This window comes from Lepidochelys kempii, chromosome 26, assembly GCF_965140265.1.
Source record: "Lepidochelys kempii isolate rLepKem1 chromosome 26, rLepKem1.hap2, whole genome shotgun sequence".
Taxonomy (NCBI): Eukaryota; Metazoa; Chordata; order Testudines; family Cheloniidae; genus Lepidochelys; species Lepidochelys kempii.
Window position 1 is genome coordinate 12115011 of NC_133281.1, and position 132787 is coordinate 12247797.

The following is a 132787-nucleotide window of genomic DNA, read 5'->3' on the forward strand; positions in this document are numbered from 1 at the left end:
TACAAGATATTACCGCCCCCAAGTTGCCTCTCTAACATGTAGTGCAGAGAGGCACCCATGCTCCGACAGACGCAGGCATAGCCACATGCAGTGCGTGCAGACTCACTGACCTGTGCTCAGACAGACAGACCCATGCACAGGGCCAACAAGAAGACACACATCCCTGGGCTCAGAGAGACTCATGCATATCCACATTCCATGCAGACAGACCCATGCATAGAGGGGCCGTGCAGACAGACCCATGTGCATATCCACATTCAGTGCAGACAGACAGACCCGTGCCCAGACCCACGCTGGGCGGACAGACCCATGCATAGAGGGGCCGTGCAGACAGACCCATGTGCATATCCACATTCAGTGCAGACAGACAGACCCGTGCTCAGACCCATGTTGGGCGGACAGACCCATGCATAGAGGGGCCGTGCAGACAGACCCATGTGCATATCCACATTCAGTGCAGACAGACAGACCCATGCCCAGACCCATGCTGGGCGGACAGACCCATGCATAGAGGGGCCGTGCAGACAGACCCATGTGCATATCCACATTCAGTGCAGACAGACAGACCCGTGCTCAGACCCATGTTGGGCGGACAGACCCATGCATAGAGGGGCCGTGCAGACAGACCCGTGTGCATATCCACATTCAGTGCAGACAGACAGACCCGTGCTCAGACCCATGCATAGAGGGGCCGTGCAGACAGACCCGTGTGCATATCCACATTCAGTGCAGACAGACACACCCGTGCTCAGACCCATATATAGAGGGGTGGTGCAGACAGACCCGTGTGTATATCCACATTCAGTGCAGACAGACACACCCGCGCCCAGACCCATGCATAGAGGGGCCGTGCAGACAGACCCGTGTGCATATCCACATTCAGTGCAGACAGACAGACCCGTGCTCAGACCCATGCTGGGCGGACAGACCCATGCATAGAGGGGCCGTGCAGACAGACCCGTGTGCATATCCACATTCAGTGCAGACAGACAGACCCGTGCCCAGACCCATGCTGGGCGGACAGACCCATGCATAGAGGGGCCGTGCAGACAGACCCGTGTGCATATCCACATTCAGTGCAGACAGACAGACAGACCCGCGCCCAGACCCATGCATAGAGGGGCCGTGCAGACAGACCCATGTGTATATCCACGTTCAGTGCAGACAGACAGACCCGTGCCCAGACCCATGTTGGGCGGACAGACCCATGCATAGAGGGGCCGTGCAGACAGACCCGTGTGTATATCCACGTTCAGTGCAGACAGACAGACCCGTGCCCAGACCCATGCATAGAGGGGCCGTGCAGACAGACCCGTGTGCATATCCACATTCAGTGCAGACAGACAGACAGACCCGCGCCCAGACCCATGCATAGAGGGGCCGTGCAGACAGACCCATGTGTATATCCACGTTCAGTGCAGACAGACAGACCCGTGCTCAGACCCATGCTGGGCGGACAGACCCATGCATAGAGGGGCCGTGCAGACAGACCCGTGTGTATATCCACGTTCAGTGCAGACAGACAGACCCGTGCCCAGACCCATGCATAGAGGGGCCGTGCAGACAGACCCATGTGCATATCCACATTCAGTGCAGACAGACAGACAGACCCGCGCCCAGACCCATGCATAGAGGGGCCGTGCAGACAGACCCATGTGTATATCCACGTTCAGTGCAGACAGACAGACCCGTGCTCAGACCCATGCTGGGCGGACAGACCCATGCATAGAGGGGCCGTGCAGACAGACCCGTGTGTATATCCACGTTCAGTGCAGACAGACAGACCCGTGCCCAGACCCATGCATAGAGGGGCCGTGCAGACAGACCCATGTGCATATCCACATTCAGTGCAGACAGACAGACAGACCCGCGCCCAGACCCATGCATAGAGGGGCCGTGCAGACAGACCCGTGTGTATATCCACGTTCAGTGCAGACAGACAGACCCGTGCCCAGACCCATGCATAGAGGGGCCGTGCAGACAGACCCGTGTGCATATCCACATTCAGTGCAGACAGACAGACAGACCCGCGCCCAGACCCATGCATAGAGGGGCCGTGCAGACAGACCCGTGTGTATATCCACGTTCAGTGCAGACAGACAGACCCGTGCCCAGACCCATGCATAGAGGGGCCGTGCAGACAGACCCGTGTGCATATCCACATTCAGTGCAGACAGACAGACAGACCCGCGCCCAGACCCATGCATAGAGGGGCCGTGCAGACAGACCCATGTGTATATCCACGTTCAGTGCAGACAGACAGACCCGTGCTCAGACCCATGCTGGGCGGACAGCCCCATGCATAGAGGGGCCGTGCAGACAGACCCGTGTGTATATTCACGTTCAGTGCAGACAGACAGACCCGTGCCCAGACCCATGCATAGAGGGGCCGTGCAGACAGACCCGTGTGCATATCCACATTCAGTGCAGACAGACAGACAGACCCGCGCCCAGACCCATGCATAGAGGGGCCGTGCAGACAGACCCGTGTGTATATCCACGTTCAGTGCAGACAGACAGACCCGTGCCCAGACCCATGCATAGAGGGGCCGTGCAGACAGACCCGTGTGCATATCCACATTCAGTGCAGACAGACAGACAGACCCGCGCCCAGACCCATGCATAGAGGGGCCGTGCAGACAGACCCGTGTGTATATCCACGTTCAGTGCAGACAGACAGACCCGCGCCCAGACCCATGCATAGAGGGGCCGTGCAGACAGACCCATGTGTATATCCACATTCAGTGCAGACAGACAGACCCGTGCTCAGACCCATGCTGGGCGGACAGACCCATGCATAGAGGGGCCGTGCAGACAGACCCGTGTGTATATCCACGTTCAGTGCAGACAGACAGACAGACCCGTGCCCAGACCCATGCATAGAGGGGCCGTGCAGACAGACCCGTGTGTATATCCACATTCAGTGCAGACAGACAGACCCGCGCCCAGACCCATGCTGGGCGGACAGGCCCCCCGCTCGCCCAGACAGACAGACAAGACAGACAGAGGCGCGCGCCCCGCCCCCCGCGGAGCACACACCCTCCCGCCCTGGCCAATGGGAGCCGGGCGGCGGGGGCGCGTCACTCCCGGGCCGGGGGAATCTCTTGAATGAGCCACATTGTTGCAGCGGAAAGTGACCAACGTGCCGGCTGCTGCCCGCCCGCTCCTGCGCCGCCGGGGCCGGGCTGATCGAGACCGGCGCCGGCTCCCGCCCGCCGCGGAAGATGATCGCGTCTCACCTGGTCGCCTACTTCTTCACCGAGCTCAGCCATGACCAAGGCCAGAAGGTGGGCGCAGCCCCCCCCCATCGATACCTCGCGTGTGTGTAAATAAGTGTGTGTGTGTGTAAGGGGGTGAGTGAGGCTCGGAGCGGGACCCGGGGCTGGAGGAGGGATCGAGGCGGGCTTTGCAGGCTATAATCGATACCCCCCCACCCCCCCATCCCCGGACGGACGGACAGACGGACTGGGCGGGGAGGCCGTTCCCGAGCTCTGCGGCGGGTATCGATACCGAGCCGGGGGGCCATGTGCCTGTCCCGTCGGAGAGAACTCACCGGTCCGGGGACTGGAGCGGGCGATACCTGGCTCCGGGTGGGGGGGTGTTTCTGCCCCCCCCCCGATCCCCTTGTGGGGGAGCTGCAGCGACTCCCCGCTACCCCCCCCCCCCGATCCCCTTGTGGGGGAGCTGCAGCGACTCCCCGCTACCCCCCCCCCCCGATCCCCTTGTGGGGGAGCTGCAGCGACTCCCCGCTACCCCCCCCCCCGATCCCCTTGTGGGGGAGCTGCAGCGACTCCCCGCTACCCCCCCCCCCCGATCCCCTTGTGGGGGAGCTGCAGCGACTCCCCGCTACCCCCCCCCCCGATCCCCTTGTGGGGGAGCTGCAGCGACTCCCCGCTACCCCCCCCCCCCGATCCCCTTGTGGGGGAGCTGCAGCGACTCCCCGCTACCCCCCCCCGATCCCCTTGTGGGGGAGCTGCAGCGACTCCCCGCTACCCCCCCCCCGATCCCCTTGTGGGGGAGCTGCAGCGACTCCCCGCTACCCCCCCCCCGACCCCCTTGTGGGGGAGCTGCAGCGCTACCCCCCCCCCCCCGGGTCAGGTTGAATTGCTGACCCGTGTTCGGCTGTGCGTCCCTCTCGATTTATTTTTCTGGGGGGGGGGCGCGAATAGTGGGAGTGTGAAGTGGGCTTCTCCCCCCCCCCCCTTCCCAGTACCGGGGAGCTGGGAGCCCCGGGCGGAGGGTGGACGGGGCAGCTCAGGGTCCCTCCTAGGAGGTCCCATTCTGGGAAACTCCAAGCATACCCCACGTCCTGTGTCTCGCTCTGCAAATCCGGCAAGCGGGGGGTGCCCTAACCCCCTGGGCCGCAGCTGCAGGGGGGGCCGGTCTTCCCACTGCCTTGCTTTTATCGTGAGAATAGGGGGGGGTCCCCGGCCCCAGGGGGTCTTGCCTTGACTTCATGTCTCCGCCCCACCCCCCATGGGCTGTGGGGAGAAGTGCCTCTGGTTTGGGGGGTTCTGCCCACCGGGCTAAGGATGGGTGGAAGGATGTGACCTGATCCTGGAAGGGGCCGATTCTGAAGGTGTTTTCCCCTCCCCAGGGGTTTAGTTCCAACACAGGGATGCGCTTGGAAAGGAGGCGGCTGCAAAGTGTCTGTGGGGAGGGAAGTCTGTTCGGGCTCCCCTTGTCTTGCTGCCAAAGCCTGGCCCAGCAGGATGGATGGGGGCGCCCCTGGGATTAATTTCCTGGCAGTTTGGGAATGCAGATCCCACTCCTGCTGTTGGGTTTTACAGGACCCATGTATGTCCCTGTCCGCCAGACCCTTTCAGTGCCTGCTAAATCTCCTCCCTCCCAGCCCTGGAGTAGGTGGGGCGGCTGGGAAATCAGGGGGCACTTTCCCGCCAGCCAACAGAACTGTTTCTTTTAAAGCATCCCGAAGTTCCTCGCTCCGTGGATTTGAGATTTTGCTTTGGCCCATTATAGACAATAACCTTCCTGTAGCTTGTTCCAGCCAGGGCTCTTACCCCCAGTCACAGAAGGTTGTAAGTATTGTCCCCCAGTTTATAGCTGGGGGCTAGGGGAGGTGAGGGACAGGTTGTAACTTACCCAAGGTCCCACAGGAAGGCCAAGGCAGAGCTCAGGTGAACCCAGATTTCCTGATCCCCAGGCCTAGCTTGAGCCACATGGTTAGAGCGCCCCCCCCTCACCCCCCTAGGGCGCCAGTGGTGAAATATAAATCCTTCTTTGGGTTCCAGTATTGTTCTCTCCCCTTGGCCTGCTCCATGGTGGGCGGGAGGATGGGGACCTTGCGATTTAAAGTTTTGCTTTAGGGTTAGGCTCTCTGTCTATAAGAGTGAGGGTTATTTTAGGACGTGTCGGAGTGGGATGCTTAGATTTATGTGAAAACCTTCCCTGGAGGGTTCCTCCCTGCAAGCCTGAAGAGGGTTCTTCAGTGATGCCATGTGTCAAAACCCTGCAGTTCAATGCTTTCCCTTTCCCCCTCATCTTGTGGGGTAGGGGAGTTTAACTGGGGACACACTGAGCATCAGCATTAGCAGGATGGTGACACAGTGTGGATATATGCCGAATGTCCGGTTTGGTAACAGAGCAGGGTTGAGGAGATAGTCTAGGTCACTCAGGATTTGCAAACCAAATAAATGGCTTTTTGATGAAGTTGAGAGGGGGAGGCAGTGAATTATGTTGTGACTGGGAACTTTGAACCCAGTTTTAGTCCCCACCAAACCTGTGTTACATCATGAATGTGTTTTTCGATACCAGTTAGAAAACAAAAAAATTAACTCTGCCTCCCGCTTTGTCTGGAAAGTGAACGGCAAATATATCAACAGTGCTTTTTTTTAAAAAAAAAGAAAAGAAAAATTAATACAAAAAACATATGCATAACTTGAGCAAACCACGGTCTCAGTCCTTGGATTGAAAATGCAAATCAACAAATTGTGTGATCTCACTCTATTATTTTATAGTTACAATTTTCACAAGTAATTATGTATTCAGAATGTGGACATACTGAAATGTACTAGTGTTCGTTTAGCTTATTTGAGTAAGCTAAATGTATTTGTCCTGCTTTGAACAGAACCAGCTGTTGGTCTCTGAAAATGAACAGTTAGGTGAATCCCCCCCCCCTTTTTATTTTGGCGGGGAGGGGGGGGTCACTCTGATGGTGAAACTTTGTCTGAAAATGGATTCTGAATTCTCCAGCTAGTCTGGTGAATGTCCTTAAATTAGATCTTAGAGAGGGACCAGCTTTTTGTTACATATATGGACACCCAGTAAAGCTCAATTCTCAGTGCTGTGGTCATATGCTGCTGTACACACATGCTCACAGATGCTCTAGCTCGTCTGAAGCTGCTGATCAGGATTTCGAAATTCCAATTAATGCTCCCTTTTTAGCGGGGGAAAAAAATCACTTCCTCGTTTTAGTACTATATGTTCCCTTTGTAGCAACAGTGACACAGATAAGAACCCGCTGGCCAGGGAGACCAGATGTAAAACTAAGAAATGCTACCATGTCCGTGATGTCCCTGCTGGTGGTTGCATTAAATTGGAAGTAAAAATACCTAGCAAAAATCAAGTTGATATGTGAAGAAATATAGTTTAGGCTTCCGTCTTGTTCCATTGCGTTTAGATATAACGGGGCTTGTGTAACAGTGGAATCAGCTCCTATGATATATGTAATGTAACAAGACACAGGAGGTAGGCAAATAGTGTTGGTGCGTTTGCTCTGGGTTTTCTTGCTGTTCTCAGTTTGCTATGCCCTTATCAGTAACTTAGCATAAAGTTCTTTCTTAAGGAATTTCACTTGGTTCCAAACCAGGAACGTGGTGTGCAAAGCATGGTCTGTCCCTCTGTTTCAGTAACTACTTTTGCTAGGGAGAGCAAACAAAGGTTATTGTTCGGATGTGGGAAAAAGTTGCAAGCAATAATTGGCCCTGTTAGTCTCTAAGGTGCCACGAGTTCTTTTCACTCAACAGAAGAAGGTTCAGCTACACTGGCTGCGTTTATGTATGATGAAATAGGTTTACAGATACTTTCCCCAAATAACTCCTTCCAGACTTCGGATTTCTTTCAGAATTGTGTATTAAATAAGCTTCTGTAAGCCCTCTTATTTTAAAAAACCAAAATCTTTAGCTAATGGCCATGCTACTTTGAACGCCGAGTGTGCTGTTTCTTTGTCAAGACAGTAGATTGTGTTTGGCTGTCTCTTGCGATGTGGCTGCCATGGGTCTGCCATTGTTACTTGGGGGCTTCTGGACACCATAAAATCAAACAATAATAACGCATAGGTGCTCCAGCTTTTTCAGTGTGGACTGCATCACGTCTCCCATTTGCAGTTGCATGCACGGGAAAGTAATATTCGGAAAGTAGTGAATGTATCTCTTTGTTGTTTCTAATGCACCTTAGCAGTTGGAAACAAGGAGATCCAGGTAGGCAGCCCACCCTCTGCAAACCACAGTTGGAGAACCACCAATAACCTTGGCCGACTGATTTAGTGAAATGACACTTCATTAACTTGCATCTTCATGGAACTGACCGGGGAAGAACAGAGTATTTACATATTTAAAAAAAAAATCAAAAAAAATCTGAGCAGGTTATTGATCCTGTTGCTCCAACCATGGCTGATGGAAACCGTTCCTGATCACAATCCTGTTCAAGAGGTCATGTTGTCTCTTGATTAGAGCTTGAGTCTCTGAGCTTGCACTCCTGGGTTCTGTTCCCCACTTACTGAGTTGCCAGGATGTAGCATAAGTAGGGCCCTACCAAATTCACTGGCATAAAAAACGCATCACGGACCGTGAAATCTGGTCTCGTGCTTTTACCCTATACTATACAGATTTCATGGGGAAGGCCAGTGTTTCTCAAATTGGGGGTCCTGATCCAAAAAGGAGCTGCAGGGGGGTTGCAAGGTTATTTTTTTGCGGGGGGTTGCGGTGTTGCCACCCTTACTTCTGTGCCGCCTTCAGAGCTGGGTGGTCAGAAAGCAGTAGGTGTTGGCCAGGCGCCCAGCTCTAAACACAGCGCCCCTCCCGCAGCAGAGCAGAAGTAAGGGTGGCAATACCATGCCATCCTGACTTCTGTCCTGCTGCCTGCAGAGCTGGGCCCTCAGCCAGCAGCCGCCACTCTCCGGCCACCCAGCTCCGCAGGCAGCAGGGCAGAAGTAAGGGTGGCGGGGTACGGGATTGCCATGCTTACTTCTGCGCTGCTGCTGGTGAGGTGTTGCCTTCAGAGCTGGGCTCCTGGCCAGCAGCCGCCGCTCTCCAGCTGCCCAGCTCTGAAAGCAGGACTGCTGGCAGCAGTAATGCAGAAGGAAGGGCAGAAGTACTGCAACCCCCCCACAACTCCTTTTTGGGTCAGGATTCCGACAGTTACAACGCTGTGAAATCTAAATAGCTGAAATCATGAAATTTACAATTTTTTTTAAATCCCATGAAATTGTCAGAATGGACTGTGAATTTGGTAGGGTCCTAATCATACGTCACTTCACCTTCAGTTTGCCCAGTTGTAGACTGGGTCGAAGTAACACTTGTCAAACCTCAAAGGGATTGTGTAAACTTAATGAATGTTTGCAGAGCACTTTGAAATCCACAGATGAAAGGTGCTTTAAAAACACTAAGACTATTAATATTTGAATGTGGCACGTTCACTGGGTCGGTGCTGCATGTCTCATACATTAATGTTGATTGAACCATTATGTTTTAACTGCTGTCATTTGTGGCAGAAATAATGCTAGGAAAAGTACTAACTGCATGTGGACACTTGTGAATCAGAGCTGAAAAATTGGGCTGGTATGTTTTTCTTTTCCTTCTAGCTAAAGGTACGAATTAGGGATAATAGCTAAGTTTAAGTTATTTAATTTTACTTTCATAATGAGACCGCCCTTTCAGTACAGTGTCTCTGTCTGTCTCTTCAAGTCAAGTCGGCTATGTGGAAGTCATCAACCTTCCATCTTCTGCAGAATTGTAAAACTTCCACTCTCCTTTGGATACCAGTCCATCTGACCATTTTCTGATGTGACTGGCTCTTTCTTTCGCTTGCTTAGAGGAAGGATTTAAGTGTCTTCTTCCCCTTGTCACTTGGAGTCATTCTTAAATCTCAGTGTCATTGTCTTTCTTTTAAACTGTGACTGTTGTTATGCTGGGGAAGGATGGTGGGTGGATGGTTCCCTGGACACTGGCAACTTCCAGCCACTGAACGAGTCCAGCAATGTCTGTGGCAGACAAGCTTTCTCAAAATACCCAGCCAATAACCTTCACTTTTGCCCTGCAGGCAGCTCTTCTAAGGGCCTCTCTGCTCAGTGTCCCATTGTGGTGGTTTCTGCATTGTGGATACCTGCCATTGGGGGACTGGATAAAGTCCCACCACCACACTCCGGTGAGTGTGAGCCAGCTGGACAATAGTATCGTGTCAAGGTAGAGGGACTTTGGTGGGGTCCTCCTGCTGTCCATTTTGTTTTCTGGCTGGATAAGATGTAAACCTCCGGGGCTGTCGATTTAGCACTTGGTTCATTTTCTGTCTTGTTATGTAGCATGGCCTACTGGATAGAGCACTGGGCTAGGGCTCAGAATACCTGGGTTCTATTCCCAGCTCTGCTACCTGCTAGGTGACCTTGGGCAAGTCACTTCCCCTCCCCGAACCTCAGTTTCCTCATCTGTAAAATGGGCATAATGATATTGCCCTCCTTTGTAAAGCGCGTTGAGATCTACTGATGAAGAGCGTTAGGTATAGTTATTACTTTATTAATACACACTTATATTATCTTAGCACCTAATAGCTCCAATCAGATCAGGGCTAGGTGCTGTACAAACACGTAATAAAAGACATTCCCTGGCTTTAAGAGTTGGCAATATAAAGTGTATGTGGGGTGGGGGGGGAGACAAATGAGGTAACAAAACCCAGAGGCTGTTTTATCACAGTTCATCTCTGTCTGGCCTCTCTTGTCCTGTGGCAACAGCAGTAGCTGATAGCAGCTGAATGGAAGCTTGGCTGGAATACACAGTAGCTTCTGGTTTCTGTGCTTTGAGCCACAAGCGTCAAATGCTCCCTGCGCTGGGGTGGGGGTTTTCCTGGGGGCTGCACTTAGGCTGCTGCGAACAGCAGCTGGTTTCTCGTAAAATACTCGGTGAGGGCAAGACTGACTATGTCGGTCCTTGATGATGCACTGTAGCATGACTTCTCTTAGTAATCGGTTCCTTACTCCCCACCCCTCGAGGCGTCCCGTTCGCATGCTTTGTCCTGTAAAATGAGACTCCTGAGGGAGGGGGGTGGGGAGGAAACTGGCTGTACAGGAAATTGTCTGACTCAGGCTGTAGTGTGCTGCAATAGGATCCGGGAGGAGTGTCAGGCTTTGCTGCTCTCGTAAAGTCACAATGGGGTTTATTTCTGCAAAGTGCCGAGTTCTTCCAGGGCAGTCAGTTGCGGGTGAGGGCCGGCAGCATCTTCCTGCAAAATGCTGAGCAATTCCTGGATCAGTGTCAATACTAGCAATCCGTACCCAAAACACAATCACGCAGCATATCGTGACTTGTAATTTAGTAGGTGGCAGAATTTCTTCCTTCTGTCCCTAAGATTTTAAGCTCTGTGTGTGTGTGTGGGTTGTGTTAGGCCACTCCTTGATGCTCACCCGTGTGATCACATTTGCCGACCTAAATTTACCAGTATGTTTGCAGATGGTCTTAGCTGTGGCAGTAGGCCCAAGCTGGGAAATGGTTTCTGTTCCCTGCACTCCTGCGGCTTCAGAGATGTGACCTAGGGCAAGTCGCTTTCGCCTCATTGTGCCTCAGTTTCCCCCTCTGTAAAATGGGGATAAAAACACCAATTTTGCAAAGCACTTTGAAATCCGCTGATGATACAAAGTGCTAGATGGGTGATTATTTGCTTCCTGTCCTAAACTGGGGGCAGTGTCACTCTGTGCTGTTAAACACTTGCTGCATTCCCCACCAAATTGACTGCATTTTAGTGGCAGGTCAGGTGATCCATCTGCCAGCCTCTTAGGGATGTTTTGAGAATTGCTTAATGTTTGTACAGTGTCTTTCATCAGAGGACCTCAAAGTATTATTTTGTGCTTCAGAATTTGAGAAACTTTCATTTTTTAATTACATTTCTACTAATCCGTAGCTGGGATAGGGAGTAAAAATGAAAACCTACTGGGGCCACCATCCTGTGGGACTTGGGAAGAGGTTCCTGATACCAAGCAGAACTTCTATGCAGAGATCAGGCCTAAACTAACCCTCTGAACTTCAAGGGTATTTCACATCCTGATTTGTGGCTGGCTATTGTAAATGGCTTGTCAGTGGAGCAGGTCAAACCAAAATCCCAGATTTGATCTGATCACCATGGGGCTGTTAAATCCGGATCCAAACTTTGCAACTTAAACACAAGCTCTTTCTAACACACACCGAACTTTCAGTCCACCACCACCACCACAAAAAAAAAAAGGCCTTTAATGTTTTTTAACATTAAATTCTCTCAGTGCTTCTAAAATGCACAAGCAGATCTAAGAACTAGAGAGAGAAAACACTGTAGAGCCGGACACATTTATTCTGAATTTAATTCTTGCCATGTCTGTGGAGCTGAACAAATCAGCCAAAAAATGAAGTGATGATTCATAGAAAAAGGCAAATGGCATTGCTCTCCTTCAGAGGGCCAGCATGCAAAAATAATTTAAGACAAGCATGTGCCCAGGTTCTTTTGCATTAAAATAAACAGCTCTGTAGTACTTCCCATGCTGCATTATCTTTGTTATGCAGGAAGTGTTTGTACTTAACAGGAAGCTACTATCATGCTATGATTTACAAAACATTCAGATGTAGTCAGATAAGTGTTGCCACTCGATTGGGGAAACAGAATCAAGACAAAAGATCCACATAACTGGAGTACTGCTTTAATCCATACAATGTTACCCTTAATCTTTAACCATTAGGTTGATTCTTCATTCCTTTTGCTCCTAGTACTGTTACTAACTCCATGGGAGTTGCTGATTCTTCAAGCATTTGTGTGCTTTTACTCCTGAGTGATTTTACTTCTGCAAGTGGCTGCATTGATGGTACCAATCTTGCAAGCACTCGAGCATGGGGTTTAACTCTTTCCGCATGAAAACATTGCACTGAATTTGAACAAAACTCCTCACACGCTTAAATATTTGTAGCATCAGGTGCTTAAGGTGTACACTTTATATTGTGAGCTCTTAAAGCCAGGGAATGTCTTTTATTACATGTTTGTACAGCACCTAGCCCTGATCTGATTGGAGCTATTAGGTGCTAAGATAATATAAGTGTGTATTAATAAAGTAATAACTATACCTAACGCTCTTCATCAGTAGATCTCAACGCGCTTTACAAAGGAGGGCAATATCATTATGCCCATTTTACAGATGAGGAAACTGAGGTTCGGGGAGGGGAAGTGACTTGCCCAAGGTCACCTAGCAGATAGCAGAGCGGGGAATAGAACCCAGGTATTCTGAGCCCTAGCCCAGTGCTCTATCCAGTAGGCCATGCTACATAACAAGACAGAAAATGAACCAAGTGCTAAATCGACAGCCCCGGAGGTTTACATCTTATCCAGCCAGAAAACAAAATGGACATAAATACAGAATCAAGCCCCTTGCTAGCCTCATGTGCTCAAGAGGAGGGAGACGAGTTTGCAGGAAAAGGAGAAACCTCACAACTTGTCCATTGAGTAAGGTACATCTGTCCTGTCCTTTGCTACTGCACAAATTCTTCTCAAGTGGCCACCCAAAATTAGCTGAGACTTGTTCTTCAGCCATGAGCTCCCTTGTTTTGTATTAATCATTCCTCACTTCCTACCCTCAAAAAGTCCAACCATTATCTAAAGGTGAAATAAGTATATATTTAAAATATTCATTTCCCTTTTCTCTATAATTTGATGGAGGCTTCAGTCATAACATATTGGCAATAACACTGGACTTTGCACAGGGTTTCTGTAACCAGTCCCCACATTACAGGAATGCAGCCATGTGCACACAGAGATGGGCCTGAGCTGCAGAATTTGGATGTGGATCTGAATTTAAAGTTTGGGGCTGCTTTCGCTCTGGGGTTGTGGTTTCAGGGCCATCTCCACTTTATTCCTCCCAAAGCTACGCTGCCAACAGAGATCATGCGGGATGGTAAAAGATGTGTAATTGCAGTTTCTTCCCTTCTTTGGTTGAATTCCACAAATAGGGATTGCAGTTATTCATAATCATTGCTTAGGTCTCCTACAATTTCTGTCAGCTGAGCATCTCAAAAACACTTCTCTAATATGAACTACATAAGCCTCTTAACACACCTGTGAAGTAAGGGCTATGTAGGGACCCTGTCACCCACGGGTGAAATGCAGCCACCTCTGGGGTGAAACACGGCAGCTGTTCAGCAGTTTAGGACAAGAAGCAGACTACCCCATAGTCAGTTTTTCAAGGACTTAGTTTTTAGACTTTGATTTTCTGCTTTATACAGAATACGCTTGGAGGTATTTTTGAATAGCTGGTAGCTATTTTAAATTGCCCCCTACTCATTACACCTGCTTTAGTTTATATCTCTAATTGTGATTCAGGGTTTGCTTTTACAGTGTCTGGACAATAGCTAATAGGAGAATAAGGAACAGGAAATGAATCTTTTAGGTGTCTTTCCGTAGCTCATTCCAGATTGTTCGTGTCTCATTCTGCTGGAATCTTAACAATTCCTGAGGTTTGAACTAAACTTCTGCCCAAGTGTAATGTTTTTCTCTGCTGTGTGTGCTATGAATGTGTATAACACATGCCATCTTAAACTCAGTACTACAACTTTCTGCCACCTACCTGGTTTCGATTTCCTCAGGGAAACACCATTAACTTGTGAAACTTTTTTCCATCCCAAAGAAATATCCTTTTCCAGATTGCACTCGAGTAACTTATTGATTTGAGATTGACAATGATCTTAAAAAGGTAGAACAACCAACGAGGATGTTCCTCCCCAAAGGCATTCATCTGTCACAGTCACAAACTAATTCTCCCATCTTGCCAGATCGTACCTGTATAATTAGATGTAAATTTACTTACATTAAATACAGATGGCTAATTGGAACAACATAGCATTGTGGGGTTATATATTTAATTGCCAAATAGTTTCATTCCTGTTCATTCCTAAATAACACAGTCAATTTCCAAATAGTTTTGCATTTCAGCATCCCATATGCCGTCCGAATAGCCACAAATGCTGCTTCGTTATAACTTACTTGGAGTCCAGAGTCATCACTTTGGCCCTGATTCAATAAAACACTTGTTTATAACTCTGAGCTCCATGAGAATGGTCAGTCTTGGTTTCAGACTGGTGATGTCCCACCCGGCGTAGTCCCTGAAATCACTAGGGTAAAGCACATGCTTAAGTATTTTGCTGAATCAGGGCCTTAATACCTCAGCTGCGGGGACTATTTGCTCAATGGGACCTCAGTTTGAAACCAAACTTGGCCATTTCTCTAACCTAGCTCATGTAGTTGCTGACATTATATGTATTTTTAAATTCATTTAATGCTATTCCCCAGACTGGCTTTGGGATAGCATGACTTACAGCCTTGCCTGTGTTAGCTAGAAGGTAGACTAATGGCTAGTAGCCTCAGTCTAAGTGTGTAGGAGATGATGGATCCAGGTTTTAAAGAGCTTTGTGGAATTAGCGGAAGGTCACCACGCTTCTTGACATTTTTAATACCGTGGAATCGTAAGTACATCAGGATCTTGGCAAGCACCAGACTTATAGTGAGAGAGGTTTGTGGGGATCAGCCAAGGTGCATCACCATGTTATCACAAACCGGGCACCGTGGCATCTGCTGTTGAGCAAGAGTATTGCATGCTCTCTGCTCGCTGTACCTTGCCATAGGTGGAGGTGGAAGAGCAAATATTGTAGATCTCAGCTGGCAAGTGATTGGAAAGCACTTGGCTACCATGTGGGGAAGGAAAGATTTTCCACCAGCAGCACCATGGGGCAGCGGGAGAGAAGGATCAGAAGTGAAGTGGGGAAAGGGAGGAAAAATAAATACTTTGGCTTGGGAAGGAGGGTGTGTGTCTCTGGTGAGGACGGCCCGACTGGGCTCCTCAAAACTGCCTGTACTTCTCACTAAAGAGAGGCCCAGGGTGTGATGATAATGGATCTTCAAGAGTTGAGGGTGTTGGGGTGCAGGCCTAGTTAGCCTGATGAAAACCCCATGTGAAATCTTCCTGCTAGATGGCTGAGTTCGTTCTTGGTTAACTGCACGGCTGGCTTCTCCCAAGGAGACTATAAAAGGGCACAACTGAAGAACAGCAAGGACCCGCGGTGCAGGATACTTACAATGACTTCATTCCTCCAGCATTAAGCTCACAGCTGAGAAATAATATTGTGCCCCTTGCCCTGTGTCCAATGCATCAACTACTAACCGCTCCTGAAGGCTTTGAAGGCTCCAATGTTACAAACAGCCTGGCTAATCTGATTTTAAAAAGCAAGCACATTCCCACTTGCCCTGGCTATGCTCTTGTTTCGACTTTCCAGCATGTCCAAACATCTGAGCAGTCTGGAGATGGGACAGGCCCAGAGTCCTAGATCCTGAACTCTTGCAAAAATGAGGATTTGGGCATGTGCTTTTCCTCTCATGTTTTTTTCCACTCCGAGTGGGAGGAGGGGCACATAACTGAAGGCTGTTACCTCAGCATTGGTATGTGGGCTGTGTGGGAACTGATTTCCTGTGAGTGAAAGCACATAGCTGGGAAAGCGGAGATAAGTATTTGGCTTCCCCACTGTATGGTATTTAAAGGTCCCATAAAGGAATCCTGTCTAGCTTGCTCTGAGAAGCCCTTTCAGATGTCACTCTTTGCATGTTCACATCTGCCTGTCAGCTTGTCCTCTGCTGGCCTCTTTTTGTGACTTTATTCAGCACACCAGAAGTTTTCCTTAGGGAGTAAGAATATCCTGGCTGGATAGCAGAGATATGTTTGCGATTCAAGGGACAGATCCCAAGGGGGTGTAAATTGGTGTAGAGCCATTGACTTGAATGGAACTAAGCTGACTTAGCCCAGCTGAGGATCTGGCCCCAAATGCATGAGCAACTAGGAGGCGGTGTGGCCGAAAACACACAAGGAATGAAAAAGGGGAAGGGGGGAAAGCAGCCCTTAAAATGATACTTATTTTGCTCACCCTAGTGGTCATATGGCCACGTCCATGAAGGAGGTCACTTCTCAGCCAGCTGGATGTTGCTGGCCTAGGAAATGCCAACCGTCTCTTTCAATACAGCACTTTTAAAAGCCTCCCACGTAATTTCTGGTGAAGCGCGCTCTTTGCCTTATGTGAACAGGGCGAGTAGAGCTTTCCTCTGACTTCACTGACACTTGAACGTGCCTTTTTAATTTGTTTAAACCAAGTAATTAAACTGCAGGGATGTTTTCAATCGGGGGCTGGCTGTCTCCGTCTAGGGTCAGGGAAAAGACTCAGTTTAGGTGTGGAACTCTGACGGTTTTATTGTGTTTGAATAATAAAGGAAGCCCAGAGTGGAAAGTCTGATCCTAACTTTGCCATGGTGTTTGTCCTTCCCGGCTGGGGGGAGAGGCCAGCAGCTTACCCTGCCCTGTTGATATAAAACTGGTATTCCCAGAGACCGACAGGCTGGCTAGTTTCAAAGGCCTTAAGGAGGAGAGTCTTGGTAACTAAGGCATTCAGTGGCCTTTGAGGATCTTGAATTCAGTTCCTACTTCTGCCTCAATTTTTCTACGAGGCCACAGACGAGTAACATATAGCCTGATTTGTCAGAGATGCTGAGCACCAGAAGCTCCAATTAATGTTTGATGAGAGTGATGGGTGCTTGGCAACTCTGAAGAGCAGACCAGGCAGTTGCATGCCTCAGTTTCCCCCTCTGTACAATGGGGATAATTCTGACCTGCCTGGGGGTTGTGAGGCTTACTTCCTTAATGTGAGAAGCGCTTTGACACTGAGAAGGAACGCATGTGGGAAGCACAAAGTATTATCTGTAGTGACTCAATTCAGCTGATGAGTGTTAGTTGTGATTTGAGCTGAGGCGTTAGCTTGATTTGGTCCTTTTCAAACGCCGTGCTATGTCTGTATGGAAATGTACCATGCTAGCAGCTGGTCCATAGAGAAGACGATAGTCTACTGTTGCCAAAAGAATTACTCCTTTTGCTCCATTGAGAAAGGCCGGTGCGCATTGGTGCTGAGGGTCTCTGGTTCAGTCCCCAGCGAGGACCCGTGGTTGGGTAATATTCTCATGGGTCCATCCAAAATGCCTGACCCCCATGCTGACCCACTGGCTTTCCTACACCTTTCAGATTGACAAATACCTCTATCACATGCGGCTCTCCGATGAAACGCTCCAGGAGGTGTCTGAGCGCTTCCGAAAGGAGATGGAGAAGGGTCTCAGAGAAGACACCAACCCCACAGCGTCGGTGAAAATGTTGCCCTCGTTTGTGAGATCCACCCCGGATGGAACAGGTAAAGTGCTGCAAGGAATTGCTTGTTCTGCGTACAACGTGGGTGGGGGTGCTGGTGGAGGAATGAGCTCTTCTGTTCCTTATTTGTTCCTCTCTACACCCTCTTCCTGATTGTTTTGTCCTCCTGTTGTGTTTGAATTGGGGAATGAAGGGTCCAGTTCTCCGACTTGCCCTGGTGGTGTAATTCTCTTGACTTGAAGAGACTTGCGCCTAATTCACACTGGGGTCGCAAGCCGAGAATGCCCCTTCTTGCAGGACAGAAACAGTCTCAGGTAGAACACAAGGGGCTGGGAGTGCCAGCAGGCCAACTGACCTCTGAGTGACAATGGGAAACCTTAGCTCCCCATAATACACACTCACAGTCGAGCCTTTTAACTGAACACTTCCTGCCAGCCACTATCCTAGCATAGGAGTGCCCAGAAAGTGCTCAGATATTACAATGATGCTGGTATAATAACCTAGATAGATGCAACAAACTCCTCCCATGGCTGACAGCTTTGTTCTCCCAGGTCCCCTAGCCAAGGCAGCTTATTACTGTCCCTCCAATCGTTGTGATCTCTGTGCAATCACCAGATTACCTTTAAAACTGATTTGCTGATGTAACATCTGCTAAAGCGTTCAGGACCAGCAATAAATAAATCAACTGGGGTATTTGTTAGGAAAGTTTCTAGATAAATGACTGTCAGGAAACTGGGTGTAGGATTTGTTTGTTTCTTTAAAGAGCGCTGAGAGGCTTAGGTTAGGGAGAAAAGAAGGATTTCTGGTTTAAAGTCAGGGAGTCAATTACATGCAGAGGGTGACATGGAATAACCCCTGGCCCCTGATGGAGACATGAGAAGGAAATTTGGCAGTGGTTTCCCACAGTTGCTGACCTCCCTCCAGCAGAGCTGAACATTGGGGAGCCCTAAGGTAGCCAAGAGGCTGAGGTGTTAAGTAACCCGGTTGATTAGACTGACCTTGCGCAGGACAGGAGACATGACGGCTGAAATGCTGGCAGCAGCTGGTGTCTTTGTGACGCTGGTTCTCCCAACGTTGCTGCCCTGGGGGAGCTGAACCAGCATCAGTAGTGCAGGGAAAGGGGTGGGGAATGGGTCAACGACTGCTGAGATAGGAGATCAGCTGGGTGAGCTAGGGGTATGTAGAGGATCTGGAAGACTCTGGGGCAAATTCCACTTCACTGGACCTGTATTTGCGTGTGTCCTGGAGTGGTTCTTTGGCCCAAAGAGCGTGGTGACCTCGGTGGCACCGCTATAAAGACTTTGTATCGAAACGACCAACCTGGGACCCGGTGGCCAGCATCCAGGAGAGGGAAAGGGAGGAGGAACTGAGCCGTAGAAGAAGGCACCCGTCTGCATTTCTCCTCCCGTCTCCAGCTGCTCTGCTGTTGCTTTGGGTTTTTTTTCCCCTGGCTGCTTCTGTCTGTGGTCCTGTCTACACTACAGCAGGGTAGCTATAGTGCTGTAATGTCCTAGTGTATATGGAAGGGCTTGTTCCATCGCTGTAACTCATCCACCTTTCTGAGCCACGTCGCAGGCGTCTGGCAAGACCAGCTGAGCCCCGGAGCGTCCCCTTCTTTGGGTTGCAGTCTCGTGAGAACAGCTCCTCTGACATTGGTGTCACTGACCCCGAGCCATCATAGGGTGTGTCTGCAGCAGTGAGTCTCAGAGCCCGGGTCTACAGACTCAGGCTCACAGTGCTCAGAACAGCAGGGCAGACATCGTGGCTTGGGCTGTGAAGTTCACCCTTGTCCCCGGGCTTCAGAGCCTGAGCTCCAGCCTGAGCCCGAATGTCTACGTAGCTGTTTTTAGTGCCGTAGCCCGAGCCCCGCGAGCCTGTAGCCCCGAGCTCTGAGATTCGCTGCCATGGGTTTCTGCTAGGCATGTCAATGTCCCCATACAAACCCTACGCCAAATCCCATCCGGAGGTGGTTTCTGGTTTCGCTAGCCTTAGGCAGCGTTGAAGGGATCTTGGTGTTTTCCTGGAGCTGCTGCATCTTCTGCTTTTTAAACAATAAAGCTCTAAACTTTACCCTGGGTAACGTTTCATCCAATGATGCACAGTGACTTGCCAGTCTACTGCTGCTCCTATGCCTTTGGGCAAAGATTCAGCAGAGGGATTTCTCTCAGGAGAACTATATCTTTTGCGGGGAGAGGAGTTCTCTGATCATACAGGTTCTTCCATCAGGGGTGAATATTTTATTTTTTGTTAGATTCAGTTTGTTCCTGTGGTTGAGATCCCATAGTCTAAAAAGGAGCTGAGATTTAAGCAGCCTGAACATCTTAGAGCCTGATTCTCCTGTCAGTCCGTCAGTTCTAGAGAGTTACTCCCTTGATGTCAGCCTAAGTGAGAGCAGAATCTGGCCCTTGCTGTCAGCTTTGAGCCGCTGCTGTGTGGGTGCAAACCGAGAGCCCGGTTCAAATCTATCCCTAATATTGAATCGCCAAATGATTGTGTCACTGATGGACACATCCCACCATAAACTTTTTAACAAACTGTCCCCACTCCATTTGCTCTTTTTCCTTAGTGATTGATGCTCACATGTTCTGTCCTGTTTAAATATTAATCTGGGCGGGGTGGGGATACATTTCCATCATAGGTTCTGCTCTGGGTCTTGTGGCTAAGGCACTGGGTTCAATTCCTTGTTCTGTATAAGCATCTAGATGGAATTGTTTGGTTGTCTAATACTTAACATGAATGCCCCTTCCACATTTTAGAAGTAATTGTAATCCACTCAGTCTTGCTCAGAAGCAGACAGATGTTACAAATTTAAGGCCCTATGGGAGTTGATGGTGCTCATTGCACAGCACCTCCTCAGGGTGAGTTGAGGGCTGTTAGTATCTTGCAGGATCAGGTTCCCAAATACATTGGCACCTACTCAAATGAGATGGGTTGGACAGTTAAAAAGAGCTCAATTCTCAGTTTGGTACAATATATTGTAATGGGCAGCAGGGTCTCTGGAGTCTTCGCTAAGAGGGAATTGGTGTTAGGGATAAAGGAGATTTCCCCTGTAGACAAAGACCAATAGTAATTCTCTTATACAGGATTCATAGATATTAAGGTCAGAGGGACCATTATGATCATCTAGTCCGACCTCCTGCACAATGCAGGCCACAGAATCTCACCCACCCACTCCTGCGAAAAACCTCTCACCTATGTCTGAGCTATTGAAGTCCTCAAATTCTCCATCCGTAGATCTCAAAGCACGTTACGAAGGCAAGGAGGCGTCATTAACCCCACTTCACAGATGAGGAAACTGAGACCTAAGAGGTGGGCAGTGTCAGATCCTGAACTTGAGCCCACGTATCCTGACTCTCAGTCCAACACCCTATTCTCTAGGCTGCGATCTCCCCATAGGTAATATAGCAAAAGTGAGGCAACTGACCTTGTACTGTCAGAGCTCTGTGTTCCTCTCATTGTTCAAGCTGGATCTTTCTTAAAGGAAATCCTTACTGCTCCTTTTGGGTCACCAGGCACTCTTGCTACCAATGTTTTGCTCTGAATACCATATGAAATATGGGGCTTTTGAGATGGGTCAGCTGCATCTGGACAAGCAGCTGGGCTCTGTCCCCAGGAGAACATTGTAAGCTGGCTCCTGCCACTCACACTGCCTGTTTGCCACATGAAGGGTTAATCGAGACACAGCTTGTGACTGCTCCAGCACCATGTCTAGCTTTAACAACATGCTGCAAGAGAGAAAACGAATCTAAGGCAAATCAAGTGACACATTTTATTGGAAAGTGAAGTCTGATCTAAATGTGCCTCTCAGCTTTGTGGGTTTTCCCCTCAGCACTTGAAAGTGTGGGTGGCATTTGTCCATTTCCTTCTTCCCCATCTCTTCACTGGCCTCAAATAGAGGAAGCATTAGTCAGGAGGGTGCAGTGTTATAGTTTGCATACCCATTTTATGCCACACCTTCTTTATTAAGCGAAATGGCTCTTGGAAGCTATGAACACGCAGCTTGCTCTCAGCAATGCTGATTCTCTTCTGTTTTCACTACTGACTTCAACAGAGTTTCTCCTGACTTGCACTGTAGAGTAAGCGAGAGGAGACCCAATCCCTGTGCCCTCTTGCTTAGACCCTGAGCAAACACAAGTCCTGCTGGAAAGAATGGTGTGTTCAATTACCAGGTTTTAATCTCCGGAGGCTCGGTTTGTTTTCTCAACAGCGTAGGCAGTTCATATACCTTGCCAGTTGATTGTTTTACTTTTCTTTGAAATCTGTGGTAGCCAGGTTACTGGAATATTTTGCTCCTTTGCTTTGCCCTATGGGATGGAATCCTGAAATGTCACTTTCATTCCGAAGATGTAATTTCTTCTTCATGTTACGTCCTTCCCCATGTTACCATAGACAGGTACTCCATTGCACATACACATGAGTATAATACCCACATTGGAGTTAGACTAACACAGTATTCAGTGGAATGCCTGAATCCCCAAGTAGATCAGTGTACTTAGAATGGGATTTTGAAAGAAACCTAAGGGCATTAGAAGTCCAAAACTCATTGAAATTCAGGGGATCTTAGGTACTTCAAGGCCAGATTTCCCACCCCCATCCCCCCCCAAATGCTGAGCACCCATACCTGAAGTAAATGGGAGAACTGTGTGATTGCCCCATCTGGAAAAGCCAGGTCACAACACATGTGGGTTTGAAGGATTTTAAATATATCACAGTTTATAGATCAGAGGGGAAGCCGTGTTAGTCTGTATCCACGAAAACAACGAGGAGTCCGGTGGCGCCTTAAAGACTAACAGATTTATTTGGGCGTAAGCTTTCGTGGGCAAAAATGCATCTGAAGAAGTGGGGTTTTTTTACACACGAAAGCTTGTGCCCAAATAAATTTGTTAGTCCTTAAAGTGCCAGCATACTCCTCATAGTTTATAGAGAATGTCTGATCTGCATGAAACTGCAGCTCTGGTATTGTATTGTACTCGGTACTGACAGAACCAAACAAAGTCGTTCCCATCTGATGATAGGTTTTTATTTTAATTATCAGGTTAAACTGCTTAACTTACTGGGCCTGATTCTGAACTGACGGTTTACACTGGGGGTTCCTCCATATGTTTACACTGACCTGAAAGCAATATTCGGCTACTCCTATAACTGTGCCAGCCGAATTTGGCACAGCTGTGTTGAAGTTTAGAACGCTTGCCCTTTTTTCCAGCCTGGTTCTTTTGCTAGAATGATCCAAACTTTATGGAATAATCCCAGCAATAGGATTAGCTGGTGGATCCACAACAATGAGATTGTAACAGGCACAGAAAAGCCATTGACAAAGCTGTGTTGTGGTGTGTCCCCACCTACCCCCTTTGTTTCCATGGTGGACAAAGTCTGGAGCGGCTCCAATTTTTCTCTCTCTCTCTTTTTTTTTTTTTTTAAGCTGACTGGATTGAATATTCCAGATCACTTCAGCAGACCTGCGTGTGAGTCAGTGGAGTCTCAGTCTGCACAGTCATGGAATTCTAAAGTTCTGTACAAGGGGCGCGGTGGGGAGAACGGGGGGAAAACAAATTTAAAAGTACATTTTAAAGCTAAGCGAAAAATAACCCTTTCCAGAGCTGCTGTCCCAGCACCTGTTTACTCAGATCAGGCCGAGGATGGTGTAAGCCACAGGATTTCAGTCCCCTTTTGGATTCGGGGCTTCAGTTTTATTTCTTCAAGCTCACACAAGCATGGGTCATGTCGCTCCCCCACTCCTCCCGGTGTAGATGCAGCGAGGTCGACAGAAGGAAGGTAGGAAGCATCAATACTACAGTATTAGCAGCACGACTGCCGCCCCGTAGCTGTGCCGCTGTAGTGTAGACAAGCTTCAGCTACCAATAGCAGGGACGCTGTTACAGCGCAGACTGGATGCCTGCGGAATGACCCAGCGTCCCAGGCAGGCTTGTACAGCTGATGCTGCCGCAGGGTCACGGCCGTCGGTACTTGCAGTTGCTAGACGCCAGCCAGCTCAGGTATATTTCCATGTGGTGCCGTCGCACCTCTGATTGCAGGGTAGACATACCCTGAGTGTCTGCAGCATTTAGCACAAGGGGGGCCACGATCTCCACTGGGGCCTCCACGCACTACCATAATGCAAATAATATTGTTTAATTGGCATCTCCAATCGTAGTTGGATTTTGCACTTCGTAAAAACATCCTGCCCAAAAAGCCTCCCTTTCCTACCCCAGAACATTTTCCTCTCCCCCAAAAACTCTGGGAGTCAGTCTGGATGACCAGTCCCGTCCATCGGACACTTTATAACACCTTGACATTAAAACGGATCCTAAAAGCCCCCGGGGTGGCTGTTTTACTTCTGCTGCTCGTGTGTCCTGCGATCCTCGTGCTGGTATCAACTATAATTACCGTGTTTCTTATGGCAACAGGTATTGAGTTGCTCCCTGGATGGACGCTATTTTGGTAAGATTGTGTGACCCTGGGTATGTTGCACATCCCATATTACTGAATACTTGGCTGCTGTTGGTGTGCAAGGTGCGGTACAAGACTTAGAGGAAATCCTAGTCTGTGCCCTAAGGACTTCACATTCAAAAGGCTTGATGCTGCCAGATTCTGAGCACCTCCCACAAGGGGCTTGTGGTAAGATGAGGCCCTGAAACATAAACCCTTGTATCAGAGGCCTAGTATGAGGCCTAAGGCCTGAACTAAAGTAATGGTCAAGACTTTGTTAACATAAAGCAAAGTTACACTGTGACCCAGAGGCAGGCCCTGTCACAGAAGCTGGCAAAGAAAGGGCTGATGTTGCAAAAATACACATACCTAAAAGGTCCCGGGCACTAGAGATACAAACATATGCCAGGATGATACCAGAACACTCTGATACTTGCACATTCCACAGAGATAACAGAGAACAGGCGGACCCATCCTGAAGACAGGGGCAAAAGGGTACTATGATGGATAGAGTTGTTTTGTTCGAACCAATATGTGCAAGGTGCGAGGCGGCACCTTACTACGTCGAGGGGTTGTACCTCAATACGTCAGGAGTGATGTGAAACTTGTTTGTACTTGTGTATAAGAATGCACCCTTGAAGAGTTTTCATTGTCTGGCCTAGGGGGGCAATGGCAAATCCTGCCACTGACTGAGCCGATCCATTGTCAGGGAGCACATATGTGCTAGCAGAACTGTGGACATCTGATCCAGGGATAATAAACCTGGCTGGGTGCCTTCGTACCTTATCGGAGTCTGTGGTCATTGGGGGTTCTCTCAGGGTTTTCTGTGTCGGCGATCTGCGGAGCCGGGGCAGCACAGAGAGGGAACACACGCACGCAGCCGGCTGTTATCAACATTGAACAGAGCAGAGCACCACACTGGTGACATCTGACAACATCGTTGACACCCTCGGTCCTAGTCAGTGATTTTAACGGGCGTTGAAAATCCTTAGAGCCTGGCAGCTTCTAAATGTCCCTTCAGGTGTTTTGTACCGATCACTTGAGAAATGCTTTTGGAAATGAAACACAGGCCTTCTCTGTAACTGGGATTAGCCTGTCTTGAACACAGTGCAGATCTTGGCTTTCCCTACAGGTTGTACTGGTGAAGCTAAACCCATTGCTGCTCATTGGTGGTTGAGTCCCAGATATAGACAAGGGCTGTCTTGGTGACCGTTACAAGAATTAGAGAAACTAAGAAGCTTGTTAGTTTTCAGACCCTCTTACCTTGATGCAAGGGTGATCTAAGCTACCTGACCTGCAAATTGGGTATCTCAAGGAGAGAAGCAGTGGTGCCTTGCTGGGGTTTTATGGCTATAGAATGGAAGTTTGTGATTCTTGAGTTCAAATCCCAGCTATGCCCCTGAATTGTTGTGGCCTTGTGCAAGTCCCAAAAGACACCACTCTCTGCCACAGTTTTCTTATCTGTGAAATGGGGATGAGGCTAAATCTACCTTGCAGAGTGGCTGAAAGAGTCTTTGTTTATATTTAAAAATTGCTCTATCATCTGGGTACTATGCCAAGCTTCGTTGTCACTGATTCTCAGCCTACCTAAAATTAAAGTGTCTACTTTTTATTTTTAAAAATAAATCTCACGGCACCTATCCCAAGCTCTAGATTTTCATGTAAGCAGATGTCTGTTGTATGCAGCTGCTGGAGAGACAGTTCCCTGATCTAGGATGCTCAAAGGCATTGAGTTATTGTTAGAGAAGGCACAAGTTGTGATCTGGGTCCCAGTTTCAAACACTCCATAGTTCTCGGGTGCTTGGCTTGGGCGTGGGGATGTTGTTTGAATCCTTATAAAGATGGGTTGGTGGGGGGCTGTCCAGTGCTTGCTAGATAATGACCTGACCAGCTTGGCAGCTCCTCCTTATAACATGAGTGTAAGTAATTAGGGCGTAACCAGAGTGTTACAGTCCGGGCAAAGCTTTCTCTTCCTAGCTTGCTGAGGAGGATAAAATGGGATTGATAGGAGGTTGTCCTTGAGAATCTGGCACCTGTTTCTCCCTCCTTTCCTTGCTGACCAGCCACCTTCCTCACAAGGCCTGCCCGCCCCAGGAGTGAGAGATCCAACTCTGATCTCTCGCAAGGGAGTGCACGGCCACTGCCTCTAACTCTGGTGTCCCATGGGGCATCACACCGCCCTTACTGCTAAGAGATTGAGCTGGTTCAAGTTTAAACTCTCTTCATCGTGGCAGCTTGGGATCTCTTGTGGAAGGATGATTTTGGATGAGATTTTTAAAGAAATTATCCCCTGGGATCTGGTCTTGGCAAGTTATTAGTTTCCAGGAGTACAAGGTATTTTAAACAGGAGATTTAGGGTAGGGGGTTAGAAGAGGCAGCTTTACAGAAATGAGCAATTGTTTCAGCTCTGATTTTTTTTTCCAACACCCCCCCCCCCCGCTTTGCATTTCTTGCAAAGTCAATGCTTTTTTAAAAAATAGAATTAGCTTCCCATCTCCTTTGGGAGGTGGGTTCAGCTCAGTAATACTTGTGAATCGTTACAGGCTTCCTAACGCAAATTAATTAAAGGGAGGCCGTACTCCAGAGAAGCTGTGTGTTAAGCTATGCCCGAGGGACCTAGCCAAATCACGTTGCGTTATCTGAGTCTCTCGCCTGCATTTGTGTTGTGTCTCCGCTAACAGCAACCAAAACAGGCAGATAAACTCGATTCACTTTCCCTCGCTGCTTGTCATGCTGGTAGATTACACTGCTTTCAAGTAGTAGATGATTTACGCTGCTTTGCATCCCTCTAATGATGAGGGATTTGGAGACAGCCTTGAGATTTAGGGTTGTATATCTGTCTTATGTTGTTTTCTGCCTCCCTCTGTCACATCGCCATAGGATCTGACTAGCTCACAATCTTAGGTTACATCTACACTTGAAGCTGGGGGGTGTGATTCCCAGCTCGAGCAGACCAGCTCACGCTAGTTGTCATCAAATAGTAGCCTAGCCATGCTAGCATGGGCTGTGGCAAGCGGTGGTACCTAACCGTGTCGAGTACAAACCCACCTGGACCCTATGGGGAAGAACCTGACTCCTGCTCTCCGCCTGGCTCTTGCTAACTTTGCTTTATATTAGCAAGGCTTGACCACTACTTTAGTTCAGGCCTCACAACAGGCCTCTGATACAGAGCCTTATGTGTTAAGCTCTCTTTCTAGTACAGTGCTCTTACTCCCATTTCCCTGTTGGCCACAGGGCTTTGTGCCGGTTTTATCCCAGTGTAGATGAGAGGAGAATGGAGCCCCGTCTTTACAAAGTTTGCCCAAGCGCATGGCAATGGTCCTGGGATGGTTCAGAGGCATCTTTCCATTCTGTCCCTCTGTGATCACTCAGTCTGTCCTATTTACACTTCAGAATCCTTCCTTCAGAAAAGCCCTGCTTTGAAACCGGTCCCCTGGGGTTGAATTACTCGGCATGGAGATGGAGCGACTCTCCTGAGGTCACACAGCAAGGCAGTGGAAAAGTCAGGAACTGCATCTGGTCTCCTGGCTCAATTCCTCTGCTCTAACTAAGACCAGGCTGCTCCAGCCTCAAAAACAGCGTTGCTGTCTGCTCTGTGTGGACACGGAAGATCTCATAACTCCTCTGTGTGAGCTATTTGTGTCACAGGCCACAGTTCCCCAACTACCTTGTGCAACTTGCTGTGGCCCATTGTTGCCTCATCCGCCACCACAGAGCTGCTTGCATTTTAACTGGTTGAAGGGGTCCCTGGATGTAGGGTCAGATTCATCCCTGAGGGGGTACTTTTCACCCCCTCCACCCTAGGGGATAGCTGTGCTGAGGGTAGGGATTCCCTCATGGCGGGCAGGCATTGGGAGTATGGTCATCGCTCTTCCTTGAGAGAAACTTCAAGTTCTGTTCAGGGCTGTGTCAGGGGGGTCTGGCCAGGAGAGAGGCTCACTCAGCCCTTTTCCTGACTGTGCCTTATTTCTGCAGTGGAGCTGGCTGGCTGTGTCTGCCCGAGCAGGGATTGCAGGACGATTGCACTGTACGGAGAGATTTCAGCAAATCAGTAAAGTGCATGAAACCACTATTGCTTATTGTTAAAAGCAGCCAAGTACCACTGCCAGCGGTAGCATATCTGGCCCATGTAAATAGGCAGTCATTTCATAGCTCCATTTTAAGTGTGTGTGTGAGAATAAGACAGAGGCCTCTAACACGATATTCTTCTCTCTTTGCGCCTGCAGAGAATGGAGACTTCTTGGCCTTGGATCTTGGCGGCACGAACTTCCGTGTGCTGAGAGTGAAGGTGTCTGATAATGGCCTGCGGAAGGTAGAAATGGAGAATCAGATCTATGCCATTCCAGAGGATCTCATGCGTGGGAGTGGGGTACAGGTAGGTTTAATATTCCTCCCCCTTCCCCCCCCACCCTTTATTCCTGAACACACTTTCTCGCTGGATCACTCAGCCTGCTATGTCTTCCTGACGTGATTCTCCTGGGTATTCGAGAAGGAAACAACCCATGCTCAGATGCGACAGCCATTGGGGCTGGGTAAGTGCAAAAGGCCGAGGCTTTTAAAAGCAACTAATAATTTTCAGGTACCTTGGGCCTTGCCTTCACTAGTGAAGGTGGGTTTTTAACACCCATTACCCTAGTGTAGACAGGCCAGTTTGTGTTTTAACATGTGGTAGCTGGCAGGTATGTACACTAGGGTTCACAACTAACGTGTTCAGACTACAACTTGCCATCTCTCCACTAGGGATTTCTAATGAGTGTTAAACGCACCTTTTTTCCTAGTGTCAACGTGTCCGCCATTGGATGCCCAATTTGAGACCCCATAACAGGGCCTTGTTTTCAGAAGGCAGGTCCGCAGCACTCTCTGAAAATTAGGCCCCTTAGAGGGTGTTTCATGTTGAGTATACAAAACTGCCAGTCACTAAAAATCTTGGCCCCAGAGAGGGTGGTACTCTGGTCTGCCCTGAGATGATGCCAGCAGTGAAAGGACAGGAGTAAAGCACAGCGCATGTAGCTCTAATTCCCCTCTGATTCCATCCTCCCGCAACTGTGCCTAATCCCAGTTTAAATCTTACATAAAAGGCCCCCCCCCCCCCCCCCGCACGGCCACCGCCCATCAGTTCACATGTCATCTTGCAGCATCATATTTGCCCTCGGGAGTTGCAGGCACCATGCAGTGGAAAGATGCTCCTCTGGTTGGTCAGAAGTAATCATCAATAGTCACTTTCTTGTCCAGGGAAATCTCTCTCGCTGTCCACGTGAGGGGGTGACACCCAGCGGGTACTGTGATGACACGTGCTCAGAGAGCATCCTCTGCAGCTTTGTATGAGGCTTGTGCTCTCTGGATAGAGGAGGGCGGGAGTGGAGCAAGGAAATTTTAGTGTCATTGCAAGATGCTGACGTGGTGGGAATTAAAGTTGTTAGGAGTCAGCACACCTGGGTTCCATTGTCACCTCTCCCACCAACCTGCTAGTCCCTTCCCTGCTCTGTGCTTCTGTTTCTCCCTTTGACTTGTGAGTCTAATGATGCCCACCATTCTCTCTCCATCTCAAAGTACTTCATTAAAGAGCTGTGTAAGTGTAAAGTACAGAGGCAGGCAGATGATGAAACACGTTGTCCGACTGTCTCCTAACCCTTTTGTTGGGCTGTTGATTTTGGCTCAGAATAAATACAAATGGAATAAAATAACAGTGTGCATTGTATGGGAGAAAATAGAGTTTGACACAAAATAAATGCAAACAGAATAAGATAATAGTAAATGACTGTTAAGGGGGATGTTGTGTGTGAGTCCTAGGGAATATAGTTTTAAAACTGTAATCCAGTCATCCCCCCCGCCCCACCCTCTTTGCTTTATACCACTTGAAGACAAACTGGTGTAATCTGTCTGTCCAGCTGTCTTCGCTTTTCTCATTAAAGCCTTGTGCGTAGAAGGCGCTTTAAAGTGCCTTGCAGAGAGATGTTAATGCTTTAAATGAGATTCGTCACTACCCGGGGTTTACAGTCTGGCAAAGGGGGGGGAAATGCCTGGAATAAACAGCTGAGGGAACTCGAGTTCAGTGCTCTGTTCTCTGCTGAAAACTTAGAAGAAGGAAACTAACGGATATTGAGGATCGATCCACAGTCAGCTTGGGTGATGCAGCAGGCAGAGCCTTGTCTGTGTTGGGAATTTATCTCCATTCCAGCCACCCACTGGACCCCATGTGCAGATAGACAAATTTGCGCCCTGGCATTGACCCCTGCTTGACACCTGAGTTCGATGCACCAGTACAAAGCTGCTGCTTATTGCCGTTTACCTTGTCTACGCTAGGGGTTTGCACTGGTGGGCGGCTACTGCTTAAAAGAGCTACCCTGCAAATCTTTGGTGAAGACATAACTAAATCTCAGTTGCATTTATTATGGTAACATATCTCTGTGAAAATTCATTGCAAATCTTCAGTGCAGTCAAGGTCTAAAGAACCAAGGAAGAGAGGTTTTTTTCTTTATCAAAGTACTGGACCATCCTGAACTGTCATGGGGAATCCTAGTATTTTGCTCTCTCTAATACCCTAGATTCCAAGACCTCAAAGCACATGACAAAAAATTAGGTAGTTCCGTCTACCTGCGCTATAACAGGGGGCAAACTGAAGTGCAGAGAGGTGAAGTGACTTGTCAAAACTTGCAAAGAGTCACCAGCAGAACTAAGGAGAGAACCCAGGAGTCCTGAATCCCAAATCTCCTGCTTTAACCACGAGATCAAATTCCTTTCCCAAAAGTTGTCTGTCTCTGAAAATCTTCCAGGCTGATACAGAGAAGACATGCTTAAGGATTTATTTTAAACTAAGCAAACTACACCTAGACACCATGGTAATGGGCAACTTATAAGTGAGTCTTAATAATAACTGTTTGGATTTTTATTACAATGTGGTCTGCAAAGTCCCAGAATACCAAACCAGTTACAATCAGGAATACAGGTGCAGTACAGGGAATGCTTAACATGCCTGTGAAAGTTTCCTCCAGTGTTATGGGTAGGCTTACATGAGGTGGTCAAAAGTTTCCTTTTGTGGGGAGGGTTACTCTCTAATAGCTGAATTGCTTGAATAAAGGAGAGAGACATTGGCAAGCGAAACACAGTCAATGGCACCCAGTGTAATGTAGGATCCAGCGCATTCAGTTGTGAAATGATCCTGACTTGACTTTGTGTTGATCCATTCCAATGGGTGCTGGATTGGGTCTTTACGCTGAATAGACAGATTAGAGCGACTCAGGGTCTGAGCAGCCTAACGGGTGGTGATCTCTGTTCTACAGCTCTTTGATCATATTGCCGAATGCCTGGCTAACTTCATGGAAAAGCTGAACATGAAGGACAAGAAGCTGCCCCTGGGATTCACCTTCTCTTTTCCTTGCCACCAAACCAAACTGGATGAGGTAAGTGAAGCTTTTACCTTCTCTGGCTTGTAAGCCATAATAGATTGACCTGCAGGCTGAGGCTTGGGCTTCTACCAGCCACCAGGCGAGGCAAAAGAGAAGAGTAGCTAGGTTTTATCACACCATATGATTTTAGCCTGGTCTGCACATGGAAGTTGCGTCAATTTGACTTAAATTGATTTTTTTAAACCAATTTAGTTAAACTGGTGCCAAGCAGTGTGGACTTTGGCTTGCTTCGGTTTAGTTTACATCTGTTCCCTTAAACCGGCAAAGACCTTAAGCGTGTCTTCATACACTATGGACGCATCTTCACGAGGAAGAAAGGTGCGTTAGGTACCATACGGTACTTAACATGAAGTAAAATCTGAACAAACTGCCCTGTCTTCATGTGGGTTGTATCTCTTGCTAGTTACCACATGTTAGCTAACTTGAGGTAAGGAAGTGCCTCTTTTGCATGCTGACGCATGGAACTTCAACTCTTTGGTGGTTATTACTGATTTGTTTCTACGGCACCATTAACGTGCAAGGCATTTTACTGACAAGTAACCAAGAAGATTTGCTGCCTTGAGGCATTTACGCTCCAAATTGGGGAAATAAGATAATGAGATATGACAAGAAACCATTAGGAGAAGGTGGGGAAAGGACAAGAAACAAAGGGGGAGGGTAAAATTGCTCTTGAGGGCAGCCTAGCTTGCAAAGGGAGTGTTATTTATAAGGCTCCGAGCTGATTATATTTTGGGATTGTTTTTGTGAATAACACCAGCTGTGTGCTGGGACGCTGGCTGAGAAGAGGATTTTAGAGGAAGGATTGGATGGCCGATGGGGGCAGCTGTTTATCACATAAGTCGAGAGAGGCTGTTAGTGGCAGAGGGGGCAGGGTGGAGGCAGATCTGGAGCCCCAGGTACAGAAAGGAGAGACAAAGGTAACACTGAGGACTGAGATGGGAGCAGGGCAGGTGGAAAAGGAACTGAATGCAGGCACTGGGTAGGGGGAAGGTGTGCAGCGTAAGGTAAAGCAGCTCCAAATGCCCCAGGACATGTGTCCCCTCGCTACATGCAAACAGACATGTCAAGCTCCACATCATTCATGGTGTACCATGCTCCTCTTCCCACTGAAGTCATTGGCAATGCTTCTACCAGCGACCGAGCGGGGGCTGGCACTCCTGCAGGGATTGATGTGCTGTCAGCTGTACTTAGCCATTGACTTGTTACATGGAGGGACTCTGGTGACCTGATGGACTGTCTGTGGCATTGGGTTCCCAAGGTGAAATTTGTTCGTTTAGCGCCCTCTGGATGCATGCGGGTCATTTCACTTGTCATGTACCCTCTCCTCTGGTACCTAGCATCCTTGTGTGGGTCTCGTTTTCTACCCGTTCCCTGCCATTATAACTGGAATGCTAAAAATTCTACTCACCTCTCAGAAATGTAGCCATCTGGGTATTTTTCTGTCCCTTTGGCACATCCTCCATGTGCAGCGAATACTCCATCGTAAAGGCACCCACATGCTGCATAAGTTTCTATTCACTTTTCTTCCCTTTATACTGCTCTCTTGGGGAAAGTAGGGTGATCTAGTGGAAAGCTGTGGGGTGAGGCATCAAGAAATCTTGGTTCTATTCCTGGTTCGGAAACTGACTCATTGGGTGGCCTGGGGCAAGGTACTTCTCTGTCTTTTTTTCCTCAGTTTCCCTGCCAAGATACTCACAAAGTCTCCATTTCACAGATGGTGAGTTAGACTAGATGACCCTTGTGGTCCCTTCTAACCCTATGATTCTAAAGCTCCTTGGGACCTAGGGAAGAAAAGCTCTGTATAAGAGAGAACGGAAGATGTCTCTGAAACCCTTTCAGAGTGGGAGCTAATCAAATTCCACGGCTGTACGGCCAAAATATTCCTGCTATTATCAGTATCTCTTAAACCTACTAATCATAGTAAAAGTCCCAGGTGCAAAGTGCCTTCTGCTGCTCAGGGCAGATTATTAGATTTGTTTGGAAAACCTCAAGCACCAAAGACTGTTTTTAATCAGAAGTCGTATGACACCCTGAGCTCTTTGGGAAGCATCCTGGTAAACTTGACTCTGTAGAATCTGGTCAGCCTCACCCTGTGTTTCGCATTTCTAATGCGGGTGGAAGTAAATGACTAATTCCCCATCCCATCCATATTTTGATGGCATTTCCAGAAATCTGGGCCTTGCTGAGACTCAAGGCAGGTTAACACGTAAAACGCTGCAGCGAAGATGCTGCTATGCCTACAGGATTGCTTGTCACGTCAGTGTCATTAATCCATCTCCCGTTGACATAACGCTGTCTACACCAGGTCTGTATACCTTGCATCGCTCTGGGATGTAGATTTTTCATATCCCTGAGCAATGTAGTTATACCGATGTAAGTTTATAGTGTAGACTCCTTGCCAGTGTAACCATATTGATGTAGGTTTCAGAGTAGCAGTCGTGTTAGTCTGTATCCGCAAAAAGAAAAGGGGGACTTGTGGCACCTTAGAGACTAACAAATTTATTTGAGCATAAGCTTTTGTGAGTCTCTAAGGTGCCACAAGTCCTCCTTTTCATATTGATGTAGTTACACAGTCATAACCTACACACACGACAGTGCTGCAACCCATCCCAGGAACCTACTGCAATAAGTTGCATCAGTGGAAACCCTTGTCTTTTATACCAGTGCAGCTGATCTACAGTGGAGAAGGGTTTTTATGTTTGGTTGGGTTTTTTTGTTTGTTTGTTTGGTTTTTTGCAAAAATCCCCAGGGTAGCGATAGGGCCTTAGTGAAAGACAGCTGAAGACTCCATGTTTGATAATATGGTGTTCTGATTTCTTTTCGTAGAGTATCCTTGTTACATGGACTAAAGGGTTCAAATCCAGCGGCGTGGAGGGGAAAGACGTGGTTGCCATGATACGTAAAGCCATCAAGAAACGAGGGGTAAGCATTACCCGTGTGCTGAACTCCCAGGTTGTTGGGAATCAGCTGCTCCGCCCCGGGCACTCTATTCGGCTTTGGAACAGAAGAAAGAGAATATGTATAGATCCTGGTCTCGATCTAGCTTACAGCCCTCCACGCAGGAGGGAAGGTATTGTATTTCAAGGTGTTCGCATAGACTGGGTTCCTCCAGGTTGGGAAAAGCACTATCTAAATGCCAGCAGTGGCTATACTTGGCTTCAGACCCGACACATTCAAGGGTTGTCGGTCGGATTGATGCACGCTTCATCTGGAAACCAGTGCAAGACAGCTGTGCTCTTTTTAAAAAAAAAACCTGAACAAACTTCCTCTTTTTTTTTAAAATCAGATTAGATTCTGTTGGTTGAGGATTACAGCAAACCTCGTGCTTCCTCATGCTCGTGTTCTGCTCTTTTCTTATGTTGTTCTCCTGCAGACTGCATTATCAGCTGTGAAAGTGGGTGTACTCAAAGAACTACTTCAGCGCTGAATTCACCCCTGCTCTGAATTGCATATTGTTGGTGTACCTTCTGATATCACAGTTATTCTGGCATTTGGAAGGACTGGAGATAGGGAGAAAAACAAATGTAGTAACCTCTGCTTCCAGTTCCCCATCTTTCCCTGTAAAGCCTTAAACGGCTTGAGATCTGGCTATGCCTCTCTTCCTTGTACATTACCGACTCCTCAGCTGACTGCTTGAGCTGATAGCCCTGTGACTAAAACAGGAAGTAGGGATGTTGGCCAGGAGTCTTTCAGGAGGAGTCGATTCCTCCAGAATTGCTCCCATTGCAAGAGCCTCGATTTCTTAGTTTGGATCTGCCAGAGCTTAGATTTATGAACGCAGCACCAATCAACACGGATTCCTCCTAAATTTTGGGGCAGGAGAGGGCTGTGGACTGGCTGGATGTGAAGTTACTTCCATGAGCATGATGACATTGTCTATACGGTTTATTGCATTTGTTGCAAGTTTTCATTCCTGTATCATAACTTTTAGTCTTCTAAAAACACGAAGAGTCAGGGACAGGTGGTTGATAGAAGTCTAGATAAATCCATCTGTAACATGGCTACTTAGCTACCCTTCTCAAGGAGGTGTTGAGATCCTAAATGAATGTTTGTGCAGTGCTTTGACATTGAATAGCACTATAAAAGGAACAATTTTTACTAAAGATAGGCAGCCTATTAATGTTCTTCCGTCACTGAATCTGTGCTGATGAACGTTTAGCCCCACTTGAGCCATGGTTTTCAAAAGGAGCTAGTGATTTTGAGTGCTGACCTTGAGATGCCTTAAGAAGGGAGCTGATAAGAAGTGCTGAGCCACCTGCTCTGTGAACATCTTCCCCTTCATGGTGTCTCCAGCTGAGCACTGAGAAATCGAGCGAGCCAAAATAATTAGTCCCAGCTGATAATCCTGGCCCAAATGAGGCTGAATATTTGTAGGCACGGATCCCAAATCTTGGCCTTGGAGCCTCACTCTTTCTATCCTCTAAAGTAACGATTTCCCCAACCCCCACAATCAATCTTAGTAATGAGGGAACGGGAAGTTTTGGTCAAACTTGACTTGATGTCTCTCCCCTTTGCCTGTTTCAGGACTTCGACATTGACGTGGTCGCCGTGGTGAATGACACCGTAGGGACAATGATGACCTGCGGCTATGATGATCACAACTGCGAAGTTGGGCTCATTGTTGGTAAGACGCAGTGTAACGTTGATGGGAAATAGATCCCGTCCAACCATTCGAGGTCTCTTTGAGATTACAAGTTTGACTGAGGAAAGTAATAGCGATGATGGAATATTCAAAGACTTCCGTAAGTTGTTCGTCTTAGTACCATGCAACGTTTTGATTAAGAAGCTAGAACGATACAAAATGAACGTAGCATGCATGAAATATTGGCTTAACTGACAGATCTCCAAATAGAACTGTCAATGGGGAATCATCACTGAGTGTTTCTACTCGGGGTCTCACAGGGATCAGTTCTTGGTCCTACGCTATGGAACATTTTTATGAATGACCTGGAAGAAAACATAATATCACTGACAAAGTTTACAGACAACCCAAAGAAGGGGAGTGGTAAATAAGGACGAGGAGAGGGCTCTGATACAGAGCCAGCTGGATCGCATGATAAGCTGGTCTCAGGCAAAGAAGATGCATTTCAGTATGGCCAAGTGTAAATGTGTGCATCTAAGAACAAACAATTTAGGCCATGCTTATAGGATGGGTAGGAGCTCTGTGTGGGAAGCAGTGACGAAGACCCCATCCCTCCCTCTCCCAGGTGACTGACTTGTGATCTGTTTGGCACAGGAACCGGTACAAATGCCTGCTACATGGAGGAGATGCGTCACATTGACTTGGTGGAAGGTGACGAAGGGCGGATGTGCATAAACATGGAGTGGGGAGCCTTCGGAGATGACGGCGTGCTGAATGACATCAGGACAGAGTTCGACCGTGAGATCGACATGGGTTCGCTCAATCCAGGGAAACAACTGTAAGCAGATTCCTGGCTTTGGCTCAGATGTGGGGGGTGGTTTATTTTGTATTGTTTGTCCTTCTATTGTGATTGTTTTGGTGTGAGGAGGAGGTCATATACGTTAACTGGGTTACAGGACCCTACCGGATGCAAGGTAGACCAATGCAAACTAGGACTGTAGCACAAATTTGGGTTGGTATTTCTGTACGAACCACCAAGAGCAACCCCGTCATCAGCTTTGCTTCATCTTCTAATGAATGGAATAACAGCTACTTCTGGATTTCCCATTCAATGTAATGATCTTCACCTGAAGGCAAACAGTGTCACCCAGTGTTCATACATCAGTGCAACCAACAGATATCAAACTCAGATATCAAACTCAGTGACTGAGAGATTGATTTTTAAATTAGAGGTGGACCCAGTCCATAAAACTTGGATCTGAGCTTCCTCCAAGATGCAGAAATAGTTTGGTTCTGGTTCAGGTTTACCTTTAATTGCAATGGATGGGAGAGGAAGTCACCTGAAGGCTTGATTTTTTTTTTATTTTTTTTTTAATCTATGTACTGTATATGTTAAGCATTTACAGTTGCATTTCTTTCTGTGCGCACAGTTCAGTCCAGCTATTATCAAGGCAGCTCAAACGGTGCCCACAGGAGAAGTTCTAGCATGTACCTTAGCAATTTCCCCAGGATTCTGCAGACCATACAGACTCACCCACTGCAGGATAAGATGGGAGAAGTGGGGTATATTTCCAAAGGGCAGATAGGCACTCAACTCCCATGTGCATCTTGGAAAATCTCTCGCAGTGTTTCTAGCTGTTTTAATTTGAAGGCCAGAATCCTCCGTCAAGTATGTGCTCATTGTTACATTGGAGCCTTGATGTTACTGTGGTTTAACCAAAACTCTGGAATACGTGACGAATGGCCGTGTCCACAGGGTTGCAGGGTGATGGTTTGAAAAATAGACCAAGCCTTAGACACATTTAAAACTTAGACTGACCTGGCAATATCACTCAGAGAGATGAAAAATTCACACCCCTGAGCGCCAGCCTAACTCCCAGTGAATTTGTGACTAAGTCAATGGAAGAGTGCTGCATTGACTAGCTACTGCCCCATGGCGATTACCTACGCTGACGGGAAAACCTCTCCATTGCTGTAGGAAGTGTCTACGCTATGGTGCTATACTGCCGTAGCAGTGTCATGGTAGCAGCCGTACCGTAGACCTGGCCTGTAAGCGATTTCAGAGCCTAAGTCCCACTGACTTTCAATGCTGCGTAGCGCTTCTAAAGACTGTATCCTCAGGCCCTGTTTACTCTACAAGCGTCTGCCAGCAGAGCTGTGTTGGTCAGGGGTGCTGAAGAGGTGTGATCCCAGGCTGACGGAGCTGGGCTGGGAAAAGCTGTACTTATTTTGTCCTTGGGTGGGGAGGCTGGAATATGCTATACCAGTGATTATACTAATATAAGCTGCGTCCACACTAGGAGCGCTGGGCTGGTATAGTATGCAGCTACAGCTACGCCAGCAAAGCCCTTTCTGTGTGTAGATCCTGCCTCAGGCACTGTGGCTCCACTCCTGCAGAACTCTCACGCTCCCTGGGGCTAAAGCAAAGCTCCTACAAAGCACAGATGTTTCTCCAGACTAGAGCTCCCCAATCTTTTTATTGAAGGTTTTGAAATGTCCCCCGGTGATTTTAAGCAAAATCTGGGTGTATCTGTATTGGGCTGCTATCTGAGATCATAGAACCATGGAACTGGAAGGGACCTCGAGAGGTCGTCTCATCCAGTCCCCTGCACTCGTGGCAGGACTAAGTATTATCTAGACCATCCCTGAAAGGTGTTTGTCCAACCTGCTCTTAAAAATCCTCAATGATTCCACAACCTCCCTGGGCAATTTATTCCAGTGCTGAACCACCCTGACAGCTAGGAGGTTTTTCCTAATGTCCAACCTAAACCTCCCTTACTGCAATTTAAGTCATTGCTTCTTGTCCTATCCTCAGAGGTTAAGAAAAACAATTTTTCTTCCTCCTCTTTGTAACAACCTTTTACATACTTGAAAACTGTTATCATGTCCCCTCTCAGTCTTCTCTTTTCTAGACTAAACAACCCAATTTTTTCAATCTTCCCTCAGAGGTCCTGTTTTCTAGACCTTAAATAATTTTTGTTGCCCCTCTCTGTACTTTGTCCAATGTCTCCACATCCTTCCTCTTAAAGTGACAGTGTACAATGGCTTGCACAGTGGACTGAACCTTGTGCTTAACTTCTCTGCAGGTTTGAAAAGATGATCAGCGGCATGTACATGGGAGAGCTGGTCAGGCTCATCTTGGTGAAGATGGCCAAGGAGGAGCTGCTATTCGGTGGAAGGCTCACCCCAAGCTTGCTCACCACAGGACACTTCGAGACTGGATTTGTGTCTGCTATTGAAAAGTAAGTAAGAAAGAGCATAAGCAAATGGTTCCATCCTCAGTGAACCCCCAACAGTGGAGGGGAGACCACCCCCTCTTCAAGACCTGTGCTCTTGGGAAGGAAAAGGTCTGTCAAGGCAACGGTGAGTGATCTGTTGTGTAGACACCAAGTAGAAACTGAGCAGGTTAGCCCCCCGCTCCTGCTCTGTGTGATGTGATCACTTAAGAGATAGAACTGTAGAAATGTGGGGCTGGAAGGGATCTTGAGAGCTCATCGAGTCCAGTCCTCTGCGCTGAGGCACGGCCAAGTAAACCTAGACCATCCTGGACAGGGTTTTGTCCAAGTTGTTCTTAAAAACTTCCAGTGAGGGGGATTCCACAGCCTCCCTTGGAAACCTATTCCAGAGCTTAACTTCCCTAAGAGTTATCAAGTTTTTCATACTGTCTAACCTAAATCTCCCATTGCTGTAGATTAAACCATTTATTTCTTTTCCTATTTTCAGTGGAGATCACTGTCATCTTTATAACAACCCTTAATATATTTCAAGTCTGTTATCGTGCCCCCACCCACCCCCTCTCAAGTCTTCCTTTCTCAAGACTAAACGTCCTCAGGTTTTTAACCTTTCCTCCTGGGTCTGGTTTGAAAACCTTTGATCATTGTTAGGGCCCTACTAAATTCATGGTCCAAATCCATGCAGATTTGCGCATGCAGTTGGGTTTCTAATGCACACTTCAAAGCAAATTTAACCGTCATGGGATTTAAAAAATCATAAATTTTCATGATTTCAGCTATTTAAATCTGAAATTTCAGGGTGTTGTAATTGTAGAGATCCTGACCCAAAAAGGAATTGTGGGGGTGTCACAAGGTTATTTTGTACGGTGGGGGAGGTGGGGTTTGCAGTACTGCTCCCCTGAAGAGCAGGGTAGCAGCTGGAGAGCAGCAGCTGCTCTCTGGGAGACCAGCTCTGAAGGCAGGGCCGCTGCCAGCAGCAACACAGAAGTGAGGGTGGCACGGTATGGTTTTGCCACCCTTACTTCTGCACTGCTGCTGCTGGCGGGGCGCTGACTTCAGAACTGAGCACCTGGCCAACAGTCGCTGCTCTCCGGTCACCCAGCTCTGAAGGCAGGGCAGAAGTAAGGGTGAAAATACCGCAACCCCCCTAAAATGTCCTTGCAGCCCCTTGGCAATCCCTTTTTGGTCAGGACCCCCAATTTGAGAAATGCTGGTCTCCCTTGTGAAATCCGTAGAGTATAGCATAAAAGCACACAAAAGACCAGATTTCACTGGGGGAGACTAGATTTCACGGTCCATGACGCATCTTTCATGGCCATTAATTTGGTAGCGCCCTAATAATTTTTGTTGATGTCCTCTGGACTCTCTCCATTTATCCACAAGCATCCAGCCGAGTAGAGCGGGACAATTACCTCCAGTCTCTTATAGTTGATTTTCCTGTTAATACACCCCAGAGTGATATTAGCCTTTTTCACAACTGCATCATGTTGTTGACTCGTATTCCGTTTGTGATCCACTATAATTGCCAGATCCTTTTCTTCAGTACTACACTTCTTCGGGGTTGGTTTTTTTTTATTACTTCATTTGATTTTTTCCTTTCTCAGTGTAGTACTTTGCGCATGTCTTTATTGAATTTCATCTCATGGATTTCAGATCAATTCTCCAATTTGTTAAAGTCCATGTGGAATTCTAATCCTGTCCCCCAGAGTGATGACACCAAGTATCTAAAAACGTTATAAGCATACTCGCCACTCCATTATTCAAGTCATTAATGAAAATATTGAAAAGCCCCAAGCCCCTGTGGGAGCCCACTAGTTACATCTTCCCAGTCTGCAAAAAGAACAGGAGTACTTGTGGCACCTTAGAGACTAACAAATTTGTTAGTCTAAGGTGCCACAAGTACTCCTGTTCTTTTTGTGGATACGGACGAACACGGCTGCTACTCTGAAACTTCCCAGTCTGACAGCCCACCATTGATAACTGCTCTTTGAGTATGTTTTTTCATCCGGTTGTGAACTCACCTTCAAGTAATTTCATCTAGATCTCATTTCCCCAGTTTATGAGAATGTCAAGTGGGACTGTTTCAAAAGCCTTGCTCAAATCAAGATGCATCACGCCTTCTGCTTCCATCTATCCATTAGGCCAGTAATACTGTCAAGGAAGGAAATGAGGTTGGTTCGGCATGGTTTGTTCTGACAAATCCATGTTGGCTGTTACTTATCACCCTCTTAAGAGTAAAAGCACTGGAACAAATTTACCAAGGGAGGTTGTGGAACCCCCAACACTGGAGGTTTTTAAGAAGAGGTTGGACTATCCCTGTCAGGGATAGTCTAGATAATACTTAGTCCTGCCTCGTTGCTGGGGATTGGACTAGACGACCTATCGAGGTCCCTTCCAGTCCTATATTTCTATGTCATTAACCTCCAGGATAAGAGGTGGGACTGGCAGAAATCTTGGGCCTGTAACACGTTGAGTTAACTCAACAGTATCTCAGGCTACTCCACTGAACTCCTTTTTTTGCTCTTCAGAGAGAAGGAAGGGCTACAAAAAGCCCACGAGATCTTGACCAGGCTCGGCCTGGACCCATCTGCAGAAGATTGCATAGCCACCAAGCATATCTGCCAGATCGTCTCCACACGCTCGGCGAACCTCTGTGCTGCTACCCTGGCCGCAGTGCTGCGCCGCATCAAGGAGAACAAGGGAGTCGACAGGCTCCGCTCCACCGTCGGCGTGGATGGCTCGGTGTACAAGAAGCACCCCCAGTAAGCCTGAGGACCTAAGTGAGGCTAGCAATGCGTTTGCGAGGAAATGGCCCTGGGGGTCATTCTGCAGCTCGATGGGGTTGAAAGCAACCCAGTCCCAGAGCACTTAAAGGGCTGTGACTCCCAGTAATGTCCGTGAGAGTCCTGTATGCTGTTCATGGCTGTAAGCGGCTGGGACTCACCCCTGCGGCACCTCCTGCTGGTGTCCTGGGAATTAGCTCCACTTCCAGCCTTGGAACACCCTCTGCAGGCCGGTGTCCCGCTTACGCCGGGCCCCCGTGTCCCTCCCAGTGCCCCTTGTACGCCGGGGCGCTGCCCCCTGGCAGTAACCCCTCACTTGCAGGGTCTCCCCGCCCTGGGGAACCCCTACGCCCTATCCCTACCTCGCCTCAGTCGTAGGCTACTGCCAGTCACTAGCTAGCCCCCGCGCCCTGGGGCAGACTGCAGTATGAGCCACTCATCACAGAGGCAGCAGGTCCAAACCCAACTTTGCCTGTCTAACCTTGGGCTGTCCCCTGCAACCCCAGTACCTGTTGGGCCTAATACTAGGCCGCAGTCTGGGGCTTTCCTGGCTGGAGCTCCCCCAGCTCCTCAGGCCCTTCCCCAGCCCTGCTCTAATCTAGGTACTCTGCTTAGGTCCCTGCAGCCAGGTCCCTCCCTCTCAGAAGCTAGAGAGTCTTTTTAGCTTCAGCTCAGCAGCCCCTTTATAGGGTCAGCTGAGTCTGTTTGTTTGGCTCCCTATCAGCCCAACCTAAGGCTCTCAGCCCCGGGCCCTCTCCCAGGGCTGGCTTTTAACCCCTTTGGGCTGGGAGCGGGTGACCACCCCGCTACAATTGCCCAAATCAGTAGTGTATCAGTTAAGGCACAAGCAAGGTCACTTTTAATAGATTGCATGGTTTGTAACAAGCCTCTAAATTTGTGTTGGAACTTAGAGCATGAAGCCTGGGAATTGGACCCCCGTAGGTTGCAATCTGAGAGGCAGGGTAGTCCAGTGAATAGGGCGCAGGCCTACGAGCGTGGAGACCCATGTTCTAATCCCAGCTGTGCTGGGACTCTGTTTTCCCAGCTTTCCTGCCAGTCTGAGGTGCCACCAGTGTTAATGTTTGTAAAAATGCATTGAGTGAAAGGGCTTTACAGGAGGGCATGGAAGAAGTTAAAGAGCTGCAGGAAAAGGCCTTCAGAAGCTTGTCCATCAGTGGATAAGATCTTGCGCTACAGACCTAAATGAGGTCTAGCTTTGCGTAAGGCTCAGTGGGGTATAGGCAACAGGGATTGAACCTGGGACCTCTGGATCTAAAAGCACGAGTCTCCCTTAGCTGTCTATATGTGGGCCAGCCACCAGTAGAGGGGCCTGGAGCACCACGCTCAGTGGGTGACACTCACTTCCCCCTCTGTCTGTGCAGTTTTGCTCGGCGCCTTCAGAAGACCGTGCGGAAGCTGCTGCCAGACTGCGACATCCGATTCGTTCGGTCGGAAGACGGGAGCGGCAAAGGGGCCGCTATGGTCACGGCAGTGGCCTACAGGCTAGCAGCCCAGCAGAAGGCAAGGCAGAAGACCCTGGAAGCCCTGAAGCTGAGCCATGAACAGCTGCTGGAGGTGAAGAATAGGATGAGGATCGAGATGGAGAGGGGACTGAACAAAGAGTCGCACCCGGACGCCACTGTGAAAATGCTGCCCACTTACGTGTGTGCCACTCCAGATGGAACAGGTAACACCCTGTGTGTGTGAACGCTCCTGTCCCCTCCCGGATAGAACATCAGACTGTCAAGGGGCCAGAACCTGCAATCTGAGCTCCTTTGTATTTCAGGGTTTGGATCTGCCTGGTTGGGGCTCTGCCTGGTGAGTGCTCGGCTGCTCTGCCTGGTGGGTGCTTGGCATCCCCCGGCCCTGACCCCATTCCACCCCTTCTCCCAAGTTCCCGCCCCTGCCCCGCTTCTTCTCCACCTCCTCCCCCTCCCTCTCAGAAATTCCTAAGCACCGCCAAACAGCTGTTAGGCGGCAGCGGGAGGGAGCAGGAAGCGCTGGGAGGAAGTGGGAGGAGTGGGGGACGTGGCGCGCTCGGGGTGGGGAGAAGGAGTCGAGGAGTGGGGAGCTTGGCTGCCAGTGGGTGCAGAGCACCAGCTAATTTTCCCCCGTGGGTGCTCCCGCCCCGGAGCATCCACGGAGTTGGCGCTTGTGTGCTGCCTAATCCACTCAGGCCCTGTCTCAGAGTGGACTCTCAAGCTGGCACTGGGCATTAACAAACACGAGTCACTGAGGAACAGGGTGGCTCTGGGGACTGTAGCCCTATATTTTTGGACTTCAGATTTGCGCATGCCGTTGGGGTTTCTCATGCACACTTCGAAGCAAAGAAAGTTCCGGAACAGTTTCCGAGGAAACGTGGCCCAGTGGGTAGAGCACTGGACTAGGACTTTGTTCACCTGGGTTCTACTCCTGACTCTCCCACTGACCTTGCAGCGTGACTGTAAGCAGGTCACTTCCATGCTCTGTGTCCCTACTTCCCCTCCTGCACCTTCTCCGCTTTAAGAAAAGGAGTACTTGTGGCACCTTAGAGACTAACCAATTTATTTGAGCATAAGCTTTCGTGAGCTACAGCTCACTTCACATGGCTGTTACTCTGAAACTTGTCCGCTTTGTCCATTTAGATTGAAGCACGTAGCACAGTGAGGCCCTCGTCTCAGTTGAGGTTTCTATGCGTTGTCTTGGTACAAAGCATAATGGGGACGGAGAATTGGTCCTCCATGGTTCCTTCCGATTCTCCAGAACAGAAGAGTTCAGAGGGTGGATTCTGATCTCTCACTGGTTTAACTCCCATGACATCAGTTTTCACTGGTCTCTATGAGGTTGGGATTAACCTCTCCATTTCCAGGCTCTTCGTGTCGCCTGCTCGCTTTACTTTGCATTCCTCGGGTGCTCCGCTGCCTGCAGATGAGAGGTTGGGGCTGGCTGGGTCTTTGGGGTGATCTGGGTACATCATTCGCTGGCAGCCCCTGTGGACAGTGTTGTAACTGCCTTCGTTTGGGTTTCAGAAAAAGGCGACTTCCTGGCCTTGGATCTCGGGGGAACGAATTTCCGTGTGCTGTTGGTGCGTGTGCGGAGCGGGATTAGGCGCGGCGTTGAGATGCACAACAAGATCTACTCCATCCCGCAGGAGGTCATGCAGGGGACAGGAGAGGAGGTGAGCCAGGGCCAGCTTGAAAGGAGAAGAGGGGGCATCTCGCCTGAAGTGTCCTAGTGGTTACGGTACGGGGTGGGAGCTGGGCCACCTGGCTTCTAGCCGTGGCTCTTGCCCCAGCCTGTTCTTTACCCTGGACAAGCCCCTTCCCCCTTCTGTACCTCCGTCTTTAAAATGGGGTGATGATACCATTTGCAAAGTGCTTTGACATCTAAGGGTGAGAAGTTACACAGAAATGTTGTTATTATAGTGTGGTTTAGGATCTGAAATTACACAGTCCAGCAGACCGACATGGACACCAAAGATGGATGCACTAGTAACGTCTATCTGTAGAACCGTCAAAACCATTTCAGGTAACTCATACTGCTGCAATAGTGTTCTCCATCCATAGAATGCAGACGCTTCGTAAAGGTGTGCAAAGATCATATTTTATGGGTAGTGAAACGGAGGCACAGAAGTTGAGTGACTTCCCAGAGTCACACGGTGACTTAAGTATAATTCTGCAAAGTATTTCAGGCTGTTTAGTAGCATTTCTCAGTAGTTGCACTGGAGCAAATTCTGGGCACTGTTGCCTTTTGCCCCATTATAAAATGTATACAGATGCAGCTGTTCTGTGCTCACTTGTCAGTGTTATAAATGATAATAAGGGACCACGGCAAGAGGGCTTGGTGAGGAGAGGGGGAGCAGGGTGTCGGTGTGATGTATTCATGCCATGTAAATATTCAGACACCTGCAAGAAGATGAGATTTGGGGTGTCAGTTCAGCTTGCAGCCTAGCTGGGTGTGTTCCTGTTAAAAGACCAAAGAAATAAGCCTCGCTAATATTTCACAGCCAGAGTAAGATCAAAACCATGGGCCCAGGTCCACGGTTGTAGAACAGTGCCCCACATTTAGCATTCCCATCTTGCACTGTACTGACTATATCATGCCCATGGGGCTCTGTTAATCCATCCTTGCTCATATCTCCTGTCACACGGCCGCCTTCCAAGGAATCCAGCTGTTCTAGCAGCCAGCCTGACCCCTCAAGCTCTTGCTTTGTCCCTGAAACCCATCTCCTGAGTCTGGAAAACAAGAAACAAGGCTCTAAGAAAAGGAGATTCTCCCCTAACTCCCGCCTCTCCAATGCATTGAAATGACTCACTGACGCATTACCCTCCATACCACTCGCAAGAGAGTAAATCACAGATGTTCTAAAATAGAGCTGCAAATGTTGGGAAATCAGCATGACCCAAATTCCTTGCTGTTATAAACCCACTGCCCTGGTAGAATTCAGGCAGCAGAGAATTTATCCCAGCACTAAGCAAATGAAGAGGGTACTGAAGAAGAATTTTCTTCCTGCTTATAATTTTCCCCTGCAATTTCAGTTAGGCCTGGTGTGCACTTAAATTTAGGATGAAAAATCCACACCCCTGAGGGACATAGTTATGTCAACCTAACCCAGGGGGTAGAAGTAGCTAGGCTGATGGAAGGATGCTTCAGTTGACCTACCTATGGTCAGTCGGGGAGGTGAAGTTCCTACAGCAACGGAAAACCCCCTTCTGCTGCTGTAATCTGCAGCTACACTATGTGGGGCCATAGTGGCATAGCCCCCATAATGCAGAGAAGCTCTTTAGATCAGGATAACTGATGCGAACACAACCTTAATTCTAGTGTTGCTCTGTGCTGGTGGACAGCTTCCACCCCAGAGGTGGCTGTGGGCTTCCACCCCAGAGGTGGCTGCATTGATGATGCCCCCTCTTGTGAGGTGCCAAACAGCTCTTTGGAGAGATTGAGCCTCCTCAACACCCACTGCATCAGTGACAGTGGAGCGTGATCTCGGCAATGCAGATCAGCCCCCAGATTCATCGGCTGATCAATTTCAAGGCCAGATGGGAATGTTGTGATCATCTGGTCTGACCTCCTGCAGAATAAGGGCCAAAGAAGCTTGCCTAATAACTTCTGCATCAAGCCCATAACTTCTGTTTGAGCTATAGCGTAACTGTTTAAAAAGAGAAAAAGTCTTGATTTAAAGACTTCAGATGTACCACATCCCTGGGTCAGTTGCTCCAATGGTGAGCTAATCTCACTGTTTAGAAATAAAGAGCTTTTTTTTTTTAAAGTCTGAATTTGTTTTAGCTTCAGCTTCCAACCCCTGGATCATGTTCTGCCCTTTTCTGCTCAATTAGAACTGGCTGCTATCTGAAATCTCTTCCCTGTGTAGGTATTTACAGACCATAATCAAGTCACTTTTTGACCATCTCTTGGATCAACCAAATAGATTGAGTTCCTGTAGCCTCTCACTACAAGGCATGTGTCTCAAGTTTGTAAAGAGCTTTTGCATTCCTCTGGGTGAAGAACACTGTATTAACGTTGAACCAACACAGTTTGTTTAGTTTTTTAACCTGTGTGAGAAATGCAGAGAAAAATCTTTTAAATAAAGAAAAGGGGGCTGAAGGAGAAAAGCCTGAAACTTCAGGTGATAACTTTGGGGCTGAGATGGGGTGGGGTTTGTATCCCATTGCAGATGGGTAACCCAGCCCCAAATGCTGGATTCAGGCATCACCTGAGTTTGGAGTTAGATTTTTATGGCTCTAGACTTTGTGTTGCTGGTAACTTATCCCCATCAAGCCCTCCAGTGCTCCCATTGAATTCAGTGCTCAGGATAAGGCCCAATGTGACTGTGTTTTAAATTTTGACTATATATAGCTAGGTGCCGCTGTATAATTAGCTACAGGAGGAAGACCTCAATGGAGATGGATTTTTCACTACTTGGTTATGCAGCTGAGTTGACGTGGTAGCCCATTGATCTTTGCTAGTACCAGCAGACACACTCTTACTTAGCTGGTAGCCTGGTACTTAATCAAGTTTTCCGCAGTTACTAAAGCAACTGCCTCTGGTTGTCTGTCTACAGCTGTTCGATCACATCGTCCACTGCATTTCTGACTTCCTGGAATACATGGGGATGAAGGGCGTGTCACTTCCTATGGGATTCACCTTCTCTTTCCCTTGCCAACAGAATAACCTTGATGAGGTAACCTATATCCAGCTACCTGGTATCTGTACCTACTAACTAGCCTGTATTGCTACACTGTTCAGAAACAGAGGGAAGGATTAGAAGATGACATCCTCGTTTTCAAACTTCCTTTTCCTGTTTCACTTGTGAGTCTGTTGCCACCTCTAGACATTTCTCCTTATCTTGACCCTACCTGACCTGAAATCTTGCTTATGCCCTACCCCCTTTCCATCCTATTGTAGTTCCCTCTTCCATAGTCTTCCAGAACACCGTTGGCAGAGCAGTTCTGCTCCAAGATGGACCATCGTCGACCTCCTCCTTAGTTACCTGCCCGGGCTTCCTAGCCACATCAAAATTCTCTTTGTGCCTCTCTGACCACTCTAATCTCATCTTCATTGTGTCCCAGCAATCCTGGGGCTAAATCCTACTAGAGGAAAGCTGCCCATAGTTGTCTTTCGCAAACTGTACTCTCTTGGTCCTCATCTCTGTCCCTTCCAGGTTGCCCTCCATGGAGGGATGTCCTGTGACTTGTCATACCCTCGTCTGTGATAGTTCTTAAATGTCATTATTACTATGTATGTTTTTATTAATTCCACCCACAAGCAATGCTGGGCATATCAAAGGAGAGGTCCCTGCCCCAAAGAGCTTATGATCTAAATAGAGCAAATGTAGATAGAGGGTGCAATACAACATTATTCCCTGGCTCTCCTTAGTTCCTGTCGTGGACCAGGATGCGAGTGGTCAGACCTAGTTGTCAGAGCAGTGATGGTCAGGCCTAGTGGTTGGAGCAGGCATTAGGAATTGGAGTTGCGGGGGTCGGAGCCGGGGGTCAGTCAGGAATCAAGCCAAGGGTTGGAGCCAGAGTCACTATCGTGGGCTGGGGTGCAGAAGCAAGGAACTGGAACAAAGCAGGAAGACAGGGCCTCTGATGTAGCAGCCAGCCAAGGATTCACCTAGTTGCTCGGACAATTTCCTGTGCCTCCTCTGGCTTAAATAATGAGTCTGAGCCAATCAGAGGGGCTAGATGTCTCCTCCAATCAGGAGTTGCATGGGTGGTGCCTCTGGTGAGCTAGGGTCCACCGGCTCGTGCTCCCCACTGGTGCCAGCAGGCTGCTGAGTGGTGGCTGTAATCTCCAGGGGCCCAGATTCAAGACCTGCAATCCCTCATTTTTTTTCTTATTACTTCCCCTTCTGACCATCCACTTTGTCGCTTTAGTTCATTTTTAACCCTTTCCCTACCAAGAACTTTCCAACCCCTGCCCCCTCCACCCTCTAACATCCAGAGTCCTTTCCTTTTTAAACCTCACCTTAAACCTTCCTTTTCTTTCTAGCATCTTAACTCTCCCTGTAAAGCCTATTGCAATGCCATGTGTGAAAGAGCTTGGTGTGTTTTAAAAAACAAACAAACAACGAATTGGAATTGGTTTGTTAAGATGTCACGTCGCAGAGCTATTTACTGCAAATATTTCGGTGAACATCTGCCAGGACTAATGGGAACATCAATGGGAAGCTTTTCCCCAGGCAGGAATGGGAGCTAGGCATCCATTGATGCCTTAAAAAAACTCCTCCTGTGTTAATAACCTGTATCATTGCAACAAAGAGGAGGACACAGCTCTAGTTAATATTGACGAAAACAATATCTAGGCTCCGCCCTCTGTGTGTAGCAGTATCTGCTGAAAAACATGTACCATTCAGGTCAGCTGGTGTCCTCCTATATCAAAAGGTGATTTAAAGCTCTCCCTTAAATAGGTTCTGAGTAGGCTGGCCAAGAGTTTGAACACTGTGCCCAACTTGTTGCCTTAAAGGGGCCTGATTTTAAGGAATTCTTGAGCCTTCTCTCATAAAAATGGCCATACTGGATCAGAACAATGGTCCATCTAGCCCAATATCCTGTCTCCGACAGTGGCCAGTGCCAGACCTTTAGGAGGGAGAGGGGTTGTACAGAACAGGACAATTGGGGTGATCCACCCCCGTCTTCCCTTCCTGGCCTCTGGCAGTCAGAGATTTAGGGTCACCCTGAGCATGAGCTTGCATCCCTGACCATCTTGGCTAATAGGTTTACTCTCAAAATCAGACCCTTTAAGTTACCACCAGTTGGGCACCTAAAATTACTAGTTGATCTTAAATCTTGACCACAGTCCCCTTTAGCCGTGTATGTGAACAGATGTAGCTACAAAAAGCACTCTTACCGGAACAGATCTTAAGTGACTGTATTGTATCTTTTGTTCTCTTTTTAAGGGGATACTTCTGAAATGGACTAAAGGGTTCAAAGCTACTGGCTGTGAAGGAGAAGATGTGGTGAACCTGTTGAAAGAAGCTATTCATAGGAGAGAGGTGAATGTCCATGGGACAACTGATCTGAGCGATCAGTGTGCAAATGAAAGGGAGAATTTGCGACTAGTCACTCAGATAATCCAGATCTGTTTGGAATTCTCACTGCAGCTAGAAAGGAAATTTACTTGGCTGAGCGTAAGGTCAGAAAATGGCTAAATGACTGTCGTATCTTACTCCTCACCAAGGGTTGGACTTGGGACCTCCAAAGCTAAAAGCGAGGGTCTCTACAGCTTGAGCGATTGGACTAAGGCCCTAGCTGGCAACTGTAGCAGATTTAGGTGTGCTGTGCTGCTGTGAATTCGGGAACACATAACGTGCTCTGAAAAAGGGCATTAGGTGAACTTCTTACAGCTGCAGGTTCTAACACTAGCAAGGTCATCCCGGCTCTTCAGCATGCCAGTGTAAATGAGCCAAGTTACAGGCAGTTTTACCTTGTTTGGGGTATTTTGGATCAGGCCCAGCTTCCTAAAGTGCTTGGCTCTGCAGATGAACAATCCTAAATACAAAATATGGCCATCTGAGGCAAGTCTACACTGGTGGGGAGGAGACACGTCTGCGAGTCTGAGTCCATGTCTTGTGCCATGAGGCTAAAAAATAGCAGCGAGACATTCCGAGTCTGGCTGGAGCCCAAGCTCTGGGACTCTCCCAACCTGCAAAGTCGGAGGCTCCCATAATCCAGGCTCCAGCCCGAGCCTGAACGTCTGCACCACAGTTAAAAGCCCCTTAGCCTGAGCCCAAGTCATCTGGCATGAGTCAGCCGCATGTGTCTAAATGCCGTGTAGACGTGCCCTTAGTTGCTTTGATCCCAGTAATGGGAGATGTATAAAACCAACATAGGGAGACTTCAAAAAGTCAGGTCCTTTCTGCTCTGCATCATTCACGTTGAGGGTGTTGCTCTGAATGCAACAGTGAAAGGGCGCATAGAAGGTGCTGGTTCTTCCAGAATAACGCATGGTAGCCCTTTCTTCCCCAGGAGTTTGATCTGGATGTGGTAGCAGTGGTGAATGACACAGTAGGCACCATGATGACCTGTGGTTATGAAGATCCTTATTGTGAAGTCGGGCTCATCGCTGGTAAGAACTGAAGCTTTACATAACAAACCAATCTCTCCCCCGTACCCAGTTCCTATTCTGTACACCACTCACGTCCTTTTTCTTTTAGCTATTCCCCCGGAGAGCTAGTACACATCAGAAATTTCCACCAGTGGTGGGGAAAAATGTTAAAATCTTTAAAATTTCAATGAAAAATGGCAGCCAGTGAAAATCTTTTGCTTTCCCCCATCCCCAAACAATTTCATTTCCTTGAGTATTTGGGACCAAATTCAGACGTGGTATAAGCAGGTGTAATTCTATTACCTTCCATGGTGAAAGACTATGAAGGACGCTGGTAATGATAAAGAATTCCTCCTGGTCAATACTTTAGGTTTCGTGGGTGGCGTGTTTTGGCAGGCCTAAGCCATCAGGGTGATCTTATCGCTTCATTCTTGAGAGGCTCACGTAAGGCTCATTGCTTTTTCCCAAGCTGTTTAAGCTCAAGAGAACGGCCGTTGTGTAGCCCAGGCTGCAGAGATAGTGTCACATAAGACTGTGAAATTTGCATCGACAGGGTTGCACAGAGTAATAGTAAAACCCCCAAACTCTGTTGCCCGCTTTCTAACAAAGAAACTTCTTAATTTAGCACGTCTGAACTCATACCGGACAATGATCTACCGGGTTAGCTCCATTGACTTCAGTGGAATTGTCAGCAGAATATTTGGCCTTCAGCAGACTGTGAACTGGAATTTTCTGCGATTTCAAAATTTGTTTTTGTTCTGAATTGGAACAAAACACTGAATTTCAAAATTTCCACAGAACAAAAATTTTGAAGAAAAATTGCTTTGGGGTCAATTTAACTGGCTTTTTCTTTCAATGTCAACCTTTTTTCAGTTTATGGACGATATAAAATCAGTGTAGAAAAGAAAAACCAAAATGTTCTGTTCCAAAAATGTCAAAAGGGAAATTGCATCAGAGGGGTAGCCGTGTTAGTCTGGATCTGTAAAAGCGGCAAAGAGTCCTGTGGCACCTTATAGACTAACAGACGCATTGGAGATTAAGCTTTCGTGGGTGAATACGCACTTCGTCAGATGCATGCAAGGGAAACTCTTTCCATTTTCTCCTTGGCAAAATTTTGTTGTCGAAAACTACATGATCCCATGGAAAATTTAGATTCTGCCCAAGTGACTTTCAGCAAGCTTTAGCACTGGGGTGCAGAACCTACGGCCCGCGGGCTGGATCCGGCCCACTGCTTAATTCCATCCAGCCTGTGGCAAGTCTCGGCGTCTCCCTGTGGGATTGGTGCCATGAACACCGGCTCGCCCCATTGCGGGGGGGAAGCCCGAGCCTCTGTGCCCGCCCCGGGTGGGTGAGCTGAACGTTTTATATTTCTGTCTAAAAAACCCCCACTAAATTTAAGTTGCTTTTTACTTGCGTGTGGCCAGCGACTGACAGCATCTGGGATAGTTCTCTCCCCAGTCTCCCTTAACTACCAGTAGTAGAAGAGCTCTTATCTTCCCCCTTTTTTTTTTTGCTTTCCCTTCCATCCCCTTCAAAGCAAGTGATGTTTCGGGAGCCTCTAGACCTTTCTGTGCTCTTCTGCCACAGGCACGGGCAGCAACGCCTGCTACATGGAGGAGATGAGGAATGTGGAGCTGGTGGAGGGGGACGAGGGCCGGATGTGCGTGAACATGGAGTGGGGGGCGTTCGGGGACAACGGCTGCTTGGACGACTTCCGGACAGAGTTTGATGTGGCTGTGGACGAACTTTCTCTCAATGCTGGGAAACAAAGGTGCGTGTGTGCGTGCGCGGAGCTTTGAAGACTGCCGTGCTTTCCACGCTCTCTTGGAGAACACATGGCATTCAGGGATCTCTCTAGCACATCCTGGGCTGCAGGCCAGGGACTAGGATTTGTCCCATTAGCTTCATGACATGGTACCTGAGCATCACGAAGATTCCTCCCCGTTTTTCTGACCATCGCCTCGGCAGAATTTAAAATGAACTGAGGCTGGAACTTGGGAAGGAAATTTGGACGCTTACGAAAAAGTCAGCTAGTTTAGTGCGAAGGGCCTGACCCTGTTCTCACTGACACCAGGGGGCTGGAGCAAGCCCTGTGTTATCATCTTTCTTTTTCATCTCTCTGTGCCTCTGTTTTTCCCCCACAGTGTGCGGGGGGATCGTGCTACAACTTGACTGGGATGGTGTCAGGTTTAACTCACTGGGCCCGATACTCCTCTCACTCTCCCCCTGGTGCGAATCAGGAGTAACTCTGCTGAAGTGTGTGGTGTTTACACTGATGTGCACCCTTGTTAAGTGGCAGGGAAATCCAGCCCATTGTTTTCCGATCGTTGCAAAGAAGGTGCTGTGAGAGACGCAAAGTATTTAAAGGGCAGTCTAGAATTCCTCTACAAACCCATCCTAGAGCCAGGTGGTTCTCACCCCACTGCAGCTGAGCTAAGGCAGGGGGGAGTATTATCTTCATTGTACAGGTGGGGAACTGAGGCACTGGGGGGAAGATTCAGTGACTTGCCTGAGATCACACAGGGAATCGGTGGCAGAGCTGGGCGTGGAACCAAAATCTCCAGAGTCCCAGTCCTTTGCCTTACCCCCAGCCTGTCCTTCCTACCCCATGCTCAGCTGGACCTTTTCATCTCTGTTAGGGGGCTTATTCCTTCACCCACTTACTTCCCTGGTCCTTCTCGCATGAACAGAGAGCAACAATACCCGAAGTCCAAAGGTGCAAACAATTCGATGTTTATTGGGGTGAACTTCCAGCAAGCATGATTCCAGTTTCCTTCCTTAGTGTCCCCCTTCCCAGCTCTGACACCACAGAGCCTTACACCTGGGTCCCTGTTCCCATTCCTGCCATTAGCCAAACATGGTTCCAATTTCCCTACCCCTATTCCTTGTTCCCATTTCCCCCTTTAGCAAAATGTGATTCCAATTTCCTTACCCCCATTCCCTGTTCCCATTTCCCCCACCCACACACCCACCCACTCACTTCCTGATCACTGCAGGCTATACACTAAAACTTGAGTTCTGCTTTGCTATACCTTAACCAATCATTTTACTGAAATTTAACTAACCAATCCTAACATATTGTAACACGATTATGTAACCAATTATATCCCACCACCTTAATTAGTTTACTCCCAGCAAAATTAATTATACAGCAGACAGGAACAATCACAGAACCAGACAGAGATTATACAGACAAACAATAGCAAAGTGGGAACTATAATCACAAAACAATACAGAAGTGAGGATTTCACATCCCAGCTATTGATAAGTGAGTTCTTGCCAGACAGGATGCTATCAGACTAAGTTTCCTTTTACATTTTCTAGGCACTTCCCTTTCTCTGGAGGTGACAGGCATTATCAGGACAGGATTGTATTCCTAACAGCCCTATAGCACCTTATTTCAATGTGACTAGTTTGGAATGTGAGGATGTGACCGGTCGCTTCCCAGCTTATGGCTGCCTCTGTTGCTTAGCCAAAGGCCTTAGCCTAAGCACAGGGCCTCAGACTGTCACAGTAAGAGAAGGACCTTACACCGGCAGACGGTGATTTTGATTCTTTCTTTTATACCTCTATAACTAGCCAAGTGATAAGAATACACCTACATTCTTAGAGTACAGGCCTTTACCGACTGGCCTGAATATCTATATCCTAACAAACTCCAGGTTTGAAAAAATGATCAGCGGGATGTACCTGGGCGAGATTGTCCGAAACATCCTCATCGACTTCACCAAGCGGGGGCTGCTGTTCCGGGGGCGGATCTCCGAAAGGCTGAAGACCAGGGGGATATTTGAGACGAAGTTCCTGTCTCAAATTGAGAGGTGAGATTCCAGACACAGAACGGAGGGGTTGGAAAGAAAGGGAAGGTGGGTGAACGAAGACACTTGCTCCTTTCCTACAGATGGGATGTAATCGAGTTGGGGAAAGTATATACAATGAAATTTAGCAAGGTCTTAAGTACAGCTGGAGGGGAGGGGGGAGAGGAATAGATTTTTTTCGGTTCAATATTTTATTCCAAAATATTGGATAAAAAATAGTTTTCATGTTTCACCATAATTGATATATGTAATTTTTTTTACATTTTTGGCAAATGGAAATATTGCTATGGGGTTCATAGACCGAAGTGTCATATGACCTGAAACTGAGCAATTTGTTTTGATTTCAAGCCTTTTCGTACCATTTTGGAGTTTTTAATAAAATTAAAGGACATTTTGAAATAAAACACTGATATTTTTTCAGATTTTTTTTTTTTAAATTGAAATGATTGGCGAAATGTTTTGGTGTTGCCAAATCCGTATATATATTTTTTTGTCTCTCCCCCCCGTGTCAGACAAAACATTTTGCCCAGTTGTGGTTTTCAGCGTTCAGCAGCTTGCCGGATTCTAGCCCCCACTTATCCCACTCGGTCCCTTGCAGGGTCTGCTTCTTGCAGAACAATGTCATGCCCAGGGTTTTCATGCTGCATTACAACCAGTCCCCCGCGCAGCAGTGACTGTTAATCCCTATTTGTTTGTAATATCACTGACCCAATGTTTTCTTCCTGAAATACTTTCCTTCTTGCGCACGCATGCTACAGTTTGTTGTGTGGTTACTCGCGGATGCTGCCTTGCACGCCCTGCTCGGCTGCAGTGTTGATCTTTAACTGTTGCCGTTTTTAAAAAATGTCATCCATTAAAGCATTGGGGGAACGTGGGGAGGGGTAGGAAGAGGCTCTGATTCCTGATTGACTCACACGATAAAACTCCACAAGAAATTCCAAAATTCCCAAAAATCTGCCATGCAAGCAGCAATCAGGAGCCTCTAATGTCGTTCTAAGGAAGTCAGTGGAATTTCATCCGAGTCATATTAGATCCAGAATCCTTCCAAATTCTCAGATGTACATATGAGTTCCATGTAAATAACTAGGTAGAATCCCAGGGCTCTGGCTGTGACACTGTCAAAGTTGTGGGTGTTTTGGGTGGTGGAGGAAGAACCAAAGCAGTGACTGCAGAGCTCTCTATTCCCGCTGCACTAGATATTAACAAGCTATTGTTAACTGGAGGAGCAACTTCTGCACTCATAATCAGGGGCTTTATGAAGCAATCACCACTCTGATTATGATGTAAACTTAGTTCACACTCGTGAGAGCTGCTGAGTGGAAAAACAGGGATTTTCAAAGGTACCAAAGGGATTTAGGTACCCAGATCTCATTAAAATCCAGTGAGAGTGGGGCGTCTAATTTCCTTAGACCCCTTTGGAACTCCCACTGTACGTGAAATGCTGCCCCGTTACTACCCAACAGATCTGCCTCCTGGGTATTCAGTCAGCTCTGCTGAGCTGAGTGACAAATAGAAGCATTAAGTTTGAAAGGCACTTTAAGTGACTTAGGTGCTCTTGAAAATGAGGCTGGCTCCTAAGTCACTTAGGCGTTGCAACACTGACTGGAGCATCACCTAAATACCTTTTCAAAAACAAAATGAGACAAGGCAGGTGAGGTCCTATCTTTTATTGGACCAACTTGAATGGGCGGAAGGGACAAGCTTTTGAGCTTCACAGAGCTCTTCCTCAGGTCTGGAATCATAAAATATCAGGGTTGGAAGGGACTTCAGGAGGTCATCTAGTCCAACCCCTGCTCAAAACAGGACCAATCCCCAACTAAATCATCCCAGCCAGGGCTTTGTCAAGCCTGACCTTAAAAACCTCAAAGGTTTTTCCCACCACCTCCCTAGGTAACCCATTCCAGTGCTTCACCACCTTCCTAGTGAAAAAGTTTTTCCTAATATCCAACCTAAACTTCCCACACTGCAACTTGAGACCATTACTCCTTGTTCTGTCATCTGCTACCACTGAGAACAGTCTAGATCCATCCTCTTTGGAACCCCCTTTCAGGTAGTTGAAAGCAGCTATCAAATCCCCCCTCATTCTTCTCTTCCATAGACTAAACAATCCCAGTTCCCTCAGCCTCTCCTCATAAGTCATGTGTTCCAGTCCCCTAATCATTTTTGTTGCCCTCCGCTGGACGCTTTCCAATTTTTTCACATCCTTCTTGTAGTGTGGGGCCCAAAACTGGACACAGTACTCCAGATGAGGCTTCACCGATGTCGAATAGAGGTGAACGATCACGTCCCTCGATCTGCTGGTGTTATACCAATAAAATAAAAACCAGCAGGATCTTATTAAAGGGGAAAAGGCAAAATGTCACATTTATTGTGAATACAGAAAGAATCCTAGTAAGCAGTTAGTTATAGCTATAACATTCCATTCAATTTCATATTTATTCACACATTCATTCATACAAACATACACACACAGGTTCTGCAAGGTTGTTATCATAGTTACCAGCCTTAGAGTTGCTCATGCCAAGCCACTGGCCAGGTGGCCTGGACATGAGGAGTGAGCAGGGCCTTGTCAGATGCTCATCTGATGCTCCTGGAAGTTGTTTTGCAGAATCAGACCCCAAAGTTCTCACTTTCTAGAGTCCATTTTTATAGGAATTTCTTCCTATGCCAGTCTATGGGAATTGCTTCATCATGCTGTTGCTGAATCAATCAGCAGATAGCACATTCCTGACGGCTCCGTGCTGCTAGATGTTATCTTGTTCTTTGGTTCGCCCATTCTTGAGGCTGTTGGGTGGATTCCAGTCTTGTTACAAAGAATTGCTTTGAGAACAGACTCTGTTTTAGAATGTACTAACACGATTAGCAGCTTGCAAGTTTCACACACAGAGGGAGAGAAACAGTACCAAAAACCAAGAGACCTCTTAATTAGTAATACCCTGGAATTTAAACTATGGGGAATCAAACTCATTTGTGATTTTAATACAGAACTTCTTTAATATGATCCAACACTGGCAATGCCCCTACTTATACAGCCCAAAATGCCGTTATCCTTCTTGGCAACAAGGGCACACTGTTGACTTGTATCCAGCTTCTCATCCACTGTCACCCCCAGGTCCTTTTCTGCAGAACTGTTGCCGAGCCACTCGGTCCCTAGTCTGTAGCGGTGCATGGGATTCTTCCGTCGTAAGTGCAGGACTCTGCACTTGTTGAACCTCATCAGATTTCTTTTGGCCCAATCTCCTAATTTGTCTAGGTCCCTCTGTATCCTATCCCTACCCTCCAGCGTATAGTGACCAGAGGTGGTAACCAGAGTGTCCAAGCTAAACACAAGGTGGGACAGATTGTTAAGCATCAGGCTTTAAAAATCTAGACCTTGTTGCTTTTCACTCTCTTAGTCCCTCGGAACCAGCTCAGGTGCAGGAGAACGAGTTGGAAAATCTCTTCTTCCTTGTGCATCATCAACAGGATTCTTTGCCGAGTTCTGATCACTTACGCCCAGGGCAAGCGGTGGGGCTGCACCAAAGGCAGAACCTGGCCCGCAGAAGCTTTTATGACAGGTCATGCTGCCCGAGAAGGAATGAATTGAGGTCATTCTTTAGATTAGAATTATACTTCCAAAGGCATCCTGAGTTCAGACTGTCCCTGCATTCTGATGTCGACAGCTGGCTTTCTTTACGTTTCTAATGCCTCTATCCTGCCCTGTCTGCCTTCCTCCAGCGATTGCCTTGCTCTGCTCCAGGTCCGCTCCATCCTCCAGCACCTGGGCCTGGAGAGCACGTGTGATGACAGTATCATTGTGAAGGAGGTCTGCACTGTGGTAGCTCGGCGTGCTGCTCAGCTCTGTGGTGCTGGCATGGCAGCTGTGGTGGATAAAATCCGGGAGAACCGCAAGCTGGACTTCCTTAAGGTCACAGTTGGTGTGGACGGGACACTCTACAAACTGCACCCTCAGTAAGTTACCCTGTGTGAGAGTCCCCGGAGGCCAGAGATTGTTCCAAGGGGACGTTAGCGGCCAGATACGACAGTCACAAGCAGGCTACGATGGCAGACATAAGAACCAGGGCTGGTTGAAACTTTTCATCCACCTTTTTTCTGGATGATCCAAAAATATTCATATAGTTCGGTATTCCCCCCCCCCCCCCCCCATGGAAACCAAACATTTGTTTCACATTGAAATGAAAAAAATGTTCACTTTTGGGGTATTGGTTTCCCCCCCTTTCTCCTTCCCAAGGGACTGAAAAAGGGGCGAATGAAAGGGGAAAAATTTGTGTCGAAACAAATTATTTTATTGAGATGAAAAAATTGTAAAAGTCCGTGCAAAACTGAGATTTTTGTTTCTAAATCTTTTGCCAAAAATCTGTGACCATTTCTCAACCAGCCCTAAAACAGTGGGATGAAATTAATAGGCCAGATTTGGGGGGGAGGAAGGAGTTCTGATCCATTAGATGATGGAATATGTTCTGCAGGGAAGGGGTGGAAGCACCCTTGTCTTGGTCACTTAGGAAAGGGCTGGGAGACATACTTTAGAGACCAGGAGACATGCTTTAAAGACAGTATCCGGTCTTGAATGTCCATGACTGCCGTTCGTTTGTGAATAACCATGTTGCTGTGTCTGCATTTTCACTGCTAATTGAGTCAGTGCAGGGCTCAAGAAGCATTCTTCCCTCTGCCCCGGGATGGCTTGTGCAGTGCATTATGGGCTAGACCAGCTTTGAGGATGTCATTTTGGGCAGTTCAGCTTTTCGAAAGTCAGGGACGAAATCCTCTTTGTTGTTCTCGTTCACAAAGAGCAGGTACCAACTGCTATAGCCATGAGGCTGTACTAGTGGCATGAAATGGCTCTCTGCCGGACTGGGAGGTGTTGTTCCTCACCACGTCCCAGAGCATCTCCCTAGTCCACAGCCTGACTGCTCAGGTCCAAGTTTGTACTGTTGGATGGTGCCTAATGTAACCCACCTCAATACAGAGTGGGCCTCTCTTTCCATCGATTGGCTGGCCCACCTAGAGAGGTTTATGGGTGCCTTACTCCATTAGCTCAAGCAGTAGAGATCATGCTGTTAGATGCAGAGGGCTCAGGTTCATTCCCCACAGATGATGCATCCAGATGGTCATTGTGGGAGTGCTGGGGGGAAACTTTGTTCTTCTGACCATCCTCTTAGCCAAGATTAAAATGAACTGAGGCCAAACCCTAGGGTCGAGATGGGGAGCATCAGAGATAGATATACTCATTCCTGTCCTCCTCCACCCGCTGCAGCTTCTCCTCAGTCATGCACGAAACGGTGAGGCAGCTGACCCCGAAGTGCGAAGTGACCTTCCTCCAATCAGAAGATGGCAGTGGCAAGGGGGCGGCACTCATCACAGCGGTGGCGTGCCGGATCCGGGAGGCCGGGCAGCGATAAGAGGGGTCTTTCGGAAGGCTTGGATTTAACAGAGCAAACCAGCGGCCCCCTTCCCACCCTCCAACACACACTCCTTCTCCTGCTCCTCAAGCTCCTAAGACTCTTCGCTTTGCTTGTTCTATCGAGATACCACCACTGAGACCGGAGATGCCGTGTGTTCGAAGTTATTTTCTTAGGAGTTCTATTGCATGCCATAAAACTACCTATCAAGTAAAGCTAAAAGTGTCATCGGGGCATGTAGCTACTTTTCCAGTCAAAGCCCTCTTTGTTTCACCGCAGCCTATTTAAAATACTAATCCTCCCTCCCCAGCCGCAATGGCGTTTGTTCTTTAGCAGTTGAAGGATAATGCCGGAGCAATTAAGACACTGCATTGTCACTTTGGTAGTAAACAATACCTATTTGTATATGTCCAAGTCTTAACATCAGCACACTAGAAAGCAAAACCTCGTTTAAGATTGGGTTAAAGACCTCCACTAGTCTTTTACCCTGATCAAGGCTGTGTTATTTCCATGAAAGTCATGGTAATGCTCTTAAAAGCACAGGGCGCAGCGTTTAAACCAGTGCGTTTGAATCTGCGCCGAAGGATACAAAGTGTCCGTACGGAGTGATGAGTAATATTAAAGTACCTGCTGGATCAAGTTAAAGGTGTTTCTTTAATTTGACCAGCAGAGCATGTGCCTGGAAATACTTGGGGACTCAGGGTGTAGTCCCATTTCCCAGCTTCTCTCCTATTAATATAGTAGTTGGCCAGTGCAGCCGTTGGCGGCCCCTACTGGTGCATGCGTGCATAGAAAAAAAACATCGATGAAATGAACCGTTTCTCTTCCACAACCGTTCAAACACTGTGCCCTCAATTGATGTGGTGAGTTTAGTTTTATTTTTGTCTGTGAACTAGCTCTGTATCTTTAGTCGTAAAAACCCCATAGGTCACGTCTGGATTTATGCACTGTATTTATGTTTCGAGAGATCTTACGTCTTTTATGTATATAGTTGCGAACGGGGGATTGTTATGGACTAGTTTTAATGTGGTTTGAGAGACTAGTGCAGAATGCTCTTTTATTATTATTTAAAGTAACTGTCTGGGAGCAAGGTGGAAGGACTGAAATTTCTGAGGACCGATGTACGGGAGGGGTGCAGTCATTTCAGGTCTTGTATTATCAGGGGAAATGGAAGTATGAAGGCCATGTATTTAGTGCACTAAAAGAAATAGCAGCAGCCAGGGAACAAATTAATTAGTTAGTTCAGAGTCTGATCCTGCTAGTTCTGACTCATGAGTAATCATTGCTCATGGGAGCAAGCCCCCATTGAGGCAAGCACAGTCCTAATTCTGCTTACACTGAAGTCAGTGACAAAATTCCCCTTGACTTTAGCAGTGCAGGAGCAGGTCCTTGGTTTACTCACTGGAATAAACCAGGATTAGGCTCTAGCTGTTTTTAATCTAAAGGGTTAAACATTTTATTCTGCAAATATGTTATTCTTCGCCTCCAGCTCCCATTGAAAGCAACTGGAGTTTTACCATTGGCTTCAACACAAGTTGGGAATCAGGCCGGAATTTCTTACAAGATTCAGTTCCAGTCCTGCAAACACGCACAGTGTTTTGCTTGAAGCATGTGAGTAACCCACTGCCGTTGATGGCTGCACTAACCTGCTTAAAGTTAAACACGTGTGTGAGGGTGCAGGAGCTTGGGTCACTAGTGGCAAAGAAATAAAGGTAATTTTGTCACCCAAAATTTCAAAATCCTTCTGGTTTTCCAAACTGGCATCCCCAAAGCTAACAGCAGGCTTGCTGTGTGGAGCAGAACTCTCCCCACCACTTTGCCTTTTATGATAAAGAGTTAATAATTTTGCCAACAGAAACCTGTGCAGACGAACTCAATTCTCCAATTTCTTGTTTCCAAAACCAGCAAATTCACACACACAATTATGCAATTCCTCACCCACCCTCGCACAAACTTTTTTGTAAATATTTAACACGAGGTAACACACGTCTGGTGATATACACATAAAAACCTCAAACTGACCGTCCGTTTGGAGGGATATAGAATTGTGTGTATTTTTTTTTTGTTTGTTTTTTTTTGTATATTTTTATACTGCTTGGGGTAACTTCTTTACCAAAAGAATCTCTATATAGGGTGTCCATTCCAATAGCACCATTTTAAAGCACGCCACAGGTGTCTCTTGGCATTTTAAATACTTATATTTTTTTATAAGCCACACGATTACAGTATAAAAGAAATGGAAAAATCAAAATTGATGTGTACAGAAATAATGTAAGAGAATCATCCAGTTTAGAAACTTTAGATGAATTTAAATAAATTATCTTAAAAAAAAAAAAAAAAAACAGAAAACCATCTCATCCAACACCAAGCAGTTGTGTGTGATTCTTTTACTGGGATTATTAGTATTTGCTTACTGATCAAGGCATTTTTTGCTTTGATTATATCTACTGTACAGTGGAGAGGGTTACAATTGGGGATATATTTATAAACTTGAAGACAAGGGATTATCCGGCGGTTGTATACTGTATTTCACCAGTAGTGAATGAGTTCACTTTTAACATAGATGCTTTCTTTGCAATCAATGACATAGGGGGGCCAAGGCAATCCCTTTTTGTAGCTGATTCGGGGTCTGGTTCAGCAAAGCACTTGGGTATGTGACTTAAGGTTAAGGGCATGTTTAAGTGCTCTGCTGATTCAGGGGCTTGGCAATGCTGGCTGCCCCGTTTCCTTGCAGTACAGTGGGTTACGACTGTGCGAATGGTTTAATTCTCACCTGAGGAGTTGCATTGACGCGAGTGGATCAACTTGCATGAATAAGGGGTTGCAAGATGGAACCAGCCCCTGGGCATGGTCCTTCACCCCTTGCTTATGGGCCCATCCCAATGACCACTGAAGTGAATGGGCGTCCTTTCACTGATTCTTAATGGGCTTTGCAGTGCTCGGCCCTGAAGTGCCCCCTGAACTCGGTGCATGGGAGTAATCTCATGATGTCAATGGGACTACTCATGCACTTTGAGCTAAGCAGGTGCTAGTTTTTTGCTGGATCTGGGCTTTGGTGAGTAGTCCCATTGGAGTCAATGGCACTTAATTGGGTGAGCAAGGAAAGCTACATTAAGTTCTCTGAATGAGGGTCAGATCCAGAATTGCTGAGCACCCGCAATTCCCATTGACTTTGGGAGTGGAAGGCTTCTCGACATGTTTTAGGTGGTGCTCAGCACCAAATACCTGTTCTCTTGCAAATGGAACAGGCATAATGGCAGCAGGATAAGTTACCAGGACTCTCTTTGAGCTTTCTTATCTTGACAAGTGTGTATTTATGTGGCTGGTGGGATTTCTCCCCAGCGTAGGCTCAATGAGATCTGCAAAGAGGTGGGCGCTCTTGAGTGCAAAAGGAAAGCCTTTCCATGTGGGAAGTATTGTTTTAAAATCTCTGTGCTACCAAGTTGTGAGAGCCAGATCCAAACTTTCTCAAAGTTCAGAGGGAATTCCCATCTGAGTTTTTGGTTTGCCCAGTTACAGAGCAATGGGCTAGTTGCGAAGGCTGTCTCCGAGCTTCCCCACAATTTGAATCTGGGGTGGATAGTTCAGGACCCATCTGCCTGTTGTACCTCCTTGTACAGCTTCTTAGGGATGCACTGGGTACACTTGAATTAAGCTGCAGCAGATCATCTCCAGACCATGTATGTCTTCGGCATATGGCTCAGTTGTGTCTATGCGGAATATTTCCTCTGTTCGCTTTAAAAGTACAGTTTGTGCACCTTTCTGTATCGAAAGAGAAAGCATCAGTACACTATATAGAAAGCTGCTACTGTCTTACCATTCCTTCCAGCTTAGGAGCTAGGAGAACTATATTAAGAATTTATAGCTGATGGCAGGTTGTGAATGCAGCTTTTTCAGGGGGACGTTGTTCTTGGTTCAGAAGCTGGCCGATGTGAAATGGAACCGAGAAACATGACAAAGCGGGATTGTAACTTCTAAACCAGAAATTACAATGGGGTGTTATATTAATGTGTGTCAGAATGAGAAAGGAAGATCAGATCATGTAGACGGGCGTTGATTCTCAACGCTGCTCTGTCTTTCCTCCACTAAGAAAATGTTGCCACACGTTTCAGGATGGCTTATTTTTCGTTCCCATTAAGATGCATTTTCTTTGTTCTCTTTATTGTAAGGTTTATTTCTTCTCCAGAAAGGCAGGGATTCAACTTTCAGCAAGCCGGCACTTATTTTTCTTCCGGATGTTAGCTGCCAGGGGTAAGAGAGAGAGAACCATTCTTTCTACCTTACAAATTATTCACTTGGCTGTTACCTTGGATGGAATTTTTATTGGACAAACTATGCAATATTGTGTATGGTAGGAAGAACCTTAACCTGCAGATCTCAGAGCAGAATGAGCTAGACCAGGTGCAAATTATAGTGAAATCTGCCTTTAAGCAACACGCACGATCTAATAAGTCTCTAAATTGCAGTAGAATATTTCAGAGGCAACATAGTCCAGTGGATAATAGGACTCAGAAAAGCTGGGTTCTAGTCCCGGCTCTGCCACTGATTCTCTGCATAAGCTTTCCTCAGAATACCTCCACAACCCCAACTGAACTCAGTGGCTTTGTGGATGTTCAGTCCCACTAAAAATTAGGGCCTTTTAAAAAAAAAAAAATCAAAAAATCTCTGCGCCTTGGTTTCCCCATCTGTAAAATGGGGATAATACTGCATATTCTTTGTGCAAAGCACTTTGAGATCTACGGGAGGAAAATGCTATGAAAGAGATAAGAATTATTATTCCTTATTGCTTTAAAGCCGTCATTAAAGATGGAGCGTTACTTTTTGGAGGTGACCTTGTGTTGTAAGATTCATAGTATATTTCAGGTTTCAGAGTAACAGCCGTGTTAGTCTGTATTCGCAAAAAGAAAAGGAGGACTTGTGGCACCTTAGAGACTAACCAATTTATTTGAGCATAAGCTTTTCGTGAGCTACAGCTCACTTCATTGGATGCATACTGTGGAAAATACGGAAGATGTTTGTTTTTATACACACAAACATGAAAAAATGGGTGTTTATCACTACAGAAGGTTTTCTCTCCCCCCACCCCACTCTCCTGCTGGTAATAGCTTATGTAAAGTGATCACTCTCCTTACAATGTGTATGATAATCAAGGTAGGCCATTTCCAGCACAAATCCAAGTTTTCTCCCCCCCCCCCACCCCCCAACAAACCCACTCTCCTGTTGGTAATAGCTTATCTAAAGTGATCACTCTCCTTACAATGTGTATGTTAATCAAGGTGGGCCATTACCAGCAGGAGAGTGGGGTGGGGGGAGAGAAAACCTTTTGTAGTGATAAACACCCATTTTTTCATGATTTGTGTGTTTAAAAACAAACATCTTCTGTATTTTCCACAGTATGCATCCTATGAGGTGAGCTGTAGCTCACGACAGCTCATGCTCAAATAAATTGGTTAGTCTCTAAGGTGTCACAAGTCCTCCTAGTATATTTCAGATAGAGAGAGGTTATTTCACAGACTTCCTGTAAAATGTGAGCTAGTCCCAGAGACAGTCTGGACTCTCTTTATTGGCCTGAAACAAAGAAAAGTGCATCTTAACGAGGTCTTCGGAATGGGCTCCTTAAGGGGCAGGAAGAGATTTGATTTAAAGCCAAAGATCGTTCAGCTATTAGCAGAAATGATTGACTGTAGATTTCAGCTGTTCTGTTGTTTTTGTGTTTACAATATTTATTTTTAGTAATTTACTGCCGTACATAGGATTCCTTATTTTTGTACTTTTCATACCGTTTTTCTTAGTATGGTATTGTACTTCCAGCTTCCCCAAGGCATGATGATTATTCTGACAAATAAAAATTGTTCCCCAAGGCACAACTTTATCTGGTTGGGCTTGTGTGGTTCTTTTCAAATAGTTTCAGAACATCTTAATCTCATCTCGCAAAGAGATCCACGTGGACAGAACCTTAATTAAGGCCCAGCCTTCAAAGGATCCGCACAGATCATCCCCTTCTGCCTACATGGTGTCTTGCTGATGTGATGCTTCCTGAGACCCCGTGTGAGCACACAGGCCCTTCAATACAGACTCATTTAGTTGTATTGAAGCCACAGTGCGGGGAGGGGAGGGCTTGAGACAGCGGACCCTCCTGACATACTACAGACTATTAAGCTCTGGTGCTGGAGTTTGTACATTTCAAGGCGTATGAAGAGAAAATATATAAACACTCGTCTAGCACCTCTCTTTCAAGGATCGCTTAATCCTCTATGGGCCACTGTAATGTTTCTAAATGAAACCAAGACAAGGAATAGGGTGTTTGCCCTGTTTTTAATTCTGTGTGATGCACAAAGGAGGCCTGAAATGTGGTTTCCTCCCCCCTTCCACATTTGTCAATGCTTTCTTAACACTAGAAAGCCAGGGGCTTCCCAATCCTGGAAGAGGTACTAGGAAGGCAGTGCTGTCTAGTGGCTGGAGCGCTCGATGGGGAGTTAGGAGGCCCGGGTTCTATTCCCAAATCCTACACTAGTTCTCCCCCGAACATATTTGCCTAATATACTAAGGAACATGCTTCGCTTGTCAGTTCTATTTCTCGCTCCACCACAGCCGTGCAAGTCATTGTCCCTGCATGCCTCAGTTTCACCTCCCACATTTTGTCTTGTTTCAAATCGTAAGTTCTTTGCGTCAAGGACAGTCTCTTGCTACATGTCTGTATGGCGCCAGCACAATGGGGCCCTGATCTTGACCGGGGCCTCTGGTGCTATTGGGTAATACAATATGTTTGACATCCGCAATAGCAGCGAAGTGAAATCCGATGATCTGAAAATGGCAGTGGTCTTGTTCAGAGTGTTTACGCTTTTATGAAGAGTGCTTTAGAGAAGGGATTTTAGGGTTAAGGGCCCTTCCCCATCATTTAAGGGCTAAGAAATGGCCAGTTTCTTTGAGTAATGCCAAAAGTTCTCCAACAAAATGCAGCAAGTGAAGACCTGATATTCTGGCTATATCTAAGGAAGAAAAAATAAGCAGCAAAGAAAAACCCTTTAAAAGCTCCCACAATGAGCACTATTCAGCCTTATATGTGTCATAGCCAAGCCCCAAAAGGCCTAGATCCGACTTTCTTTCCTTGCACATCCCCTTTAGTTGAACATCGCAATCCCCTGAAATGCAGGTGTGCGTTGTTCTTGGCTGTTTTATCGATGGGCAACCAGAGACCCCGCTGGTGTGAGCCATGCCCTTGATCACCCAGCATGCCATAGGCAGAGCAAGGGATAGGATCCACCATTCCTGACGTTAACCCAAGCATGCAGCCCTCTGCTGGGACTTAGTAAAATGAGGAGCATGGTCTTGTACCCCTCTTGGGAGCCATTTCGTCTGACCTGTCATTGCCTTGAAGTCTGCAGTGTTGAGCTTTGCTGGGCCTAGCCTAGTTTGGCCTGGAAGGAAACGGAGAAGGGCTGGCCTTTTAAATTGTCAAGTTCAACAAGACCTAATTAATGTTCATTTGGGGCCAAAGGGCCAAAGGGAAAGAGAGAATAAGACCTGAGTGTGTGTCTGAATACACAGGATGTACGTGTTAACTATACCGTACCGGTATCGTTCCCTGCTTTCGCTGTAGCAGTAAAGTCCCGTAAGCCAGGCGGACACTACAGATCTATGTCGGTGTACCTGTGTTGCTCAGGGGTGTGAAAAATCCACATCCCTGAGCGATCTGGTTACACCGACCTTCACCTCCATGTCAACGGAAGAGCTTCTCCCATCGATAGAGCGACTGCCTCTCGGGGACGTGGGCTAAGTGTCTTCACTTAAGTGCTCTAGCTGCATTGGTACTGCTGTGTTTTAAGTGTCAACTTGCCCTTCGCGTGGATGCAGCTCTACCAGCATACAGGTGTTTATACTGGCATTGCTTATCCTTGTACAGGAAGGAGAATAATCTAGCCTGCTATTAAGGTAGAAACACACACACAACCTGCAACCCACACAGCTATTCCAGGAAAAAAGCGGTGTAGACCGGTGATGTGATTTTTTTTCAAAAGGGTTGATCACCTGTAGCTCTCGGTGGCTGCAATGGAAGTGCTAGGTACTCGTTGTATCTGACAGTCAAGCCACAGTGAATCATGGCCGATTGGCAATTTCTTTTTACGGAGCAGTGTTGCCTAGTGTCTGGAGCTCTGGGGTGGGACACAGGAGCTCTTGGTTCTATTCCCACCTCTACCCTTGGCCTGATGGGTGACCTTGAGCAAGACACGTTCCCCTTTCTGTGTCTCAGTTTTTCCATCTGTAAAATGGGGATAATGATACTAACCTCCTTTGTAAAGTGGTTGAAGATCTATGCGTGAAAATGCTATATAAGAGCTAGGCATTTATTATTTAACTTCCTGCAGCTATTTTTCTTTCTCTAACAGACCTTTTTCTAGTTTGACCTTTCTCTTGCATTTGTTTAAGTGTTTTTAACCCAGCTTTTGTTTAAAAAAAAAAATTAATGGGGATATGCCCACCCTTTCCCTCTCCCCCAAATACATAAAAAGAAAACAAGAACTCAAACAGAATTCTGTCCTCTAGAACCTGGTGTAAATCAAAAGTTACTCTGTAAAACCCCACTGTAAGTCAGAGTAGGGTCCTTTTCTGCTGACCTCCAGTACTTCAGCCGTCATGCTCAGTGCTTAATTTGTAATGAGAGAGGTGCTGGTGCTCAAGCAAGATTTTTACATTCATAATGGACGCAGTAAGCCTAGAGGTGCCGGGGCTCTGAACTGCCAGGCACAGAGGTGCCGGGGATCAGCCCTGACACAAATTACGTACTGATCACCCTGGAAAAACAGTGGGTCAAAAAACAGACAAAAATTAGGTATTCGTTTGACCACTAGAGGGAGGGCCTGCACTGCCATAAACGTACTTAGCAACACAATGCAGCAACCTGTTGGGTATTCATGCAAAATCTCTTTCCTAGTGGTTGCCAAACTCTTCATGCAACCCTGCTGGGAAGCCAGGTTCGCTTTTCTATGTGCCGTTGCTTCAGCGCTGCTCATAGTAAGAAGAGGAAGAATGTTTCCATTGTCATGTATTTAAATGAGTCTGGCGTCAACTGGAGTTTTCAAGACTTGGCCAGTGCCCGCAGCTGTCATGATAAAGCTTCCCATGTGGTTGTGGTGGGTGGCTAGGGGCACTGTGGTCAATGGTCGTTCCTCAACTTCCTTTGAAGCTGTCGTTCCTAGCCACTGCTATAGACCGGCCCCTGGTCTTCATGGACCATTGGTTTCTTCCACTGCAGCAAGTCCTCTGTACGAGAGTGACAATCGCATCACTTCTCATTGTCAATCAACGTATACCATCGGGGCCACGTTTTGCGGGAGGGGAACCTTTCAGGTTCAACTGGAAGTGAAATGTTTGCTCTTCATGAGACAGGCTAGGGAAGAGATCTGCAGCCCAAGTACCTCGAGCTGTGACAGACACGTCTCTGCTGCAAAAAGAGGTGTGTTTTCAAAGCCAGGTGTGGAGTTATAAGGTTGACACCAGCTAGCTCCAGCAAGAAAAAAACAACCTGTGTCTTGTCTCCACTATGGTTTCACATCAAGATAGCTACCTCGGTGTAAAAAACACTTTTGCTTTCAGTGCAAAAAAAAACAAACCCCTTAGTGAGACATCCCTGGAAATTGCAGGCATCTGCAGGACATGGGGTGGGGGTGTGTGTGTGGGGGGGGGGGGGGGGGCTCATCATCATAACTAGTCCAGCCCTAAGCAGAAACAAGCAGGGCTGCATTTGGTATTTGCCCACCTGCCAAAGTTACAAAGTGGCCCAGTTTTCTAAGCTATAAAGAACGGTCGTGCGCCGCTGTGTCAGAGCATATAACCCCTGTCACAACGACAGCTAGATTTCACCCCTGGTGGAATTCCATTGACATCAAGCGAGTGACGCAGGCACCATGCACGAGATTGGTGTTGGCAGGTCACTGGAAGGTCAGCGGCTGACCGCTCGAGGTTGGCAGTGGACCGTGAAATTCTGCTACTATGTCATCGCTCGTCAGACATGAATACCTGGATTTACTCACGCCCACCAACATCCAAAAAGGCAGCTGTTAACAGCGCAGCCCAGGGTCAGGATTGGTGGCGACCCCCTGGAAGAGTTTGTTTCTGTATCAGACAAGTGTAACTGAGGTCAGAGCAGGGCAGAGGACCTCCGCATCATAGAATCATAGAATATCAGGGTTGGAAGGGACCTCAAGAGGTCATCGAGTCCAACCCCCTGCTCAAAGCAGGACCAACCCCAACTAAATCATCCCAGCCAGGGCTTTGTCAAGCCAGGCCTTAAAAACCTCTAAGGATGGAGATTCCACCACCTCCCTAGGTAACCCAGTGCTTCACCGCCCTCCTAGTGAAACAGTGTTTCCTAATATCCAACCTAGACCTCCCCCACTGCAACTTGAGACCATTGCTCCTCGTTCTGTCATCTGCTACCCCTGAGAACAGCCGAGCTCCATCCCCATTCCAACACTCACCTGTGATTTAACCCACATCCCAGTGCCACAAAACGTGTCTGACTTTGCTGACTAAATCATGCCAAAAGAGCCTGCTAAGATTTGCTCGGCCATCCACTTGTTACATTTTCTTTGCTAAATTACTTTAAAGTTACCAAGGCTCAAACTGGAAACGAGCTGCACGTTTTTCACAGGGGAGGGTAATTAACCGTTGGAACAGCTTCCACGAGGGACGTGGTGGATTCTCCATCCGTTGCAGCCTTTACATCAGACGCTAATGTCTTGCTAGAAGACACACTCTCATTCAACCACAAGTTCCTGGGCTCCATGCAGGAGTTGCTGGGCAAAAATCATCTGGCCTGTGTACTGTAGCACGTCAGATCGGCTACCTAGTCCTTATACGGTGCTTTTTGCATCAATCGATCTCATAGCACTTTACAAAGGGGGTAAGTAGCACTATCCCTGGAATACCAGGGAGAAACTGAGGCACAGAAAGGTGAAATGACTTGCCCAAGGTCATGCAGCAACCCAGTGGCAGAGCTGGGAAACAGAACCCAAGGCTCCTGTGCGCTATCCAGTGCTTTATCTGCTAGGCATCTCTCCCTATCTGATGATCATAACAGTCCCTTCTGACCTGAAGATCTATGGCAAATTTCTCAGAAAGGAAACACACTGCTAATATCCCTAAAATCCCTTGAATAGAGCTTATGTTTCCTTCCTCCTGAATTGGTGAACAACGCACAATAATAACGCCCACATGTAATACAGCAGCTAGCCACTCATCTGTTTACTTTAGACTGCCCAGCAAGTGCAGGTAAATATGTTCCTGACGGTACCAGGGCTAATACCAAAGAGAAAGTAAGTAAGCCTCTGCAAATACAATCGATATTAAAAGCAAGATACTGAGAAAATCCACCACCTGGCATATAACAGGGCTTGAGAGGTTAAGGGGGGTATTCACAAAGGTATTTAGGTGCCTAACTCCCATTGGAATCCCATCCCAAGTGATGGATAATGAGTTATTGAGCCTTTACAGCCAATTTCTCAACTGCCCTGCTTTTCTTGGTGGCTTGTTGATTGTAACATTCCCATCTGGACTTGAAAGCTATGAATCTACGGGAACTATTTAAAATTCACGCTTTGGCCTCTCTCCCAGATTCTCTTTCAAATGAGTTAAGGCTTGATCCTGCTCCAATTTTTCCAATTAGGAAAAATTATCTAACTTGAAGCGTAGCTAAGCTCTGGACTAGCTTCCAAGGGAGATTGTGGCACCCGCATCACGGGAGGTTTTGAAGAACAGGCTGGACAAACACCTGTCAGGGATGGTCTAGATTTATGTGGCCCTACCTCAGCACAGAGGGCTGGACTTGATGACTTCTTGAGTTCCCTTCCAGCCCTACATTTCTATGATTCCAATAAGATCAGTGGGGATTTTTCAATTGATAGGGCACGAAGATCAAGCTCTAAATACAGAGTAGCTAAAATGCGTGGGGGCAGGGCAAAAAACCCTGCAGTGCTGATACACCCAGAGATAAAAATATGGTCTTCTATCTGCCTAAGGATCTCAAAGCACTTGAGCATGTTGCAAACCCTCTGAGCTAGGTAACTATTGCTATCCCCATTTCAGAGGTCACTAAACAGGAGCAGGACACGGGTGCAGAAGGTCAGAACCACAGCCACACGCTCCTCCCCTCTCCATGGGCCCTGCTGTACACCCTCAGGGAGTAGGCTGCGAGCAGTCTGTGCTCTCCCTTTACAAGGGCCATGCAAGAAGGGGAGAATGCTCGTCAAGGCCTCCCCTACTGCTGTATAATTGTGGGCAGATTCTGGCTCTAAGCAACTTGCCCAACAGCTGGTTAAATCAGTGGGGGACTCAGGACTTGAAACCACAAGCCACCCCCCTGCTTGAGCATTAGCTGACTCTCCTCTGACTGACCCTGGTGCAAATCTGGAGCAATTCCAATGAAATTTCACCAGTGCCAGGAGAATCAGACCTGCTGGAGATTGTTTAAAGAGCCAGTTCCTTCATGAACATCCAGCTGTTCGAATGTCGCATGCATCTTATTTATTCCATGCATAAACTAATTTTGATGCTTGGGCTGCAGATCTCTTCCCTAGCCTATCTAGTGCTGTCAGGGGGCTGCATAGCAGAGAGAAAACAGGGTGATGCAGTTATTAAGAAGGGGCTGAGGTGAAAATTTGGATTGGGCTATTTGGGCCTGTATTGAATCTTTGTTTGGGAGCTGCACCCTGGATGCAAAGAACTTCTTGGAATCGTGTCTGATGCAGCAGGTGATAAACATTGTGGCTAATTAGAACACCCAGCAGCCTACTTAGAATATCAGGCAAAACTCTCTAGGAAACTGCAGTTCTGGAATATAACAGTGTAAACATCTCTTCGCAGCTTGCAGATTACTGGCTGGAGGGAAGGAAATATAACCAGAAATGGTGAGCCAAATTCTCTGCTGGTGTAATGTCTTTGGCTTCAGAAGAGTTACACCAACAGAGAATTTCACCCTGTGTTTACCGAATCACCCAGCTCAAACTGAGTAACTGGTTAGAAACCCATAAAGACTTCCATGTGGGAGCGATTGGAAAGACAGGGGCTGTTTAGTACAGAGAGGAGACAAAGAGGAAAAGACACGACGCCGATACACTGAATAATGAATAAGATAGAGAAGGTGGATTGGAGTGTTCCTATTTCCCCTGTCTCATCGCAAGAGAGGACACTCAAAGAAACTGAAAGGCAACGCATTTGAAACAGATGCAATCATATGTACTTGTTTACATAACGCGTGTGGAACTCCCTGCTACTAGATAACAATATCGAGGCTGAGTAGGGTTCAAAAAAGGATTAGGCATTTACACAGAGAAGACCATTGTGGTATGTCAGGCAGCGTAAAAAGTAGGGATATACATCCTCCTGCTTCAGGGAATAAGGGAGCCCTGAACTGCGGGGTTAGGAAGAAATACCCCCAAGGGGCTGGTTATTCCCTGATTATCCATTGTGGGGACCCTCACATGTTCCTCTGAAGTGTGGGTTTGTGGCTAAGGGCTTGTCTAGGCTGGGAAGTTGGTTCTGATTAACCTGAATTTTTTTGTGATGACCGGCCTTGCGTCCACACACAAAAGATGTTTTCTCAAATTGTCTGGCCTCCTGGGCCCTTGCTGGGGCATCTGTGGGGACTGAAACCAGGATCTTTGGCGCTAACAAGTCTCAACCACTTCAGCTAAAGGACCAAAGTCTAGCTTTACAAAGGTATAGGGACGTGTAGTGGGACTTTCAAAAGGGCCTAAGTGAGTTGGGTGCCTAAATCCCTGTGACTTTCAGTGGGAATTAGGGTGCCTAACTTAATTAAGTGTCCGGGGCCATTAACTTGCAGAGAGTAGTAGACACCTAAACCCTAGAGGTGGTGTAGCCGCCAGAGGGAGAGAGAGCCACGTGACAGTGGGGGTTGGTTGCATTTGGACCCTGTCTAGTGACTGGCAAGGAGAGGGTTAAAGCCGGGGCCCCTGATTAGGGAACTGGCAGCAGCTGGGAGCATTGCTCAGCAACCCGAGCCCCCATAGGATGGGGCTGAGCGCAGGCGGGGCGCCCCGTTCAATCAGCGAGGGGAAAGGCAGTTGGGGGAGAGAACTGGCCCAGCTAACAGGAGCTCTGAGGGCAAAGCGGGTGGCGGGATCCTCCCTCTGGCCCATGCGAGGGCAGCAGGTAGGGGTGGTTTTGTTTACGGACTGGGGGAGATGGGGCTGGGCTGGCTCTGAGGAGCCCCGTTGACGCTGTTCTCGATTCTGCCTGTGGGTGGCAGTGGGGCAGTGGAGGGGGATAGAAGGGGGCTGGGGACTTCGTGGAGGAGCCCGGCTTTTGGCGTTCGCTGGGGAGGTTTCCTGTAACTCCAGGCTGCCTGGGGGCACAAGCCTGTGGTGTATTTTCGAGGGACTCTCGTGTCTCTCTGTGATTCAGGCAGTGGGGGTTTCTTTCCTTCTGGAATGGTCTGACCCCAAGGGAATATTTCCGTGAGGGGAAATATTCCACACCCCTGGCCCCAAAAGCCTCAATCGTCCCTGTCTTTAATTCCATTCCATTCTCCTTCACTGCCCTCTTTTTGCTGAAGTCCTCTCTAAACAAGGATCAAGTGGTCAAGGTTAAATCTGGCTGCTCTGTGGGCTGGCTCTAGCTCTGTAGCCAGCAATAGCTAATCCGCTCCTCCCCTGCGGATGGAGGGCTTGTCTACCCTTGAAATGCTAAAGGGGCAGAGCTGTGCGCTGGCCCATGTCCTTACAATCCTCTCTAAGGAAGCAGCACTTGCTCCTAGGGCTGACAACTGACCCTGTAGAAATGGTCCCTGGCCAGGATTCTTGGAATAAAAGGGGTTTTCGCTTGTGCCTAGTCCAATTGCTGGAAGGCGCAGGTGACATGTCAAGCCCTGCAACTCTGTTGGCTTCAGGACGGCAGGCCTGGTGGTTGGTGGGCTGGACAGAGCAGTGGCTGGTTTGCAGGCTGTTCTTCCTGTCACACCTTTATGTGAGCATGTGGCTCTGGTGACAGGGTAAAATCCTCTCTGAAGTGCTTGCAATCCAAGGTCCGAACGTCCCAGTTGGAGCGCCTGAGGTGTGACAACGTGGGGATGGTTTGTAATATTTTTCGGGCCTCAGTTTCCCTCTCTACTTTGCATTGCTACCCAAGGGGGTGGAAAAGGGATTAAATCTGCTCTTGGGGCAGAACCGGGAGGCTTGAGGAGTTTGTGTTACTGTCTGGTCTGGAGTAGTTAGGGAACGTGCTCAAACTGATCCATATCAGTGGAGAATCCAAGAAGACAGCAGGAACCCCAAGGGCCAGGGAACTACCCCCTCCCCGCCCCACACACATACCCTCTCTTGGCTAGGAAGCAGAGCAAAGGCCCCAGCTTAATAATAAAGCAGGTGTCAGATGCCTGGAGTAAAGATGGCCCTTTGGAGAGACAGAGCTCTCTCCTGGGACTGACACTGACAGGAATCCATAGCAGCTTGGCCGGCTGGTTGCATGGGCTTGGCCAGGTTGGATTCTGTCTTAAGTTGCATTTCTCCGTGCTGACCTTAGGACTTCCCAATGCTGTGTCCCAGCTGACTAACAAACCCTCCCTCTTTGAAAAGGTTCCCTGGGGTCCCTGCAAATCTATGCTCTTCGGGGAGCAATGCACCCCAGCACGAAGGACTCCTAGTTAGAGACCATCCAGCTGGACCTGCTGGGCAGAGCCCATGGTGTGAAGGAGTCCTGGTGGCCTGCCCGTAAGGATGTGTAGAGACCCTTTGGGGGGTCTGCCACACAGTAGGGGCTCATCCCAGGGACCGTTTAAAAGACCTTGTGGCTCTGTAACATATGTTTAGGCACATTCAGAAGTTCTGAGCACTAACGGCTGCCATTGATTTCCATGGTGCAATCTAGCTGTCTTGTGTTGCCTCCTGGCCTGCAAGAGATCCCTTACCCTGCAGGGAAGGAGTGCACTGAATGACCTGACTCCAAGAGGAGGATGCTCCCAACCCTGCAGAGCAAGGGTCCAGGCCTGTGCTATGCCTCTTTGCCCAGCCCTCCAGGCTTGCAGCCATTTTCTCCAGGCTGTATTCTGGGAAGTGTCAGTATGGAGTTACACGGTCTCCCTTAGACCATGTGTAGCATCAGACTGAAGCAGCATATTCTGCCTTGATGCTGTGAGTAAACTGAGTCAAGCTGCAATGTACTGGACTGGTCTTTCTGGAGAGAGACAGAAAAACATCCTCTGCTCAAGCAAACTCCTCCCCCCCCCCCACACACATGCATCCCCTGAGCACCAGGATCTACGCTTCTCTTCATGATCAATAGTCACTTGCATCCAGGTCCCCTGTTTTCCAAATGCTGTTGCCTTCCACCCCAGAGGTGGCTGCCTTTCTTTAGTGTTCTACATGGCTTGCAAAGTACTCTGGGCCCTTGGTTGTCAAATAAGCATAAGCAATATATGTGAGGCACTTTACCTCTGAACTCCACTATCTGTCTTCCCAATGATGCTATGTTAAAGCTTGTACTGAATTTAGAGAGGTAGGTTGCATTTGGACCCTGTCTAGTGACTGGCAAGGACGGGGAATATCTTTTATTGGACCAACTTCTGTTGGGGAGAGAGAGACAAGCTTTTGAGCCACACAGACCTGAAGAGGAGCTCTGTGTGGCTTGAAAGTTTCTCTCTCAGCAACAGAAGTTGGTCCAATAAAAGACGTTACCTCACCCACCTTGTCTCTCTCAGACCCTGGGGTTGACACGGCTACTGTGACACTGTATGTACCGAATGCGTCGTGCAGTCCAACAGAGAGATCTCAAGCTAAGGCATGTGCTACATTTGGAACGGGGGGGTTATCAAGACCCCAGTGAAGAGAACAATGAGTTACAAATGCAAGCCCCTGTGCTTAAAAATAAAAGGGCAGGTACGCAGCTCCCATGGTGAGTGAGCTTACAGGGCAACAGACACAAATGTAGAGGCGGGAAGGTCACTTGTTAGCCTATAAACATGTTGATGAATGTCCAGAGTGAGCCAAGGAAATGGAGTTTCTGGGCTCAAAGGATTCTGAGGTTTTGTAGGCTTGGGGGGGGGGGGGGGAAGAGGGTCACAGAATGTTTACAGCAACAGGCCAGACTCTTACTGATATTTGGGGGATGCCTGCAGACCCCAGTTGAGTCTGGGACTCTCTTGTGCTGGATATTGGACAAACACACGTCAGAGATGGGCCCTGCCCTCAACAGTTTACATTGGAAATAGACAAGGCCAAAAGATGGGAGGAAGGAATTTTCATGATCTCTTATGTTGGGCATGCCATGAACGCATCTCCCAACATCTGAAGTGGCTAAATGGGGATGGGTGCTGCACCTGGGGAGGGGTTTGCAGGGCAAGTCTGTCCCATGCTTATCCCACAGCAGTGGCTCCTGTCTTGCAAGGCTGTCTGGGCTTGGCTCCCCGCTCCAGGCATTGTGACTTGGCTCCGGGCACCCCTCCACAACAGCCAGAGTCGGGAGCCTTGCTCCAGCTCTGCTTGGGTCCTGACTCTGCCCCTCAGCCCTGTTCCTGGATGCTGGCTCCTGCTCCAACCAGTAGGCCTAACTCCTGGTCTGACTACACATGCCCCGGTTGTGACACACTCCACCTCCTGAGGTGCAAACCTCCAGTTCCTACTGTTCCCCCTGTGCAGTGAACTTGGACCATTTCCGCTTCAGGAGAGTGAGCTGGTTTCTATTCTGGCTGGCACATCGTCGAAAGAACTACTGACCTGGGTTCTGATTGCAGAATCATTGTCAGTGACACATGTGCCAGACAGACCTCCTCTTTAGTTTGCCAAGCGGGTGGAAAAGACGCTTAACTTGTAGGCAAGATAAAGACAATCTGGTTGACATGAATACACAAACATAGAAATGCCCTCAAGCCAGTTCTTAGAGTTGGGGCTTGTCTACATGCAGCGAATGTGTAACTGGTACAAATTTTGCAGCTAGACAACTCCTTGCTCCTAAGGAATAGGACTGCACATATTGGATGACTCCAACACTTGGTATGTGATCCACCCATCATGCGCAATGCCTCGGGACAATGAAGTACAGCATGGAGTCAGTCTCTTGAACCCAATTTACAGCTGATGCTAAACTTTGCCACTGGGAGAAGATGCTTTGTACTGTGGACAACTTCCATTGTGCACCTCTTGTAAACCAAGCCAAATCCTTGCTGAATCAAATCTTCAGGCTGGCAAAACTCTCATGGTTTCAAAGAGTTTTCTCCACGCACTGAACAAGGATTCCCAGATCCAGAGGAGTGCATTTAAGCCAGAATATTTAAAACAGCTTTGTCTGCTTGTCCGGGCATCTAATGCATTTGGGCTTCAGCATGCAAATGATAAGTACCGGAAACTTTTAGGAAGGGAAAGGTTGGGGTTTTTTTTGTGCAAGCGCTCGTTAGGGTGCATTAACAAGCATGGTGCTTGGTATTGATCAAGCCACAGGCAGCTGCATTATTGTAAAGGCCTAGCTTGAACCTCCAGAAGAGCCAAATAGATTCCAAGTGCAGTTTACCATGTCTCCAGATAATCCTAATCCTTTTAAAAAATAGATGTGAAATGGCAGCGTGTAGCCCCTCAAAGAGCCAAGGACACCTCTTGCAATGGTAGAGCAGGACGTAGGAGTTAGTCCTGCTGTTCCCATTAAGTTGCGTTCTGACTCATTAAGTTGTCTTCCATGCTCACTTTTGGATATGCTGTTTGTCGCTTCCTCTCCTGAAACGATTTGCTGTCCCTGCGTGCTGTTAAAGAGCTGCTGTGTTCAGCCCTAGAGGTGGCTGCATTTCAGGGGTGGATGGTGGAATAATTCCTGCAAATAACTTGTGCGTAAGCTTTCAAAATACTTAGGGCTTACTTAGGAAGGAAAGTACCATATACACGTGAATTATCGCATACAGTATAAACAGTGGTGTCAGGCTACTAGGGGTGGTGTCCCTAGCCTCTGTTTACCAGAAGCTGGGAATGGGCGACAGGGGATGGATCACTGGATGATGACCTGTTCTGTTCATTCCCTCTGCGGCACCTGGCCCTGGCCACTGTTGAGAACACTGGGCTAGATGGACCTTTGGTCTGACCCAGTATGGCTGTTCTTATCCGGTTTTAACTTTTTTTTAGCATAATTATTGACCCTTTGAATTTCTAAAGCTCCTTCCACCTGAGGATCCGAGTGCTTCCCTACCATTTATTAAATATGCCTCTCAATACCAATATGAGTCTGGGAAGTGGTGGTCTTAGTGTATGCACAGCGTGGTGGTACGTGACCAGGATTCATCACTGAATTTGGCCCGCTGGTTGGATCATTAGCTTCCCCGGCTCTGGCTGAGTACTGACCGGTAGTGTGACATTAATGCTGTTCCATGCCCCCTCGGGGAAGTGTTTATCCCACTTTGCAAACAGGGTAAAAGAGGTATAGATGGGGAAACCGAGGCACCAATTAAGCCCCAGTCCTTCAAAAGGCACCTAACCGCCAATGATTTCAATGGAATTTAGGAGGATAGATACCTTTGAGGATCTGGGCCTTAACCCGTGCCTCAGTTTCCCCATCTATGCCTCTTTTATCCTAAGTGGCTTGCTGAAGGTTATACAGTAAATCAGCAGCGGTGCTGGGACTGGAGCCAGGGCTGGTTGTGAGAGCTGAGAAAAGAACTCACTCCCCCACTCTTGGTTTGTGTGGGCTAGACCAGGTCTCATAATTGAACTCTTTTCTTTTTGCTGAAGAGGGAAAATATTCGCTCTTCTGAGTGGGATTCTTGGTACAACATTGGTAATGACTCAGTTTAAACACAACCCTGGGATTCGATAACTGCTTTAATAGCTTCTAATGTGTTACTATCCGGCTGCCTGTAATGACTGTTTCAAAGGAAAAGGAAACCTGGTTCCGATGTAGCTCGTTGAGAAAAGATCTCTGGACCAGCTGCTAAGGTCAAGCGCCTCATCTCCCTGCTTCCGGAAACTTCACAGTGTTCGTTCCAAGTGGATTTTGAAATCTCCGTCTCTGAGAGCCTGCATAACAACTTGAGATGTTGCAGCCCTGGCTGTTTCTTCTCGCTTCCTTGTCCTCTGTGCCAAGACCCTTCTTGCAGAGGGGAGCGTGGGACACAAGGGGAAAGGAAGCCCGTGTGCTAAAGCAAACATACCTGGGTTGGGATATTTCAAGAAGCCTAAGATTTAGGTGCCTATTGAAGTCCAAGGGCAACTGGGCACCTAATTCTTTTAGGGCTCCCTTAAAATCCCAGCCTGGGCTTCTAGGATCTACAAAACCCAACAGCTGTGGACCTGTTTAGCTAATATTGGGGGCACCTCAGGTTTACATGGGACTGAATCCTGATACTCTGGCTTTGGGCAAACTGTGCCTGCTCGTGCATATGGATCTTCTCGGAGGGAAGTGAGTCAAGGGGAAGGGCTGGGGTGGCAGGGAGGTTAAGGAGATGACCATCATGATTATAACTTTTCTGAAGAGCCTCTGGAATTTTCACATGCAAGGCCACTCCTGTCCCGCTTCGAAGCATTCACTCAGTGACATGGCACACGTATGGAGGACAGGCTGCTGTGATTATCCACAGGCCAGTCCTGATCCACCTTTCTTCAGCTGCAAGGGTCTCCTACCTGACCTCCACTTCCAGAAATGAGCCCTGCTTCCTCTTGGTTTTCTACACTTCCGTTTCTTCAGCGATATGGACACGTACCCTCCAGTGTATCTCAGCCAGTTATGGCACACTCCAGCCTAACATGCTCCTGAGAAGTAGACAATGCTCCTTTAAGTTGATCCACCAAGGCCCTGGGTCTCCTGGGGTTGGTTCCCAATGGTAGAGCTTTGAGCAAGTCCAGCTGTGCCTTGGTTGTGTTAGCAGTCAAATGGTTCTGGGACTCCCCCGGGATGCTGAGAGACTCCATACCTGCAAAGACTTTTAAGGCCCTTTGATGGAAGTGGCTGTAGAAAAGGCAAAGTCTAATTAGTGCAGTGGCTATTAAGCTGCATCTTGCATGGGCAGGAGCCTGCGGTACTTGCATTGCGTTAAGCTCTAGGGGCCCGGATCCTGCTCCACCGCAAAGCGAAGGCCACTGAAGTTATTCTGGTTGGCAGGACTATTAAGAGTAAATATATGGCCCGGGGAAAGAGGTGATCAGATACCCCATAAGGAAGGCCGTGTCAGAAGTGACATAGTCTTGCTGTAGCTAACGTCTATGTAAAAAAATAAATAATTCAAACCCCACCCATACTGCAGTTTCCCTTCTTGCCACAAGGTGGTGCACGTGAGACAAATGGGAAGACGCTTTGAGATCATTTAGCCAGGCGGGTAACAAGCAAACCAGGGACACAGTTCAGGTATGGGAAGAGGCACCACAACCCGCTGAATAGAAGCCCAGATATAGAAGTCAAACGACCCCTGTTGGTTTTAGCTTGAATCCATGGGCCTGCTGGCCCACACCACGCGGTGCAGGGCGTGGCTTTTACCCTCTTGCCACTTCATCAGCTGGCTCTGCAGGAAGCAAAGGCTAGTTTGGGAGACCCCCCCATGTGCAAGTAGCTCTGCGACTCTGCTTACCTGCACTGCATCTTTCAAGACCGGACAGACTCTGCTGACACAGACCAGCAGCTATTCTGTGGTCAGGTTAATACTGGCCGTCAGCAGACGCACACACGCTGCTCTCTTAATCTTTTAATCGATACCAAACAGACTTGTTTTCTCCACACTGATCATTCCAGTTAACAAGAGTTTTAATTTTAGAAATTGCCTGCAATTTGATGGGGGGTGAATTCCTTTGGACTCCTCATTATTCCCAGACCTGTTCTTTGCACACTTCTCTGAGCACCCTGCCATTCATAGACACTGTAACTCACTGTGCGCTAGCTACTGATCTCATTATCCATGGCTTTTCCTGCTGTAATGTGACGAGTGGAACTGGAGAAAGAGGATCTGGTTGGTATCCGGGGCCATAAATATCAGACTCTCTTCAAGTAACACAGTGACGGGCCACTCAGCATGTCAAATAAAACCTGTTGGGTTTTTTTGTTTTTGTTTTTTTTTACAGATCTGCCTGCTTGTGGCATCGCTCATTGCTAACAGAACACCCATATTTCTAGTCTAACTTGGGGCATACGTAGCCAGGGAACGTACATGAAAAGCTGCTTCACAAAGGTCCACCACTTCTTACAGAATTTACTGCTCTCCAAGCTTTGGAGAGTAGCAAGAGAGACGCTTTCAAAATCAAACTTCTCTGCTTTCCAGGAGGTTAAATTCTTTAGGGAGAGCGCATAGTGTGTAAGTCTGCTCTGATGGTCTGCATTGACCCCCACTGCAGAATGGCTGCTGCTGCAAAGAACACCAGCAGCCATTCTGCAGTGGCGGTCAATGCAGACCATCAGAGCAGAGTCCCTTCAGTTTTTTAAGATGTGGTGCACGCAAACAGAGTCAACAGTCGCATAATTCTTCAATGGCTCTTACATTCTGCAGTGCTGTGTGTGAACAGCAGTTGATCTGGGTAACGTTGTTACAACAATATCGGTGACGAAGCAGGGCCTGGGCAGTTAGAATCCCAGGGTCTAGTCCCAGTTTTGAGACAGGACTGCTGCAATTTGGTGCATTTTTTGTATAAATGGAAAGTTAAATTTAAAGTTTCAAGGGTTAACTTGGTGGCCGCAAAACCATGAGTGTCTAAATGTATCTAGGGCTAAGAGTCACCTTCCCAGAGCCCTGATTAATGGAAAGTGGCTTATGACTTTCCTTGTTTTGAATCTTAAATTATTCTCCACAAAGTTCTTAGTGATAAGAAGAGTCAAAATGTGTCTAGTCTTTGATCATGCAAGCAAGGAAACGACTATAGCTTTAGGTTCTTAACAATAATTGGCTAGTTATACAACAGGGAAATTAAACTACAAAAACTTTTCTTAAGGCTAAGAATATAACTGCTCAAAAGCCAGGTAGTTCAAAATTCAAGGTTGCCTTGGTAATACTAACCTGGCCAAGTGGGACATATATTCTATTTTCTATTCCTCAAAGAGACATGTCTTTGACATATGGTGTGCGTTTAATATACTAAAATAAGAAGTCAGTGTAAGTTATTGAGTTTCTATAGAATTATGCTTCACAAATCATCACTAGGATGGTTTCAGGAGATGAGGGGTGCCCACGCATAGCAGCCTTGATGCTTTGTTTTGGCCCAAGTTGTCATGTCGTATGGCGCCTTTCTATTGCTTGTTTCTTTAAGGCAAAGTGTTTCACAAAAATAAATGATACACTGGTTCAGGAACTAAATGAATCAGTCGTGAATAGAATAGAATGCTATCTTGACTGGTTACGTCCCTAGTCCTTTTAAGGTGTGATGTACTCACTCTGACTTGCATCCTTGAGCATTGAGACTGCTCCCAGGGATAATCCAAAGGTTCCATTAATTTACAGGTCAAGAGGGAAATTTACTGGAGAAGTAAATGACGCATTTTGTGAGCTGGCCTACAGTTTCCAGAGCAACCATCCATTCCTCTGGTATCACAATAGACAATACAAGACCTGAAGATTGTTTGTTGCTTGTAGCAATGGTTAAGGAAGTGTTTGTATTCAGAGTCTGTTAGCATTGTTGTTACACTGCAATCTGGAAACCAACTCTGCACGGTGGAAAGGGTGCAACAAACCAGTTGGGAAGAAGAAAAACACTATAGGGGACTTTTAAATATTGGTCAATTGTTCCCCAGGTCAGCTTTTCTACAGCCCTGAAGTCCCTCACAATAAGACACTGTGTTTAGTGTTGCTGGGTGGGTAGTTTTTCTAGGAATTGCCTGAGTTGAAAATATTTGTGTGGTCTGGAAGAAAGAGAAAAAGTTTCAAAATTCCTCCTCAAAATTAATTTATAGGAGAGAAAAAAAAAACCTTGGCTTTTGCTCAATCAAAGCCCATGGTTTTGATAAAATCAGACTGTTTCATTCTGATTTGACTGCTTTGAAACTTCTTTTTTTTATACAAAAATTTTTTAGAAACAGTTATTCCAAAAAATCAAAATATTGAAACTCATCATTGTGATGAGAAAAGAAGTACTTGTGGCACCTTAGAGACTAACCAATTTATTTGAGCATAAGCTTTCGTGAGCTACAGCTCACTTCAGCATCAGCTGTAGCTCACGAAAGCTTATGCTCAAATAAATTGGTTAGTCTCTAAGGTGCCACAAGTCCTCCTGTTCTTTTTGCGAATACAGACTAACACGGCTGTTACTCTGAAACCATCATTGTGATGACATCACTTGTGTCGCTTTTCTTCTACGTGGCAATTGATTCAAGTTGACCAGCTTTGCTTTGGACACATTGGCATTTTCTGACAGCAAAGCGTTCTGATGAAACATTTCCCTCCAGCTGCGGTGGTCAAGGGCAATTCTGTAATGGGTAAGGTGAAGAACCACATTCTACTCTGAGATGAACATGTCCTTAACTTCAGTGAGCGTGCATGCAAGGCCATAGTTTCAAGTCTTCAAACCCTCGCACTCGCATAAGCAATATACACTAGTTTACCTGCTTCTTTTTTTACGCAGATTTGAATTAAAGAACAAGAATTGCACAAATACAAAATGAGAATGACTGCCTGGGGAAGAGTACTGCAGAAAAAGATCTGGGAGTTATAGCAGATCACTAACTAATGAGTCAACTAATGTTAGGGGAAAAACTTCTTGTCCTTTCCAGTCCTACATTTCTAAGATTCTACGAATGGCTTTTGGAATAACCTTAATCCTCTTCTTAAGTGACATTAGCCCAGGGTCTGGAGAGGGCAGCAAGTCATCTTATACCAGAATAAGCGTGTCAGCATAGTGGTGGTTACAACGGTCAAACTGTATGGGCTTAAATTTATGCCTTTAAGTTCTGCTGGGAAAAAATACTTACCTGTGTAGACAGGCCATAAAGCTTAATGTGTTAAAACTCGTTGAACGCTGTTTTAAGAGTCTGCAAACGAGGCAGGTGGTACTGATTTAACTGAATCACTTTCAGAAACGTGCACAAACTGTGTGTTGAGCAACTTTTAGCCCGTAAGGATACATGAGAGGGCAGGGTCTCAGAGCCCAGGCTCCAGTCTGAACCTGGACGTCTACACAGTAATTTTACTGCTCCACAGCCTGAGCCTGAGTCAGCCACCAGCTGCAGGTGTTTAATTGCCGTGTAGACACATCTTAAGTTCTCTAGGGCAGAATCGTTTTCTATTTTTGGCTTATGCAGTGTTAGCCCAAACCAATTACAGTATATCTCCTATTTTATGAACTCATCAGTTCATAAAATCAAAATTTGTAAAATTGGACATCTCAATTACAGCTGGTACAGTGCATAAATTGCAGTATGGTGCATTGCTTTGCTTGCTTGATTGTCCTTCAAACTGCTGCAAAGCTCTTTCTGATGCCATTAGTGCCTTGGTATTGTGAAGGAATGGTGACTTGCTCCTCGTCAACATCACTGTAATTATCGTTTTCCCCTACTTCCACTCCCGGCGGGGGGGAAATGGCTTGTATAAGTGGTCATTTGTAAGACTGGTGTCCATAAAATCAGGATTCTAGTATGCTAACAGAATTCATACTCAACATGCTGTAAAATCTCTTGTTTCCTCAAATATTTCTCTTTTAAGTAATCTGCTGGTTTTTGGAAGTAGAACAAGAATTTAAGGGGGAAAACCTAATTTTATAGAATTCTACAAATGTTGGGCTTGAGAAGTCAAGTCCAGCCCCTTGCACTGAGGCAGGACCAAGTAACCCTAGGTATCTTTGTAAACCTTTCCAATATCTCCTCTACTTCTCCTTCCTATCACTGTTCCTATGCACATAGTCCAAACTAACAATATATATTTTGCTCTAACTTTTCTGTTAGCTCAAAGACAGTAAGATTGAACAAAAGTAGGTCTCCAGGAAAGGGCACAGCTTCTGTTTCTCTGGTCAAATGGGCTGTTAACTTCCTCTGTGCAGAGACCTTAGACATGTAAAGGTAAAGAAAACCTAGGCATCAGTCTCCTAGCTACACAAAATGGAGTAATTCAATCACACAGGCAGTTTAGAGATCTAGAATTATTCCAACACTCAGGAGTAAAAGGCAACAGAGAAAAGAAGGGAGGTGATGAGCTATGTACTGTCAGTGGAACTCGAAAGCACTTGAGTGGATCATCCCTGTTTTTACATATTGGGAAACTGAGGCACAGAGGTGCAGTGCCAGGCCCAAGGTCACCCAGCAGACCAGTGGTTGAGCCAGGAATGGAACTGAAGTTTCGTAAACCCTAATCCTATGCTCTATACACTAAGCTAAGCTCCTTGTACAGAACCTTTTAATGGTGGTGACAACAAGGAAACGGTTGACAGCTGTAACAAATTTCTTTCTTTCTGTGGCTAATGAATACATTGATAAGTAATCCAAGGGCATCTGCTTTTCTTCTATTTACTGGGACTGCTTACAATCAACTGGCTCTAATTAAGTTTCTGGGCTTTTTTCTTGTACCAACCACTCAGTCTGTTTCCCTGTGATTTTTATTGCTCAACAGGAGCTGGCTGAATTACAGCTGTCTTGGTAAGTGTTCCATCTAGTGGGCGAGTGTTCCACTGGGCTCTGATGTTCTGCAGCCGATGCTCTTGTGAAGTCACTTTATTTCTTCCCCCCCACCTTCTTCCCTTTTAGTGTCTGTCTCTTCTCAGCATCTTTCTCTTCACTGTTTCCAAATGCTCCTTGACAGCTTCTGGTCTGGTCATAATGTAGAAGCTGCTCTGCATAGCTAATGACCTACTTGCTGTTGCTGAAGGCTGTCTGATAGACTGTTTTTCTCCTTAGCCTTGGTGCGGCTTCAAACAGGCATCAACTGATGATCAAAGTGAGGCTTAGGCTACACCCTTATTTTACAATTGAAGAAACTGAGGCATGGGAGTTCAGCGACTTCTGTCAATATAAATGACTTCATTGTAGTATCTTCGAACATGCTCAGGGTCACGTAGTCAGCGACGGACCCAGGAGTCCTGATTCATCGTCCCCCTGCTCTACCCATGCTAGGTCAGGAAGGAAAAGGTTTAACATGGCCCATGCAAAATGGTGTACCGTAAAATGTCGAGATCAATAGATCTTTGGTCTAAAAAGGAGTTGTAAATATCGCAGATGTTAATTTTATTTGGTTTTATTCATGGAGTACAGCCCTCTACGTTTTACTTGTGTTTATTGTGCAGCATCTGGCAGGGTGCGGATCCGGAGATCGAATATACATCACTGATGTTCAACTGAAGCAAAAGGTGAAACAAAAGCCGACTCTTCTAATTTGAAAGTGCCCAAAACGGACAGGCACACTGTGAATGGTGTTAGGCAAAGCAATTTTGGACCATACTGTAAAGACGAATGATGTAGACTGAGAGCGCATAGAATCATAGACGATTAGGGTTGGAAGAGACCTCAGGAGGTCATCTAGTCCCATCCCCTGCTCAAAGCAGGGCCAACCCCGACTAAATCATCCCAGCCAAGGCTTTGTCAAGGCGGGCATGTATGCGCACACACCAGCTTGCATGCAAGATCCATCAAACATACATGTCCTTGTGCGTGCATTAAGGGTTCAGTTCACTGGGGTTCAATATCCCACCCATCCTAAGTGTGCGTGCACACACCCCACACACGCTTCCTCCAATAATAAGTGCTGACATGTCCTCTCCCTCTCTGAAAATCAGGCCCTGAAATACTTGCAGTAGTTCTTTGTTTTTGTTTTCATGGTGACCAGGTGGGGTGTGGGTGAATGGATGAGAATGGACAGCCAGAACAAAAATAAACTTGGGGAAGAGGGGGGACCAAGAGTCTCTCTTGCAATTGTGCTGTAGTAAATTCAGGGTAACTCGGTGGGGCTCGGCTGGATTTACAGCAAACATAGCGGAGATTGGAATCTGGGTGTTAGAGGGTTTAAAAACAGGTAGGCAACAAATGAAAATGATTGATCTTAGAGAACGCAGCTCGCACATGCGTAGAACCAAAGGATGAGATTTTCAGAGCTGGTTAAATAATCCCCTATCTGGCCTTGGAAATTCTAGCTAGAATTGCTAGTGAGATACTGTAACTGGAAAGACATTTATATAAGAAAAAGACCTAGGGGTGGTGGTGGGGATTGGCTTGCAGTGCAATCTGGTGGCGGGGGCGGGAGGGAGGAGAAACAAGCCATTTTAGATTGTGGGTAGGATATGTAGAGGTGACCTGGGGCAGGAGATGTACAAAGAGGGGGAAATCTCGCTCTATAGCCTCAATTCTGCAGCCCTTTAATACCTGTGGGAGCATTTAATGAGTTGGGACTTCAGGGTTTGGTCAGTTGTAAACGCTGGTGAAAGATTTGAGGCGTTGGTCTCCTTTGGAACCATGCTTGGCTACTAAATATTGCATAGATTTCCCCTCCTCCCCCCAGACACTTTCTGGCTTTGCTCTTAAAATCTAAATTGCTGTGATGTTTTGGGGCAATCGGAAGTTTGAGCTCTGGAACATTTTTGTTTCTAAAAACTGTAATTTCTCAGAGGCATCCTCGAATTAAACTATTCCAGTCTCTATTCTGATCTGCCAAGGCCGTTTCATTTCACTCGAACGCCTGATGTGTCTATTGGGACCTCTGCTAGCACACCTAGAAATCCAGTCTTGCTTGGGTTCTTTCAAAGGGGTACACGCACACAATCTGTCACTCTAATGGCAGCATCCTGCTTTCTTCCCACACTGTGAAAGCGACATTTTAAGACGGTGATGCTCGGACCTCAGTGGTTCAGGAGCCAAATGAGTGATTAACGTTACCCAAAAGGGCCACAGTCGTGTGAGTTCATTGTTTCATTGACTATATAGAACATATTTAAATTGTCACAGCAAAATGACTTACCAGCTATTCTACAACTGGTTGTTAACCTAGTAAAAGCATCCTGATTGGTTAATAATTAAATCACACACTGTTTGGTTAATAATTAAATCACATGCTGCAAATTGCCACAGGAGACTCATCAAAGAGCCACTTGCAGCTCTGTCCCCAGGGCAGTCTACTGATACAATCATAACAGCTGCAGGGCTGAATTCTGCTGTATTGAGTTCAGCAGAGTTGCACCTGTTACACCAGGGTTGAATTTAGCTCTGGGAACTAACTATGCGTGCACACGATTAAATTCACCCCGGTAAAGATGATCAATCCAAGGCTTCTGCCACTGCTTAAGTGCAAAGTAAATGGTGCATGGCTTTCTGCACAGGGGTGAATTTCTTAAACCTGTTTTAAATCTCTGTGTTTCCAGGGGGGTTATGTTTGTGATTCAGGGAGCTGGCAAAGATTGGCTCGCGCTTTCATAGCATTGCATCTCGAGGGGCCATAATCCTTTTCATTCTCATGGAATAACTTCATCTAGGGCATCGGCAGCTATTGATCTGCATCCTGTTGGTGGGGGGGGGCGGGGGGGGAATGCTGCTGCTGCTCTGAATTTAATGGATGGACTTGGACATCCTAATCCTAGGGACTCTTACATTTATTTTTGAAATGCTTCTGATCTTCACAGCATCCCATTCCAGCAAAGGTAAGTTCTGCTGTGACCTATGTATGAACCTTACCCTGCTATGGCAAGGATTTCTTTCTTGCAATCCATCAGGTGAGAAGCTGATCTGATTTCAAGTGACCTATGAAGGCGCATACTGCTTATCATGGCAGGGACATGTATGGGGCAGAAGGTTCATTTAATTGACTCAAGGTTTTGTTAGACAGCAGCGTTGGGGTTTTTTTTTCTTCTTCTTCTTCCCTTCATCATTGCTAAGGCAGCAATGGAATGCTTGGCGTCTGTCTCCTCCAGTGTGCGTGATCTGACTGATAAGGGACAAACTAAGGAAATTACAAGGAAGCCTGTAGGAATGAGCCACCTTACACTGAAAGGGTCACTTAAGGCGTCTCCAGTGTTTTCAGTTCGTTCTCCTGGACCTCGCTAGGTTGTCTGTCTGCCATCATGGCACCCTGGTGTATGCCTAGTTGGAGAGGAAGGATGGCCCTGTGGTTAAAGGCACTGGACTTGTAGACTTGGGTTTGATTCCTACCTCTGCTATGTGCTTTCTGTCTGACCTTGGGCAAATCACTTAATTTCCTCATGCGTCAATGCTCCGTTTGCAAAATGGGGAGTTCCTGTGTCTCTTACCCAGCAAAAGACGGCCAGTGCCCCCCAACGAGCTTACTGTCTATGTACAGCGCCTAGCACAATGGGGCCCTGAACTTAGTTGAATACGAAGGGAAGTGCGGTGGGTCCAAATGGCAGAGCAGAGACGTTTCAACTCTCTGTGGTGTGTAGGGGAGCAATTCCTGAACCCTGTGGCGGCGTTTTCATTGGAAATGCGGGCAGGTGCATTCATTTCTGATTAAACCTCCCCTTTAGAACGTGCCCACATGATTCTGCCATATTCAGGGAGTGCTGCGGCCCTGTTCAGAGGGGTGGTTAACGATCCTGTGATTACTGTGTCCTGTTAGCATATGGGACCCCGGGGCATGTGCAGTGGAATATTTGAAACCTATGAGCTCAGATGCCTACTTTCCATAAAGATGAAATGATCCCTTTTCAGCGACGTTTCATTTCTTTGGCGCGTGTGTGCTCTGAATTGCAATCGAGGCTATTTTCGTGGCTACCCTTCCCGGGGAGCAACGCAGCGAACAGTCCCTGGGCTGAAATAAACAATTGGAATGAAATCTGATTTGCAAGCAGATGGGTCTGATCGTCTCCCTCACCATAGACTGCTGCCCCCTAATTGCATCTTACGCAAAAGAGGATTGGTATGTTTGTGGAAATCGCAGTTAATTGCCATGTCATTAGCTAACTAGATATTTTTTCTACCTCGAACAACACAGCTGCTTTTGTAGACCCTGAGTCAGAGAGATCAGGCTTTCTGATGGTACATTTAAACTTTTAGAAAACCCGCACATCCATCCTGAGGATAATACCACTGAGTTCAAAGAAATTCTAACAGGAGTTAATTGGACTCATTGGATAGATACAATTTTTATTCTGCATTACAGAAGTGATAAGAAGTGCCAACCAAGCTCAGGGCTCCATTGTGCGAGACACTGTGCATACCCGTAGTAAGGGAGCTCCTGCTCTAAAGAACTCAAAATTAAATAAATACTACAGGCTAAGGTGTGGGGGGACCCAGACACAGAGAGGTGAAGTGACTTTCCAAAGGTCACAAAGCAGTTCAGTGGCAGAGCCAGGTCTCCTGAGTCCTAATGAGGTGCTCTATCCACTAGATCATATTGCATCTGATTGCATTTGTGCTAATTATACCATCACACAGGTCTAAAAGCATATTATACAGTAAGACCATTCGGCAAACCTTACAATCCCCCACCCCGTCCCCTAGTTGATTCCAATCTCTCACTCCACCATCCACTTATAGGAGGCCTGCATGAGAGGGCGTGCACACAGTTTCTGACACTGATTTGCCTTTTTGCATTGAATGGCTGGAAAGGCAACAAAAATAGGGTCTCGTCTGAACTGAATTTGGGTTGTAAACATGGCTAGATAGGAGACCGATGTGCTCGGGGATGATTTGTCAGAGTCGGCCCAGGAGACTGCGTCTGTGTGCGTATGCATCTGCAGTTCCCTTTCAGGAAATTTCCCTTAACCACTCTTGAATGAGTCATGGCTGACTCTTGTTTTCTTGCTATCTCAGAGAATGGAAATTGACTATTGTGGAGGGTTTTTTTTTTTTTTTTTATGGTGCATGTATGAAAACAAATCAATTCTGTAGGGTTTCCCCTTCAGAACTGGGCCCCTGTTTTCTACTCAACAGTTCCCCTCCGCCTCACCTGGAAGAGGAGAGTTGCACCCGCCCACATCTTCTCAGCCCCTCCCGCTCACCCAATCTGGAGTTTGGGTGTATGGGAGACACCGGGTTGGCAGGAAGAGGCACCTGTTTGCCTGTCCTGGAATCCTGGGAGCTCATTTTTCTTCTAAGTGTAGAGAGCTATTATGCCATAAGCGGGTTTTTTACCCACGAAAGCTTATGCCCAAGTAAACCTGTTAGTCTTTAAGGTGCCACCGGACTCCTCGTTGTTTTTGTGGATACAGACGAACAGGGCTGCCCCTCTGAAACTCTGCCAACTGCTGACTTTTTAAAATGCCAACCTCTGCCTTTCTGTGGTACATGCAGTGCCTAGTACAGGGGTGGCCAAACTTTCTGAGCTGCATATGACCATCTTCAGAAGTTTGAGAGCCAGTGCTTCAACCCTGCTCCTGCTGAAGGCAGGTGTGCCCTGCTGGGCAGAAGCCTTGAGACTCTTTTTTTCCCCCCCCCCTCCCCGCCACACAGACTAGGTAGAAGCCCCTACCCCACCATCTCGCTAAAAGGCAGAGCTCCTTCCAGTCTGATAGGTGGAGAATGGGGGCTTCTGCCCAGCATGGGGGGGCTCTGCGAACCACATTTTAACATGAAAAGAGCCGTATGTGGCTCACGGGCGATGACCTAGTACAATGGGACACTCAGGGGCACACAGTGCAAATGATAAAATGGAATGTACCCCTGTTGTGTCGTGTCCTGTCCTGGGTGACCACAGAATTGCTTGAGCTAGGCTGCCAGCTGAAATCTTGTTCTCTTGAGCTTCCAGTGGGGTAGAACCGACGCTGCTGCAAACAGAGAAAGCATATTGTTGAACAGAAGAACGGTTTCTTCAGAAGAAGCCTGACATCACCGTGTAAAACTAATAAACTAACCATGGACTGAGACCTTGAGCCTCAAAGAGCCAGGGGATATGGTCAATCAAAGACAGACCTTCCAACCTGCTCCCAGTTCAGAAACTTGATCCGTTAGTGTATTTAACCCTAGGGCGGATGAGTCATGGACTGGAACTAGACTGCCATATCCAAGTGTGGTGTCTGAAAGCAGAATTCAGCTTGTTATGCCACACCAAAGCTGTAGCAACTCTGCATTCAAGACCGAGAGGGGACCTTTTATCCAAGGAGCTCACAATCTGAACTCAACTAGCTGAAGCATGTCCCTAATGCCAAGGCTCTGCTTGTGAATTAATATCGATCCGTCAACAGGCTTCTGTCTGTAAAGAAATGCCTAGCCTCTGCACCTGTAACTCTGTTTGCAAACCTGTGTGTCCAGTCCAGAGCAAGGGTGGCAGAATTAGGCCCAAATTAAGGATGTCAGGATCTGGACCTTTTGTACCTTCTTCCCTAAGACACATGCCCCAGGTTTCTCAGTTCATCAAAATGTTTGGGGCTTGTCTACACACAGTTCTTGCACTGCTATCATTTTAAGGCAGAGACAAGGTGGGGGAGGTAACGTCTTGTATTGGACCAACTTCTGTAGGTGACAGATGCACACTTTCAAGTCTACACCAAGCTCTTCTTCAGGTCTGGGGAGGCTTGAAAACTTGTCTCTCTCACCTACAGAAGTTGGTCCAATAAAAGATATCACCTGACCCACCTTGCCTCTCTCATATCCTGGGACTGACATGGCTACAACGACACTGCATACAATAATTTAAGGGGGCAAGCTGTACTGATATAAGCACCTTTAAATCAGTGGAGCTGTGTCCACAGTCAGGAGTTGTACTGCTTTATAGCTAAATCAATATAATGTTCCAAAACTATGTGCAGATGCCCTTAGATGTAGCTCCATTAGTAAAACAGAATCCAGAAGTTGGTCTAAAAGCAAGGTTGCTGCTTGATAATACTCCTTGTTCCTTCTGTGAGCAGAAAGTCCTTGTGGTACAAATTCTAATGGATGCCATAAACAAATCGACACTTCCAGCTACAAACGTCAGTGAAGGAGCTATGATGACTCTTAACAGTCAAATAAATTATTCCTGCCGTGAAAGTCACAACACGTAGCAAGCTCAATTATTCTCAGCCACTAAACATTACTAGGGAGGACTGAAATATTCATGTCCTGTGTTTAACTGAAAATTAAGCAAATACATCATTGGGTGACAGTGACTTGGTTGAAGGATGATTGCCCTTTAGAGCTGTTACCAAATGGACCAATAGACATGGGAGTGGCTCAGGAAACTTTTAAAGTATATTGAAACCAGTGAATCAAGGACTGTGTCAGAGTCAGAGGCTTTACCTTGCTATGCTTGTTTCCACTGAGTGTAATACAGAATGATGAGGATTCTTGCAAGCTCTGTTTCATAGACCATCTCTGGGCCAGGTCACACGGGAATCTTGCTGCTCTGAAGCCAACCATCCTCTTCCCACGATCAAGTGCCTCAGTTTGCCCACATGCTTCTGCAAGTGAAAGGGGTGTGTGTGTGTTCAGCTTCAGCTACACACTCTTGTTCCAAGTCCAGGGGCTGTTTCACAGTTCCAACAGCCGGAATATCTCTTGCATAAATGACAACCTGTTCTACCTCCTATGGCAACAACCAGCAAAAAAATGGATATTATTGTTTGTATTATGGCAACAGATAGCTAGAACAGGGCCCCATTTTCTGTGCGTGTGTTTGTGTATACAGTCCCTAGCACAAGATTTAGTGTAAATGGATGGCCTATTGTCCCTGTTATGTATGATCTACCCCCAGAATGCCTATGTGAACACGACCACACTTGCCCTAAATGTTCACAGAAAGCTAACTGAAAAGGGTGTGAACGTGGCTGATCCAAACTTGATTTAGATGCTAAGCAATTGTTCTTGGTAAACACGTCATGCGCTCTCCCTACCCCATGGCTCTCCTTGAAGCCAGTTTTGGCTCTGAGGGGCTGCTGCAGCTGAGAAATTGCTGTGGAAGGTAGACACCTTGTGGCAAAAGCCCAGGGTTGCCAATTTTGGTATGCCGTATTCATGGAGGTTTTGTCACATCTCACAGGACCGCCTTCAATTAAAGATTAATCTCTCATTCCTGGAGACCATCCTGGAGGGTGGGCAACCCTACAGAAACCACGTCCCTTTGAGTCAGAGTTTCTCCTCTCCTGCTGCAGGGGCCAGAAAGGTGCTGCAGTCCTTGGGAAAAGCTGCAGTTTGTTTTGACTCTTGCGTGTGGTTAGGTATTTTTGCTGGGGGGGTGTGGGGAGGAGTGGAGCCACGGTGTCGTCACCCCCTGCTGGCAGTGAGTGTAAAGCAGTGCTCCACACCAGACGCAGACTGAAGATTCAGGCAGGTTCCGTCTTAGCCAAGCAGGGGAGTTTGGGGATAACTTTATTCCGCTGATAGCGGAATACAAGGGCACCATCTAGCCCAGTAAGTGCAATGAACCTGGCAGGCTAACAGAGCAGCTGAATAAGCAAAGCAGAAATGATGATGAAAGACTCTATTCCTAAGAACTCTAGCAAGACAGCAGAGCAGTTCTGTTCACAAATGCTCGGCTGCGACAACCTGAATTAAAAAGGCGCGTTAGGAATATTCCCTGAACATGTTCTGATCCTATCCATAAATCTCCCGTTTGCTTCATAGCTGAGCCAACACATGCAAGATTATCCTGGTCATTCTAAACATATAATACAGCTATCTTACCAGTGGGGATCTGCTCCATTCTGTTTTCATTTGAATCGTTCGTGGAGCCCTGAACTGCTAGCCTTCTAGCAGATCTGTTAATATACAGGGCGCGAAGTCTCAGATCTCACCATTCAGCAGGCTTAATAACACATGGCAGTCCTGTAATGCTTCCAGCATTGGTATGAATGAAGTGGGGTTGGGGGGCTCGAGGTAGGATTCAAACACCTTGGCTTCCAGGTGTTTTAACTGTAAGTGAGTCTGGGAGTTTCCATTTATTTAACCGTGAAATAGAGGAAGTGTCTCATTCAGTTGTAAAGTGATTTATGCTTTTGGAGAATGAAGCAGAGTTAGGTAGCATTGTCTAGTGGTTAAGGCACTCAACTGGGACAAGACAATCTTGGGTTTACTTCCTGGCTATCCCACAGACTCTGTGTGACCGTGGGCAAGTGGCTTGCTTTCTCGGTGTCCGTTTCCTACTCTTTGGACGGCACATAGATCCCCACCAGGATCTGGGGGTCTCGTCATTACTGTAATGCTGCTAATAATTTAGAGACGCACAGAGAGGATGTTTTATGGGACTCAAGCTGGATTTGCAAATTACTTATTAATCACTTGAATGAGTTGCCAGGCTATTCTTATGGAAACTACAGCAGCTGTAACTAATAATTAATCATTATAAAAACTGAATTAATTCCTGACTCCACTGCTCTCAGGATGGTAAGAGGAATGCTTTATTTTAATTGAGGCTATATTTCAAAGAATAGTATTTTAAACCCATCTTTTTACTTTTTAAAAAAGCGATTTGCTTTTTTCCCTCTTTTCGTCTCTGAATGCATTCACTATAGGGGCTAAGCTTTCTAGCAAGCCTGTATCCCAGAGCTCAAGGAAATCTTTTGAATTTCTGGAGAGCCAATGGTAAGTTGTCCAATTCTAAAGTGGTGGACTCTGTGTGGTGCTTCCTCGGCATACCCAGGGCTGTGAAGCATCTCGCTACCACCTGCCTTTAGCATCAGGAAGTCTTGTCTGTCTGGAGGGAAGGCAGGTCAGCTCCCCAACTCCACAGGCAACACAGCAGCTCCCCTCTAGGCTCCAGGCATGCCTGTTATTTCACATGTTGGCGTCTCACCCTCCGATCGTCTCACTAGAGCGTCTAGCCCTTAGTCCACTGGACACTTGAAGTATTCACCGCTTCTGAAGAAACGGTACACTCTATCTTACCATTTCCACCTCAGGTCCCCGCTCCACTTCATTCACAGCACTGAGATAAGTTAATAGTGAAATCAAGCATATATTTAACAAAGCCTTGAGATTCAAATAGAAGTTTTGGAACGAAATGGTTACATCTTGAATAAAATCATAACACCTACTCTAGAGCCTACGCTTAATTAACAAGATACTTCCATCTTGTAGAGGTGTAACTCACCCAAAATCCTCGCAGCACTTTACATCCAGGTTTGGCTGGGACCCTCCTTGCATGAGACAGACACATGCTGACAGCTTGCCTCATAGGTGAAGGATTCACGATGTTTCCTTACACTCCAAAGGATACCAGACCAATACTTTTTTGTCTTTATTCATAAACAGAACATCCCATCTTGTCTGTTTCATCGTGTAGATTTCACAACCTTTCATTTCACTGCTGGCTTAGTATGCCAAGAGCCACGCAGTATGAAGCATACAATGCACAATAGCTAAATGGCCAGACAGGGAGATAGGTGTCTTTTTACCTCCTGCCTGGAAGGAACATTTCCAAGGTACATCACCTGTGGGTGACCTGCCTTACTCCAAGACCTTAAGAACTTTAAAGTTCAATGTAGATCCATAACTCCTTAAATATTATCCATGCATTCATTGCACAATGATTGTCAACCAGTGAACAACTAGCTCTCAACAGAGTTCTCACACGCCATGCTTCAGTGAACCCTTATGCATCCTTGTAAGATCCTATGCCCTCTGCCACGAAGGGGTGCCCAGGTCACACTCTGACCGAGAGGTAGACAGCATGGTCCTGTGGACAGAGATCTGGCCTGGGAGACTGTCCTAGCTTCTAGACCCTGCTCTGCTGTTACTAAATGTCCCCTTGGGGAGATACTCTGGATTCTAAATCACTTGCAATAGCTTTTCAATAAGTGGAGAAACTCATCCTGACATTCTTATGTTTTCCAGTCTTTAGTGGCCTCTGGGATTAAAAGTTCAGCTCACAGGGGAATTGACGGCGTCAGGGGCTGGTAATGCAATAGGAATCTTTCACCTCCATATGGCTGGTCTGAATCCAGGCGAGGCTGGTGGTAATTTAAAATTGGTACTGTCCATTGGTTGATTAGCAGCCTAAGTAAAATGAGTTGCTGGGTCCCTGTTCCGAATGGGCAGGTTGCCCATGTTACTAAAACCCCATACGTGGCATTCATTGTCAGTGGCCCTGTTTCAGGAAAGCACTTAAGACCACACCTAAGTGCATGCTTGAACAGGGTGAACTCTCGGCATAGATGATGTGGAGTCTGAACTAACTGCTTATCCCTGGAAGTGGGCTGTCCGGGTTGGGGCATGCTGATGGAAAAGCTTGCACTTATAAAGAGTATCAATAGAATTCTAGCACCTGTGAAGGGCTAAGTAACACTGGCTTGACCTACATAGTGGTGCGTAACCTTCCCCTGTCCTATCCCAGCTCTGTTCATTTATAACCAGAAAGGATGCTTCCACTTGGTATAAGTGGTACCTGCTATGTCTTTTGCTCATTACACAACAGGCATAATATGTAGGAATCACCTGGGTATGGCGGGGGTCCAAATAACCATGTTTATTAAACCCCATAACATGCAGGGCCTAGCTAAACTTGTTTCAGAGTAGCAGCCATGTTAGTCTGTAACCACAAAAAGAAAAGGAGGACTTGTGGCACCTTAGAGACTAACCAATTTATTTGAGCATAAGCTTTCGTGAGCTACAGCTCACTTCATCGATGAAGTTCTGGTCACTTCTGAAACATTGGCCACTAGGGGGCTCTCAAGCTATCCAAATGGATATTACCCAATTCCTATATGCTGCGGTAACAGTGTTGGCTTGCTCCTTGAAAGTGTTTAGTGTGAAACTTCCTCTGGCTAAATTACTAATATAGAGTCGAGTAATCTGGGATTGTCTGAGTACAGGCACCCAGCTCCTAATTAATTATAACAGGCTTTTGATGCTTAATTCCCATAGTCTCTGGAAATCCCAGCCCTATGTATTCTGTATGTATGTATAATAAAAAGTAAATCAGGATTCTCAACCTTCACGCTTACAGGGATAAACCAACTGCTTCCTCATAGTGGAACTTTGGGCAATGTATTTCATACAGAGTTCTTTGCCTCTTCTTCTGAACCAGCTATATACCAAACTAAACTGTAAAACAGGATACCAAACTAGAAAGCCATCCTTCTGAGCCAACATGTAACCTTTATGCTCAGCCTGATGGATGCTATGGCCTCTGTTATAGATAAACTTGCATAATTCACCCATCAACCAGTAAGTGATAGATTTCCAGTGGAGTAACATGTTCATTTTTAAAAGGCCCATCCTTTCGCATCTAAACTTTCCTGATGACTCCCTCTTCTTTCTCCCCACTCCAGAGCTAAACGCTATACTTCCTCCCCCCCCCCAGCTCCTATGTACCTTTCAGTTCTTCAGCTGTTACTTCAATTCTTGCCATTGATTGTTCAATCAAAGGGATTTTGAGCATGAAATGTTAATGGACTATAAACTACCCTGCCAGCAATAAAGTGACAGAATAATTTACCACCTCAGCTGCTACTGTACAAAAATCTGGCTTTTTTTTTTTTTTTTTTTGCGCAAACACAATTATAACAAAGCTTGGGAACACAAGCAAAACAAATTGAAACTCTGTTCCTTTTTTTTTCTGCAGGTAAATGTTGCCAGATCACTCTTGAAATTAAAAATACCACATCACTGTAGCCGATTTTGCTGCCTTTCTGAAGCGTAGCTGGATTAATGTGCAGTAGTACAGGGCTCTGCCCTCACATGATTTGTTCCATTAATCAGCAGATCTGTTCTGTGGCTCATTAGGAGCTCCTTGTTTGATATATGTCACCCTCCTAGGCTTTGGAGGTTTTCCAGGGTTGAAACGTCTTACAAATATTGCAACAGTGAAATGCACCTGAAGAAGCAAGAATTCAACTTTGCGGAACATCTCTGGAGAGAAAACAATCCCATTGCAATCAGTGGGCTTCTTCAGGTCCATATGTATCTCAATCCCCCATCTGTTAGATGGACATAATAGCAAGCTCTCTGGGCAGGAACAGTCTGTATTTGTAAAGCACCTAGCACAACGGGGCCCCAGTTGCAGTTGAGACCTTTTGGTATTCCCACAATGCCTAACAATTAGGGGTCAAATTATTATCTGTAACTAAGGAGCCTCCCCTTTTCTCTGAAAATCAGAATAAAAGTTCTGAATTGTTCCTCATAGCTCAAAAGTTGAGGAGTATTCCATAATATTTATACATGTGGTCCCTTCACCTGGCTTGACTACCACAGACTATTGCTGTGTATCACTTTCCCCTCCTGCTCTGTACCCCATATTTCAGTTAGTTTTTAAACCCAGTGAGAAGTTTGCTTTGACAATACAAAATCTTCATTAAAACCGAGTCATAAAAACAAGTGCAATAGCCTATAGATCACTGGGCACAATGCAGTCTGATGAACTACAATAAGTTCCCAAGACCTGAAGCGGCAGTTGAATTAAAATCACCCAGACCCAAAACACCAGGGGTGCATCAGAGGGCTATAAATTCTTCAGGACACTTGTCCTGTGGTGTGGGCAAGGAGCCCAGATCCAGGGAAAGTGCTTTGGGAATAGATATTGTGCAAGAGATTAAGAGTTGGCACTGCTTCAGTGGAGAGACTTGTGTCCGCTCCTTCTGGGGCAGGAAACGTGTCCGTAAGTCGTGCAAGTCTTGCTCCCATTGGAGTTGATGGGAGTTCTGCATTGATGTCAAAGGGAATAGTGGAGACTCCATGGCTTTTTTGCTAGAGGAGAAAACCATTTTAATTCCAGTCAGACTTGCGTAGCCTACGCCATGCTCAGAAGAGAGACAGTGGGGTTTCCTGCATTGATGATCGGTGATCCCTTGATTCGAGGATGATTTCTACCACAGATTTACATCTGGGTCCTGAGATGACTCAGGAGTCCGATCCTGGAACTGCAAATCCTCCTGCAGTAGGTAGACAGACATTTTGTGGCAGGCCAGCAGCTGTTGGAAGAAAGTTTTATTTCTTTTTCCTTCCTCCTCTCTCTCTAGCTTCGAGGGCAAGGTGCTTCTCCTTGAAGCGGGCCACTGCCTGATGGAGGATATGGCTCCATTGGGGTCACTTGGTGGCTTGCTCTTCCCAACTTGTGATATGCTTTGTGAGTCTTTGTAGCATTTCCTCTGACCACCACAGGATCTCTGACCATGGGTGAGCTGCGAATAGAGGACTTGTTTTGGGAGGCGAGAGTCTGGCATCTGCACACAATGTCCAGCTCAGCGAAGTTGTTGCATGAGGATCGCTGCTTCAATGCTGGTGACATTGGCATCAGTGAGGATGCTGGCGTTAGTGTGGCGATCTTGCCACTTAATGCAAAGGAAGGAGGGATAGCTCAGTGTTTTGAGCATTGGCCTGCTAAACCCAGGGTTGTGAGTTCAATCCTTGATGGGGCCATTTAGGGATCGGGGCAAAAAATGGGGATTGGCCCTGCTTTGAGCAGGGCGTTGGACTAGATGACCGCCTGAGGTCCCTTCCAACCCTGATATTCTATTCTATGATCTTCCGGAGGCATCCATGGGGGTATCTCTCCAAACTCTTGAGGTGCTGTCGATAGGTCACCCAGGTTTCGCATCCATAGAGGAGTGTAGGAACAACCATTGTCTTATAGACCGAAGTAGCAAAAGTGCTCAACTGTCTCCAAAGTCTGACCCTCAATGATGATTTATGGTGGGTCATGAGCAAGGCCTGAAGCAGGCTGATAGAGCACTTTAGTCTTCTCAATATTTAATGAGAGTCCTAGGCTTCGGTAGCTTGTGCAAGAAAATCCAGTAGGGGCTTAAGGTCATTCTCAGTGTGCGTGAGGACGACACAGTCATCAGCATGGATTACAGTTGACTCCTGAGCTAAGAGAACTGGCTCTCCAATTAAACCTGCCAGATGGGAGTAGTGCTCGGCAAACATTATTTATTGCCTAGGAGCCTTAGTCGAGGACCAAGCCCTCGCAGTGTTAGGTGCTTTACAAACAGAACAGAAAGACCATCCTTGCTCCAAGGAGCTTACAATCTAAGCATGCTGCAGCTTTCATTGTCTGTCCATCACTGTAATCTAGCGAGGTTTGTATGCCAGCTAGCACCTGTAAGACTGAGGAGTCGAAAGGCTAAATGCCCAGTCCGTCCTGGGAGCAAATCTCCCCTTCGCGTCACTGGAGGAAAGCTTCCATTCTCAAACTGATGTGGAGGGGATAGCAGATGCTCAGCACCTCTTCGGATCAAACCAAGTGGGAGTTCACGATTTATCTTGGTCTTGTTATGCTAGCGTACACTCGTGCCCTCCCTGTGCTTGCATGGCAATTGCAGGGTGGGGCAGCAGATATGCCGCGAAGTGTTGCTCGAGTGGGCAGCTTTGAGAAGGAAAGCAGGAGGTGGCCACTTGGATAATACACCCTCCTCTCCCTACCTTTTCAGCTCTGTGGAATTCACAGACTAACCAGCCCTGTGAATAACTGCTATAAAAAGTGAAGCGTTTCACTACAGGATCCCAAGCCAATTCTCCTCCGCAGGCAGGCTGTTCGGCTGTGAAGCCCCATCAGCAGACTGCTTCTTTCTGTCCTTTCCCCAGCTTTGTCCTGGTCTCTCAACGCCTGGCTGTGGTGTAGGCGCAGTTTATCCTGATGTATTCCAAGAGATTCCCTTCTGACTTCAGTGACGGGAAACAAGCAGAGCAGTTCTGACGCAGCCTTTCACCTCCAGCCCACGGGAAAGGAACTGACCTATGCTGGCAATAACTTGATTCCAGGAACCGGCCTCTGGGATTCTGTCGCTCTCCAAGTGGAATGCGGTAGCAGAAACCACTGTTAACGCAGTTGGAAGAAACCCGCGCCAAGTTGCTTTTTAATTTGTGAGTCTGAGGCTTGAGACAGATTTAAAACATCAGGCCAGCACCTGCAAATCTAGGGATGCTGTTTCCATAGGCCCCCACAATCTCCTTTACAGTCAGTGGGAACTGGGGATGCTCTGCACCTCTGAAATGTAAGCCCAAGGGGTAAAAGTTTTTTCAAAAGCACTCAAGTGCTTTTGGGCTCCAAGACGCCCTGGAAATCTGTGGGACTCAGGCCCTGCTGAACATTTTACCCAAGGTGCCGAAAATTGGTCTCCTAAATCCCTATTGACAGGTTTCAGAGTAACAGCCGTGTTAGTCTGTATTCACAAAAAGAAAAGGAGGACTTGTGGCACCTTAGAGACTAACCAATTTATTTGAGCATAAGCTTTCGTGAGCTACAGCTCACTTCATCGGATATGCATCTAATGAAGTGAGCTGTAGCTCATGAAAGCTTATGCTCAAATAAATTGGTTAGTCTCTAAGGTGCCACAAGTACTCCTTTTCTTTTTGTAAATCCCTATTGAGGCTACTGCAGAAATGGCTTAACGTTTCAAAGGTGCGGAGCTCCCGCAGTTCCAGGTGACTGTCATGGAAATTCCCTGTACCCTGTACCTCTGCAGATCAGGCCATTTTGGATTTAACGGCTGAACTGGGGGTTTAAGAGGATAACTTTAGGTGCCCAAGCCTGAAAATGTTGGCCCAAAACTCTGTACTGTTGCAATCCCTAGTTAATCATTTTTTGGCCACTGTGGGGGGCCTCAAGCACTGGTGCACCTCAGTCCCTCCTATTCTCGGCCTGTGGCACGTAATACTCTAGTCTCCTGTGGGCTGTAATATGTTGGTCTTGTTTTCGTGGTTGGGTTAGTGTGCGGGTGTGAGGTGGTGTTGAGAGCCTGTGCTATATAGGAGGTCAGACTGGATGATCTGGTGGTACCTACTGGCCTTAAACTGTGGCCAAGACAGCAACAGCTGTATCTTCCATATTGATCCACAGCTAAAAGCCTGAAGATCTGGGAGTGGGTGTGGGCTGGCAGGAGCTTTGGGTTGGGGAGTCAAAACTCTTCCAAGCTTCTAGTAGCTGTTGCACATCCAGTGTCTTGGGCAAGTCACCTAACCTTTCTGTGCTTGGGTTTCTGCGTCTGCAAAATGGGTGTAACAATGCCTCACAGGGGTGCTATGAAATTAATATTCATAAAGGGAGTTCCCAGGATCTCAGAGCAAACCTAATAATGTTGACTCTCTAAGTCCAAGGTAATATAGACTCATACAGCTGGTCGGAGAAACTTAGACTGAACCACATTCTCTCCGAATATGCTGCTGTTTGTTTCTATTACTGCAATGCCTAGGGGTCCCTTGTCACGAGCAGGACCACATTGTACTAGGTGCTGTGTGGACACAACAAAAAGACAATCTGTTGAAATCAAAACGCCTTGCGATATTAGGTGAATTTCACTGGAATTTTGTTTTTAGAAGAAAACCAGGGGGGAAATGTTCCGTCTACATTGAAAAGTCCCTTTTGGAACAAAACGTTTTTTAATTTTTCTTTCTGAAGCTGCTTTGTGTGGCATTTTAATTTTGTGTTATAATACAAAACCACTTTGATTTTGTTTAAACAACATTTCAATTGACCCCCAGACAATTTTTTCCCTATTATCTCTCAAAGGGAATTCTGAAAATTGAATTTTATTCCAATCCAGAACAAAGCCAGACTTCAATATCTTTTTAAAGGGAATTTTCATCCCTACACAGCTGTATCCTCTCATGATGCACTGTATCTATCTGTTTAGGTTTTTACACCATGTGTGTCTCTGTGGTATCTGAACACATAATACCTTTTGAAATGGGGACTTCTAGTTTTTAAATGGAATGAAACTCTTTTTTTCCAGCCCAGTTAGCATGCATGATATATAACTTTAAATTGTCACTGATCCAGGAATAAATATTGACCTTCTACCATGTTAATTTGTGGAGAGTGATTCTACATTTGGTGAGGGGGAAAAGGAAATGCTTACCTGGCTGAGGTTTCCTTTTTTTTTTTTAGTAACATCTGCTTTGAAGTTGCATAGATCTGAGATGTTAAAAGTAGTCCTGGCACAGAGAGAATAGTGAGCAGAGTGAAGGTGAGATTGTCCAAGGTTTGTGACAGTTTTTGACTCGGGCGACTGTTGCATTTATCACAGAGGCCTCCAGCTTTACAATCTGATTTGATGCAGGCAGGCTGAAGTCAGTGTGACTCCACATGCAAGCAGGGATTGGATTGCAGAACTGAGAAGCAGTTGTGGTCTGGTAGACCATAGATAAAACTCAGGGCTCTTGAGTCTATTTCTGGCTCTGACTGGGTAGCCTGGGGCAAGTTGTATCATCCCTCACTGTCTCAGTTTCCCAATGTGCAAAACGTAGAGCGATACTGACCTCTTTCGAGAAAGCGCTTTGAGATTTACTGATAAGTGCTGTAAGAGCGGGGTAGTATTTGGGCTTGGCAGGACTTAATTTTTTTTTTTTTTTACGCTTTTGATGGATAATATCAACGTTAAACGTTTCTTTAAAAAAGAATCAGTTGCGCACAATTATGAGTTGTGAAAATTTAAAATTGATGAAAAAAAAGCTTACATTTGTGGAACCTTATGGGGATAGGAAATTGTGGGTCTCTAATTCTATTTACTGACAGAAGACATTGAGATTCAAAAAGTTAAAGCTTTAGTATTAAAACACAAATTGTCAACATGACATGTCAAACTACACAAAGTAAATACCCTTAACTCAAACTCTAAGTTTTCAAGCAGCATTTTTCTTGTCTGTCTATAAATTTTGATTATTATTGATGGAAATGTTTTCATTTGTTTCATGTGTATGGTGAATAGACATTCACTGACACTTCCCGATAAAAATCAGATCCTTCCAAGACTAATTATATCTCATTGTATCTGCTGTTTTATGCCTGTGTCTGTCTCGCAAATATGTACGTACATATAAAATGCTAGTTTTGTTCACTGTGGAAACCATTAACTTTGGATCAGCTGATTTCTGTGCATTAGCAACCCCAACCTTAATGTTCCTTTAGTTTCTTGATTTTTTTTTCTTTTTAAAGTGTTTTGACCTGTACACCAAGTAACCACACACTTCAAAAAATAAAAACAGAACCCCTTTTTTGTGGCTTCAGACTAGAGTTAGACAAATGCAGCAAGGGACAGTTTGTTGTGAGTCACACAGCATCCGGTTTCAGGAGCTAACAATGAACCAGTCTCTATTTGCTTGCTATGAGGTTTGGGTTTTACAGAGCACTTAGATGTTATCAATCAAGATACAGCTTGAAGCTGCTGCTTGTTTTTGTTTAATTTGGCTGCCCATAAAAGGGCTACGTAATCTACATATCTTCTTAGCTGCTTTGACATGCTGTCTGGTAACTGTTAGACATGGTTAAAGATATGTCCAACCTATACTAATCTGTAACCATGTGAGATTTGACTGCTGCACCCCATTGCTACTTGAGATTTCATGGCTGACAGACTTGAATGCGGTTCAGGGCCTTGCAGCGTTGGGGTCTCTTGCAAACCATGCAACTTAACATTGTTGCTGCGATCCCACGAACCATGGTGTCACATGCATGGAGATGCACATAAATCCGTCTCAGTCCTCTCTCATTATATGGAAGGGACCTCAGGAGGTCATCTAGTCCACACCTCTGCTCAAAACATCCCTTAACCCCAATTAAATCATCCCAGCCAGGGCTTTGTCAAGCTTGACCTTAAAAACCTCAAAGGAAGGAGATTCCACCACCTCTCTAGGTAACCCATTCCAGTGCTTCACTGCCCTCCTAGTGAAAAAGTGTTTCCTAATCTCCAACCTAAACCTCCCCCACTGCAACTTGTGACCATTACTCCTTGTTCTGTCATCTGCTACCACTGAGAACAGTCTAGATCCATCCTCTTTGGAACCCCCCTTCAGGTAGTTGAAAGCCGCTATCAAATCCCCCCTCATTCTTCTGTTCCGCAGACTAAACAATGCCAGTTCCCTCAGCCTCTCCTCATAAGTTATGTGTTCCAGGCCCCTAATCACTTTTGTTGCCCTCCGCTGGATGCTTTCCAATTTTTCCACATCCTTCTTGTAGTGTGGGGCCCAAAACTGGACGCAGTACTCCAGATGAGGCCTCACCAATGTCGAATAGAGGGGAGTGATCATGTCCCTCGATCTGCTGTCAATGCCCCTACTTATACAGTTCAAAATGCCATTGGCCTTCTTGGCAACAAGGGCATACTGTTGACTCTCATATCCAGCTTCTTGTCCACTGTAACCCCTAGGTCCTTTTCTGCAGAACTGCAAATTCCAATCTCCCTTTACAATCAGGATATCTTTCTTGTGTACCTTATCGATGATGTCTTGGAGTGGATTGTAAAAATCTTCAATTTGCTCATCGTCATAGTCTGTTGTAGGGGCATAGACTTGTACCACTGTGATCTTAAATGGAGCTGCCTTTAGATGGAATGGAAATAAGCCTGGTTGGATATGGGTGGCATCCTACTACTGAATTCTTGATATCTTTATGCACAGGAAATCCTACACCATTGACATGTTTGTCCTCGCCACTGAAATAGAGTACATGGCCTTGTTCCGGTAGTCCAAAGTTCTTCCATCTGACCTCAGAGATTTCTGTGCATTGTTCCATTTCGTACGTGAGTTCTTTCAACCTCCTGTTTGTTTCAATGTCCTTACATTCCATGCGGCTATAGTGATGGTGGGGTTACATCAGTAGTATACTTGTTGCATCCGCCCTAGGGTGAGACACTTGGTGCGGTCATTATTAACCCGGGCTGTGACCAATCCGGTATGGACATGGTTGACTTGCTCATCCTATGGTGTGTCTTCGGCAAATTTCTAACCTGGCGGAGCCCATCCCTCTTCCTTTTAGTTGCCTCTTATGACATGCAGGAGGAGCAGTGGGCCTATTCTGTCCCCGAACCTCCAGGTGTTAGTTGTTGAGTACAATGCTAAAATATTAAAAGTTGCTCATTCCTCTGAGCTCCTCGCTGCATTTTCAGTCTCATTTTCCTGCCATGTCCGTAATTACTTTGGCAGAGAGAATTCAATTTGCTGTGACATTTTTTCCAATCATTGGTGTTAACCGAGCCATAATTAGCGAAGATTGTTAAGAAGTTTTACAAACTCATTTTTACTGCTTGGTTACGGCAAACATGTCCTGAACTTTTCCTCTCCAGAGCCACGAAAATTATTTGCAGTATGATGATTAACCTCTTGCTAACTGACCAATTTGCATAAAATATTAAATTTCCTGGGATAGCTTTTCTAATGCTCCCAATCCTTTTTGCTATTGAACTCAGTGGGAGCTCTGCCAATGACTTCAATGGGGCAGAGCAGGGTTGTGCATTTAATATTTTGAAACAAGTACTACTAAAGTAGGGAAAGCGGCTGATTTCCCCACAGAAAGATACTGACTGCAGAATCTAGGCTTGTGGAGAGAATATCCCACGCCAAAGTTCTTGGTCCAGCCTGCCACTTCCCTCTGAACTTGTGGGGTTCAGATAAATAGAACTTTGATCCAAACACTCCCGCAATCTAGTTTATATGGAACTACCTCGGTTTGGGTTTTGCTAAGACAAAACTCTCTCTCCCGGATTCTGATCCCAGTGAAAACTCTACTCTTCCTCTTACGCCCCATGTCTTCCTCCCCCTTTCCCAAATTTGGTGGTGTGCATGGTCCATTCTAGAAAGAGAAGCCCTGGTTGCAAAGTTCAGATCTAATTCCAAAGCTTGTTTGGGGGTGTGTCCAATGCCTAGTTTTGTTTTTTCCATTAATACAGCAAGAGACCAGTTGTGCGGTTCATATCTGGAGCCAAGGCTAGGAAAAGGGTTGGCGAGTGTTGGCATTCGCATCTGGGAATCCAGTTGGGGCACATCTCTGAAATGAGCTAGAGAAGGAAATACCAAGGCAATGGGTATGAGATACTTGATGGGAAGATCTATTTTTATGGGCTGTCCAAGGGGTAGGAGACAAATGGGCAGAGAAAGATAAATGAGACCGTCTCCAAATATTCCTTTTATTGATAGAGTACCTGTGGCCCCACCATGGGCCCAATCCTGTGGGGTGTTGTGGCACCCTCCAGTCCCATTCAAATCAGCGAGATTTGCTGGCATGTGCAGAATGAACCATGATCCTTTACTGCTAGATCATATGTTGATTGTCCTACCATGGGTTGCTCGGGTTAGATTCTTTCTTGACTTCAGTGGGCTCACACCATAGGCAGATGTGGGGCACAGGAGATCTTTGTTCACTTCCTGTTCACTTCCTGTGAATGCTACTGTGAGGCAAAAGGAGACGGTCTGGGACAGGTTTGCACCACATGGAGAGAAACAGGGGAAAAAATGACCACTTTAGGCCCTGATCTGATATACAACTCTGCAGGCTGACACATGCTCCCCCACAGCAGCTGTCAGGTCATGGAGAACTAGCCTCTTGACTAGTTCTGAGCCAACAGGACAGGCTATTGGTTTTTGCAATAAATGACCAGGACAATAAAACATAAGCAAGTGAATCAATATCCCAAAGTAATGTTTGTTGCGTAACTTGTTCCATAAATCTGACATGTTGTGGGATGTTTAGCAATTAAAAATGGCAGTATGGGGAGGGGAATGATGCAAATAACAAGAGGTGCTGACGTGGAATATTCAGGGTGATTTATTCTGCAAATCAAATGGAAGATGATTTGAAACTCTAATATGCAATTTTGGGGGCGTTACTATTGAGAAGAGCCCCTCAATGGAATTGAAATGTAAAGCCAAAAAAGTTTCCGAGAATGATTGATGTTGCATTGGTATTTTTAGAGACTTTGCATCTGGGAATTTTTTTTTAAACTCATTGTTTTTTAGCACTAGCTAATGGCATGAATAGTAAAACTTGCTTCTGGTACCACCAATCTACAAATCTTGTGGTTTGGAGATAAGAATTTTCAGAACAGATCAGACTGGGATTCATATAATCCAATCTCCTGTCTCAACAGGGGCCAGTGGAGCCTCCTTTAGAGAAAGCTGTAAAAAAAGAAACAACCTGTAGCTGGCAGTTAGGGAATAACCCTCTCCTAGGGAAAGCTTCCTTTTGACCCTTACTAGAGACTGGCTCATGCCCTGAAACATGAAAATTTGTATTTTTGTGAACTTAAAAACAACAGCAACCACCCAACTGTCAAAACTCAAACTGTGTAGATGAATAAAAACATCCTATCTTCCTGAATTCTTTGACTCTGTGTCTTTTTGACAGTGAATTCTACAGGCTAATCTTGCATTGGACGGGAAAATTACTCTTCTAAATGTGCTATCTTTCTTTCAATTTCACTAAATAACCCTTTGAGGGTGACTAGAACTGCCCAACATCCCTTCTCTACAGCGAACATTTGTCTGTTGCTCTGGATCTGCTTAATAGAGATGGAGGGGACAAGACTGATGGAACTGAAGCGTTCAGACCTCTCCCTACCCCAGAACAGGTACATCAGTGGCAACCTTGCGAGCTTCCTGCCTCCCCCAGTGCATGCATTCATATGCTATTTCTGCAGTATAGCTCTGACTCCAAGGAGGGGTCTTTCCATCATGGAATGGAGTAGAAGAGCACTTTAGTGCAATCCTTGGCCACTCTGCTCAGAGCGCTAACAAAGAATGACTAGCATGGGCACACCTCTCTGCTAGGAACTAGCCTACGGCAAGCAGTTTGTTTCAACCAGCTAACTATTGAGGACAATTGACATATTGAGGACTATGTTGGAATTACAAGTGTGTGTGTGGGTGGGGTGGGGTGGGGGGTTCCTGGTCATGCTTGCAGGGTAGGGGGCTCTTTGGGCACTTTCCTAATCTGGAAAGACCCCCACCTTGCTTTAAGCTTCCTAAGTTGTCTTGCTGTTTTAGAGAGCAGCCTGTTTTCTCTCTCTGGTTTTGAGTTCTTGTGTGTTATCGTTCTGGATTCTAAGAAACAGTTGTTACTTTGCAACCTTCTAGTCAGTGTATTCATGGTTTTTATCTAATTTCTCTGGATGCATGCCATGTAACATAACCATAAATGGATAATATTTGAATAACTACTTTGTTAGTTAAGTATCCCACTCTTGAACCCCACCGATAAGGCACCATCTCCTTGGCTAAGGAGCAATGAATTTGCCTTTCATTCAGACAGTCCTTCAGGGCAGCACTTTAATTAGCCAGTGGGGGGAATCCCTGTTGATAGTACACTATAAAATGTCTTCAGTCCAAGTGAGATGAGTGTTGTTTAATTCAATTAATCTATTCAAATAATGGAGTACAGTCATAATGAGTGTGGAGAATTACTGCTTGCTGTGTGAGTTTCCAAGATGGACATCTTGGAGAAAACCTGCCTGTGGGGCAGAGGGTGGGGAGGGTGGGAGTGGGATCAGTTTATCTTCTTTTTGGGAAGAGAATTTTGAATATCCATGGAAAGGGATGCCACAAGGAGTGCCACTTCTAACCATCCAGCCATGCCAGATCCCAGATGCTGCGTAAGTACATGGGGTGAAACTGCAGCACCATTTTGGAAAGCTCTACAGGGTTGGTCCTACCGCCTGTTCCACGAGTGGAATGCACAAGAAGCCTGGATCTGCTTGGAGGAGGTGCAAAAGTGGAGACCGCTTCCTCCCCAACATGATCCCCTCTCAACTCCACAGAAGGCCCTCTTGTGGCCATCCAGGTCTCCAGGTGGAGTGGAGCTGGAGGGACAGATGTGTTCCTCTGGAGCCTCCCTAGCTGCTTCAACAATGGTTGGTTCTGATAGCATCTAGAGACTCTGACTTAAGATCAGGGCCCCACTATGTTAGGTGCTGTGTAAACGCGTAGCAAGAGTCAGTCCTTGCCCGAAAGAGAACACAATGCGCAACCCAGACTCTGGGTAGGAGAAGAGTATTATACCGCTAGAGTAAGTTTGGATGAGCTATTACCAGCAGGAGAGTGAGTTTGTGTGTGTATGGGGGTGGGGGGATGTGAGAAAACCTGGATTTGTGCAGGAAATAGCCCAACTTGATTGTCATGCACATTGTGTAAAGAGTTGTCACTTTGGATGGGCTATCACCAGCAGGAGAGTGAATTTGTGTGGGGGGGTGGAGGGTGAGAAAACCTGGATTTGTGCTGGAAATGGCCCACCTGATGATCACTTTAGATAAGCTATTACCAGCAGGACAGTGGGGTGGGAGGAGGTATTGTTTCATATTCTCTGTGTATATATAAAGCCTGCTGCAGTTTCCACGATATGCATCTGAGGAAGTGAGCTGTAGCTCACGAAAGCTTATGCTCTAATAAATTGGTTAGTCTCTAAGGTGCCACAAGTCCTCCTTTTCTTTTTGCAAATACAGACTAACACGGCTGTTACTCTGAAACCTGTCATACCGATAGAGATTCAGTGATTGCCTTCCCCAGGCTTGTTTCATGTCCAGGAATGAATTCAACCTGAACCTCCTGAGTCCCAGTCCAGTGCCTTAACCACAAAGACCCTCTTTCCGTTGGGAGTTGACCCGCAGACTCAGGTCACTGTTGCTTAGATTTTCTGAAGTACACCAAGAATGCTTACACTTATTTCCCCTTATGGTTCATGTTGTTAGCCAGTATTTGGAACCTTGCCATGTTGTTTCCATGAGGAGGAGAAATTGATGAGTCAGATATTTCTTTGGAGCAATCCTGTTTACGTACAAAAGCATGTACACTAAGTCCTATTTCTATGAATACTGTAGGAAAAAACAGCAGGTAGTCTCCCTGTCCAGAAATCCAAGCCTGCTTTCCAGCCAGTCCTGTGTCCCAAAAAGTTCTGGGTCTGCTCCCTCTAGGGCTGCACTCAGGACTCCTCACTTTTTCCTAGTTTTATGGCTGCTTTCACCTACCCGGGCACGCACAGCTCCAAACAAAGGATGCCCAGCCCTTGTGTTTGCAGTCAGTCCCAGGGAAACCCCTCTTATCCTCCCTGAGGTTCTGGCATTCCTATGCAGTGCTTTGGGAGGTGACTTCTGATTGTTTCTAGCTATCATATTCCATAGAGGAGCTTAATTGATTCTTCCATTCAGCCTAAATGAAAGGCAGCTAGCATGTCCATCCTGTCTCTAATGTTGTTTGTGATTGTGTATAGATCAAAGATGGTGCTTGTTGGCAGTCATTAAAATCTGATCTACAAAATCTGATTACCAGGAGTATAACAATAACAGACTCCTGTTGCAAACTATCCTAAATCTATTCAGGTCAGGATACTGAGCTGCATAGAGATGTTTTCCCCAGCTTAGTTAAAAGTAAGATTTTCCACTATTTAAAAACAATGAAAATAAAATGAATGGAGTGGGGGGAAAAAGCTGCACTGCAAATGTACATGCAGTGGGTAATTTACTTTTCATTTGTCCTTTTATTTGGGATAATTAGAGCCACAGTGAGCTGTTTGCCTTGGTATCTAATTGGAGAGAAATACAAACAGACCCACCTGAGGTTAGAAACCATCTTATCAAACTGCACTGAAAATGGCCTCCCTTTTCTGCTTTCAGCTGGAAGCTGAAGTTCCCAGATATCATGAGACAGGCTATTCTTGCGGTATGGCTGGCCTGACCCAAAATCACCAAGTACTAGAGATCACCGAAGTGAGCTTTGCTGTCCTGAATTTCCTAGCATGACAGGATGGTTGTATTAGAGTAGCACCTAGAAGCCTCAGGCACAATCGAGGACCCTCTGTGCCTTAGTAGTAATAATTTAGTACCTAGTTTTTATATAGACTCCTATCCCCATTTTATATATGGGAGAAACTGAGGCACAGAGAGGGAATGTGAGTTGTGCAAGGTCTCCCAATAGGCCAATGGTAGAGTTGGGAATAGAACCTGCGTCGTCAGCACTGGACTGGAACTCTCTATCCAGTAGAAAAGGTTACCCCTCTCCTTATTGAATGTACACACAATGAGACAGCCCCCTAGTATCGCAGAGCGTACAGCCTAAATAGACAGCAGGCATAGTGAAGGAGAATGGCAGTATTGTTATCCGCATTCTACAGCTGGGGAAACTTGGGTCTCAGGGAGGCTTAGTGGGAAGCGGGTGGTAGAGATGGGAATAGAACCTGGATCTCTTGACTCTTGCTCCAGTCCCTTTGGCGGTAGACGTCTCCTCCAATAGCTGTTTGAAATGATGGTGAGCAGTGGGTTAAAATTACACGTGAGCATTTAGCCACTGCAAGGGGCCTACGTTGATCCCAGACAAATGTTTCAATTGCTAAACGCTAGCCTTCCATAAGGATTCCGCCCCCCAAGCTGGTGTTCTTTAATTCCTTCCACTCTGAAAAATGGAGCGCTCTCCGGCAGAGTGCTTGATGTTATTGCCAGCAGTGAAGTGGAACCTTGCTATCCAAGGTCGAAGAGTGACATCTTCATAGCCACCTTCTCAGCACCTAGAAAATTAATGGAGTGAGGGGTTTTTTTTGTCTCCAGGTTTGTCAGGGTTACTGCAAGGTATTTTTCTTCCAAAAGCCTACGGGGTTATGTTGGCTGTTGTATACAAAAGAATGGCCTTGCACAATCCTTCCGTCAGAGTTTTAGGTCACCTCATTAAGGGTTTAATTAAGGATATTGCAAGACTGGTGCTGGCGTCTGAAGATAGGCAGTATATCTTGTACAGACCTAATCTGTCTGTGCTATGGGATGCAGACTCCAAGATGCGGCAAACTGGAGATTTTTATTTGGCCGGGCAGCATTGTTTGGTGGAAACTAGGGACCTAAGGAAGGTCTTTTTCCCCCCCAGAATTGCCCCATAGGCACATAGGACTGCATCATAGCAAACGCGGTAGAATTGGATTTTTATACATGGACCGTTGGGAGTAAAGAACTGGGGAGCAGGACTCCAGGGTTGTATTCTTAGGTCTGAAAAGGAAGTACGGACTTAGTGATTCGAATGGGTGAGGACTGGGAGCCAGGAGTCTTGAGATGTAAACAGATAAATATTGGACTAGATTTCAGTCAGATTCCAGCACGTTGGAGCTCTCTCGCTTCTTTAAAAACAAGTGAGCAGACCCTGCTTCCCAGCCTGTCTAATTCCAAAACCACCTCAGCAGAAAAAACAAAACCCAAAGAAGAACACCACAGTGGTTGAGGCTCACTGCAAGACCTTTCAGCACCTACCCACAGTTCAGGGAGTAAGTGGTACTGAAGTGGCAGTAGGGCCTAGCCTTCATAGACTCCTAGAATATCAGGGTTGGAAGGGACCTCAGGAGGTCATCTAGTCCAACCCCTTGCTCAAAGCAGGACCAATCCCCAATTTTTGCCCCAGATCCCTAAGTGGCCCCCTCAAGGATTGAACTCACAACCCGGGTTTAGCAGGCCAATGCTCAAACCACTGAGCTATCCCTCCTCCCTTCATGACCTCAACTGAGGTGAATTCCAGTCCCCATTGTACTGAGTGGCAATGAAAGCGTATGCTGTTTTGCCAATCCAGCCCCTCTGACAAAGGGTTTGTTGTGGATCACTTCCATGATCCGTTAATTCCTTGTCCTGAATGCTTAGATGGCCGAAGCCCCATTTGCTGCCAATTTAGCGGTTGGTGAAAGGGACACTTCTTAGTATTACAGTAGCATCTAGAGGCTTCAACTGATCTGGGCCCCACTGTGCTCGGAGCTGTACATACAGAGCGCTCCACCCCTTTACAATCTTAATAGATAAGACAGACGAACTTGACCAAGGCTATGAAAGACTTGAGTTCTATCTTTAACTCAGCTTGTGAGTCCTGGGCCCAGCCTTGACTTGCTGACTGAACAGCAGTAACGGGACTAGAACCCACTGACATATTCTACATAATCCGCCTTGTGCAATGCCACCATCTTTTGCTATTCTCTTTTAAAGAGAGCAGGAGTAGGCCAACAATTGTTGGTGGGCAACATACTTCACTCACTAAAACCTGGGTTAGATTAGAACGGGTGACCCATTCCCAAATTTCTGTGCTATCCAATTTCCTGTGTCCGTGGTGTATTCTGTTTATATGGCGAAACAATGAACTTGACCCATGTCTAAATACCAGAAGATTAATGCACCAATTGTGGTGGTTGAACCTCATTTGCATAAGACATAGGCATGGGAATAATCTGTGCTTACATCAAGTAATTATTTACAGAGAAATAGTGTCAAACTTGCATCACTGGAATCTAGTACTTAATTAAAATAACACAGTTTAGTTTCCACACCAGCCTACTCTTGATGTACACTGATAGCTTAAACAATTTATCAAATTGAATTATTATGGAAGATTTAATTTCTCTTTAGACACCCAGTTATTACAGTGATATCTTCCCTAATGTTCTGGAAATACATTATTTTAATCAGCAGTTTTGCTTTGATAATAGAATTGAACTTTCCATTCATTATGATCAACATAGGAGGAAATGATAGTAGGACTGAAGTGTTGTGGTTTAATTTCTGCTGTTGCTCCAGTGTAAATCCTGGAGTAACTCCACTGATGCGTGTGGCTTTAACAAACAGCAATATTTGTCGGCCCTGTTTTGTGTACCCATGTATGCTGGGTAATATGAGGAATCTGTTTCTGAAACTAAACTGGCTCTTTATTAAGAGAACTATTTACAGACATGCTGCAACTGCAGTTAGCATTCTAGCCATGTGCACACAGACTGACTTTCTGGTGCTTCTCCCAAATAATTCCCTCCTGTTATCTGTGCTCCTTTCTCCAAGTTCTGTGCAGGTTGCTAAGGACCTGATTTGGTGTGCAATGTGGTTGTAAAATGCTGTCATAGCAGTATTTTCAGTATGGCCAGTCTCAAGTATTTAAAATTTTAATGAGATTGGTTTAAAATCATGATATTTAAAATATATACATTTGGGGTTCTTTTGTTTGGCTTCTGGGTTTTATCTTTTAAAAGTTTGTTTTCAAGCTTTTCTTCTCAAAACTCACTTAAATTTTAAAAAGGAAGCTGAGATTCTCACATACATGATTCCAAGAGCATCACAGCATCTTACTATTATCTCTTGTACGTGTCCGACTACACAAGGTGTGAAGCAGTGCAGAGTAGGCCCTTGATTTTTAGGATTACTAAGGAGAGACCCCTGCTGCTGGGGTATAACTATTGTCTAAGGCCTTATGTATGCTAGAATCCTGCCCCAATTCCAGTTGTCAATACCCAGCCACCAACTTGTCTACACTAGGGACTTGCAGCAGTGCAGTTAAGAGAAGCTGCAATTTGCACTACCGGAGCTTGACCCCCAGTAAACTCTGCCAATGTGAATCATGGCTTAGACTGCCTATGCTCCAGGCTTGCACTGATGCAGCTGCATTGTTATAAATTCCCACCGTCGGCCAGGCTGAAGAATGGTATGCTACAAATTTCTCTTAACATCTCCCAGTGCTTAGGAGGATCAGTCACCGCCTCTTTGACAATACAGGCCTACTACCCAGTACCAGAAACAGGCCTGTTCTCCATCACCCAACCGCCCACACCACCCGCATCCTTCTCAAACTGTGTGGGTATTGGAGCGGGACACAATGCTGGGGTGGATCTCAAATTCATAGATGGCCATCACTCTATCTGTTGCAAAGGGCTGAACCAAATCTCCAAATCCCTCTGTGCTTCGGCAAGGTTTCAGCCCTGCCACTGGCTTTCAGGGAATGAACCCAGGTGTAATAGCAAGAAGATGTGACCTAATACCTGGGGTTACAGGGGCAATCTTCTTTTGCTGCCCTCGGGACTCTGGGGGCAGCCACATGTCCCACTGCTTAGGCAATTTCATGTGGCAACACAGATGCAGAAGCTGTGGGCATGGTCTGTGCCCTGGCCCATCTCACATGCTTCTCGGATTCTTCAGCAGCTGCCCACTCACTTTCATGGGAACAAAAGAAAGAGGAGGGAATGCTGCATCCATGGGGGCTGCAACAGGAGCGCTCCGTTTGAGGCTGAAAATAAACAGCTGTGTTCCAGAAGCCCTTCTGCAGATGCAGGGAGTATTAAGCTTCATCCCTCTACCTTGCTTCGCAGCCTCTGCTGCCCTCTTCCCCCTCTACATACACCCATGCCAATGGAATACAGGGCCTTGCTCTCCTCTTTGGCCTCGTCTGCAGCAGCATCTTATTTAAAGCTTCCAGCATATACAGCCTGTTGCTGCAATCGTGGGCTAGCCCTGCATTTACCCAGCGTTCCAGGTGGGCTTGTACAGCCCGCACTGAAGCGTGCGTTACTGCGGCTTCACCGCTCGGAGACCCAAGCGAGCTAGATCAAAGTTAGCCTGGGTATGCCTACTCAGGCTGCAGTCATACTTCATGATTGCAGGATCAGAGTGGCTGTACTGGGTCAGACCAATGGTCCATCTAGCCCAGTGTCCTGTCTTCTGACCAGTGGCCAATGCCAGGTGCTTCAGAGGAAATGAGCAGAACAGGGCAATTTTGAATGATTCATCATGTGTCATACAGACCAGTCAGACACCCAGAGCATGGGGATGCATCCCTGACATCTGGGCTAATGGCTGTTGATGGACCCATCCTCCAAGAACCCATCTAATGCTTTTTTGAACCCCTTTTTGATAGACATCCCCTTTGAATATATGGGGCTGCTCTTTCTACACAAAGAGAACGTAACTGCATTTGTGCTACAATGTTCTCTCCCCTGTGCTTCAGTTTACTGGGTCTAATACTGAACCACCACTGAGCTAGTGGGAATCCAAGTGCTATGAAAAGCTTACTAGGAAGCACTCTAAAAGTGCAAAGAGGACCTGATTTTCCACTATCCCTCATGAGCCTTAGTGTGGATAAATTGTGTAGTCCATTGCTTGACCATGCTTTGGTTTATGATCTATATTCAAGGGATGAAATAACTAATGTCAGTCAGGTTTATTACTCTGAGCCAATAATATTGCAAAAAGAAAAGGAGGACTTGTGGCACCTTAGAGACTAACCAATTTATTTGAGCATAAGCTTTCGTGAGCTACAGCTCACTTCATCGGATGCATCTCAGAGCTGTAGCTCACGAAAGCTTATGCTCTAATAAATTGGTTAGTCTCTAAGGTGCCACAAGTACTCCTTTTCTTTTTGCGAATACAGACTAACACGGCTGTTACTCTGAAACCTAATAATACTGCAGTAGAGGGAAAAGGTTGTACGTAATACCAGTTTCCAGGAAGCAGTCTCACCCAGAGTTAGGCTCACTTTACGCAGAAGATGTGCTTCCGTAATTACACATGTCAGCCAGTAGAATTTATTGGATGATTTTACAAGTTACACATTTCTTTTGCATGTCACTAAAATTCAATCCATCGCTTTGTCCCGGTTCATTAACGTGTTCTGTTCCTTTCCTTATCTTTGTTTTGGATACACGCTTCCCAGGTAGTGGTCCATGAAGGTACCTTCTGGGATTTACCAGGGTAGAATAATCTCATATCTCATCCTCTTCTTTTGGCATATTCTAGTACTGGCCTATGAGAATAACTCCCTACCTGTTGTTATGGTAACATACCCATACATCCTGATCCCGACAGCTTTCCTAAAACATTAGTTCAGCTAATACAAGTTGTCATGGGATACTGAGCATAAGTGAAGGGGATTATAGTAAAGGTATAGGCCGAATTAGGTTATATAACTGCTATAATATTTGTGCTCAATGCTATTTGTGCTTAATACATGCTAAAATATATGGTGCTGAGGATGATGCATCATAATATGATGCATACGTTTACATGCTAGGCAGCATATATTGGTCAACGCTTAAGGTAGGACTACACTGCAAATTAAAGTGGATGCCCGCTTGCTCTATAATTACCTATGCTAGTTTTAACCGAGCTAACATGGGCAGTAGCAGTGCTAATGGAAGATGTGGTGATGGCATGGACTAGCAACCCGAGTACCTACCCCTGGTCCCCAGCGGGCAGGCACTCGCCCCTGCTGAAGGCCATGCCTCCCCTTCTACGCTATTGTTAACCACCTTAGCTAGATTAACCTCCAGCACAGGTCTGCCTGCCTGGGCTACAATTGCACTTTTTAATTGGCGGCGTAGAGTGGGGTCACTCCCTTGAACTTGGACATCGCTGGCGTTTCACTGACCAACAGGTTGCACGCTTGCCAGGCAATTGGTGTGTTGCAGCCGCAGTTCATCTTCTCATTGATACCTTGAGGTCTCGCCGTTAGCTTCCATCTGTTTGTATCTTGTCTTAGATTGTTTTATCCCCAGAAAGCTTGGGCCCAGATCCTCCAAAGTGCTCAGGCACCTGACTCCCACTGAAATCAAATAAGTTAGGTGCCTAGCTCCCTTTGAGGAGCTAGGCCTTTGTCGTGTTCTCTTTGTAGAACACCTAACGCGCATCCCTCTGGCCCTCTAGGAACCAGTGCAACACAAATAATAAACAGTGGAGAACTGGGCATTGGGTGTTAGTCACTGAAACAGTGTATGTACGCCTGCTAACACACTTAGATTATCTTAAGTAAAAAGCCTGCTCAGATAACATCCGTTTGAAATACATTTCAAGGTCTTGATCCCAATTTAGCTGCAGTCCAAGACAGAGCTACTTTTCAATTCACTTGGAGCAGGATGATGATGATGTAAATTATGGATTTTTTTTTTCCTCCTTTCTTCTGGCAAAGCCTCCCTGCTGATGATGTGCTCAGCTGAATGATCTCAAAGTTACTTTTTTGCATCTGGAGCCATTCCAACAAACCAAGCCGCTGAAGACCACCCAGTGAGCATGCCCTTAATTATTCTCAAAAATAACACCAAGCGATTTTTAAACCAAATATATGATCTGCTTTCCCTGGGCTTGCCAGGAGCAATTCATCCGCTGTCCGGGCACCTCTCTCTGCTCACCTGCTCTCCTCTGCTTTTATATCTCCTGGAGTTTCATGGATGTGTCTGAGGGCCAGATTCAGCCCTCTATTATCTCTCTGGCCCAATCGCTTTCTCAGAGTTCCCCAAAGACCAAAACAAATTGTAACAAACCCAAAGTTTGGGGGAAAGTTCACTCTTGCTGGTGCTCCAGAAACCATCTCAAAACGAACCTCTTCCAACTTCTCAGGAATTAATCCTATGAGATTTGGATCTCGAGCTGGCTTCAGAGAAACTTTCAGTGAAGTTTCTCGCAGTATTTTGGCTCAAAACTCAGAGGACAGGGGTGAATCCATGAACATCCAAACCGGAGAAAATGTAGATACACAAAACTCCATAAATCCCGATGGCCATGCTTCACTCATGTTATGTACTCACCTACCCATGCACTCCCAAAGAAGTAGCTTTTCTTACATCATATATAATGTTGCCCTCTTCAGATAGTGGCACGTGTCAGGGCCTTGCAGCTCTGTTTCTCAGTGCAGGAGAAATCAGTGATGTGGCGCCTTGGTATCTAATTATTGTAACTCATTTATACTATATTCACACCTGTCTTTGAATAGAGGTGGCCACAGACACCATTGCTGCTTTTGGGGGGGTCACAGCCCTAACACTAATGTCTAGTTCTCAGAAAGCAACTTTGTCCTGAGAACTGACTCTAGGTAGAGCGTAAGGTAAAGAGGAAATTCTCCCGCTGTTTGTAACACCTTTGGCAAAAAGAGCCCCCATCATAAAACAACAATTATAGAACCATAGGGTTAGGAGGCATCGCCAGGGTCATCTAGTCGAACACCCCACTGCGATGCAGGATTTGTGGGGTCTAAACCATCCAAGACAGATGGCCATCCAGCCTCCTTTTGAAAACCTCCAGTGAAAGGGTCCACAATCTCCCGAGCCAGTCTGTTCTCACAGTCAGGAGGTTGTACCCGAGATCCAGCTAATTCTGCTATGCTGCAGCTTGAACCCGTTCCCTGTTGTCCTGCCCTCCGTGGCGCAAGAGAACAATTTTCATCCATCTTCTTGTTTTGATGGCAGCCTTTCAAGTATTTGAAGACTCTCTCCCCCTCCACACTTAATCTCCTTTTTCCCCAAACTCAACATACCCAGTTCCTTCACGCCTACGGCTTGCATTCCATCCCGTTGGTTACCTTTGCCTCTGGATCCTTTTCAGTGTCTCTACAACCCTTTCCACACAGCAGTGACCAAAACCAATGGAGCCCTTCTTCAGACTCTGCAGGGCTCAGATGCTAGGGGAATAGACAGCGCTGTAGCTGGGGAGCGTGCCTCTCAGCCCGGGCCGGCAGATGTGCTAACTCTGCTAAAAATAGCAGCGTGGACGTTGCAACTCGGGTTAGCCGACAAGTCCACCTGAGCCCCTGACTCTGTGCTTAGGTAATTAGCCCGGGCCACAATGTCCAACCGCTATTTCTAGCATGCTAGCTCGTGCAGAGCTAGCGAGTGTATGCCCAGGTTGGGAAACAGGGTCCTAGCTGCAGTGTAGACACGCCCTGACAAAAATCTTGTTGGAGTCTGTGTAACAGCACGAGCCAGTGACTCCACCAGCAGCGTTTAAAATGAACTAGCTTGTGCACATGGGCCTGATCTTCATGAGTGTGGAAAGCTCCCGGGAAAGGAATGGAGAGCATAGGCGCTTGGCACCTCCGCAAATCTCTCTCCGCGCGCACTGCTCCAACCACCCCTGGAATCAACGGGAGCAGCTGCTGCTGTTGTTGGAAGGACTCAATGTGTGGCAGCAGAAACCCCAGGCGGCTCTGGAGGGCTAGGGGCAGAACAGACGGGCAGGCTCTCGCGTTGCTGTGGCATGTAATGTTTAAATGAAAATAACATAATTGTGAAATACAAGCTCTAACGTAAAGCACACCACAAGAAGGAACTGAATCTGGCCGTTTAAATTAGGCCGGTTTTTAGACTAGCGTTTGTGGCATCCTGTAGCTTTCATTCTTTTGGACTTTTCCCAAAGCACCCCTTATGGGAAAGTGGCCCCTGCCTCTCCCCACTGTTCAGGCCAGGGTTGTGGGTCACTGAGTCTACAGGATTCTATAACCCCTTCCTATTTCTCTTGGACAGCCCTAAAAGGGGGTATCGGTCACCCTGAATTCTCCTCTGTCCCAGTGATGCACGCCAGGTATAGAAGCAGTCTCTGCTGCATCTTGCAGTCACACAGAGGATTTTAAATGATCTATATGGATAAATGTCGTCCTCTTTTTTGAGTTTTATTTGCAATTGCAAGTTCTGCTCTATCTCCATCAGAAATCCCTTAACTTCTTAAATTCCTTCCTATTAAAGAGACTTGAATTAATAAGGTTTGACTTACGAAACAGCAATTCTCAATTTTAACCATTCTACTTAGCAATAATTATTCCCACCCACCACACTCCCACTCCTAATAAGCTCCATAGCTATTAATTTCTCTGCTTAGACAAAAGCATTACCAATGCAAAAAAAGACATTTTGAGTTAAGTGCGTAGCTCCCCTAAACTCATGCAACAACAAATGAGTGTAAACTGCAGCTACCCTCTCACATTTTACTGAACAAGTTTATTATCAAGCTGTCTTCTGCAGTTGATGTTTTTCAAACTTTTCATTAGGAAACAGTCAACCCATTTCCTTCAGTAATAAAAACGAACTGTTGCTTGTCTAAATAGGTCAGACTGCTGGAAAGCAGTATCTGTAATCTTCCATGCTGTAACCACATCGGTCACTAAAGAGTTGGCAAAGTCTGTTGTTTTGATAGTATAACAAAACCCATGTGCTACATGATGGTTCTAAATGAGCTATTACCTCCTAAGAAAGAGATCTTGGAGTCCTCACGGATAGTCCTTGGAAAATGTTCTATGCATCGCTACAGTGAAAAAAGGCTAAGGCCTGATCTATGCTAGAAAATTAGGTCAGCTTAACTATGTCACTCAGGGGTGTGAAAAATCCACACCCAAGTCCCCATGTAGGCAGGGCTATAGATGGAAGAAGTCTTCTGTTGACCTGGCTACCTCCTCTTGGGGAGGTGGATTTCCTATGCCAATGAGAGAACCCATCGAATCGGGTAGCATCTATGCTGAAGCACTCTTGCCATGCAGATGCCCTGCTGTAGTGTTGCAAGTGTAGACCAGTCCTAAGAGAATGTTAGGAACTGTTAGGAAAAGGATAGACCATAAGACAAAAGGATCATAATGCCACTATAGAAATCCCTGGTGCCCCCACTTCTCAAATGCTGTGTCCCGTTCCGGTCGCCCCATCTCCAAAAAGGATCTAGTGGAACTGGAAAAAGTTCAGGGAAGGGCAACAAAGATGACCAAGGCTTCCATGCAAGGAGAGACTGAAAAGGTTAGGGTTGGTTAGCTTAGAAAAGAGACGACCAAGGGGTGGTGAGGGGTTATGATAGAGGTCGATACAATCATGAATGTTGTGGGGGGGGAAGCATACAGAGAAGTGCTGTTTAAACCAGGGGTCACCGGAAGAAATTAATAGGCAACAGGCTTAATACAAACAAGAGGGCAGAACTTTTTCACATGATGCACCGTTAACCTGTGAAACTTGTTGCCGTAGGCTGTAGTGATGACCAAATGTATAACTGGATTCAAAAAAGAACTGGATGCGTTCATGGAGGACCGGTCCTACAAAGGATATTAGCCAAGATAGTCAGGGATGCAACCTCTGACTTCCAGAAGCTGGGAGTGGAAAACAGGAGTGGATCACTCCAAAATTGCCTTGTTCTGTACACTCCTCCTCTGGTACTGGCCACTGTCCAACAAGGTACTGGGCTAGATGGCCCATTGACCCAGTATGTTGGGTTTTATGTACAATACAATTTCAGAACATGTAACCTGAAAAACGAACCCTATGAAAAATCCATCCTATTTTTCATTTAGTTTACAAAGTTATAACTGATCATAAGACTTTTAGATGCTGTGGAAACTCTTGTAGATTCACAGTGGTGCATTGCTAAAGCAAATTAACTCTCCTCAATTTTCACACACTGCTGATATTTTTAGTTACTTCATTTCATGCAAGCGCTTTGGAATCCATCTCTGTTAATTAAGCTGAGTTAGCATCTTTCCCAATGCAGGTAATTAGGATGATGGCTTTATTTAACATCCTGCCAACTTGTCTGCCTTCTGTGTCAGCTGCGAAAAGATGTACCAATGTCAATAAACTTCCTGAGCTACTTCCTTGGAGTATTGACAAGTGGGGTACATCTCCAAGGCAATGTTGTCTTTTCTAAAAGCCAGTCAGATCCCAGAGGGAGAGCATCCATCTGTAACTACAGGGCAAAACCCTCTTGGAGTTAATTTTTCATAAAAGAAAATCATTTGATTTTCTGGCTAGAACCAGATTGGAGTATGGGTGGTGCAGTATATTAAAGGAACTTGGGACTTGTGTTTACTGCAGTGTAGGCCAAACCACTATGGTTCTCACTTAGCCAAAACTCCCTTACGGACCTCTGAAGACTAGGGATTGGCCCTTCTGGATCCACACATGGAGGGACACTCTCTCAGCTCATTGGGCTCCCCAGTTCCTTGCAGAAGAAGGACCCAGCCATCTCCATGATCAGGCAGGCCATTTGCCCCCTTTTAAGCCAGACAGTCTTGCTTTTCTGACATACTGATAGAAAACCAGATGTGGTTTTGTCCAGTATCCCCACAGATGCACAGAGGATACCATTTTGCAGAATGCATTGCTCCACCCCATCTCTCTGTCCCCATTGTGACCTCACACACGGTGCTTGTGAGGTCATGCCTAGGGGAGTAAGGGAGTTATGCTGGTGGGGCATGCCCATGTCGTTCTGTAAGTCCTGTATTCTGGGGATGCGTCAGCAGCTACCCTATCCATTTCACCTGGACCTTGTGGCGGCCTTTCCTAACTGTGTCGTCTTGGGGAGGGGGTAGAGAGTAGGCAGATCAGGGCTGGGTAGAAGATATGCAGTGCTGTATTTGCGGCCAATATGGCCAGCTATTCCAGAGGAGTCGCTGAAGCAAGCAATGCACGTGGGTCTGACTCCCAGCTCCTTCAGGAAAGATGCTGTCCCCTCAGGCTGTCTGGTTCTTCTCCATAGCCCTACCCCAGGGCTGCTACAGCCAACAGGTCAGTCTGGTAGCATGGCTTGGATGGAATCACACTGCCAGGGAGCTGGGATGGGGGCCAGTACAGGTGCATATTGCTGTCTTAAAGGGTCCATTACATTAATTCAAGATGGATGAATCAGTTGGGAAGGAAGAACTCGTCTGACTCTCAGCCTGAACAAAATATTTTTTAAAGTTTAGGAAGTGTTAACTCCTGGATCCTAGATAGGACCCAACATGGCAGAACCAAAACACCAACCCGCCTCATGTTCTTATGGCCTTATGGGTCATGCAGGTTGCTAGGAATGATTTTTTCTGCGTACTGCACCTTTAAATATCTAGGCTCCTGCTAGAGACAGCTGCTATTTTGTGGTCCCATTGGATGCAGCCTGTTGCAGATGAGATGAGCGCATGGCATGCTTGTGCTGTCTGTCATGGAGACCTTACTTTGGTGTCTCTTTGTTTTTCTATTTTCCTTTCCCTTGTGTATAGGGGAGACCATCGCATGCCCCTTTTGAGCAGAGCAGAAATGCCTGAAATCTTGCAAAAAGAAATGTTCTCCCTCTCCTAAGATTTTGCAGACAGGAGAGAAATAAGGCTCAATTTTTTCTGCCTTCCACTAGCCTCTCTATCACTTTTGCTCTTCATTCTTGCCATCTCTGGTTTATATATTGAAATGGTGCACAGGTATCTGCCCACCTCAGCAGCTCCCAATAAAGTCAACAGGTTCTTGGCACCTTGCAGAACGGAGCGTGTGATCCTGAGTGGCATGCAGTTCCAGGAGCTTGCATTTACGTCAATAGGAGCTCTCCCAGCCCCTCCCCAACTTGCTCAGCATAATTGTGAGTGCAATCTGGCGGTGCTCGCCTGCTCAAAGCTGTTGTATATTACATCACACCAGCTCGCTAAAGTGCTCCTTGAATGTCCTCCTGCACATCAGATACTGCTGTCAAAGGCAGTACTTGTATCCCCTTGAGAATGGAGTACTGTGCATATCCTGCTTCCTTGGTGTAAAATAACAGGCCCTATCTCCGATGCAGAGTATCAGCAAACAATCCATGCGGATGATGCTTAAGGGACCAATAGCTGTAATGACCAGTTGGGGTTTGTCATTTAAATGGATACCAATTATTCCAGGGAAGCCATGTTTTATGCTGCTAGCATTCTGGCCAGACAAACTGACCAAGCAGAAAAATTACAATAGCTTATAAAGGCAGCCTCAAACCAGCTATTTAATCTTGATCTGTCCACGCCCCCAGCACTTCACAATCAGAAAAGATGAATCTTGGCGCTCACGGTTCTCAGTGTCTAAATTCAGGTAGCTGCTTGCACAACAGAAGAATGCTGAGCAAGTTGGTGGTTATCGCTAAGCACCAAAGATGTGCCAAAGTCCAGGGATTTGGGCTGATCTGATTGCTGAGCATCAGACCTGGGCCAGATTGTCAGCAATGCAGGGGAATCAGAGGGGGAAGGTTCCCATTCAGCCCTGCTCAGTTTGTGACTCCAGTCCTAGGGAGGAGAACAAGGCGAGCTGCTCACGAGCTATTTCTCGCTGCTAGCATGTGGGCAGAGCCGTGACTCTTGTCCCATCCGCACTCCGGGATGCCCAGGAATCCCCATGTGATGGAATGATGCCTAGTCATCTTTCGGAGACTTCTCTCTTACAGCAGGTTTTTATATTCATTCGGTTGCCAGACTAGCTAGGAATGGGTAGACACTCATTTCCATTCATCCCAACCCATGTTCGCCATCCACCAGCATTTCAGGGCTGGTCCTCGCTGCCATCAGGACAGCCATGTGTAGTCACACCCGAGCTAGCTTTGCTCGAGGCAGCTCTCACTAAAACAGCAGTGTAGCTGTGGTAGCATTCTGATGGTTACCTGAATCTGTACGCAGGATTCCAGGCAGGGCTGTATTCAGGGGACTAGCCCAGGCAACTATGCTGTCTCTGTTAGTGAGCTTGCACACTCAAAGCTAGCTCAGGTTTGCCTACCCGTGCTGCAGTTGCAGCTGCCAAGATATATTGGAATTGGAAAAGGTTCAGAAAAGGGCAACAAAAATGATTAGGGGCATAGAACGGCTTCCATAGGAGGAGAGATGAATAAGACTGGGACTTTTCAGCTTGGAAAAGAGGCGACTAAGAGGGGATGTGATAGAGGTCTATAAAATCCATGAGTGGTGTGGAGAAAGTAAATAAGGACGTGTTGTTTACTCCTCATAATACAAGAAGAAGGGGTCACCAAATGAAATGAATAGGTAGCAGGTTTAAAACAAACACAAGAAAGTTTTTTTTCACGCAACGCACTGTCAACCTCTGGAACTCCTTGCCAGAGGGTGTTGTGAAGGCCAACACTATAATGGCGTTCAAAAGGGAGCTAGGTAGATTCATGGAGGATAGATCCGTCAATGGCTATTAGCCAGGATGGGCAGGAATGGTGTCCCTAGCCTCTGTTTGCCAGAAGCTGGGATTGGGTGACAGGGGATGGATCACTTGATGATAACCTGTCTGTTCATTCCCTCTGAGGCACCTGCCATTGGCCACTGTCAGAGGACAGGATACTGGGCTTGATGGACTTTTGGTCTCACCCAATATGGCCATTCTTATGTTCCAGTTGCTGTGTAGACAGCCCCTTTGAGTGCTAGGAGATATACCCCCAGCAAAACTGTTCCTCCTTGTTCTTATGGGGTGGCTGCCCTCTCGGCCAATGCACCGGGGGTCGCACCAGGGACCTCCAGAGCAAAAAGCATGAGCTACTGCAACTTGAACTAATGAGCCAACGCTCTGTAGCTGCGGGCTGTAACAGACTCCGATCATCTGAGGATTGGCACAGAGGGGGACCTGTCGAACACGCTCACCAGTTGGTTACACTTGCTTTAATTTTATATCCGGCTGCTTGCCTGTTTCAGGTGCTCTTTCTCGTTCACAACATTCAGCTGGCACATATAGCCAGCAAAGGGTCATCGCAGGTTTTCTCTGCACCCAGCACAAGCCCTGTTGAATGCCATCAGTGTGTGTGACACCCCCTTACAAAATTCTACTTGCCCATTTGCACGGGGGGGGGGGAGTGGGAATTAGGGCTTTTTCCATTATCCCGCTCCTCATAAGGTTTGACAAGTATATTTTATTCACCTTCTGCCTGCTTTCTATATCCTAGATCAAGAGCTCTGGGAGGCAGGAATGGTCTTTGTGGCGTTTGTTGGTACAGTGCTTTGTACAATGGGGGTCTCTTTCGTTCAACTGAGGTTGTCCAACACATTTGGAGCTGGGTTGATGGTTTGGCATGACAGACCGGTAAGGCTGGTGCACTTGTTTTTTAAAACTATTCTTTCTTTGGTGTTACTTGGTAGGCAGTGTCTTTATTTCTGTTGATCTTGAGAGACTCTCCTGGGAGCAGGAGGAAAAACAAATCAATCATCAGAATTTTAAACGGAGGCATTAACAATCTAATAACAGCCATTTCCCCGGGTTCTGATTACAGTCAGGGTTGCAACTATTAATTCATAAAGACTCCCCGGGAAGCACATGCCGTGTGTGTACAATCGGTTCTTACAAGCAGCAACAAGTTGATCGCAGTACCCGTAGCGTGTGAAAGTAATAAATCCCCAAATGGCAGGGCTACAAAAACAGGGCCAGAGGGAGGCTGTGCTTGAAGAGAGACATTGTTTCTAATTTCCACATTTATCGATAGCTCTCAAAAGATCTGCCCAGGAGAACTGGGTTGGGGATTGTGCTGAAAACAAGTGCTCTTACCTCCCGTGAAAACGCTCCACCCATGCCGCTTCTGCCATGCTGAGCTACATCCTCATGAGAGGGACAATCTTTTCTGCTTCAATTGCCCGGTGCACACAGCGTCCTCGTCAGCTTCTCAACGCAGGCAGATCATTAGTGGGAGTTCCCACCTTTTTATTTTTCAAGGACTTTGTCCAGCGATTTTGGGATTAAGCTTTCCAGCTCCTGGAGTGCTGGCTTTCATCATCACAGAGCTGTTTAGCGGTTACTTTAGATTGCTTTGATTCATTTCACTTTTTGTTTTGTAAAATGCTGCCCAATATTCTTCCTGTTGTCTTTGGGTACATCCACACTGCAGCCAGGGGCGTAATTTCCAGCATGGGTAGGTCGATGTAAGTGCCCTGGATTGTGCTACAGTAGGGTTTCTCAAACTGGAGTCCGTGGACCCCTGGGGGTCCACAAGGGTACTCCAGGGGGTCTGTGAGTCATGTCCGGGGCCACCGGCCCCACTGATCAACTCCTCCCCCTCCCTCCCAGTGCCACCTGCATGCCACAGAACAGCTGTTCAGCGGCGTGCAGGAGGCACTGGGAGGGAGGGAGAAGAACAGGGATGGGGCATGCTCGGGGGAGGGGTGGAAAGAGGTGGGGAAAAGGAAGGGGTGGAGTGGGGGCGGGGCCTGGGCCTGAGCGGGAGGCTTGGGGGTCCATGAAAAAACTTAAATCAAAATGGGGGTCTTCGGGTTGCTAAAGTTTGAGAAAACAGTGTGCTCGAGCACTAAAAATAGCCATGTACCCGTGGAGGCGGTGGCATGGCCTAGGCACTCAAGTACAATCCTCTGAGACTCTAGGTACATAGGAGGGTGGCTAGCTCCTGTTGCTGCTATGTTTAGCATGCTAGCTCAGTCAAAGCTAGCATGTGTATGGCTACGATACAAGTGAGCAATGGAGCTGCGCCTTATTAGTGAGGCTGAGGGGTTTCAAAAGCGCCTAAGGGTCTGTCCACACTGCATCTGGGAGCAAGCCTCCCAGCCCAGGTTCCAGCAGGGCTCGGGGTAGCGTGCTAAAAATAGCTGAGTAAATATTGCAACTCAGACCCTCAAGCCTGAGAGAGGGGTTGGGCTGAGAGTCCGACCTAACGTCAAAGCAGTTTCTACACGGCTAGTTTTAGCATGCTAGTGCAAGCCCCGGGGGCATGAGTCTGTAGACCCAGGCTGGCAGGATCGCTCCCAGATGAAGTGTAGACGTGTCCTGTTAGGACCATGTGTCCTATTGAAAGTCAATCAGTCTCCTCCTCCTAGCTCACGCGGGAGCATATGAAAACCCAGCCTGCAATGGCTAACTGGGGAGACGGGTCAGAGAAGGCTCTCCATATACAAGTCTGTCTCTGCTTCCCTAGCTATCTTCCAGTCTTATTCCGTTTCCATCCACATGTTCTAACAATCCCAGCACACAGTAATGAACTGCAGGCTGTACGGAGACATCAGGTGTGTTTTCTGTGCACCACTTCCTCCAGTTTACCAACTATGCACAGGTGCAACCTGTGAGACAGAGTTGTCCTGTGGTTAGAAGTGAGAGAACCTTGGTTCTAGTCCAACTCTGCCACTGTCTCACTGGGGCGACCTTGGGCAAGTCCCTTCACCTCTCTGGGTCTCGGTGTGCCCATTTGTAAAAGGAGGCTAATACTTACTTACCCATCGTAACACCTCTCACAGGAGTCTTATATTTGTAAAGCATTTGGGACATATTTAAGGGCTTGATATGCAGGAGGTCGGACTGCATGCTCTAACGTCCCTTCTAGCCTTAAAATCTGCAACTGCAGAGCTACGTGCTGAGCTGTCTGAGTTACTATAATGCTGATTGTTAGAATTACCCATGCAAGCTCGATGGTGTTGGTGAGGGAGGAAGATACTTGCCCTCCCCATGTGCAGATCTCAAACTCCATGGAAGGACTTCCTTATGTCTCTGGAAGAAAGAGGACAATGCTGCAGAAGAATCGTTCCAACCTGCTGCGGTTCTGGGGCTGGGGTCCGCTGCTCATAGAAGCATAGTGTTTGAAACTATACTATGTTAAAGCACGCTAGGCAACATTCAGTGTTAACCAGCAGGGTCAATGTGGACCAATTTAACGCACAACATGTTGGTGTGCTTTAGAAATCCTACCTGCTGCCATGTTGACATTCCCATCCTGACCATGTGGCCCTAATCTATATCTATTATTAAACAACCCTAGAAAAATAAATTTGGAATGATTGCCCTGAACTTACCCATTCCACCTAGTATGAAGAGGTCTGGGAATGGGAGGATAAGAAATGTAGGATTTCAGGCACTTAATTTTCTTAATCCATTTTTCACTGAATGGCTCATAAGCTTCTCTGCAACCCCTCTAGACTATATAAAAAGGCAACGGTGCCACATACTGCTTCAATGATCTATTCAACAATAAAGGTCTAATGTCCTTTATGCAAAACAAGGAGCTGAACTCTCTTTCACTGTCCCAGTTTGAAAGACAGTTGATGGGATTGGGTGCAGCTATGCACTGACCGACTGCAAACTCTTATGTAGCATTAATAAAAAGCAAATCCAACATAAGAACGACCATACTGGCTCAGACCAAGGGTCCATCTAGCCCAGTATCCTGTCTTCCGACAGTGGCCAGTGCCAGATTTTTCAGAGGGAATGAACAAAACATGGCAATTTTGAATGATCCATCCTCTGTCCTCCAGTCCCAGCTTCTGGCAATTGGAGGTTTAGGAACAGCCAGAGCATAGGGTTGCGTCCCTGACCATCTTGACTAATAGCCATTGATGGACCTATCCTCCATGAAGTTATGTAATTCTTTTTTCAACCCAGTTATACTTTTGGCCTTCACAACATCCCCCAGTATTGAGTTCCACAAGCTGACTGTGCGTTGTGTGAAGAAGTGCTTCCTTATGTTTGTTTTAAACCTGCTGCCTATTAATGTCATCAGTTAACCCCTGGTTCTTGTGTTGTGTTGAATGGATAATACTTCTAACCACCTCTTTTAATCAGCTGTTTAGCCAGGGTGGTGCTTTTTTC

General features: G+C 46.7%; 1 protein-coding gene across 4 annotated transcripts; it reads left to right on the plus strand.

The window, feature by feature from the left end:
- Positions 1 to 3116: 3116 nt before the first annotated feature.
- Positions 3117 to 65550, plus strand: HK2 (hexokinase 2). 4 transcript variants are annotated; one of them, XM_073324982.1, is made up of 18 exons: positions 3117 to 3321; positions 17291 to 17453; positions 28063 to 28211; positions 31117 to 31236; positions 34069 to 34164; positions 35767 to 35866; positions 36479 to 36662; positions 38911 to 39066; positions 41586 to 41819; positions 43223 to 43527; positions 44849 to 44997; positions 47884 to 48003; positions 50224 to 50319; positions 51293 to 51392; positions 52959 to 53142; positions 55034 to 55189; positions 58904 to 59137; positions 60441 to 65550. In XM_073324982.1, the coding sequence occupies exons 1-18, from the start codon at positions 3271 to 3273 to the stop codon at positions 60583 to 60585; spliced, it is 2742 nt and encodes a 913-aa protein (XP_073181083.1). In that variant the 5' UTR covers positions 3117 to 3270; the 3' UTR covers positions 60586 to 65550. The 4 variants fall into 4 exon arrangements, with proteins under 4 accessions (XP_073181083.1, XP_073181082.1, XP_073181085.1 ...); XM_073324981.1 differs by having other exon boundaries at positions 3117 to 3287; XM_073324983.1 differs by lacking the exon at positions 3117 to 3321 and adding an exon at positions 9344 to 9384.
- Positions 65551 to 132787: the final 67237 nt, after the last annotated feature.

Bases quoted from the DNA above. Each gene is read 5' to 3' on its own strand.
- HK2 (XM_073324981.1), top strand. From the start codon at position 3,225: ATGATCGCGTCTCACCTGGTCGCCTACTTCTTCACCGAGCTCAGCCAT. The intron at 3,288-17,290 runs GTGGGCGCAGCC...TACACCTTTCAG, and splicing joins GCCATGACCAAGGCCAGAAG to ATTGACAAATACCTCTATCA. The intron at 44,998-47,883 runs GTGAGCCAGGGC...GTCTGTCTACAG, and splicing joins TGCAGGGGACAGGAGAGGAG to CTGTTCGATCACATCGTCCA.